Genomic DNA, 112018 nt, shown 5'->3' on the forward strand with positions numbered 1-112018 from the left:
TGTTGGTACAGCTGCGATTAAATCAACCAGACGTGGTTGTGAGGCTAAGCCATATTTACTAGATATTGCTGACTTCAGTCTATTCAAATTAAGAATAAATTATTACTAACAAGACTTAAACAGTTACTTACTTATTTAAATCAACATCACGTTTCTCTTCAATAGATTTTAAAAGGTGTGAGATTATTTCACTCACGGTTAAAATCATGAGTTCCTCTTTGGTGGCATTTGGTACTTTGGGACAAACATTACAAAAGCTATAAAAATTACTTTTACGAGCTTTAGCCATATTGTTTACTGAGAACTCAGGGAACTACGGTTCAGCCTTTTGATTCTTCGTTAAACACTTATCATCTGGGTACAAAAAATAAAGTGGGACTCAGTATAAGGTAAACTTTACGTTGGAGGTAAATAACAATATAGTTAACTTTGAATAAGACAAATATAGTAAACACCACTAAATTTATCAAGTCTATACTGAAGTAGTCACGACGAACATGGGAACTGAATCAAAACTTAGATGTTAACTATAAACAGAATCCGAGTATGTTAGTGTCAAGATGAATCAAGAATATGACTCCGTAAATTATTTATATTTTTAATTGAAGTGGTTAGTTCATTGATGTTGTAAACTATATACATAAACTAAATTAATAATTAGTTGCAACTACTGTTAGCTAAATGTACCCAGATTTGATTACTAACCAGTTGAGTAAATCATACGATCTATCCATAACATTGTAGTTTTTATATAATTTTCAGAATTAGTGGTGAATTTGCAGTTGATGCATAATAAACTCTCCATTCGCACTTTTACCCCTCTACACCGAGGTGGGTCAGTTTTTGTTTACTTGAACAGGGCAAGTAACCCGTTGTGTACATAGGATATAACAAATAGCCATGCTACTTTCTTATCACAGAACAATAGAGAAAATGCAATAATTTGAAGCATGACAATCAAGGAAATCTGAAAACTCATAGTGCAGTGGAAACTGATGGAAATAAATGTCATATAAGACTATTAGTCCAAAAGTCGATCTTGAGGTTTGACCTCAATCAGGAATTCAGAGTGAAGATCGATCACTGACACAACAGCATCGTTTAATTAATATCAAATCAGCCGAACAAAACAGTGGTTCAAAAGCTTCTGCTTACCTCAGGAATACGATGACAATTAAGGATATCAAATAAGTCAATTTCATCTTGTTAAAAGTCTACACTGATTTCAATTTTTATAAAGTGGTCCATTCGTCTGTAAAAGTGTTACGTGAGTAGTTGCTGGTTTTTAATACCCATCACAATCATCTAAATTTACTCAATGACTCTGATGGCAACTATTTTAGATGAATGTGGACAACCAGACTGCCTGTTCCCCGTTGAGGAAGGAATGCAATGCGGCATTGAATTAGTTGTAGTATATCACAGTTCAGAATGTGTAGCAGATGATTTTCTCATAAGTAAACTTAAGTCCTGGTGTAAAAAGTGTAAAAGCCTTGTAGTAGGCGACTTTAATGCACCGTATATAAACTGGGTTAACTTAGAAGTAGGGTCATCGATAACGTCGTTCGATTGCAAACTGTTAGAAACTTCGATTGGGTTAGGTTTATGCCAACATATTAGAAACCCCACAAGATATGACTTAAGAAATTCTTCTTCTCTTTTAGATTAAGTCTTCGCATACGGTGATGACGTTGGTCAAACAACTGTCCTCCCACCACTAGGGAGAAGTGACCATGCAGTCATCGTATTCAAATTCATGGCTGAGATTGCCTGTCAAACAGTTGCGCCGGCCCGTCCTAATATATGGACGGCAGATATGGAGGCAATCAACTCCGCAGCGTCGGCTGAAAACTGAGAAATTGACTCAAGGGCATCAGTACAAGACATATGGACTCTTTTCAGGCAGTTATACAAACGGGTAACTTAACCATACATACCCTGGACAGTTCCAAAGAAGAAGGGACACGGCCAAACCTGGATAAACCGGGATATTCGACGTTTACCAAGACAAAAGAAGAAATGTTGGGATGTTGCCATCCGCCTTGGTACAGCAGGTACGATGGAACGCGACAGATCGATAAGAAACAAGTGTATAACAAAAATTCGGGAAGCTCAGAGAAAATATGAAATGCAGTTGGCACATTCTGCACTCAAGCAGCCCAAGAGAGTATTCTCGTACATAAACTACAGTACAAGGATGAATCATTAGATTCCTAACCTAATTAAAGAAGGGAGTGAATCCGAAATGATAGAGGAAGATCAGGAAAAAGCAGAGGCTATGACTGATTATTTTGGGCCAGTTTTCACTCAGGAACCTCCTCTAGACAAAAAACCAGACCAAAATAAAGAGTCAACAAACCACCTGCCCACCGTGGACTTCGATGAAGACGATGTGCTTAAGGCTCTTAGCACCTTAAACATGAAAAAGTCAACAGGATCAGATGAACTACACCCCAAAATCTTGAGACATATTGCCCAATATATCGCGGCCACACTGACTGTGATATTCAATATGTCACTTGGCCAAGGTGTGTTACCTATGGACTGGAAGGACGCAATCGTCACTCCCATATATAAAACAGGACCAAGACAAGTTCCATCGAACCAAAGACCTGTAAGCCTCACCAGTGTTGTAGTTAAAATATTGGAAAGAATAGTCAAACGGACAATAATGGCATTTATGGAAACCAATAACTTACTAAACATAGAACAACATGGTTTTAGAAAGGGTCTGTCTTGTACAACAAACCTTCTTATAGCAAAGGAGTTTCGGATAAAGGCGCTAGACAACGGAAACTCAGTGGATGTTGTCTACATAGACTTCAGTAAGGCTTTTGACAAGGTGCCAACTAATAGACTTCTACTGAAGTTGGAAAACCTTGGTATTGTCGGACTTCTTTCAAAATGGATCAAGGATTTTCTAGTAGGTCGTAGACAGAAAGTAAGAATAAATTCCAAGTGCTCTATTTGGAGACCAGTACTTAGTGGAGTACCTTAAGGTTCCGTCCCAGGTCTTTTACTTTTTATAATGCATGTTAATGATCTTCCAAGTATAGTAGTCTCCAATGTTATTATACGCTGATGGTGTAAAGATCTGGCGAGTAATAACTGGAGACAGACGCATGTGCCCTTCAGGTAGACTTAAATAATATGATGGACTGGTCTAAAGAGTGGCTGATGCCTATCGACGATGCAGTGTGTCTACATGTACTTTGGGGATTCAAAGGTTAATAGGTACAACATAGGGGAAGTGCCGTTACCTGTGGTCCGGTCACATGAGGATCTAGGGGTAACAATGAGTCATGATCCTAAGACGACGGCCCATTGACGGGAGGTCGCAGCCAAGGGGTTTCGAACCCTTCGGGGTTTAAAACAGACATTCACTAAGTTATATACTACCATGTTCACCATGGAACCCGTTGCCCGAAGCAGTGGTGTCCGCACCTTCAATTGACTCCCTCATGAGAAGACTGGACATTCACAGAAGCATACTAGAAAAGGAATAACATAGGCCGCAGGCCTTCTGTTCTTACTGCACAAATTTGAATCTGAATGATGCATCCAAACACCTATGCAGTGCTTTAATAAATCGAGCTTAGTTCAAATACGACAACTTTCGATATACTATACGATCACCCGCCGATCCCAAATTTTGTCTACACAGTTTATCAGGTATGGAGAAAGGGTGACCATTAGTTCCTCAATATGCGACGGGAGAACGTAAAAATTTTCCCACGTTAAAGCCTTATAACTTATAAATTGGCGGAAGATGAGATATATGTGCATACCAGGAAAGTTTCCAAACGATTTAGCACAGTATTTTAGTCTGTTCGACGAGTAAATTCAGCGAAATTTTAAAATACACGAACTGAAAGTTATAGACATAGTCGGAAGATAACGTTGAGTAAGCCTATTTGTTTTTAACTACACTTAAATCTTAGGTGGATAAAAGCCTAATAAAACACAATACAATACCATTCACGACAAAATGTAGCGTACGTTTTAAAGGATTGTCTAATGCTAATCAGCAATTTAAAATGGTCCAGATGATATTTAAAAATGAGTCAACCCGAGTATCTTACACATCTAAGATAGGTGAATTATGCATTCTTCAAGCTGGAAACAAAGTTGAATATAAACGACAGTCAAGAAGCAAACGCTTTCGTCAATTATATTATGATAATATGTCATCATTTAACAGTTGAATTCATGAGTCCATTAAAGCTAGATGACATTGAAAAACGTGGAAGCATTGGATCGCCGTTTCGTCCTGCTATGGGACTCCCCAGCACTGCGCATCCATGATCCCACACGTAGGACTCAAACCCAGGACCTTCGGTCCGGTGCGCGAATGCTTAATTTCTAGACCACTGGGAAGGCATCAAATGGTTTTAATTTAAAACTTCAACCAATCCACGGCATTGGGTCACCGTCCACCATTGTTTTCAGTGAGTAACTGCCCCACAACACGTAGGCAATTTCCTACTGGTGTAATTCGAGACTATCTTCTAGGCTGTCGAGCACAGAGTCTTAGCTTGGCCAAAGTCGAAAGAAGGAGGGAAATGGAAAAGTGGTAATTATGAATATATTGATACTTACTTGCGCCTGTTATCCCCCATGGGGGAGCATAGGCCGCCAAAAAGCATTCCTTACCCAACTCTGTCTTGATCAATCCTTTTCCGTTCTTTCCAGTTGCTATTCATTTTTTTCATGTCTACTTCCGTTTACCAACGTAGCGTGTTCTTCGGTCCTTCTCTTTTCCGTTGTCGTTCAGGATGCATGGTATTTCAAATTATCCCAAATTAACCAATTGAATCAAATTAATGCATTTGGCAGTTACATACTTAGTTAGACATTATATTTCGAGATGACTATACGATTGTGTTCCTTCAGCATATCCGGATTAAATAACGTTTTATCACATATGGTCTTCCATCGGATATATAACGATTTTAATAATAACGGAAGCATTGTTTCAAATCATTAGCAGTTCGGGTCCATTATGCTTCTCTTGAAAATCCAGTGAATTACTGTCTCGTATTTCTTGGGGTGTTGCTCGAATCGGGCAAGGTTTTGGAGCAAGTGGCTCACTGGTTGACCGATAATATTTGTCCATTTCTTTGACATGATAGATTATTTGTCGTTTCAGATAGGGGACGCACAAGTAAGTCCTAACCATTGTCTATGTTAGAAAATAGGCTCTGATAGTTTGATTCAGCAAATTACTAGACTGAGTATTGAAAAATATGTTTGTTTCGAGGTGAGTACAAATTGTTTCTTGATATCCAGCTTGATTCGCGCCATTTTGCGGCGGCTATGTATAAAAGGGTGTTTTTGCTAACTGTCATGTGAACCCGATGCGTCGATTAAGTTGATCGCGCTTAACACACTCAAACGTTATGACAAAGTACATTTGACAAACTACATATATTAATTCAGCAACAACACCGATAAACATCAAATAATAACATGTCCAAATCATACAATTTTTACCAAAAAATGTTTTGCAACGTCTAAGAAACAACAAGTTGGTTAGTGGGTTTACAACACTAATTTGTCCGACCCTTTTGCTGTTTTCCTATTCTACTTACGTTGATATACTAGACACAACTAACAGCTTATATCCAAACATGTACCGAGACCATCATTTATTCTCCAAATGAAGGCAACTCGTTACAACCAAACAAACTGTAGCTGATCCAATACGTTATACTATTTGAAGCGTACTTTTAGTTCTTTAGATGCTTTCATGTCATAGGACACTAAGTTTCTGTTAAACAGTTGACGGAACGTTAGAATAACCATCTTAAAGGGTTTAGAGTATCAAAAGTTGATAAAGCTTAATAGGCAAACAGGGTTTTCGTTCCAGTGTGAAATACCGGGATTTTAGCCTGAGACTGTTCACATTAAGAGTGAAACTTAGTCCTGTTATTGTGATCACACGAAGTTTACCATCGGTGATATAAGTTGCCATGAGTTTGTTCTTTCAAGTTTCATGTAAACATTATTTGTGGACATCTACATCATTATTAGTACTATCACAGTCAATATTAATAGCAGAAGACAATCTAATTAGCATTCCACAAACTGACTAATATAAATAGACAAATAATTACACAAAATACGAACTACGTTACAATAATGGTAAGTTATGACCACTATCAAACGGTAAAAATAATTTAGTGACAACTTTGATGGACGACGTGTAGGAAATAATAATAAGTATTACGAACGAGAAAAATACCCCAAGAATCCCATGAAAGCGTTTTATTGAACAGTATTACCATTTCTTCGTACCTTTTCCTTGTACTGTGTTAACTTTTACTCGGGTTACTATTAACCTCTTTTTGTACTTTTCAGCCTCATTTATCTGAACTTTTATTACTTGAGCTTGGTCAGTTTTACTTTCATCTCTTAATTCTGTTATTGTATGTTCGCGGACCGTTGACGACATGGTCTTGTTTGACTAAACTCAAGACTGCGGCGTGGTTCGGTTGGTGGTTTCGGACCTTCGACCATGTGCTGAAGACGAATACTCTGTTCAATGCAGATAGCCGTGCCGTTTGAGGTATTTTGTACTTTGATATAATTTTTTGCTTTACAAATAAGAACCACCTAAATTAAAAAGGGAGTTTGTGTTTTAGTATAATTTAATACAAATAACTCAAAAGCGCTTCGTAAGCCATACAGAAAAACATAGTCTGACTTAATCAAATAAACTTTGGTTTGCTAGAACTGCTTCCAGACCAAACGCCAGAATTTCGGTTGTTACAGCCATTAATAATAATGATTCTATTGTATATTCGCCCGGACGCTCAGTTTCAAACATAGAATAATGAAAATGCGGTTATGATATTTGGGACAATTAGATGTTTTTCTATTGGGGTATTGACGATGAAAAATAGGACCCTAGTACAACGAAAGAAAGTAAGAGTGCCATTATTTCATCCTCTCTGATGGTTCATAACTCAATAAGGCAAAAGACAATTTCTGATATAAGTGGTCGCGTACTGTAGCGTCTAATATCTCGGAAAACGGGATTGCAGGAACTCCTTACTGTTTGTAATCTTGTTAGTCCCATAGAATTCCTGCCATTCGAACACACTTTGCCAACTAATGTAAAAATATAATAACACGTTATGTGAGTCGCTTCCTTTCTTCCTCCTGTAGCTTTGAATATTCATAAGTACATACGCCTCTGCTCGGGTTAAACAACTGGAGTAATGACCTCGATCGTTTAGTTGCGATGGAGCACGTTTATCAGCCGTCATGTACCACTGACCACCAAAAGACCCCTTGTAAAGAAAGATGAAGTGTTGAACAGCTTATCTTGTTTGGTTATGTCGAAATTTCGTTTTCAGCAGCCCATGTCACCATATTATGACCCCGTTCGTTGCCGTAACGTGTGGGACCTGAAGTTTGTAATTGGGATCCAGAGTCAACGAGAATATCCACCAAAAGTATTGAGACATTTATTACTATTGTTGTTTAGAGAATTGTGATTGTTATCTTCGAAGTATTGTTGTATCAGCAAATGAACATTCAGTAATTGTTGAATGAGCGAATTTTCGTACCATTTTTTGTTCGCTAGTCCTGGTTCGGCAGTTCTGGTTAGTTAATTACACTCTGTCTCACTCCCTGTAAGAAGATCAAAGTTCCGACTGCACCAACTCTATACATAGGTCTTATCAAAAGGCTGATTGGGGAGGCTCGAGCTGTGGCTTCCAAGACAAATCAGTGTGGAGTGACATGTAAACATTGAGGTTATTTTAGATGTGAGCTATCTCACAGTTGAGACCAACGCAAAGTGATTTGGTAAATGAATATCCTAAAATTCGTTATAAATCTAGATAATTACCCAAACAAATGTTATCACCCAGATATCCAACCAATAACTGTTCAATCAATAGTCAAACATGAATTACATTAAAATGACAGATTTGTAAAAGATATAAGATGAATACCATGAACAATAAATAGATGTTCCCATTAATACAGAAATGTTATTCTAGATCTTATCTGAACGAAAAACATCTAGAACCGCTTCACAACCTTCCGGCGGCTTCTCACCATGAAGCCGGAATAGGTTTTATACATTCAAAAGGCGCTCATTGAAGACAATCGTAGGTCACTTTAAGCGTTTGTGGTATATACACTCAAATGACGTGTGAGTGTCATTATAGTTGATCGTAGTGTATTTGGTACTTCATATTACCCTCAGAACTAAAATTCTACTTAACAGTTACACTGTGATCTACAAAGAAACATCCTTCCAATCAAATACCCGATACTAAGTTGTGGTGTACAATTAGTTAGTCCGCGTTGGCTGTCCTTGCTCCTATCGATTTTCCGTAAAATACTCCACATTTAGCATAATATAGAAACAGTACAACAAGATAGGTAAGTGAATCGATTTCTACAAGATTTTAACATTGGTACTGTCCTACCTGTCCATCCATACACCACTGTAAGAGATTTTGCCGAGGTGAAAAAGTTGACTACCTGGATCCAATCATTTTATAGCAGCCGAATGTGTAGAAAAATCGCACTTGACTCACAATATTTGAAGTGGCCTTTTATAAGTTAAACATGAATAGAGTGTTAGTTATCTATATGTCTCGTATTAGAGAAATTTATCTGGTTTACAAATGATCCGAAACTATGCCAGAGCACAAAATCAAGTGAGAGTGAACAATTCAGCTCATAATGGCTCAACTAAAAAACAAAAGATGCTTAGCGGTTTTAACATATATTCTACTCGATTGGTTTGACCTTTGCTTTTTTCGTATAGTATTTCACATTCTCTCGTAGCAACAGAAGGCGGTATTTCGAAGGGGTTCATGTGTTTGTATCCATCTTTATTCCCTGTTTCTTAACTGCTGATGATCAGACATGCATAAATAATAGACGATAGAAGATTGTGAACAATGTATTTCAGAAGTCGATGGCATCAGAGCTATACGCTTGGCTCCTAAAACCAGTCTTTGTGCTGACTTGAACACAATACGGGCTACATTCGTCCTCTTAAAATTGTTTACACTGAAGACCGTAACTAGACGATTCAGTGAGATATATGTGTTTGAATATCATATATAATCATCACATCTACTATTTTAGTTTTTCTAGTCAATTATTCGTTTTCGCATAAAAAGTACTTTTCCAAAAGTAACAATGGTGATAATAAATAGTGTACATCATGTGCGAGTGTGATCTGTAAATATCTGTCCGTCGACCACTATTATTGTTCGTAAAAATATCAATGATTGTACTTTCTTGTTCTATAGCACAATATTCTTTCTAATCGATCAAATTACTTGGCATTCTCCAGTATGTAGTGAGCCTTATATGAATCTCAGAATAAACAATGTCGCTTTCTAATGACGTGTTCATATGACTGATAATCATCGACAAAAACAGAAAAAAGATTAATAAAGTTTTCATTTTACTAACGAAATTGACGTTGAAGTGAAAACAAACAGTTTACGTACCATTTTGAAGGAGTTGTTCTATCAGCTTTGAATAAACGCTGTAGTTATCCACCATTTAATTTCAAATGGGTGTAGTGATCGTTTACTTATAGAATTGTCTAGTTTTTACGTCTTCAATTTGTCAAGCTATGAAGCTTGTAAGATCCATTTGGAAGGTTTTATGTGTTGGTGAAAATCCCTCCATGTATATACTTGTACTTTGTTCCTACTGATCTTCTTAGTTGTACATTGTTAACTTTTGGACTACATTTGAATTGTTAATATTTGTATTTTATTATAGTTTTTGTTTTTACCACACCTTCACTAATTCCCCATGTTTCTTCCCGAACTGCACTTATGTTGTTTTACTTTATACTAAGTCTGAGCGGCAGCCATTTTGGTTGGTTCCTGCTTTTGATTGCTTGACCTGTGTTGACTGGAATTGTGCATTTTGGTTGTGAATTGAAGCACTCTTCCAGAATTGAAAACACTGTGTTATAGAGCGACCAATTATTACCTTTTGAACGAATCTGTACGTGATCTATCCAGACAGGATAGAATAACATTTATTTGTGGTGATTGGTAATTTTCTTGCATTCTTCATCAACTTTCTTATTTATTGTAGTTTAGATTTGATCAATTAAACAATTATTGGTTGGATAGCTGTGTGGTTATATTTGTTTAGGTAATAATGTATACTTAAATTTATGATAAATTATAGAACCGCTATCTTACCCAATTACCTTGTTTTGGTTTCAAACGGGCGAGGGCGCGTATCCAACTTATCCAGGCAGCTGTCCAGCAGTCCAAACGTGGTTTGGATCCTACAAAGCTATCATTAATACTCTCGATGCTTTTAGACCCGAATAAAAAATGTCACATTCGTATTGACCATGAGACTGTGGTCAATCATTTTGATGGCATAATCCACATCACGTTGTGTGTATCGTTTTACATCAATCAGTGACAGACAAACTGATCTGTGCCCGATATTCTGAATAGATAAACTTGAATGTTGATCAAGTATATGTTTTTATTGAGTATTGATTGAAGTTGGATATTATCGTCAGGTGGAAACGTTTAGGTTCTTAGATCGAATACATTTTGAAATATCATTTGGTGTTGAAATTCGTCGTACTTCTACAACAGAATGGAAAAGAGTTTCTCCGTAAGGAGGCATTTGTAGATGAATATGTAAACAGCCTGTCAGTAAAGTCTGTCTCTACAAGTTCAAATTCATATATTTGGTTGATATTATTGAGCAGATATTCTGGTTGTGTAAGAAGATGTTCGGTGTTTGTAGTTTGTCGGCAGAAATCCATGAATCTAAGTTTCATGGTGGCTGCCACAGGTCAGCGACTTGTACCCTCAGTCTGGAAGTAACCAGTATTCCTCGTGTAATCTCAACTCATATCTCTCAACTTTGCACAATGAAAATTAACTACTTCGTTTTTTGAACCACAAATGACCTCTTGTCATGCAGAGATGTACATATTTATTGGTACAATCACAGTTCTGGATGTCGTGCTTGTCTAGTAATTGAGTACTTTCGGAATACTGTCAATCACGTGTTCCACCTACACTACATATGATTAAGTAGTTATGGCTCAATTTATAAACGAAATAGCGTGTTGTGAAAGTTTCAGATAGATATTTTTATTTGTCAATATTTACCGGTTCCATACCACACTCATTTATATATTCTACTAAATTAAGATTTAAATCTGCAGAATAGCATGGATTAACCATGTTACGCGGTTGATGACTTAAAGTCTTCAGGATGAATTGTAAGCAAGGGACCTTAAGTTTACTACGGTTTCTCAAAGCAACCGAAATAAAATCACCTAAATCAGTTTTATCCATCCCAGAAATTTAGCTGTCGATATTGCCTTACCGTGAATAACTCATTCTCACATGTTTATCAATTAATTCTTCTTTTCGTTATAAGACTATGATAGGTGAACTCATCCTTGTGGATAGATACATTTTGCTGTTGACCAATTGTATGTTTTCATTGAATATTGACGAAGGTTGACTGGAACAGTTGAATTTAGCAGATCAGATTGTTCAAGAAAATAAACTTCTTTGATATATATATATTGATATTGAAATTAATTTTTAAAAAATAACGGAAGCGAAAACTTTCCTACAATTCAACATGCGATTATTCAGACTTTAGAAAAGTTATGACAATTCCTCTATCAATATTATTATTGTTATTACTACCAATCTGATCGATTGATTTGTATCTGTGCTACTATTCTAGGTTTGTTCTTGTTGCTCAACTCAAAATCAAATATTCGTTCGATTGTCAGTTGATTTATTTATTTTCGGATAAGTTTGTTTGTAGCCTGACGTTCAGTTATACCATTCAGTTACAGATGGAGAATTGCCAGATAATTCAGCAAAGTCATCACCACTAGAATGATATTGAGTGAGGAATTGTTCGGACCTATCAAATAGGGGAAAATGTTAATTAGTGATCTTGTAGTGTCGGTTGCAATGCCAAGCCCACATGAATTATTCAATACTTCGGACAGGATAAATCATTCATCCTTCTTGAATAACATTGGTATTGAAACAGTAAAAACTATTATTATTCTTAACTACACTAACTTAGTGCTTTAATGGGCATCACTCCTTTAATTCTTACATTAAATACAACCTGACATCTCAAGGCGAATTACTTCGACCTCCTATCAATATCATTACCAGTTTGCAAATCAGGAATACTATTCAATACTATATTCTCGATTTGTTTCCAATACTATACGGTGATTCCTGGTCATTATAGTTTGTATAAAAGTATGTTCACAGGCAACGGTTTTAAATCGATGAATTGAATAAAAAACTGATCACTTGAAGGCGAGAACACCAAATAGATGGTTCTAGCAAACATTATATAAGTGATAGTTATCTTCACTCTTTAAAGACTCAGTCCTGCACTTCAACCTACCAACATATACCAAATGACCAAATATTCAAGTGCATTTTCTCAAGTTCAATCATGAAACACTATATACCACCTAATCACATGCACTCGATTCTCGTCTTAAAACTTAGCTTCATCTTTCAACAACATATGAATATCTCAATGAAGCACGACGATTGAACATTTTGTTGATGAAATATCAGTTTTGAATACCACTCGTTCATTTCTGTTTTTAATCAAAAAACACACTATGTTTTGCATTGAGTGACGATACGAGTGAGGACAACAATTGTGACTGTCGTACAGTGTGTAAATATCGTCTGCCTGATACCTCCATTCATATATTCCTGTTCCGTCCATTTAATCAGTTACCATTATTGTGAGGCGTCTACAAATAGTCATTCACAGTTTAGTTACTTTACTCGAGATATGTGGTTGAGTGAGTGTCAGCAAATGTGAATCTTGAAATTCATTGTCGATAGAATTTAGTACAGGAAACCGAAGCAATTCTGTAATTTACGATGATCTTCTGTTGGAAAGACGTATTCACAAACGTAAACGATTTCAAGATTCCGTTGCACGGTCATCCATAATCAGACGTGATACTGCGATTTCGCAACAAGGAGTTTGAACATCTGACTGGTGTTCGATATTCAACATTCAGTAACATTTGGACAATGCATTTCATTTCTCACAATTATTCACAACACCTCAATGATTTTACGCACGAAACAACTAATTAATGTAGATTTTAAGAAAGCACTATCAGATCACTGTGATAAAATACAGGAATATTCTGAATTGACATCCTGATAACCAAGTATAAACAGAAAATAATAAGAATTTAACGGAAGACTGTGTAGGTAATATACTGTAGATCAAAATATTAACAACACTACTCTGCTCAATTACAGTGCGAATCTAAAAAGCGACATTCGAAGTCTTAGTCACGATCTGTTAGAAGACCAACATCTATATCTGTTGTGTTCCAATAAGAATAATGAGTGTTAATTTTTTGGGATCTATTTATGGACCAATACTGTGCGTATATTTTTGTCATATAATTGTTAATTAACTAACTTATTAATATTCATGTCTCTTATCATAAGCTTTATTTTAACCTATAAACCGTTATTATACGATTTTCCATTCTTGATTTATTCCCTATCTATTATTCAATACCTCCCACATTCACAGCCACATTTGGCCAAATCTTGTACAGATTTTATCATTAATTTTATGGTACGATGTGGTCTGCTTGATTGGTATATAAACAGAGTATGTTTGAAATACATGATTCATATCGCAGAGGCTCGGATTGGTGTTCTGGACCTAACTGGCAGGGCTAGGCAGGAAGCATGGCCAATCAGAACTCTACGCTGCTCGCACGTGTTTTACGCGTCCTTGGTCCGATCGATAATTCACTGCTCCCTAATTGGCGGTCACAAGATATAACAATATCATAAGAAACCAAACATTGAAGTAATGGGTCATCATTCGGATTATCTTATTCAAAGGCGAATGGTCACACTTACAGCAAGTATAATGATAATATAAGTCAAAATTGAAGAATATTTCATATCAGAATCATCGAAAGTTTTTTTGCATCTTTAAAAAAACAGAACCACTGAATTAATGCAACATTCTTACTAATCAACCTATCACACGGTTCTACTCATCCACATTTATTACATGGTCAGTTAACAGTCTGCACATTCAGTTTGACATTCAAAAATTCGAAAAGTAATCAGCCAGATGCACGGTATATGTAAACATATTTGTCTTGGTGAGATAATTTATTCAGCTATATAGCACATGCAAATTCCAATTTTTCGTCAGTCCCCGAATCTTTCCACAAAATTGTCGTAGTTAATTTGTGTCTAAATTTTGCACAATGTAATTCGGTTGCAAGATGCGGTTGGTGGTGTCACAGTGAGAAACGGTGACTAGCGTAGTCCAACCATATAGCATGTGAAGCAGTTATCGACTACAAGCAATGGAAGAAGGTTTACGCAAAATTGTGAACTGATCAAAGTTTCACATCAAAGAATATGGATCACCTCTCAACGATCTAGAGGTTAAGCATCCATGAACAAGAACGAAGGAATTCTGTATTGTTGTATTCGAGTACATAAGATTCTTCTCGTTCGCCACACAGTAGCTCATTTGAAATTTATGTTATTCAATGATTATTTTCATTAATCATTGTGATTGATCGAATGAAATCAATAATAAATGTTACATTTCACAGACCACTTGTATATACACACACGAACATCGTAGTGACTCACACAGTAACTTTGATCTAAATGATATTAACACATTCAGTAAAAGATAATTCTGAAAAAAAGACGAACAAAGTCCACTGAATCATCAAAAGAAGAATGAAGACTTTCTAGTGAAGATATTTTTCTTGACGATATCAATTTATGGAGCTGTACAACCGAATCTATGGGTGATTAAATAGGCATTTATTAGCCTGTGGTAAAATACATTCGTTTTAAAAAATTATCAAAGATAATTGAATTTATTGAAGTTTTGGTCAGTGAAAATGATATGAAACAGGCCTAAGTGGAACTTCTAAAGTTGGGTGCTATGAGTAGTTAAGTAGAATATTATTTTCAATTCTCTACACCCCAGGGCCAGAAGAATATGCACCGAAGACACGACTGGTGATGAGCTGAATATTAATCCGACGAAAATATCTAGAGAATTTCTTTAAAACCTTGCCGAATGACAGTGCAAATTAATCATTAACAGTGAAGCAGTGATGTCTGATTTCAGTTCTATAATGATTAAAACTGACTGTTTGTTGTTTCACTCGTTTGTCTCTATTTTGGTCAATTGGGCACTCACTTTTTACATCTCTACTTTACTCGAGACCATAATGTGTTTGACAGCTAGAAAGTATGGTAGAAAAAAACATTGTCCGAAAGGAACATATTACTCTCGATTAAAAGCTTTCATTTGACCTGAGCACAACATGTGCTCCCTTCGTTCCCCTAAAATTGTCTACACTTAGAATTGTAACTCGACGATTCAGTACGGAATATGTGTTTGAATATCACATATAATCGCTACATCCACTATTCGGGTTCTCCCAGTAAAATATGCGAAGATTCGTAAAACAATGGCCGCATTCCTACAATTGACGAACATATGAAATTCGAACCAACTGTCAACCACTATCAAAGTCAGAATTTTTAATACGAACGCAAAGACAGTTCTACTGAACGGAGCTTAACTTTGCAGCGTTATTACAACCATCATCAAGAAGGTGCAAGTATTTATAAATAGTTGTCTACTCAAGATACTGTAGCGGTAAATAAATCCCCAAAATAAATAGCCCTGTAAGTTTTCGACATTGGATGCTGACCATATGTTTTAGTGGACTCATCTAGCTGAAGGCGCTCGGTCAGGCATCCGTACCAGATCACGTGTGGTAACGCCGTGCTCAACATCAACTGCAATCGCTAGCCAGATTAGATCAGAGAATTCCGATATATTGGTCATCGCCAAATATACTCTTCCGATCTCCTCGACTCTGTCTTTCGATTTCTCTTGGTGGGAACGAAATATATTAGGTGTTACTGGTAGAAGCGTTGTGAAACACTGAATACCTGTGACATCATCAATACTCAAGACCAATTGGCCGTATACAATCAGCTACAACCTACTGTGGGAGAAAACAAACTATCTTCCAGCTGAAGAGTAAATTGGGAAAAGACGATGGAAATGGATAGGACATACATTACTGAAATCATCAAACTTCATCACGCGGTAAGCGCTGACTTGGGATCCTGAGGAAACGGAAAAGTGGGAGGCCAAATAACACATTACGTCGGGAAAAAGAAGACGTGAAAAGAATGAATAACAACTAGAAAGAGCTGGAAAAGATTGCCCAGGACAGGGTTGAATGGAGAGTGCTGGTGAAAAGCTTATGCTCCTCCACGATGAGTGAAAGGCCTACGTAAAAGTAAGTGATGTACATCATGTGAGAGTGTGATCTGCGGATATCTGTATGTTGATCTCCGTTATTGTTTGGTAAAATATCAGTGATTATACTTTCCTGTTGTTTATCAACATATTCTTTCTAATTAATCAAATTACTTGGCATTCTCTAATGTGTATTGAGCGTCTACAAATGATCCAAAACTATGTTACAGCACAAAATCAAGTGAGAGTGAACAATTCAGCTCATAATGGCTCAACTAAAAAACAAAAGATGCTTAGCGGTTTTAACATATATTCTACTCGATTGGTTTGACCTTTGCTTTTTTCGTATAGTATTTCACATTCTCTCGTAGCAACAGAAGGCGGTATTTCGAAGGGATACATATGTTCTTGTTCGTATTCAGCTTTATTTCCTGTTTCCTGACTTCTAATGCCCAGACAGGTATAAACAGTAGACGACAGAAAATTGTGAACAATGTATTTCAGAAGTTGGTGGCATCAGAGCCATACGCTTGGCTCCTAAAACCAGTCTTTATCCTGAAGGGCGTGATGGTGTTTTGGAAGTTAATTACAACGGTACTTGGGGAACTATTTGCAACATTGGGTTCGACGAACTAGCGGCGTCAGTTGCATGCTTTATGCTTGGGCTGTAAGTGTTTCTCTAGTTATTTTCAGTCCACCTCGCGGTGTCCCTATATTGAACAGCATTCGTCGAAGTCCCAATTCGTCTCCTCTGTTGTCGGAATTCAATTGCACTGGAAGAGTCCTTTTGACATCTGGCCGTCTTAGCACTGCCACTACACATTTAAACGACTACTGCACGTAAGACACTACTCGACATTTTATATTATCTCGATGTTTCTTTTGACAATATATAATATTTAAAAAAAAACAATTTTAATATGCCTATATGTTTATATTTTTATTTTAAAAAAAACAAAAAAAATTATTTTTTAACGCTATTACGTGTTCACGAGTTTATTTTCCATTTTTTCGCCGACATTTTGTTTTTACGCACATACGAGTGTATTTTCGACATGCACTTACATTTTCTTTTTTCTTTTCCAGGACGGCTGGAAAAAAACGATGACGTTTATGAGGGTCCGAAATTTTCATTGTACATTTTCTTTTTTTACTATGTTGTACCTCCGTCCCATATAGTAAGGAAAGACGACCAGACGCTGCTAAATTTAGTAAGCTATCAGAAGAGTGTTTACCAACGACAAACTCGTTGGGTTTAAACTTCTGACTGGCCACGTCTTAGGGTCGTCACTGCCCCACTAGGGGGGCAGTGATCTGTAGCGGTAAATAAATCCCCAAAATAAATAGCCCTGTAAGTTTTCGACATTGGATGCTGACCATATGTTTTAGTGGACTCATCTAGCTGAAGGCGCTCGGTCAGGCATCCGTACCAGATCACGTGTGGTAACGCCGTGCTCAACATCAACTGCAATCGCTAGCCAGATTAGATCAGAGAATTCCGATATATTGGTCATCGCCAAATATACTCTTCCGATCTCCTCGACTCTGTCTTTCGATTTCTCTTGGTGGGAACGAAATATATTAGGTGTTACTGGTAGAAGCGTTGTGAAACACTGAATACCTGTGACATCATCATTGGTGAGACCGTCGTGATCTGGTACACCTTCTTGCAACTGTGAGTCTGTTCCTTTTTGGGATTTTTATATATCATTGCCTTATTTTTTTTTTAAACATTGTGATTTTTTTCGTATTTTTTCTTGGATATATATATATTTTTCCTTCGTTCATTATCGTACTTCATATTTCATCATGACTGAACAGACACCTAAAGTACTCAAGCTCAAGACCTTGTCCCCACCTTCGTTTCAACTGATGCCTTTCTGGCCCGACAACATCGAAGCCTGGTTTTGCTACGCAGAAGCCGACTTCTCCGAGCACGGCGTGATCGACACACGTGCACAATTCCTCGCAGTAGTCAAGGCACTACCGCGCGAATTCAACAGGTACGTAACACCTAGTATGTTTACTAGTGATGTTTCCGATCCTTACGAAATCTTGAAACGTTCTATTCTTAAACGAGGATATCTAACCGATCGACAAAGGTTAGATCAACTCTTCAATAACATCGACCTGCAACACGGTTCTACGACAGACATGTTGAAACGGATGAGAGAGGTTATAGGCCCAAGAGCTTTCGACGAAGGTCTATTCAAACAACTCTTCTTGTCAAAACTTCCCCAACTGGTGCAAGCAGTTCTGGTCTCGTTCCAGAACAACACCTTAGACGAGCTAGCTGCATCTGCCGACCGTATTCTAGAAATTACGAAACCTACTACCGAGGTATTTTCAGTCAAAGAAAAACCTCACACGACCCAGAATGATATAACCGACTTATGTCACACACTCACGCGTTATCTTAGTCTTCGTACCGACCGTAAGAGATCGCGCACACCACGTAGAAGCATTTCTCGTAAGCCATCTGTCTCTAGACCACGAGAGACAGATGACCCCGACTGGTGCTGGTATCATAACCAGTATGGAAAGCTTTCCAGAAATTGCAGAAAACCCTGCAATTTTCCCAACACGAAACCGACTGATTCGAAAAACAATTCGGGAAACTTCCAAGCCGGCACGCGTTAACGGCAACCGTAGCCGGCGAACATAGCCGTCTGTTATACGTCACAGATGTGACAACGAGAGTTCGCTACCTCGTCGATACTGGCGCAGAAGTTAGCGTTCTCCCAGCGAATCCTAACGACCGATTTCACGAATCGACTCTAAACTTACAGGCGGCAAACGGAAAACCGATTGCTACGTATGGCAAAAGGTACGTTTACCTTAACGTGGGTTTACGCAAACCCATCCACTGGATTTTCGTCGTTGCAGATGTTTCTATGCCAATCATTGGTATGGACCTTCTACAACACCACAATCTGATCATCGACACTCGCAAACGGAGGCTAGTAGACGGAAACACTAAGCTGTCCGTTTGCGTAACTTCTTTTACTGGTTGCAGAGTATCCCCAGTCACACTTAAGCATAGGATAGACCCACTCTATCAACCATTACTCGATAAGTACCCTGGGATACAACAAACTCAACCGAAACTACCGTGTGTGACCAGCAACGTTACACATCACATCACGACTACAGGACCACCTGTATTTTCTAAAGCACGCCGACTAGCTCCTGAAAAGCTGAGGTTGGCGAAAAACTAGTTCGACCATATGATAGACTTAGGAATCATACGACCGTCAAATAGCCCATATGCATCTCCGTTGCACGTGGTCCCTAAAAAGGACAGCAACGATTGGCGTCCAACTGGCGACTATCGGCGATTGAACGTGAAAACCACTCCCGATCGTTACCCGTTGCCTCACATTCACGATTTGACAGCTACCTTGAAAGGTACAACTGTCTTTTCGAAAATCGACTTGGTTAAAGCGTATAACCAAATCCCTATGGCTACTGACGACATACCGAAAACAGCTATCATAACTCCCTTCGGACTCTATGAATTTTTGCGAATGCCTTTCGGTCTAAGGAATGCTGCTCAAACATTCCAAAGATTGATAGACGACGTTTTTCGAGGTCTCAACTTCGTACATGCGTATGTTGACGGCTGTCTAATAGCAAGTCCGGACAGAGAATCGCATCTCCAGCATCTGGATCTTGTTGTCGACCGACTACAAAAACATGGCATTACTGTAAACATTCAGAAATGCCAATTTGGAACCGACTCATTAGACTTTCTGGGACACACTATCGATGCTCAAGGTATCCGACCCCTTTGAACCAAAGTGGCGGCCATTCTGGATTACCCAGAACCGACCACCGTCAAGCAATTACGCACGTTCAACGGCCTGGTAAGTTTCTATAGACGTTTCATACCGAAATGCGCATTACTCATGAAACCGCTAACCGACCAACTTCGTGGAAATGCGAAATCCATTAATTTGGACGACACCGCACGAAAAGCATTCTCCACAGTTAAGGAACTGATTGCTAAAGCAACAATGCTCGCACATCAGGACACCGAAGCACCCATTAGCATCGCAGTAGACGCATCCGACTCAGCAATCGGAGGAGTCTTACAATAATGGGTTAACAACTGGCAACCCTTAGCCTTTTTCTCTAGAAGGTTGCTAGACACCGAATCGAGGTACAGCACATTCGGTGGGGAACTCCTAGCTATGTATTGTGCTGTACGACATTTCCAACACTACATCGAAGGTCGTGAATTCACTCTTTTCACGGACAATAAACCGCTCACTTTCTCGTTAAGCTCTCTTTCAGACAAGTACTCTCCCCGTGAGTCTCGACAACTGGACTACATTTCGCAGTTTACTTCAGATATTCAACACATCTCTGGAGCAAACAATGTAGTTGCAGACGCCTTATCTCGCATAACTTCCTTGAACAGTTTCCAAGGAATCGACCTTCTTAAACTCGCCGAGCTTCAAAAAGAAGACAGTGATCTTCAGCACGAGTTATCGTCTACAACACTTAAACTACGCATCAAACAGATGGGAACAGGTAAGGAAACCTTACTTTATGACACATCTACAGGTAGGGATCGCCCAATCGTGCCGAAACATTATCGACGCAATGTCTTCAACACATTGCACAAACTTTCTCATCCAGGTGTTCGTGCAACCATCAAGCTTATAACAGAAGGGTTTTGCTGGCCTGGCATGAATAAAGACGTGAGGGAGTGGGCATGCTCCTGTGTAAGCTGCCAAAAATCTAAGGTTATCAGACACAATAAATCCCCCTTAGGCTCGTTTAAAACTCCCGATGCTCGTTTCGACCATGTTCATGTCGATTTGGTAGGACCTTTACCAGATTCAAATGAATACTCTTATCTCTTAACCTGCGTAGACCATTTCACTCGATGGCCAGAAGCAGTACCTATCAAGGACGTCACTGCTGAAACAGTGGCCCGCACCTTCGTCGAACGATGGGTAGCAAACTTCGGTTGCCCTTCAACCATCACTACAGATCGCGGACGTCATTTTGAATCTGATCTTTTCCGTCGTCTGTCCACACTTTTAGGAATCACTCGCTTCCGAACGACCGCCTACCATCCACAAGCAAACGGGTTGGTAGAACGTTTTCACCGACAACTGAAAGCTTCGCTATCAGCTGCAAACGTTTCACAATGGACCGACGCTCTTCCACTCGTCTTACTAGGTATCCGCAATGCAGTGAATGCTGACATTGGATACACTGCGGCTCAACTCGTTTATGGAACGACACTTCGACTTCCAGGAGAATTCGTGGATCCTTCGTGCTCTTCGATGAACATGGATCTAACCTCCTACACGAACAGGCTTACAAACGCAATGCGTTCAGTTAAACCTGCTTCCACTCGACCTCAATCAACTGATGTTTTCGTTCAACCTGACTTACGATATAGTACACACGTTTTCGTTCGTCGAGACTCACATCGACGACCATTCGAATCAGCATACGAAGGACCCTTCAAAGTTCTTCAACGTGAATCTAAGTACTATATAGTCGATAAGAACGGAACCAACGATAGCATCAGCATCGATCGCTTAAAAGCAGCGTATTTAGAAGGAAATCCTATCTACGTGGATTTTCCTTCGGTACAATCGAACGACACGACTCTGACACTTATAATACCTCATCCGACAACCAACACACACGATGATACTTCGTCAGTATCCGAAAATAAACTTAAAACGACGCGTTCTGGAAGAAGGGTGAGATTTCCAGAACATTTAAACGACTACTGCACGTAAGACACTACTCGACATTTTATATTATCTCGATGTTTCTTTTGACAATATATAATATTTAAAAAAAAACAATTTTAATATGCCTATATGTTTATATTTTTATTTTAAAAAAAACAAAAAAAATTATTTTTTAACGCTATTACGTGTTCACGAGTTTATTTTCCATTTTTTCGCCGACATTTTGTTTTTACGCACATACGAGTGTATTTTCGACATGCACTTACATTTTCTTTTTTCTTTTCCAGGACGGCTGGAAAAAAACGATGACGTTTATGAGGGTCCGAAATTTTCATTGTACATTTTCTTTTTTTACTATGTTGTACCTCCGTCCCATATAGTAAGGAAAGACGACCAGACGCTGCTAAATTTAGTAAGCTATCAGAAGAGTGTTTACCAACGACAAACTCGTTGGGTTTAAACTTCTGACTGGCCACGTCTTAGGGTCGTCACTGCCCCACTAGGGGGCAGTGATCTGTAGCGGTAAATAAATCCCCAAAATAAATAGCCCTGTAAGTTTTCGACATTGGATGCTGACCATATGTTTTAGTGGACTCATCTAGCTGAAGGCGCTCGGTCAGGCATCCGTACCAGATCACGTGTGGTAACGCCGTGCTCAACATCAACTGCAATCGCTAGCCAGATTAGATCAGAGAATTCCGATATATTGGTCATCGCCAAATATACTCTTCCGATCTCCTCGACTCTGTCTTTCGATTTCTCTTGGTGGGAACGAAATATATTAGGTGTTACTGGTAGAAGCGTTGTGAAACACTGAATACCTGTGACATCATCAATACTCAAGACCAATTGGCCGTATACAATCAGCTACAACCTACTGTGGGAGAAAACAAACTATCTTCCAGCTGAAGAGTAAATTGGGAAAAGACGATGGAAATGGATAGGACATACATTACTGAAATCATCAAACTTCATCACGCGGTAAGCGCTGACTTGGGATCCTGAGGAAACGGAAAAGTGGGAGGCCAAATAACACATTACGTCGGGAAAAAGAAGACGTGAAAAGAATGAATAACAACTAGAAAGAGCTGGAAAAGATTGCCCAGGACAGGGTTGAATGGAGAGTGCTGGTGAAAAGCTTATGCTCCTCCACGATGAGTGAAAGGCCTACGTAAAAGTAAGTGATGTACATCATGTGAGAGTGTGATCTGCGGATGTCTGTATGTTGATCTCCGTTATTGTTTGGTAAAATATCAGTGATTATACTTTCCTGTTGTTTATCAACATATTCTTTCTAATTAATCAAATTACTTGGCATTCTCTAATGTGTATTGAGCGTCTACAAATGATCCAAAACTATGTTACAGCACAAAATCAAGTGAGAGTGAACAATTCAGCTCATAATGGCTCAACTAAAAAACAAAAGATGCTTAGCGGTTTTAACATATATTCTACTCGATTGGTTTGACCTTTGCTTTTTTCGTATAGTATTTCACATTCTCTCGTAGCAACAGAAGGCGGTATTTCGAAGGGATACATATGTTCTTGTTCGTATTCAGCTTTATTTCCTGTTTCCTGACTTCTAATGCCCAGACAGGTATAAACAGTAGACGACAGAAAATTGTGAACAATGTATTTCAGAAGTTGGTGGCATCAGAGCCATACGCTTGGCTCCTAAAACCAGTCTTTATCCTGAAGGGCGTGATGGTGTTTTGGAAGTTAATTACAACGGTACTTGGGGAACTATTTGCAACATTGGGTTCGACGAACTAGCGGCGTCAGTTGCATGCTTTATGCTTGGGCTGTAAGTGTTTCTCTAGTTATTTTCAGTCCACCTCGCGGTGTCCCTATATTGAACAGCATTCGTCGAAGTCCCAATTCGTCTCCTCTGTTGTCGGAATTCAATTGCACTGGAAGAGTCCTTTTGACATCTGGCCGTCTTAGCACTGCCACTACACATTTAGGCGTTTGTTCCTTTACAACCGAGATTCCCTCTACCTGTCTGGCAAATAATCGCCAGACTTCAATAGTTTGTCTAGACCCTGCTGAGACGACAACTACAACTACTCCTGCTCCAAACTATATGACGTTGGCTCCAGTTAACTGTAAGTGCCTTGAAATGTGAGTATGATTGCTAAATTAAATAGTTCGAAACTTAGTACTATTACTTGGTAACATCATTTTATAACGGTTACATACTGTTTAATACAAAAAATATCTGCATAACCAAAAATGGAACTTCTATAGTAATCAGCTAGTAAGTATCAAATCCGTCTTGTTTTTTTGGTTCTAAAAACGTTGGGATAAAGTTTGTGGTCCGCTTTGAGAACCTGCAATATTCTGTTGTAAATACGGAGCTAATTAGCAAAAACCTATCAACCTCTGCTTCGTTCTTATTGATAGTCACAAGTAATGAATATTTTCAACTTTTCGAAAGCAAGTGGTATCTTCCAGATAAAAAATTATGTCATCTAAAGCTGCCTTTAAACGCATCACTACTTAGTCATTCAGTACTAAGTTTATATCATTAGAATTAACCACAAGATTTTTTGTGTGCATTATACCGTCCACATCGTAACCGTCAGTTTTTAGATACCATGTCCTGCTAGTGGTGTTTCATGAACTTTCTCCAAATCATATTTTCTGGTATCGGCGACCCTTGATACGTAGTCTTTTTAACTTTACTTATGAGGCGCCACTAACTTCTAGATACTTTGGCCATGAAACTCTAATCAATGTACGTCTGTGTTTCGCTATGTTGGCTTATTTGTCTATGAATATATGATAATTGGAAGTATTCGAATTGATTTGCTAGCTAAGTGTTCTCAGAATAGTCCAATTTAAGGCAGTTGTAACTAGATGAGCACAACCGAACGCATTTTATTTAGAATTCGTGATAAACACCCAATCAAACACAAAAATACTATCAGCTAGTACAAACACTACAGAACAGCATATCATACGAGGTAGTTTGTTATTTTATAAGTAAGCTATCTGCATTTTAACAACTGAACATTTAATCAACCAAAGCAGCTGTATTTTATCATTATCCAGTTTGATATGTATTTATTTGTAGGTTTCCTTTTAGACGAGTACATCATTTTACCCTGTTTCGTGTGTCATCTTACACAGCCTTTTCATGATAAAATGTGTTTGTAAAATTTTCAGGTAACTCTTCTGATTACTCGTCTATTCGTTTGGTAGATGGAACAAACAACGCTGGCCGAGTAGAAGTAAAACATCCTCAAACAAATCAATGGGGTACAATATGTGCCGATGGTTTTGATTTACATGCAGCACGTGCTCTTTGTCGAATGTTATGCACAAGCTCGTGAGTACTACTCTAGCTTTTATAAACGTTTTGTACACCAACGAAGATTAAAATGCGTCAAGTAAAGGCATCTTGCCTCAAAATATTGTTCTTGGCTTATATATATCGTAGGTTTTTGTCTGATAAGTGCTAGGATGCTCAAACTTACTGTTTAGAATGTATATGGTGATCATCATTTATAGATAGAATTAACCGAAATATTTCACAGTCGGTCTTGATAGCAAAAATTCATTAATTATTTACCCTCTACTGATTTTTGAGTTATAACATGATGACATCTCTTATTTCTCTACTTTACTCTTTACTTTAGAAATATGCTCTCCATGCTTAGTTTTAAAAACCATTTAACCTACTATTAGTTAGATCTTTAGTTGTTATCATTTTATTTCTAGATTTTGTGACAGTTTCAAACCTAGTGAATTAAGCTGTTGCATATTTATGAAAAGTTCTATTTTATTTGTAAACCAGTGATATTAATTCTCATAAAAAGAAGGCCCAACAATAATGATGGTAATCACTGCACCGAAATATCTGTTAAATAAATAAACTCTTCGAGAATACGCTTTCTGACCTTAGTTTGAATAGCCTAATATTATCATTTTTGTCAAAATACTTTCTTTTAATGTATAGTTTTACTTTACCCTGTAATAATTTGAACCATTCAGAAGCGGCCCGTTCATCAATTTTATTTTTTCTACTACTGTAATGATACTTACTGGTTCCAGTTTTTATTCATTTTGTACCGTGGCACAATTATTCAACTTGAATATCATATCTAAGTTCAAATAAATTTATAGTGTTAATGTTTTCATGAGGGTCTCTCTCTAGGAAGTGTAATTATATCTTGATTACACATGATAAAATACATGTTTCATCCCAATTTTACGACACATCTTTTATATGTTCTGTTATTTTAGTCACTGTCCATTGTTTCATTCTATTTGTAGTCTACAAACAGATGGTAGCGATAACGATAATAATTGTTTCGTTTAATACTATTTATTTGATCACAATAAGTAATTTGCGCCATGAAATATGCAAATTTGCAACAACGAACTTATTTTCTAAACCTTCACCTTATGAATATTCAAAAAAATATCTGTAGAAAATCATTGGATAGTGATTAACTGCCATCCATATTCACCCGTAAATGCTTACTATCAGTTCTGATCTCATGACAAATTTTTCATCGCCTTATGTATTTGATATATAAGTTGTATTGTTATCGTCTCTCTTTTCTCGATTGAACAATCAGGAAAAAATACACTAGCCATGATGGGGGCACTTAATTAGTAATTAAATACTCGACTAGTCATAATTACTTCTTGAATGTGTTGACGTACAGAAGATTAATAAACAATGAGATAAGAAAATTCATGGCTATAAATGGACATTTAGGAAAATTGTGATGTAAGAGCTTGAGCAGACTGCCAACTCTTGCTCGTTTAGATGCTACGTAAGTAGAGATTGGTGGGCTGGAATGTCGGTTTAAGATCCAAATAGCTAAGTAAATATTCACTGATGTGGTATTCATATGATGCCCTTCACACAAAATAATCTTTTGGGGGGCAGTGATGCTACGTTAACAGTTAAACTTTATTAAGTTGGGTGAATTGCAATTAGAATGGTTTCACCGATAAAAGACTATCTCATTTATTTCATTAGAACAACGATGCTGTTAAAATAGTTAACAATCAACTTTCTTTCTCGACCGTTTAAATTTGTGTAAATTTACAACTGAATAAAATATCTAATTTGTCTCTTAATGATCATGTTGAGATTGAAAGTATGCAGTACACTCAACTGATTTTATAAATACTATGTTTATCTCAAATTTCTACGTCTGGGCCTTGTTCACTAAAACTTGTGACCATACCAAGGTGAACACACTTGAATAGGAGATAATGTTACCTCCAAGTCGAAATAAGAAAATCAAAGTTGATAAGGAGTGCATTTGAAACGAAATCTGTATTCAATGAACTTAAGTTAAAAATTGAGAAAATTTTATTTGTATCTGAAAAAGCGACAGTTTTTGTGAATGAGCAAATAATAAAACCCTTGTAAACTTAATTTGCATCACAAATTTAAAACATCATCCAGAGAGAGCTGCAGATAACTAATGGACATCAATGAATTGCTTCTTCCTAGTTCAAAACATTTTAAAAGCTCACACCTTAAGTTATTGTAAAAGATTCTGCATGGAACTGTCAGGTTTTTAATTTCCGCTTAATCTTGAACCGTAGTATTTCCTCTTCCTCTTTGGCCTTGGGGATTCCATGTGAGGGCTTCACTCGTGACGCTGTTGGGTGATTTCTTCAATGTGTGTCCTATCCACTTCCAGCGCATTCTCTTGATTTCTTCCTCCACTGGGATCTGGTTTGTTCTCTCCTATAATAAGTTGTTACTGATAGTGTCTGGCCAACGGATCCGAAGTACTTTGCGTAGACAGTTGTTAATAAACACTTGTATCTTCTGGATGATGGCTTTCGTAGTTCTCCAGGTTTCCGCCCCACACAGTAGAACTGTTTTGACATTTGTATCGAAAATTATGACATTGGTGTTGGTTGGAAGACAGTTGTTTTGAGTTCCAGATGTTCTTCAGTTGCAAATATGCTGATCTCGCTTTGCCGATTCGCGCCTTCACATCTGCATCAGATCCATCGTGTTCATCAATGATGCTGCCCAGATATGTAAAGGTTTTTACATCTTCCAAATCTTCTCCGTCAATTGTGACTGGATTGGTGCATGCTGCGTTGTATCGGAGAATCTTGCTTTTCCCTTTGTGTATGTTGAGACCTAACCCTAACCAGAAAAAAATTAATATCTCTGCTAAGTTCTATATTTATTGCCCTAACTTGTTGAGTCTTTTGATAAGGACGTTTATTTGAAGACATGATATATTAGGATTTAACATGTTATATTTTTAACCAGTCATTTTATCAGTGCTGAGCAAACACCATAGATCATCTACCTTTAGAAAGAAATTTCTTCTCCTTATAAGTAGTTTTGTGCGACTACAAAATTTCATATGAATAACTTACAGAAATGTGATACATTTCAATAATGTTTTATGATCACAAATGAAGGCATAATATTGTAACCTAAAGATAGTTTTATTTATGTACAATGTATTTTTTCTTCATTTTACATTCCTTATTGGGACATCAACAAAGAATTGGGTTTTTTTAAACAAATTTATAATTATATTAAATAATCATTTTTATTATTTGGAATTTAAAAATCCCTCTATTCATATGGTATGAAAATGTAAATAGGTACCAAGTGTGATAATGTAAAGTGTTATTTATTCTGAACGATGATCACTCTGTAAATTTTGCGCGCGTTATTCAAATAATGCAATAATGCCGTCATATTTGTCAATAATAATATTTTCAAATGTCTATATGCATCAGCCCATTCGTAGATAAAATGGGAAAAGAGACCAAGGAGGAACGAATTGCTGCTAAGTTCCTTACATTCACCTGTAAAGAACGTATTCAATCGCCATAGAAAAATTTTGAGACATTAACACTCTGTCATGTAAAATGCATCAACATTGAGTGTCTAGAGAGTGCGAAATTCCACAAGAAAACTCGTCAATATGATCAAAACATAAAAAATTTCTTTTTTTTTTAACTCCAAAACTAAGCTGTGAGATGTAATTTTAGTGATTACCTGTGTGTCCAACTGTATGGTCAGTTAATTACTAGGACTAATACACATCGAATCTAAAAAGATAACTGACAGAGCTTCCGAAACGCTTATCTCAAGATGTTAGATCTGCTTGTATTACTTATGAATCAAAAAATAAAATGGACTTTTGGCCTCTGAAGATTTCTAATATATTACCCAGTTGTCATAATCAACTACACATTCTCATAGTCATGTAAAATCACCTTTGATAATAATGTTAACTCTTGTGAAAAGATAATTAGCGAAGCATCAAAGAACTCTAACTTATTACAACATAAAGTTAGGTGTAGACTGGTAAATATTTACCATATGGAAAATTGCACGTACAAAAATCATGTCTATTTCATAGTTCCAAGTGTTTCAACTGTGAGAGAGGAGTGGTCACTTTATGACTATGTCATACTAATACCACATCATATGTTACGTATAGCCAACCACAGCCTACAACAACGGGCGGTGTTTTCTGGTACAGGAGTTGACTGGAAAAAAGCAAAGGGTTGACCAAACCAAAACTTGGGATCAGTTCATGAAGTTACCGACCATTGGATTTGGCCATGTTAATAGGTACGAACTACCTGACTGTGACTATTGTAACCAGTGGTTGGAGACTTTGAATGACACGGCTCAAAATCGTTTGTAATCGCAAATCCAGATATGATAATGATTTTCATCGACAAACTGATGGGGTTGCAATGGGTTCACCACTGGGCCTTCTCTTGGATGACATTTTTATAGCCCATTGGAAAATATGGTACTTCGACGAATGACTAAAAGATTTCATTTATATGAGAGTTATATGAATGACCCATTCATTATTTTTGAAATTTTGGATCGATCCAATAGCTGTCATCTCTCGATTTAAGCAGAGGCGAATAAGGAACTTCACTTTCTTGATGTCCGGTTAAAGAAGGTCATATCTTTCTTTCCAGACATCTACATATAAAAAACCGACCTCGAATGGTCAGTATAGGAATTTCCAAAGTTGAGTCTCATCGAGTAGAAAGAAGAAATTAATTCACTCTTTATCCTTGAAGACTAAGCGGTTATGTTGTAATAACAAAATAGATGACGGACTACTTCAATTTCGACAGATACTCATTAGAAATGGTTATCCACCTGGATTTATCGATAGGAACTTAACACCAAGACAATATCCTGAAAAAGCACTGATAGTTAAAAATGAAACTCGTTTTATGAATACCGAGTTTATAAGAGATACGGTTGCTAAAATCTTGAATAACGGGTTTCGAAATCCGTGAATAAAACCTATTCAGCTTGGCTTCGTATTGTCTTCTCAAGCCGACCTACTATTCACTGATGTGTTAAGGATAAACTTCGATCTACATCTACAAATTTACTTGCTTTTGTGAGGCAGGTTACATTGGCTCCACAATGCGATCACTTTCCAAACGTATCTCAGAACATTACCAGGAGCGGCTTTCAAAAGGAGAATGAAAAACAGTTACCGGTTCAATACAGGAGTACCTAATCAACTCTGGACAAGTCGCACCAAAGGAGTCTTCTCTTAAAATTTACACAATCGAAGGGAGGCCGAATCCAAACCTGCACCACTGAAGCGTCGATGATCCAGCAGTTCAAGCCCAAACTATGCGTGTAAAAACGATATGTTCAACCTCTTATCCTTCCTTGGCCCTATTTCCCTTCTGTAGTATGTTTTGGTGTGGTTTTTTTGTCTTTTTTAAATTAGTGTTTTGTAATTTCAAACAGTAATCTATTATTATTATCCTTTAACAATTGTTCATGACTATTATTCAATTATTATTATGACTTTTATGTTTTTCGTTTTTCTTCATATCTGTCAAATGGACAATTATCTTTCATAATTTTGACCCGTTAGTTATTTTCATCCTCCTATTCTTCTCTATCCTCTTGAATATTACATAACCTCGTTTGATATTTAGTCTTGAATTCCTTTGTGAAGCAATCTTTTCTACCGTTTTATAGACATTTATTCACTATACAACCATAAAAACGAATGTACAGCTTCAGTAAATGATTTCGTCGAAAAAAAATGTTTTTTCACTGGATTCTCTCTATTTCATATTCAATAACACAATAAGTTATTTTAAAATTAAATCTCTTCAATGAATTCTATGTTCTTTACTTTTTAAAGCATAGGTTACGATGTTCTTGATATTAGATTATTTATAATTCTGATCAATGTGGGGATTTGCGAAAATTGTAGTATTTTCACAGTTGAATTCAAGAGTCGATCTAAGCTAGAATATGGATTACTTGAAGTTAGACCTTAACATTATTGGACGCCGGCTCAGTGATCTGGGGTTTAAGAGTCTACGCGCGAGACCGATGGCTCTGAGTTCGAGTTCCACGTGAGAGATCGTGGATGCGTACTGCTGGGACGAAACGGTCATCTAGTGCTTCCAGGTTTCCATTGGTGGTCTAGCTTAGATGGGATCGTGAATTCAATTATAATTTTGAATTTTTTCTCCGAAATAATACAGATATATTTGTTAAATGAGTAACCATGGTGATTTGCTTTTTGGAACGAACAAATTAACATGAATAAAACGAGTTTTATGGGTAATAGTCATAGTAATAGTAAGCTATTCAAATACGTTTTCTACCTTGAAAAAGATTATTGTTAAGATTTGGGATTGCTAATTGTATTTGTTCATCGTATGGTTGTATTTTTACTTATATGAAACTATAGAAAGAGGAAAATCGGATTCAAGCATCATGTTTGTGTACATTAGATACAAGCGGAAAAACGTTCGAAGTATAAAAAATAATTATTATTTTCAGAAAGAAAATAAATTAGAGAAAAATGATTCATATTTAGGGCGAAAAATATAATAACCAACAATAATCATGAAATTTTGACATACAACTTAGAGAAATTCCTATGAAAACCTATTCACTACCCGTTTATCATAAGCAAACAGTTAAATTTACATGGCTTTGTTTACTTGAATCTTCCCATTGATGCAATTGGTCAGTCTCTTATTGACGTATGTTAGTCCTGTGTGGACTGCCTCTATATTGTCTTAAGTCACAAGCTTTATAAGCAAAAATGGATAGTGGCTAGCAGTGGGATCCAGGACGTGCGTTTCGTCCTGTTTGGGATTCGTCAGTTGGATGTACCTGCAAGCATTATAATGCTTGTGAATTAGAGCAATATCAAGATAATACGCACAGTATGCACATATGCCACTAAGAGACTGATCAATAGCACTCCTAAACATCAACAGGAAAATCCAAGTAAACAATACCAAGTGAATTTAAACTTTACCCCATTGCACAAGCAAGTGACTAACAGGACTCAGTAGCTAAGTGGATAACGCGATGGCGCTTGAGGCGAACGGTACCGGGTTCAAGTCTCAGAGTGAACATCAACTCTGAGATGCAGGAGCATTCAGCTGACGAGTCTCAAATAGGACGAAACGTGCGTCCTGCATTCAAACAATTAAAGATAATGATGAGGTGATGTAACTTACAATTGGTTAGAAATGACGTAAGTATAGTCACTTTCCTAATTTCCTTAGATTTCTGAGCTTCAGAATTATTCTATACTCTTATTCCACAAACTTGTACTTTCTTCTCTAATCAGAATGTTTACGCTTAGCGTTTTTATTACTGTGGCACGTGCTACTTATGTGGAAAGATACAAGTGTTATGAAAGAGAATACAGATGAGGACAACGGAAGCAAAGTGGCAGAATATCTTGGTAAAATATAAGAACCATACACTGAATACTTCATTTGCAAATTTCCATCATTTCTCCTCCACACTCTGTATGATTCTTCCAGGTCATAATTTCTTCCTATTTCCCGTCCTATTATCTTCAAATTGCTCTTAGCCTTTTGCTTCCAGCTACTCAACTTTTGATTGGTGCTGTATACTACATATACCACAGATTAGATTTAAGACATACAGGTTACGTAAGAAGCACTATATCATTGGACCGGTGAATTAACAAGTTTGTAGGTAAAATACAGCTTTAAAACTGTAAAGGTGGAAGTACTAGACATCAGTTACATCATAGTAGGGACTCTTTAGCAGTGACCATCCATAAATCACATCGTGGATTGAACTTAGGACCTTCAGATTTCTCAGCAACCGTTTAACCTTTAGATTGGGCATCTAACTTTTTATATTTTTAAATTTAATAACTTTGTAATATTGGGGAGCCATTTTTCACTCCAGCTGCCGGGTAACTGCCTCATGCTGACGTAGTTTAAATGATATCTGTAGTCCTAGTGTGAATCAATGACCTGTGGGGTTCAATAATGTTGATAGCGATGCGGTCATCCACCAATGGCTTGGAAAGACACTTGTGCAGTGTCATGAATTGGTTAGGCACACATCTCAAACTTGAACGCCCCAAGTTCAACTCCTGGTGGATCGTGGTCGCTTACTGGTGTACGGAGTTATTCCATGATGTAAACTACAAAAACAGTGAAGTACACAAACATTAATTCCAATATTCAAAAACACTTTGATTTGTATCTCAAATATAGTAACAACAGTCTAATGCCTTTTTTAACAATTACCAATTTGTGTAAATTGTCAGATTTCAGATTTTATTAAAAATTTAAGTTATTTTCTCTTTTTAAATCATTTTTTAAGTGATAATCTACAGTATGCTTATCCAGTTTTATACTTGTATGGAAGTGCTTCCAATTCAACACCGATTCATTTATCACGTTTAGAGTGTCCAGTGAATGCATCAAGTTTAAATGATTGTAAATTAGGTGGTGGTTGGGGTTCAGCACCTGGTTGTACACATGGTATGGATGTTGGCTTACAATGTGGACCACCGTCAGCTTCGGAAGATCCAGGTTAGTGCAGTGTGGTTTAGTTCTAATTATCTTTGCGTTATTAACGAGAAATAATTTTATTTTTTTTCAATCTGAGTTTGGACAAGATCTACTAAAATATAATGTAAGAAACAAGATCAATAAAACTACGACAGTTGATTATATGGTACTCTAAACTCAATTATCTATTCGATTAACGGATAAGAAAGAACTATCTGATAAAATAGTATTTTAATTTTAGTGTAGTCAGATATGCCTATCTTCGCTCAACCATCAATCATGACTCACTCACACTAGAAACATCGGCTTATTATAGAAAGATCAGGACTTAAAGGCAAATTGAAATAAGGATAAATTACATTACTTATTAACTAATCAATTTTCACTAGATATATTAAACTTATTTTGATCAAAGAGAACACAGTAAATTATAGTGATGGTCGAATTAGACAGCTATTTTATTCATTTAAAATGCCAGAATATTCATTATATATTTCTAATGAGACATTAAATAGGGACAAGTTGAGTGAATAAATACTTCTTTTCAATTATCTGTTCATCACAGCCCTACACTAATATATACATAGGTTTTATAAATGAGTAGAAAGTTGATACCAAATAAATGGTGGACAGTCAATTTAATTATTTATAAGTCAGTCAGCTGCAACGTAGGACCAGGCACATATATGCATCGGTCCAAGTTGCCATACCTCATTAGCACAGCAAGATGAACACCGGATTGATAGAAGTAGTTAATTCAATGGTGGTAATACATAAAAGGAAGATTGCATATCAGGACATAGTACAGGAAGAAAGGATTAGTTTGTAGAAAGATATGAAGCGATTTTAATCTCATAGTTTAAGAGAAGACAGGGATTGTATATTCCGACGCCATTGTGATCATTTATGAGCCATATCACTCAGCGTCTCACACCATTGGTTCGGTAGTCACGCGGACCCCAACCGAGTAGCCTGCATCTACCAACATGGCTCAGACTAGAAGTTAGTGACTTCAAGGGCTGATGCCACGTTTTGGTTTGGCCGCCCCTAACTTTCTTCCAACCATCCCCAACACCAGTCAGCATTGCGCGTCGTGGTAAACGATGTTCAGGCATACCTAACACGTAGCTCAACCATCTCAGTCGATGAAGATTCACAACCTCACCAACTGATTTACCATCATTTCCTAATACCCTGAGTTTAACCTCACTGTTACTTACCCGGTGATCCTAGCAGACGCCAGCAATATTTCTAAGGCATCTGTGGTCAAATACTAGCAGCTTACGGGTATCTTCAACTCTTAATGGCCACGTTTGGCAGTCGTAAAGTAAAACAGAACGAACTGCCGCGCAGTATACTCGTCCCTTAATTAATAGACAGATATATCGCCTTCGCTATAGGTAACGTAAATTGGCAAAAGCCAAACGAGCTTTCCGAATCCATGCTGAAATTTCGTCAGACATCAACCTATTATGACTGATCAGACTTCCAAGATAAGTGAAGTTTTCAACGCGTTCGACTTTACTCTCTATCCTTAGTTCAGGTGTTGACGCAGGCCAGTCCTGAAGCAACAACTTGCATTTAGAGGGAGAGAAGCGCATTCCAAACATTCTGGCATTGTTGCTCAATGCTATCAAAAGACTCTGCACTTCATCAGTGTCTTCACCATTGACTTATAAACGTGCTTCATTAAGAAAAAATACAGTTGATTTCATGTATATGGTTACAAAATCATGGAGTGCAGATTAGTATCCCTGTCTCCTCCTTAAAAGAATTTAATATTCAACTTTAATATACAACTTTTATTTCATAAAGTACTTTATAAACAGTGCGATGGTGTCTTTATGGGATCACCATTACGTTTAATCCTAGCCAATTTCTTTCTGCCAAAATATTTGTCGAAAAAGTGTGATCAACAAACTAGAATTTTATTGTCGCTCTATAAATGATACATCTATAGTTACAGAAAACAATAACAAAGCTCAGAGTCTGCTAGGAACATTTAACGGAGTCCACCAGGTAATCACTTTCACATTAGAGGAGAAAAACTGTGACCCCAATCTTCTTTTTATTCGTCCTATTGAAAAGAAATGAAGGCTTAATAAGAACTGTTTATAGTAAATCGACTACACAAACCCAATGTATATGCTTTTCTAACTGCACCCCATTACAATACAAGAGAAATTTAATTAAATGTTTGGTCCACAGATCCGAAATTATTTGTTCTGAGGACAGTCTTAAAGAGGAACTAAAACTTATTCACGATTTATTACGTAAGCATAGATACCCATCACAGTTCCTATTGAAACATATCTGCAACTAAATCTAAAGTAAACTCATCAACGGTACTAAAAAAACTAATATTCTTGAAATTACAGTTCACAAATCATACCACCAGCAAAATAGTAACTCGATGTAAACATAAACCTCGAAAGCGTACATTTATTGAGGTAAGATTATGTCCTCCTTTCTTCAGTCAGCCAATAATGAGTTCACGAAGTCAAGATAAATTGACTAGCTCCTCTGCTCCTATGTGTATTCAACATTTAAATTGCTCTTGCGGAGCAAAATATGGTTGGAATACACAACTAGACAGCTGCATTATCGTATTTCTGAACATCATCTCTGATAGTTAACCAAAGGACAATAGAAAGTAATAAGAAGCTCTGTTCCAGATCATTGGTCATCACATAAATAAAACTTCAGCGCTTTAATTTATTTGTCAAATTCAACCGAATATACTCTATGGTTTTGGAATTCGACTCTTATATATAGCGGAAGCCATAGTAATACGTATCAAAAAACCTAAACTTCGTGTACAGCGAAAATTTGTAGTCTTTATGAATACCCTAGCCTTCTACTTAGATACTAATACATGGTGTTTCAAAACCTTTCTTTGTCTTTTGAAATTTGCCGAAATCCGATCTATTTGACATTCTAATTTATAATTCTAATCTTACGTAACTTGTTTATCAATCAAATTACTCTATTTCCACTGTATCAGTCCTACTAATCATTTCACAGATAACAAAACCATTTATATTTACATTCAATTTCAATTCGTACCACTACCCTTATTTAACTATTTGTAATAATTACCTGGTTTAGAAGATTTGTCTTATTTTTTATTTCATTTTTCAAACGTTATGTAATTCACTGATCACATTATAAGCAAAGATGGTTAGTGACTAGAAGTAGAATCCAGGAAGAGCATTTCGTCTTATGATTACATTGTTAAACTGGCTCACCATTTAACTGATATCAACTTTCTACTCATTTCTAAAACCTATGTATATATTAGTGTGGGGCTGTGATGAAGAGCTAGTTGAAAAGCCCCCAAATGCCCTGGTATGGCCGAAAGTGGGGAGGGCCCGCCCTTCCTCTTGAAATACTCTCACACGGCCACGCGTATACAGCTTCTGCCAGGGAAGTCCTACTCACTGCCTTCTCGTGGCGGGGGTGTTGTTTACGAAGTGAGAGGACGAAAAGCGAGTGTCCGGCGCTTTAACCGGATCCCAAACCAGTTGTGCAAATGGGCTCCAGTATCCTGCGGGAACAAATGGCGTATGAACCAATTTTTGGTCAACGGCTACCATGAGACCGCATCTCCTCACGATGCTCCACTGTCTTGTGGGTCAGACCTTTAGGTCAAAGGCTCGGGGTGTGGCCCCCTAGGAAAACCACCTGCTTCGGTCTGGGCACCCGGGCAGTACCACAGCCCTCACACAAATATGATATGATGAACTGTCACTAATTGAAAATAAGTATTTATTCACTCAACTTGTCCCTTTTTAATGTCTCATTAGAAATATTTAATGAATATTCTGGTATTTTATGAATAAAATAGCTGTCTAATTCGACCATCACTATAATTTCCTGTGCTTCTCTTTGATCAAAATAATTTCAATATGTCTCGAGAAAACTCATTTTTCGTGTAAAGAATTTGCGAAGTTTGTGGTCTTTTTACGACTGAACTCATGAACTGATCTTAACTAGAACATCATTGAAAACCTAGAAGCACTGGATAGCTGTTTCGTCCTAGTATGAATGTACACTGTTGATAAATCTGATACTATTAAGATGAAAAGGCCGTTCACTGCCTTCAGGTACTCAATCATGATTTAGCTAAGATCAGTTCATGATTTTATTTGTAAAACAAAACTGATTTTGACAGAGTTACTTTGTTTATCAATAAATACTAAGAATACACAAATGTATACATTGTAGTTTCTTTTTCTTTCCTTTAAAATACTCTTTAGATTTTTATCAACCTGTATTCTATTGTAATCAAACAACAGCGATAATTATCTATGATAAATATTATAATCCAGATTTGAATTCAAGTATGATTCGATTAGATCAAGATCTATTACCAATTGAATGTCAATATCATGTAGATGATAATACAACTCATATTATAGCTTATGTTCCACTTGTTGGTTGTGGTGGGAGTCTAACATTGGTTAGTTAAAATTAATGATCAATTTGTTAGTTTTGTAAATTGTTAGTATTATTTTCTATTGAAGATGTGATTTAATGCGTGATTTATTTTCTTTGTGTTTTCAAAAATAAGATTAATGTTGGATAATCATCGACAGTGTCAGGTATGACGTATGTTTCATCATATTTGAGACGTGTCAGCTAGAGACGTAGTGTCTTAGTGTGAAGGTGTTCAAGTAGGGACTCGAACACAGTGTCTTTCGCTTCTTACGAGTTATCCAGTGTACAAACTGATGGTTATTTAAACTTATTAACTCAATAATTAACCCATTGACCTTGTGAAGCGTAAGGGACTGAACTTGAATCTCAATTCAAACAATAGCACTAAAATGACGGTTCGTCCGATTGACAAGTCCCAAATTAGATGAAATGTGCGTCCATAATCCCATTTCTAATCACTATCAGACTTCATTAAGCTTTGTAACTAAATAGCATTGATATCGAAACAATCTGCTCGGGATACCAGTAGAGGCTGATCACTTACAGTCCTTAACATCAACAGTAGAAAAATACAAAACATTATAAATTAAACCAATTTAATGATCAGAAGCAAACATGCTGAGGGTGTCAGTTTGAGTTTCTTTACATTTGCTTCTGTTATATCCCGATGACAATTATGAATGGTAACTGTTGGGATCTATTTATGGACTAATGCTATAAGTATATTTTTATTGTATAATTGTTATGCATATTCATGTTCCTCCTATTATAAGCTTTGTTTTAACCCATAGACTATTATTATACGACTTACCGCTCTTGAGTTGTACCCGGTCTCACAATTGATTGATCACTGGGTGGTGATCAATCTCATGCTTATCTAGTCCCTATTAGTGCAGACCGAATGCTATCGATCATGTTGCAATGTGGCCACCAGTCTAGGTGACTCGACACTGCGGGCACTATGTATTGAGATTAGATGGTGGTTGGAGGTAGTCAACAGGAAACCCTGGACCCGGGTTTCGTGCTACTTGGCACTCGTCAGCAAGGTGTACCTGTAATCTTGAGGGAACTGGTGCTCCCTGGCGGATTCGATCTCGTGTCACCCAGCTTCACAGTCAGAGACCTTGCTGACGAGTGCCAAGTAGCACGAAACCCGGGTCCAGGGTTTCCTGTTGACTACCTCCAACCACCATCTAATCTTGTACCCGGTCTATTAGTTACAGTTTCCCACATTCACAGCCACTTTGGGCTAGACCTTGTACAAATGTTATTTTCTATTTTATGGTACGATGTGATCTGTATGGTTTGTATATAAACGTAATATGTTTCAAATACGTGATTCATATTGCGGAGGCTGATATTGGTGTTCTGAATTTAACAGGCAGAGCTAGACAGGAAGAAAGACCGATAATGATTGTAGACTGCTCGTGCGGGTTGTATGCGTCATTGGTCCGATTGATAAGTCATTACGTTATATATTGATAGGGGCAAAAGGCCACAAGGTATAACAGTTTCGACTGAAACTAATTAGTTACATTGTTATTTTCATGTTATTCACTAATAAGTGTAATTTTAAGTTTTATCCATGAACTTTGAACGAGACACTATTGTTATTAGCTTTAACTATATTGTTGTATTGTAAAATTCAATTATGATTTATTTATACTAGTCATTATCTAATTATGATAACAGGCATTGTAGCTCAGATAACAATCTTTCTTGTACATTACAAGTAACTAATTTGTATAAGTATATGAGTAAGCAACTATCTAAATAATAGACAATAGGCAGATATTCATAATAGCTAATAAATAGCTTCAATGAAGTCATTCACAATGTTTAGCTCCTATTTCATACAAACTGATATATTCTATATCCTTTAATTTTTTTTTCTCTTTTTTGTCATTAAAAGAATCAATCTGGGATCATTATGATTCATAATATTAGCTTGGATTACCTTTAAACATTAAAAAACAAAACAACTTACATGCCTATGAGTAATCTTATGAATAATATTGACAAATAATGAATACTTCACATATCCTTGATCTTCCAATCTTACACAGAACGTTGATTGGCACTTTAAAAACTTAGACCTTAAACGTCACATATTAGTTAAAGTCCTCACGGTTTATGATTCACTGTCTCAGACCTTCTGATTTACGCTTATGATCAAATGTGCAATGAAACATCGTAAACAAGTATTTAAATCTCATATCCTTCAGCAATTTACTTCCTGAGTGAATGCAATAAGTATGGATAGTCTGAGAAGGGATAAAATTATTCTTCCATACTTTTTGGAATTCTTTTAGCGCACTATCAAATTCAATCTAGCTTCCGAAACGCTTGTTCAGTAATAATACGTTGAAACGCCTCGCTTACGTCGACTGAAATGTCTCTTGAACATGAGGCACTACAAACAGTACTCATTAATTATTTAAAAAATTTGTTCCTTGAAACAATACTAACTGAAGGATGTACTACAAATATTTAAGACTTACCGGTTACTTGACATTTCGTCTTAACTTTTGCGTTTAACAGCTATTCACACAAACTTTGCATATCTATAACTTTTAGGTTTATCTTTGTTAAGTTCGCTTTCTGGACCTTATCAACAAATTTAATAAAGGCATTGGGGTTCACTACAGCAATTGAGATCACAGATCAGGTTACGAAGTAACAATAGAGCTAACGTGTACATTACAAAACAGAGAATGCTAAACTAATGCTTTTGGTAGTTATTTTGTGCTTTTTGATGCAGTAAAAGACGACTTAAATATGAAAAAACTTAATACTCATGCAACCAACAAACCTACGGCAAGTGAAATACGGGATGACCGCCTCTTGTCAGGTAGTTGATACGGAACGGCGGGCACCTTCGAAAGAGTCTGACATTTTTCCCGTGCCGACTATCGGCAAAATTTCGTAATAGCTAGTACATAGCTTTTGTGTGAAATACGAATGTCATGTATAATACGTGATCTTATCATTTGCTAAACGATGTATACATAAATTACATACAAAGGGGGTAATCAACACTCTCCTTAAATCTTTCACTCGAATCCTCAGTCCTGAAATAAACATTAACATAATAGTAATAGGTTTTATGAACTGATGAATTGATCAGACGGAGACTCCGAAACTTTGGCATGAGATTTGTTCATCCATATGTCTGCATAGCATCTTTTATTATATCTGACGTAAGTTCGTGATTCCAACCCTCCAATCTTTACCTCCAAAATCCCTAAGTTGAAATTACGAATAATGTAAGAAATTGTAAAAAATTATTCGTATAGTTATCAGGTTTCACAGAGGGTGAATAATATCTGTCTATTACGATGAGTTCATACGATGTCGTTTTAACTTACCGGTTTAGTATACACGTAGAAAACTTGAATAGTTACATTTATTATGTGAAGTTAGTTTACACTTTATAATCCTGTTGTTCTCTTTTCAATAAATTATTCATTTTCTAATTGGCTAAAAACTGGTTGAATATCTCTCGTGGGTATTTCAAATTCATCCATTATGCCATACTTTTGCCGAATTTCCATTATAAACTTGTACAATCATATCTTTCGATAATGCAATGAGAAGACGAAGTTTATCAGAATTATGTGATATATTAGCGCAATACATTTCGAACAATCTGATCACACATTATATACTTGTTAAGAACATTTATGTATGAAAATTAAAAGGTCAACTAGACAGGTTAAGGGTAAGTCATAACAAAGGAAAAAATAATAAAGTACAACAAAAACAAAAGTGATTACCACTCTGGATAATAAATCAGTATTACCAGGGTAGGTTAAGTGTAGGGACAAATTGTTTTTGAACACATAAAGGGGGTTTCAATTTCCGTATAGCTAAGGCTTCAATAAACCTTAGTATACGTCCTTGAAGGCTTTTGTTTAACACTACAAGTGCTGGTTTAATGTCAACCTTATGACCAGTCTCAATCAAATGTTTCGCAATGAATTATGTCTATCTATCCTGTGATCTTATTTGACCATTGGAATCCATTTGTTTCTGCAACCATTTTGGTATGTGTTCACCCACCCTTAATTGCAAATCACGATTGTCCCTTCCTATGTACGTGTTTCCACACATACATGTAAATCGATAGACGCAATGGGATGTGACACAATCGCTTTCGTGCTGTTTGGGCTTTTGGTGAAACATAGACCTTGTCTTTTCGATAATGACAAGTTGGGCTGCATAAAATGTCCGGTTGATAGCCAATTTAAGTCTCCGTTTCAACATGAGACTATTTGTGTCGCCTCTGAATGGTAACGTAATATATATATTTATTATATATACTATTATTATTATTATTATTATTATTTATATCAACATCCTTTGTATGGTGAGTGGACGAAATTTAGGTTCATGTTTGTTTATGGCAACTAGAAATAGTTCATAAAATAGCAAAAGTATAATTTACTGACAAGTTAATCAAACTGAACATGGCGGTGCTAGATTTTAGCACCGAATTCCAAACCGCGGTGACCGATTGATTTTATCTGATTATGAGCTAAATAGGAAGCAGAGGATAAACATCCATCATCCTCTATTGCTAAACATATAATTGAAACAGGTCATAAGATTGATCTAAACTTAGCTTTCATGGTGCTGTATAAAAGTGTAAAAGGGCGTATACTAAGGTTTATTGAAGCCTTAACCATACGAAAATCCAACCCCCCTTTGTGTGTTCAAAAAAAGTTTGTTCTCACCTTAAACCTACCCTGGTAATATTGACTTATTATCCAGAGTGATTAGGTTTTGAATTGTGTTCACATTATTATTATTACTCTTATCATTATCCTTATCTCCTCTTACTCCATTTCCAGTCTAGTTGACCCTTTATTTTTATATATAAATGCTCTTAACAAATATATGTGTGATCAGATCGTTCGAAATGTATTGCGCTAATATATCACATAATTCTGATAATTTTCGTCTTCTTATTACATTATCAAAATTTATCAAAGGGACTAATTGTTTTCAAGAAAATATTTAGTTATTGTCATTACTTTATTATCAAGACGCTTAAAATAGATGAACACGGCAAGATCAAAGAATAGGGGTAAACTTAATAAATTTGTAAAATAACATTTACAATATGATTTGTTTTACAGGGAAAAATCCGTTGTAGACAGATAGAACTAAATTATCTGTAACACTTTTATGCGACTCATGAACTTTTCAAGATAACTTAGGAATCCTTGATATTTAAAACAAAATAATTATCTGTATATGTATTTATTTAGAAGGCTTTAACCATGCCTTATATACATGGCATCCTCTCATTTTATTCCTGTTATTGAAACTTTCTAACCCTAATCACATTTGTAGGCTCTCACTTTAATGAATTACTCATCACCTGAATTCTTATTGGCTCAAATTCCGCTTTATTTTGTCGAGGTCATTTCAACATGGTTGATGGTCGTTGGTTAAACATACTTTAACCAATAAAATTACTGAAGTAACTAACACTATGGAACCAATGTTTTAGTCATGGAATTAATTCCTAAATATTGAATATTAGGAACCACTGGTCATCTGACAGACCATATATATATATATATATATATATATATATATATATATATATATATATATATCACGCGAGGCCCATAGGTCATGAGTTCGAATAATCCCGCGAGTGGGGGCGTATGTGCGTACTGCTGAGGAGTCCCATACTAGAACAAAACGGCCGTCCAGTGTTTTTAGGTTTTCCATTGTGGTCTATCTTTAATTGACTCATGAATTCCACTATCAAATTACTATAATATCCACAAAACCCCTATCTGATTATATATGATTATGTGCTATTTCATTACTCCAAATATTTTAGCCTAGGTAGTTTGACAATGATTTACTTATTGTAAATAACTAGTAATTATTAGAGAAAAAGAAGTTGAAGTTCACTAAACAACCTATAATGTCCACTCATTTCTGTCCATCATAACAATGCTGTTTAACTGAACATGAATAAAATGAAATCAGTCTATACTTACAATCTTATTGCATTTAAAATTTCTTCAAACTGTATAGAGAAGAACATAACAAAAAGCTCAAATCTCATAAATGAGCAAAAAACTGTGAGATTAAAGTGTTTTCATCTTGACATTCAGCCATTGCGTGTACTTTATCGATGATCAGCTGTTGGTGAGTACTAAGAATCTAACTTGAAATAGTTTCAAACATAACCAAAAGAACATAGTACATGTGTGGTGTATGCTACCTATGTCGACAGAATTAGTATATAACACTATTCAGAAGTAGTATGCCTGGCAGCAGAAGAGAACGGGGACAGAGAGTAATTGTTATGGCAATGAAAGATCGATAAAGTTTGAGATAATTGATTGAGGATTTACAACGTATGGTTTTCATATTTTACCAAAGAACATAGTAGTTTTGTATTAAAATACAATTACTTGTCTCCACCTGAGTGTGTAATCGTTAAATCCAACTTACGAAGGAAGAAAAAGAACAAATCAGTACGGACTAAGATTGGATTTTTATTATATTGGACACTACTCAGTGACTTTTAATACATGTTTATTATAATTTGTGTTTCAATGACAAATATTCAGTTGATAAATTCTAATTATTGACTTAAATGTATTTTCACTTATATCGAAGTTAATCATCAACATAGTTTCGATTACTGTACTAGTCTTTTTACTTAAATTAACATTCCAATGAATAAAACTGATAGAAGTAGTCTTGGTGAAGTTGTAAAAGATTAGTTATAACTCACGAATGTTTCATATAAAGAAAGATATTACTCGCTTAGAACGTAGATAACTCGTGGTTGTGTTCTAATATCTATCACAAATATATAGAATATTCTATAAGAATCAATAGTAAAGAAATGTGAATCCATGTACTCTGACTGATTGAAAGTAGAACTATTCAGTTCTTTAAATCAATATAGATGAGATCAAACATACAATTTATACTGTAGAAATTAACTGTTTTTATCTATAATTATAACAAAACAAATGACGAATGAAATTATGCTTTAAAAATTTATCACTCGAAATCAGTATGACTTTGGGGGGGGTGTTGCTAACTATATATCAACCATTGATAGTCCTATAGAAACTTTCCATAAATTTCTATAAAACAGTGATTTATGCATCATATCTCTATTGAATAATTACTTATAGTGTTGCCAGTTTTAGCATGATTCCATGAACGTTTAGAGCATCAAGGCTACACATAAATCCATGATATCCTTGTTTCTTCATAATTAAACGAACTTTGGCAACAAAGCTTCTTTTCATACACTCTACCTTTTATCTTTTATTTAAGGCCCAAGTGTATGAGATTTCTGTTGGAGGTGGGGTAACTAAAAGGAGGCTGTTAGAAAGTCAGTATCAGGGGTTTAAATACTAGACATATCATTTATTAAATACATATAAAGTAGTATGTAATAAATTTCACAATTGATATTCATTATCAAATATTTCCGTCTTACTAGTTTTATAGTTTCACCAATAAGATTAAGTGACAATTAAATAATTATCACTTTGTTTACTAATGTAGAGAATATTTGTTTGTTCTAAGTATATACTTTATCAAATATTTATTGAATGGGTAGTAACCGTAGTGTTAGTAATAATAGTAGTAACTCAAACGAAGATGGTACTATGGTTTCATTAAAGCCTAGAATTTTGTGACCTTAAATTGAAAACTGTGAAAATACATTCCTTTACACATATATACAAAAACAATTCAACATAACTAAGCAACCAAATGTTAAATAGATTAAAACGCCAATTACATGCATTTATATATACTCAATCCAATAAACACGGCAACTGCATTACTAGTTTTTGATGAAACATTCAATAGTCTCTGGAAATACTTATAAAGAGTTGTAAGTTGTTTCTAGACATAAAAAGTCGAGGTAAACATATCTTCTCGATTAAATAAAGTGTCTTAATTTAAACTGTCAACACTGTATAAATGTTATGAAACTAGTGAAACTGTTGAATTCCTGTATGTTATAAAAGTATTGAATGTGTTCATTCTCTTCTATACTTTCTGATCCTGTAATTCACTTTACAGTTGATTACTGATGCATTAAATTTTTGAGTAAAATACTTATGATTGATAATATTACGTGAAATTATTTAACAGTTGAAACCGTTCAACATTTAAAAATTTTCCAGGAATTTTGGAACAATCAGAATGTAGATGTGATACATGTACTATCATAAATGAAATGTATTGTGAAGTGGTCATGTCTGATGAATATGAAATCTCCTTTGAAAAAACTTTTTATAACCTTACTTTGTGTATTTATGGAATAGGCTATATTACAAATATATGTATACCAATAACCTCCTACCTGTTGAACAAATAACTGTTCACTGGGATATGTACCAGGCTCAAGTTATAGTGTGGACATCAACACTACGATACAATTATATCCAGCTGACGAGTTCCAAATAGGAAGAAACCCACCTCCTAGATTTTACTGATAGCCGTTTACCAAATAAATATATAACAAATTTAAGTGTTGTATACTAATTACTTTCAATCACCGAACATAGTGCACCTCCATGTGTTTAATCAGTTATTGGCCTCACTAAAGAGTGTATGAATCGATTCAAGCAGTTTTCCCTTGTGTTCTGAGGTCATGCCTCCAGTTTTTTATGACCATATTTACCCAGGTGTTTTCAGACACCTTAAGGTGCATTATACCTCCACAGTGTGTACACTCCGGAAATGAAAAGCTAACTTGATCAGGTGCATGTATGTACCGAGTTTCATGTTGCTTGTGAACGTCTGATTCGTCGTAGCTTTTTACCATATCCTTTAAAAGACTTCATTATTATCATGAACTAGCGAATCCCCCTTCAACAGTCTGAAGGTACTAGGCCAGCCATGATGAAGTCTGAAGTTCTTCACTTCTACTCCTGTCCCACATACCATCTTGATGTCGAGTGGTCAGCGAAAAATCTTAAACCAGGAGCGCTATTTGGACAAGTCGACTATCGAACTACTAAGTCTAAGTCCTCTTGTCCTTGTCTAGGTCAGCAGAGCAAACATATATATATATATATACACCAATGATTCTGTTTGTCAATTAAAGCTTAGCAATAATTTTTCAGTCTCTCACTAACAAAGTTGACTGGTCAAGTGTATAAGTGGCGCACGTATCTGAAGCGCACGTCGTGGGTTGTAACACGTCTAGCTTATCTCAATCCATAGCATAGACAACAAACTAAACTACCTTTGCTAATAATAATTATTTCCTTACTAGTTGACTAACTAAGACTACATTTCCTTAGCTCTTCTTCTTCTTCTGTATAAATAAACGTTTCACATTTATTAACAATTGAATCATTTGGATATCAATATATGTGTATATATTTCTATAGAGTAATTCAACTTCCATTGCAATTAAATTAAATTTGCTTCGAGAATATTTAACACCAGAAAATGGTATTATATCAAATTTACCAATGAAATTCACTGTGACCTGTTTAATACCACGTTCAAAACAAATTCAATCGGAAGTTGTTGCTTCACCAAATATTACTACAAATTTATTATATCAAAGTGAGAGTGTTTTATCAACATTGAAATTATATCGTGATCAATTGTAAGTCAGTATTAGTTAATTTGTTTAAATTAGTTTTATTAGCAGTTTATTACGATTTGGTGGATGGTGGCTAACAGTGGTTATACACGATGCACGTTCTGAGTACTATAGTGCAAGTCAACTTTGGGATGCAGGTACATCCAGCTGACGAGTTCCAAATGGGAAGAAATGAGCGCCGAAATGCCCTGGTACGACCGAGGATGGAGAGAGTCCGCTCTCCCTTTCCAAATATTCTCACGTGGCCACGCGCTTACAGCCACTGCCTTCTCGCGGCGGGGGTACTGATTACGAAATTGAGAGGACGAAAAGCGAATGTCCAGCACTTTAACCCTATCCCTTGATGATGCATATGCGATGTGTGGGCGAGAATGATAATGATTGGTTGTCTGCTCAGTCAGACATGTAGATAGTCTGACAGGTGTCAGATGAGTTATATATTCCCCTATCATTATAATCATTATTATTGATTGTTGTTGGGTTGTGGTGCGGTAATGTATTAATGTTCTAGTCATACTAATCATGTGTTTTTGATCTGAATTGTGTTGAAGTCCTGTAGAATAGACACTGGGAGGGGATCTAGCGTAGATATTCGTCCCATACATGTAAATGTGGAAATCCAACCGTTATAACAATATGTATATATACTCAACCGTCCTATGTTTTTATTATTATTTTCTCCTACATTCAAGTAAATGGTTAAAATTCTGAAGATCATCAGTTATGTTTATTGGGTTGATGAAATGTCTGTCTGTACTTTATGATTTCATTATAACTATATTAATCTTCCTTTTTATAGCATGGATACTGTTGTTCTTGTTGTTGTATATATCTGCTGTATTGATTACGAATAAAATTTTGCAATGCATAGTCAGATATATAAGGTGTATAATGTTGGATTGTAATAAACTTTGCATAGTTTGAAATATATGACTGACTTTTGTTGAAATCGATAATCAGAGAAAGAGAAAGACCTACGGTTTTCATTTCTAGGTTTGTCAGTCATTAACAATGTGGGAAACCTTATTTCAAAAAAGCATGTTAGATATGATTAAATAGGAAAACATAGATACGAAAATGATGGAAAATTCTGTATCTAAAGGAATATGAGTTAATTTTTTCCCTGACATGCATTATCCTACTAACCTAAAATCAGTAGTTTGAGTTATTTTCAACTATTTTTAAAGCTTTCTTCCACACTCATTTGCATCCAAGCGATGAATGTTAAATCATTGGACCCATTGAACAAAAAATCTCTAGTCATGTGTCTTGTTGTATTTGAATTTTATTCTAAGTGTAGATCTTTGATCTTGCAGTTAATTAGCAGTATTCGAACAGCAAGCAATAGGGGCTATATATATATAGGCCAACTGATTGTACTGGTATAATTTTTAGTGTTTTTTTAGCAACGTTGTTTTCTACCGCACGTTCAACCTTCCTCCTTTACCTGTGCTTGGGACCAGCAGTAATCCTAGAAGAGCTACAGGTCGAGTAGCTGGAATATTGAGTTGTTTGAAAACAGTAATTTTTGAGACTTTAAGATGAGATTTTCAGGTTCAATTGCAAATTCCTTGACTATTGAGCTATTTCTTTACCAATACGAAACTTGATGGTAATCTTGTAAAGTGAAACGAGAATATAATATTGGTTAATATTTACTGTTGATTGCAATTATTATCGACCACAGATACGAAAATAGTTTCTCCAATCATAAATATCACCATTACCTTTTCCTGATCTTTTGTTACTCATGAGAATTATAAATGCAGATAACTTAAAATATCACTGTTGTATCTCAACTCAATATAGGCAAGTTTAAATTGACGAACTAACTTACTGATATATACATCATGTAGTACTATAATACTAAATTACTTACTTACTTACGCCTGTTACTCCTAATGGAGCATAGGCCGCCGACCAGCATTCTCCAACCCACTCTGTCCTGGGCCTTCTTTTCTAATTCTATTCAGTTCTTGTTCATTTTTCTCATGTCCATCTCCATTTCCCGGCGTAATGTGTTCTTTGGTCTTCCTCTTTTCCTTTGGCCTTGAGGATTCCGTGTGAGGGCTTGTCTTGTGACGCAGTTGGGTGCCTTCTTCAATGTGTGTCCTATCCACTTCCAGCTCTTCTTCCTAATTTCTTCCTCTGCTGGGATCTGGTTTGTTCTTTCCCACAGTTGGTTATTGCATAATACTAAATACTACATTACAAATCTTTGTGAGAAAACTAAGTACTTAATCATAGATTTATATACATTTTGTCCACTGATATGGACAAGAATAAAGAGCTTGAAATCTTAACGAATTCCAGATTTAACTACTTTCAATAGTGTCCTTTGTTTATAATCTCATCTATTGTTTGACCTTATGATAACATATTTTAGCACTGATGCATAGTATATTTACACTCATCAAGCTTATCAAAGTGATAGATACTTTTGAACATTCTAAAACATCTACTTACTTCTGATGTGCAGATTTTTGTAAGAATGGATTCAAGAGGAATGTTGAAACATTTAATATGCTTAGATTTCTTTTCATTTTCATACAATGTTGAATGTTAGGAAATACTACAAATGGATATACACTTCCTTTTTTGGTCTTATCAACATTTTCACGTTTTTTTACACAATAAGCATTAAAAACTGAATTTCTTTCCTGTTGTATTCATTGAAGTATTCAAACCAAACGAATTGAGCCACGTGTTAAAACCTCATTGTAAACTATACTTCCATCGTTGAAGATGTAAGCCGTACAATCTACAGACTTTAATTCTTAAAATGTGTGGGGCGTTTATGTGCATCATAGTCTGGTCAAATCCTACATTAATAAATTGGAACCGTAATTACATACGCTAAGTATGGAGACTGTTACCAATAAACAAATTCACAAGATATGCATATAAAATATTGGGAATATTAAGTAATACATTTATAGTAATAAGATAAGTTAGATGTCACGAATTCATGTCAAAATACATCGGTTTGCCACAAGTAACAGTGAGACGTATGGAGTTGTCTTTGAAAATGATTGACAATCTATGCGTTACTGAATATTAGTAAGTAGTATGGTCAAAAAACAAAAATTAGAATCGGGGGAGAACAGAGCAAACGGAATTAACAATCCCATATGTCTGTCCATTAGTAATTAAACATTGTCATTCCCAACAAAATGTTAGATTGTTAATCTTTTTTTCGTCATTTCTTATTGTTTTAATATTATTTTTACAGATTTACTGTCCAATTACAACAACCTATTACTATTCCACCGGGGGATAAAGTTTACGCTCTTGTTTCATTGGTTAATCCACAAAAAACAAGTAAATTAATATTGGAGAACTGTTGGGCAACTGCTACACCTAATCGTAATTCAACATTAAAACAAGATTTAATTGTTAATAGGTTAGTAATAATTGGTAGGGTTATTTTTCATTTTGAGATTATAATTTTCACACTTCCTAATCTCTGTGATTTGAAATTGATCTTAATGTACCTGAATAGATTCAAGCCAGCCATTCGGACATAAGCAATGTAGCCTCTGCCTTGATGTGGTATCTGATATTGGGTGTCGTGATGACTCAGTTAAGCGTTATTGCCTGAAAAACTCCTTCCTTTATGTCCCACTATACCTTATCAGGCAGGTCAATTGGATGACGGTTAGACTTAGAGCAAAATACTCATGGTATAAAGGAAAGGTGATACTGAAGATTGTAGGAAGTTTCTCTCATACGCCTAGCATTTACAACAGTTGTCTCCTCATAATGAAGATAAGTAGCTAAGAAAGGTCGGTCCTAAGAAAAACAAACTTCACCTTACGTCAGGGGTTTTCGTCCTCAGCAGTGGGGCCTTAAAAGTATGGAATTAAGAGGACTGAAACTACTCACTACATGATATGTGACCGGCTTCAAGAAGTTTTCTGTGTTTCACGCTCTCAGGTCATGAAGACAACTATTATTCTAGTTTCTTTTTCAGGTGAATCAAGAAAATAAGTTCTCATCCACTTGAAGTAATAACCAATAAACCATTTTAAATGAAATTCTAAAACACTTTGTTCACGACTAAGTGGATCTAAAAAAGCTTTTGGTAATTATCGTCAAGTTTACAGATTTGATAAAAATAAAATTTCATCATCTCTTGTGATATATTAAAACCTTTTAGCAACGAGATATTGGTAGGTTTTACTTCTTTTTTACGTAGTTCTTCATAAAAAGAGTATTATGTAAGAATGAGCTTAAAAAATAGTGACAGATATTCAGATGGTTCTTAGTTAATCAGAAAACAGCCTTTGAAAATGGATAGTTTATAGAAAAGGGAACGATAGGTTTGCAAATTGTAGACTGACTTCATATTATATATATATATAAACACTGCTCTTCCAGATGTTATATATTGAACATCTAAGCAAAATTACATATTAAAATAAGAATAAATAGAATGAAGGATGGCGGTTAGTAGTGAACTCGAACCCAGTACCGTCCCGGATTCAACATTAACTCTAGGATACCGGTTCACCCAATCAACGAGTCTCATGTAGGACGAAACTCACATCCTGAATTCCCCTACTAGCCATTATCCATCTCTGCTTATAATGCTTGTGATGTAAGGTAATATCGAGGCAATCCGCACAGGATGCACAAATGCCAATAAGAGACTGATCAAACGCAGTCTTAAACATCAATGAAAAGATTCAAACAACCAATCCAAGATAAATGAAAGAGAATGCTATTTAATTTTCAATTCAGTAGTTGATCTTATCATATAATGCAATAAATAAGTAGATAGATTAATGACCTTTGACACATTGAATAAATGAACAAATTATTAACCGAATTAAAGTACAAACAAACACTTAAATTAGCATATACTTACATATTTATGTATGGAAAGGGTACATCTAGACTGAAATAATTGGTTATACGCTTCATTCTTAACCTCACTATTTATTCAAACTCTTGTATATATAGATATATTACTATGAATAGTAATGAATAACTTACATGGTTGTTTCAATACACTTCTCAAAACTAATTCATATAAACATGTTTCAATTGGATGTTATATTTAACTATGTGTATGTTTGTTGTGCATTTCTACAGTGACTACCACTAACCTGTAAGGTATTAATGATTTGCAAAACATTTTCTATTATGATCGATTATTCTAAAGGTTTGTGTTACATAGTAGATGAAATCTTATCTATTTGACTTAGAATTGTAACGGTTTAAAAATCCCTCTTAGAGAATATTCAAAAACACAGAATATTTGAATGAACAATTGTTTTCAATAATTTCATCATCATGCTCCATAGTTATAAGTCCATAATTATTGTGATATTTTAGAGAAGCCAAAATAAGATAGGCATCAATGAATTTGACAATGTTATATGTTAGAAATAATGAGTCTTTGCCTCTCATACGGCATAAGTCTCACATCATGTGTTAAAACTCTTCGAAAGGTTTCTTTTGTACCTCCGAGTTACAGAACTGTAAAATTGAGTGTATTGATCAATTGATATGTTGATCTTCTGTACCATAATTCAATTATCTAAAATATCCAGTGTACAATGGATTGTGTTATTGAGAAAGATACATAGTTTTCTCTTAGTTGTTGAACGTAATTCATATCACATGTTGAATAACTCTTATCACTAAAGTGAATCATTAAACGACATATTTAGTCATTCAAAAAAGTTTTACTTTTGTAAGCCCCTATCTGACTCCAGTTTTGATCGTACGACAATGTTATTCGAGATATACATGCCGGCTACCCGTGTACATAATTATCGACTTAATTCACGTTAGGAAATAACGGAATAAAATAAGTCAAATACGAGGAGGAATTTTGAATAGGTACATTTTGTACACTTATTGATCTGGACAGACAATCAGAGAAGCAAATTGAAGATAGCGAAACGAAGCGGAGAATGTCGTTGGGATAATGGAAAACGAAGCAAAGCGCAGCGAAAGCGAATGAGACAACTCTATTTAATCAAGTGTGACTCAATATTTATAGTCAGACAAAAATAAGTTACATATATTTGATGAGTAGGATAAGCAATGCACACATATACGCTCATATAAAAACAGTTAAGGTTAATAAACGAATAATAAACACGGTCAAATTGTTACTCAAGAAAAATGAATAAAATGGTCTGTCCGGAAGCTAAAATAACACATGTGGGCTCGACATGGTACTAGACACTTACACTTTACAGCGAAACTTGAAAATATCAAATTCCAATCTCAATAGGACATAATTCCTCATACTGTTGATGAATTGTTTCAACTATAAAATCTATAGTAAAATGATTGTCTTCTTTAATAGTTTTATTTTAAATTATTTTATCTTTCTGCTTATAGATGTGCTGCATATGAAGATCTTACGGTTGTTCCATCTTCAGCTACACAAGTTGGTTTCACATTTAATGCATTTTATTTAAATACTGCCGGATCAATAGTTCCTATCTATTCAAATCTTTATCTACATTGTGATATACGTGTATGTGATATAAGAGAGAATAATGAAAATTGTCAGCAGTATTGTCAATCATCAATAATATTTTCAACATTATCACCATTAACTATGCTAAACACAACATCAACTGGTGTTCAATCAGTGAAAAGATATAGACGTGATTTAAATTTTATCAATCCAAAATTTCTTCAATCACATGGACATATTCATGTTGAAAGTGGACAAGTTATGACAGTGTAATAACGATAAGATTCATATTAATGGTGAGTATAATTATTGTCGATATGAGCGGTTGAACGTTGTTTATACATTTTTTTTCTTAATGATAATCTTTATTTTGTCCACATTTAATTAGGCTCTCACCAAATTACTGATTGGTGTATTCAACTTTCAGTTAAACTCTATGTAGGGTCTACTGATACAATTTAATCGCTTAAGTCAAAGTAAGTGAGGCTGGATTCGACCTTGTGACCAAGTGGATGAGAGTCGAACACCTTAACCATCATGAAACTGTTCGACATTTTATAATCACTCAAATAATAATATTTACTTACTTACGCCTGTTACCCCTCGTACAGGAGCATAGGCCACCCATTTGAATTCTCCATGGAACTCTGTCTTGGGCGATCCCTTCCAGTTGTTATTCATCCTTTTGCTAATAATAATAGTACTACTACTAATACAAACAATCCATGAAAATGTAAGTCTAGCAACCTAATATGATATATATTTATTAGAATATCGTGATTTTGGCAGACTATTGCATTGGTATTCGAGTGACGTGTGATTACATTGGCTAAAGTCCTGAGTTAAAGGAAACCATAAGCAATACAAGAGAATTTCATCAAGTATGTCACTCAGATCAACTTGAACACAAGGATAGATGAAGAAAACAAAACCTGTGAAGAAGACCCCTCATCAGGACAAAAAGACTAAGTATTTATGACCTGATTAAAATGCGCTTATGCTGTTTCATGTTTCATGAATCTGATTTCAACAACTAATGTTTCCTCGTTGGCTAGTCATAAGAAACGTAGGACTTAGCACAAGTTTCCATCAGTTCAAAATGACATGCCATATCGATACAGTGAGATGAACTTATCAAGATAAATCCTTGAGTTTTAGAAACGACACTATCCGTTGTAGAAGAAAAAGGAATTCACAAAATAAAAGGTATACAATAATCCTAAAACTCAAGATCTAATAAAAGGCAAAAAGTGAATGAACCTACTCTAATGAAACTAATTCTGAACTATGTCAACTTCAGTCACTAACCATTTGTTACAATAATCGCCCATATCCAAATGAAGTAGTTTGCACTTACCTACACGCTTCAGTTAGTCAATTAATGACTTCATTTATTGATATCACATCTTGATTCGAACTCCCATACTATTCCTCTATCAGAAAACACTGTGTTTCGAAGTAGTCAATGGTTGGCTATGCGTAATGCATATCCGAATCACCTCACTCGAAAATGATTCACAAACTCATCGACTGGTTTGGTCATTTGTTATCATTTCTCACCTAGTACCCTACTTATTCAGTGATACTAACCTTATTTCGACGTAGAAAAGTCATCTCTCGTACATGTACACCACAATGAAGGAAATTAAAGGAAATAAGATCGAATAAAATTTCTTCACCAGTTGAAATCACGAGTTAATCTCAGCTAGACCACCACTGAAAACCTGGAAGCCCTGAACAGCCGTTCCACCCTAGCATGGGACTCCTTAGCAGTGCGCACCCACAGTCACGCACACGGGACTCCAACCCAGGACGTCGGGTCTGGCGTGAACACAACCCCTGGACCACTGAGCCAGCATTCTAGAGTTCTACTGAGAAGCCGCAACCTGTGGAGTTCAATTTTGTCGGGTGTGTGGCAGTTACCTATCGAAGACTATAGTAATTGGTCGCCCAACTTCAGGACTTGGTCGGAGATACACATTAATACCATTGAATACCGGTTCAGTTGTCCAGAATTTAAGCGTTCACGCGTTCGTTCTTCCAGGATTTCATTGACAATCTGACTTACATTTACTCATAATTTCAACTGTAAAAATACTACAATCTTTTTCGTAAAATTTATTTAGACATTTCATCATTATTAAGTAGTGTACCATTCAAAAGTGTACATGTTAGTAATTCTATAATTTCACTATTACATCATTCCCTTAATTTATATTCTATAACTGATAATTATTTTCAAATTACTATTTCTATTTTCAGATATAAATCAAATCATTATTCTAATTATGTACACAAGCTTTTACCGATGGACCAATCATTCAATTATCAATGAATGATTATTCATATTCAATACAAATTAGTTATTAATTGAGACTTTTTATACACGTTGTTTTTATATTGAAAAAACAAACAAACAGTATTCTAAATAAAACAAAACAATACACCTTATCATAAATTGTCTTATTATCTTCATAGGGTAACTCAGTTTACATTAAGTCTGATTATAGTTACCCGATGTTTGTTTGTTTGCTCGTTTTTATTTCCTTTTTTGTTATAAATATTTAACCAGTTTGTTTGAAATAAATTTACCATTTAAATAATACGTGTATTTGTCTCTGGTTGAAATCATAGGTCATTTGAAGCTAGGCCATCATGGAAAACCTGGAAGCGCCGAACGTTCGTTTCGTCCTAGTATGGGACTCCTCAGCAGTGCGCATCCACGATCCCGCACTCCGCGAAATTCGAACTCAGGACCTATCAGTCCCGCGCCAGGCGCTTAACCAACTAGACAACTGAGCCGGCATCCAACGGTGTTAATGTCTAACTTCAACCAATCCACTTGTATTTGTGTTATGTCCTTTGACCTGTCTACCCACTGTTGGTGCTGAGGATACTTATCTAATCCAAATTAAGACCTTGGCGCGATAGACTGGCCGACCTAACCTTGAGGTTAGTACGCGTGAGTTCGAAATGGGGTAGAGAGAAGAAAACTATTCTATCACCTGATTGGCTGACAAGCATACGAATGAGAGAAGACAAGACAACTGGAACACTACTCGATCTATTCCCGATTTCTCTGATTTCAGATTAGTGTAAAAACGTACATGAATAAATAGGTGACTAACCCGACCACAACGTACAATAATTAGGGAAAATACAATTATGTCCAAAGCTGGGAATTAAAGTAGAAAATAGGGTGCAAAATATTATGTTTAAATTACAATAGATTCGGAACAGAAAAGAATATAGGAGTGAATCATACATCGAACGAAAGCTTATGTTCTGTAGAATAGATTAGGGGCAAGAATAAGTGTTAGTGTTTTACAAGCTTTGCATAAAATGAAATAACGTCCCGAAAAATAGCTTTCGTAGTTTGTCAGAGCTTCTTGTTTCCCTGTTCACATAAATTTGCTTGTCTCTGTTCTATTCTACCTTTTCTTACTTTTGAGGAAAAAACATAATCTCTAAACAGTATTCAAATGTTAAATATTATAATACAGGTTCAAATTTAATTTCCCCTAGATCATATCATTTTAAGAAATTACAGAACATTATACATACAAGAGAATAATATAATTATCAGTATAGGATTATGGTGATTGATGATTTCCAATAGAGATCATGAACCGATCAATATTAGACAACCACTGTAAACCTCGATGCTGACTCAATGGTTTAGAGACTAAGCGTTCTTGCCTGAGGTCCTAAATTCGAGTCCTGAGTGTGGGATCGTGGATGTGCACAACTGAGGAGTCCTTTAATAGGGCGAAATGGGCATCCAGTGCTTCCAGGTTTTCAATCGTGGTTTGACACTATTTGATTCATAATCCCTATTACAATAGTATAATTTAAAAATGAATTTTACGTACATTTATAGCCTAATAAATAAATGAATCATCATTCAAGAGTTAAATTAAGACAAATATGAAATATCACTATTAATTACTTAAAGTGAAATATTAGATCAATTTTATTCTCTAATATGTAGTATATATAAATAACAATGGGAAGATACAAGTAAAACAACACCAAGTGAATTTAAACTTCACCCAATTTCACAAGCAGGACTCAGTAGCTGAGTATATAACGCGATGGCCTTTGACGAGAACGGTACTAGGTTTGAGTCCCGGAGTGAACATCAACTCTGGGATGTAGGTACATCCAACTGACAAGTCCCAAACAGGACGAAACGCGCATCCTGGATTTCACTGCTAACCACTATCCATCTTTGCTTAAAAAGCTTGTGACTTAAGGCTATATCGATGCAATCTGTACAGGATGTACATATACCAACATGAGGCTGATCAATTGCAGTCCTAAATAACGATAGAAAGATACAAGTAAAACAACAAGTGGATCTATTAAGTATGGTGTATTTAGTTTTTCGGATCTCATTTCATTCATTTAATGAATGATTGTCATATAATAGAGTGCGATTTCTTTCTTTTTTTTTACCAAAGACTTCATGTATTTGATTAAGTCATTTCCAACTATCCTTTATAAATGTACCATCGTAGTGCAGCTTACCATTCTGGATGTGAATAAAAAATATACTGAAATCTTTAATGGAACGAATATTTTATTATACAACACTTATTATATGACTAAAAAGAACTTGAATACAACAACACATTGAGAATAATCTCAACTTAGAAAAATAACATGTGAACCGTATGAAGTATTATTTCCTTTTAGTGGCCCGTTAATCTGACACCATTTAGATCGTATGAATGTTTGTTATCGCCTATTCTCGTATATAATCATCGACTTTAATCGCGTTAGTCAATAACGGATTTAGATAAGTCAAATAACGAGAATGGACTTTCGAATACATATATTTTGTATATGAAACGAATAGAGAGAAGAGAAACGACGCAGAGTGGAGATGGATGGTAAGCCAACTCCATTTCTAGCCAGGCGTTACGCAATATTTATAGGCAAACAAAATAAACTACATACATGTGATGAGACATCGGATATGAAGTGTACACACATATACGTTCATACAAAAACAGTCAAGACTGATAAGTGAATAATTAACAAGGTCAAAATACGACTCAAGTAGAATGAATAGAATGGAATTTCCAGAAGCTAGAATAAGGTATATGGGCTTAACAACATAACCGACACTACATCCTAATGTGTACAAATTTATTATCCTAAAAAACTGATGGATTGTTTTAATCAAGTGTTTTTTCTTTTCAATAATCAAGTTATTCTTTAGTAAAATTATCAATATTTATTAACTGAGAAAAATACTTATTTTCACAATAGTATACAGTTAACTGGTATCAACCATAGTCTGAAAACATATTTGTAGAAGAACATATACAATTACATTGTGTGTTATGAATACATTTGCAGTAAGGAAACAGATTTCCCAATCTCTATAAACTATTGTACAGTATTGAAATCGAAGGATTTTTGTTAGTATCTTTAATTACAACTATATGCCATTTCAAAAATAAGATGAAATACGAATATGGTATTTTTATGATAGTTAGTTAGTCACAACTTAGAACCTGGTATGTACGTACATCAGTTCAAGTTGTCATACTCTATGAACACAGAGAAATGAAATTTTAAGACTAAATCCCAGAAGAATAGATGTAGCAACAGTATTACTTGGACTATGTAAGATTAGGCATTAAAAAATATACAATTCGAGGAAATTTAACTTGGTGAAAGAAAAAAACAGAACTATGAAGAATTCAGAGGCTCAGAATGCTGGGGAATAAGAAGAATGGATGCACCTGCGTAGTTGCAAACAATTTCGACCCATGTTATTCGAAATTTTTACATGATTATTATGTAGTGTTTATCTAATATGAACATAAATTCCAATATCTACAAGAGCTTAGAAAACATCAGAATACCATACCTTTAATATTTGATGCAACGACTGTCCACCAAATGAATTCAGAATTATTTAAATAAAAAACATAAAAATTCATGACTTACGAAAGTCAGTACTGAAGGTGCGATAACATGGCAGCGATGAAGTATGTTTCTTAATCCTTGGTCATTTTGACTGTACGGTTATATAAATTTGAAGTACTGTCGGATGTTTGATAGGCATAATTGATCATTTTTTAAAGAAAAACATTATTCATAAACGTCCTCTCCCAAATAAATGTGACCGCAATAACTTTGTCTCCTCTGAGTTAAAGGAGACTCAGACTATCAAAGTTTGACCGCCTTATCAAGAAACAGATATCAGCGTCTGCGGACACTGTATAGAGTGGGCATCAGTGAAGTAGTTTGTAATATAATACATGTGATTAATAAGTGTGTCTGTCGACACTCGCCAGCCAATTACGGATTACTCTGACAGAATATATCAGTAAACTAATTTATGATTTTGTTAAATAAGCACTATTAGTAAGCATTACAAAGGTTCTTTTAGTGGGAACTACAGAAGCTATCAGAAAAACGAGGGGATGCATAATATTCACACCAATTACATTGTATTTCGTTTTGTTTATGAATATTCTTGTCATTGAAACGATTCCATAATGCTAGTTTGTAGAGAGAACATATTTGGTTAAGTTATATCATTGGATGATAAAAGGACTGATTAAACTAACAAAATGGGTATCAGGACATTTCTCTGATAATTTACCGTGTTAAACTGTCTACAGTATGGTTCTCTTTACATTGTCCTTATTTCAGCAACTGAATGCCCTAGTAATGCGCTAACTATACAATTTCGAGTATAACATCATCTGTATTCCATAAGTTGCATTATAACGAAACAAAGGAACTTAAAGATTATTCGACAAGCCTGGCTAAGATCGAGATTCGACCCCAGCTAGTACATGGAAATGTACACGGCTAGACTAGAGAAAATACGCTACATATGATTCTCCTTTTTCTAATTAATCAAACTGGTATACGAAGTAAGTAATTTTGTATAGTATACCACCACGATTTATAAACATTGTGACAACTCTATATACTCTGGTCGAAAGATGAACCAAACTAGTTCCCATAGACAAAAATTTCAGTTTTTGCTAACTAGTTCTATTTCTAGAATATCCATCCAATAATTCTACAAGTAATCGTCTTCACAAACACTTCTCAGCCAGTGTTTGCGTTATCTTCATTTATCAATTAACACTTACATGTAGTTAGTTGGAGCTTTTTGAACAGTTTAATATTCTTGGATGGGGATTCAGTTTTCTTTATTAAGATGCTTTCATGTAACAGCTTCCACAAGGCTTAGTACCTTCACGAGGTGTGTGTGCTTTCATAAGTGGGAGTGCTATAGCTGACTCCTACGCTTAAATCAGGTTGATGGATACAAAACCCATAGACAGTGGTTGAGAAATGTGATTCCGAACCAACAGTGCACATGGGTTTCGGGTAGTTATTGGGGCTAGTGGTGACACCATACTCTGTTCACTGGATACCACGTGATTACATCTAAGAAGATAACCTGCCCCGGTTCGGTGCAGTATCACAGCTAATAATAATAATGATGTATACACATCACGATATAGGTACAGAGTGGTAACTTATTCGGAGGATTAAGTTGGGTATGTAGAAAGGTCGTTATATTCACCACGCTGCATTTAAAACAGATCATTTTTAAGTTAAATATAATTTATAACTTAATTTTTTGTACTAACAATTGCCATAAATTACACCTTATAGCGATTAAAACCTTATTACATCACAAACACCATTTACCGACATTTTATTTGATTTAACGAAAAAGGTTTACAGAATGAATTTAAGTAGAAGAGTAAACTTAAAATCATATAGTAGTATTTATGGTAAGATTGAAATTAAATGTTTCAAATTCCATACATGCAATAATATAACAAACGGTAATAATAATAAATCAAGTATTTAGTGCAATAAACAGATACTAAAAGGAAATAAAGATAAATATTTATTATGCTAGATGTTGTCGTTAACGGAAATAGACAATTGGACTAATCATTCAATTAATTGCGGAATTTTCGACCTTCATTTACTCCGAATAAAATTTCACGTAGTTGTGGCATTAAAAGTTCACTAATTTGATCTAAACGACTTTCCAACGTGTTTACTACTTTAATACGCCCATCTTTATTGTAAACTTCAATTCCGCCAGCTCTAAATTGAGAAAAAGTTTGATAGTTCATTATTTGGGGATACATAACACCATCTGAATAAAATTGCTTGATACCAAAGTAATGATAAGATAAAGTTAATGAGTTTTATATTTAATCAGACTTAGATTACATAACTACACATATACTATATGCTAATAATGAAAACAAAAAGAAAACTAGTTATTTTGACGGAGGGATTTACTCTAAATACACGATAAGTACGATACTTATATATCGCTCTGTATAAACAGGTGATCCCTGATATTACTGGTTATTTAATTATTTAAACAAACATTGGTAAAGAAGGCGCCAAATATATATGCCATAGTTTGTCATTTGGTTTGTGTGAGGGCTAGGATACTGTCCAGTTACCCAAGCCGAAGCAGATGGTTTTCTTAGAGGGGCACACCTGGAGCCTTCAACCTAAAAATCTAATACACAAGGAGATGAAGTCCAATGGTAGCCGGTCACCAACAATAGGCCGGACATTCGCTTTTCGTCCTTTCAATTTCGTAAAATACACCCCCGCCTCGAGAAGGCAGTGAGTAGGACTTCTCTGACAGTAGCTGTATACGCGTGGCCATGTGAGAGCATTTGGAGAGGGAGAGCGGACTCTCGTCACCCTCCACCGTACCGATATTACTGGTATTGATGACCATTTTGAATAACCAAATCGCTCATATGTACACAAGCAAAAATTATGTATTTGTATTCAAACAATAACATTGCATTACCTATTTACCATTCTTAGTAATTTCTATACAGTTAGATAAAGCAGATAGAACATCATAACATGTTAACTTGCTCAGTAGGATCCAAACAGGAGTAACTATCGACAACAAATAAACTGAAAACCACTTTGAGCTAAACAGATAAGTTGTCATTTAAATATGGTAAGACGTCAACTAGACTCAACTTACAGGTACTACCTGTAGATAATCGTTATTTGCCAAGACCATCGAGTAATGCAGTTGTTAGGAAACGGGTACTAGGTAAGGATGGCAAGACAATTGATGAAGTAGTGAAACTTCATCAGTTGAGATCGCTGGGACACGTGTTACGTATGCCCAACCACCGACTGCCCCGACGTGCGATGTTTTATGGTGTAGAAGTAGGATGGAAGAAAGCTAGGGTCGGCCAAACCAAATCATGGCACAAATCCATGAAGTCACGGATAAGTGGACTGAACCATGTTGGTAGGTGTAGACTATCTGGTTGGGATCCGCGAAACGATAGCAACCGATGGTTAGAGACCTTGAATGACATTGCTCAGAAATCGTCTGCAATGGCGCAGGTGCATCCACTCTTTGTGTTCTTCCAAATTCTAATCTTCTGAATTCCTCATGTCCCTTTTTTCCTCTTTCCAAATTTATTTCACTGGATTATACTCCTTGAATAACATATTCAACACCTAATCTTTCTGATTACTGCTCATACTTTTACTAACTCTACTACTATGGGATTCGAATCAACAATTGTATCTGTGTGCTAATGTGGTATGGCAACTTGAACTGATGTACGTACGTACGAAGTTCTATGTTGTTGATGACTGACTGAAGACCATCTCAAAAACCAGTAGAATCCAAATGCATTCCCTTCCAGTCGAAATTTACCAATTGAATACATCCGCATTAATGAAGAAATCGATATTTTTAAAGCCAAAAACCAAATTTATCGAGCACCTAAGAAAATCGTATAGGTAAACCCAGGAAAATGTACATAGACGTCTAGTAAATTTAAGGGTAAGATTAGACCTTATTAATTGATTATTGCAGTTAATCAAAAAAAAATTAATGCAATTCAGTGACGATGTACAAGTACAGAAATGTTGTTTTGAGTCACACATTTTTGTACGGGCTAATGATACTATTTGACTGTGCAACATAAGATAGACTGGGTGGAGCTAGAAACTGTATCTCACTGATTGAGTAGGATTTATTAACCTATAACAATATTTTGTGTCTAATTTGGTTAGCCCAATTATAGATAACTGGTAACTCGGTGGTGAAATACAAAAATACTTTGCAATGACTTACAGGCTATCAGGTAAGTAGTTGTTATCGATTGTGACTCTGCAATCAGTACCCGTCTGCTTTCGATAGGCGGCAACACATTCTGGTAGAACATTCTAAAGTTAGAGATGAAATAATTCTGTAGGATAATCGAGTTGACTTAAGAAATAATGATGATTAATAATTATCTGTTGAGTTACGGTGATATCTACCTTGATACATAAGGATGTCGTATAAGAACAAGAATGAGGATGTTCTGTTAAATTGAAAATGTCTTAACCCCGTAACATAATAAAAATGAAGAACCTAACCTAGTTAATATAAACAACTTCAGATATTTGTACACATCTAAGGGTATCTTCCAACTCCAGAATGATTTTCGTTGTAAAATAACTGGTGATACCACATTCAACTTCTTAATTACCAATATTTTTTCTAGTACTCAATGATGATCACAATTCATATATCAATTAAGACACACTTTGTAGTGTTAACCTACCACCAAAGTAGACAGTAATTAAGATGCTAAACATACTAGCAACCGTTATTCATATTTATACTAAAATTGAAATTGGAATTTTCACATTTTCTATTATGGAGAGTGTACACTGTGGAATGGGTTGACAACACAAAACAAGACAATACAGTTAGAAGAATGAGGACGTACTTGAGTTAAATCACGGTCAACCTGACGGCATCTGATAATAACTTCTGGTTCCAGTAACTGGAAAAGCCCCTGGAAAAATTTGTAAAATGAGAAAACGATTTTGAGTGCAGTATACTATTGTAATGTTTGGTATTTTAACATTAAATAAAACCCTTTCGAGTATATTAACACAGCTTAGTAAAAAAAATTGACTAGTGTACTCAGTATTCATGTCGTGCAATATTTGCTGACATTAATAACGTTATTAGAAATACCACGTAAGACCAAGTGCAAAAATTGTGACGTAATTAGCATTATTTATGTTGGTTTATAAATTAAATCAATTCAAATTTGAAGATTGTTGATATACTTATTCAATCATTCTTTAATGTTCTTCAAAAACTGTTGAAGCCCGAGAATGAAAGAAGACTGATTATTATTTCCTTACCATTATTGTCAGTGAGGCACAATATGTGACCCTAACTAGGGATAACATACAAGTAAAGGATGTTACAAGAAATAAAGAGTGTATATTGGTGATCTTTTATCACGAGTGGTAATAATAGTTGCACCAAAAAATCTACTTGAGCACTGCTAGGCAAACAAAGGATTACAATGAACTTGATCACCAACTTACTGTTATTTCATACCTTTTATTCTTTAATCATGTACAGAGTTTCTAACCGCTTCCAATACTTAGTTTAATACGATTGCCTACTTTCGGTTTTATACAGTAATCCGTGCACCTGAGCTCGAGAATGATCGAAACAACTAAATTACCGACAGATTACAAGGTTTTAAACATCGTGGCAGTTTAAAAAATGACGTGTAATTCGTGCTAACCAAAGACAAATAAGGACATATGTCATGTCTGTTGATCTAGACTTTATACTGGACTGCTTTTTGTATAAAGTGACTTCATGAATATGACTTTCCACAAGCATGGAAGACCTTAAATTTTATTCACCAGAAAACAAGTTTAGAGATTAGTCAAAAATGCAGAAATGAGGATCAGACTGGCCACTTAAATTGAAAATGATATAAAGCAGTGGAACATGATTGCCCAAACGTTACCTCTAAGACAAGTCCTGAAAGGCACTTCTGATAAACATCCCGATCTCTGGTAACCATCCGTAAACGTTCCCGGGCTTCCTTAAGCAACATCTGCCAAAGCTATGTAATTTACATGACATACTTCAATGTGATTTTCTCTGCTCTGCAAAACCTTAAGACGAGACTGATTTTTTAAGTTGGAATCCTGACTAAATAAAGACAAGCATAGTAAGACGGAGGAAAACCTACATTTTCTTGGTCAGTTCTATCTGTTTTTCCTTTTTTGAGTAGTACTCCATTATTTTGAGCCGCTGATTTTGTACTAAACGGGACTTTTCTATTTGGAACTCTTCTTCGGCCTGCAGAAGTTTATAATGTCATTAGACAATTAATCAACGAACTTTGGCATCTATCTCCTCCACCTTTTCTCGAGCTTCCTGGTCTATAAAGGCCATCATGTGGCGAATCTTAATAATGTGGTAAATAAAAATAGTCAAAGTAGGTTACCTGACGTTGCACTTCTGTATCATTCAACGTCATGCTTACAGCTGATTACGTTGTTCAAGTAATGGACGGACTTTGTAAAAGCCGCTGTCAAATAAACGATACGTTCGTAATAATCTGGTACATTTGTGCAATGTATTTGATCATCCTTCCAATCGTTTCGATAGTATTTAGTAACTCCCTATCTTCATCAAAGTCTTGTTTTTAACGCTTGTCAATTTGGCAATAACTGTTTTAGTGTATCTAGCCAACCTAACACTGTCAGCTTATCAATCATCAATAATAGGAATAGTAAGTTAATGAACCTGTTTTGACTCTTGCACTCTGTTTACCAGTGAAAGTTCAGTTTCTCCTTGAAAATGTCCATTGATGGGATTGATACCACTTGTTAGGGTAAGTCGTTCCTGGCACTGACCACTCGATGAGAAAAACGGAACCTCAATCCAAGTTTAATGAATAGCGGTTTTTGAACCTTCTTGCTATGGTCTCGAGAATTATTACTTCTAGACGAAGCAAAATGATAAGACATGTCAACATCAAAATCGTAATTAAAGATACAGAACACCAATATAAGGTCACCTTGCGTCTAGTATGCGATAAGGGGAAAGGTTCAGGCTTTTGAGCTCTCGTCGTAAAGGGGTTTGGGAAGACTCTCCGTTAATTTTGTTCACACATAGTATTTTTAGTAATAAATGAACCGGCTGCATGAATACGGTACTCTAAATTTGGTCTTGAATAGAAGGGATATTAAATTCGAAACATTTCGTCCAAGCTTTAGGATGCTCGGCAAGGTGAGCATAACTCTCGAAAACCTTTGGCGGCTGCCCCACTGCAATGTTTATCAGTAAAGGTTTGTGTAGATAATTGCAATGTTTAGTTGTCTTCAAGTTGTGACTTGCTATCACCCCTAAGTCTTTGTATTCCTACGCACATGTTAACTGTTTTATTCTACAATTCTGTTACCATCCACTCATAGATCAGTAAAGTGGATGTATTAGGAAGCATTTTCTCTCCAGTTTGAACCCTATTCGTCAGAATTAAGTAGTAGAAAGTAGACATCCTACTCCTAAGCAAGATCTAAGTTACCGAATATACAGAGTTATTTAAATATACTGAAGATGCCACAGGTATTCGGAGTTTGACAACGCTTTAACCAGTAACACCTAATATGAAGCGTACCCACCAAGGGAAATCAAAAGACAAAAGTGAGAAGGTTCTAAGTTATATTTGATAGGCTATTAATATATCTAGGATCGTCTGAACTAATCTAGCTAGCAATTTCAGGAGTTGTTGATCACGGCGATCCCACTTGTGATCTGGTTAGATGTATGACGGAGCGCCTTCAGCTAGGTAAGTTCAATAAAGCCAACGTTGTCAGCATCCAATATCAAAGACTTACAGAGCCACTTATTTTGGGGATTTATTTACCGCTACAGATCACTTCCCCTCTAGTGGGGTAGTGATGACCCTAAGACGTGGCCAGCCAGAAGTTTGAACCCAACGGGTTAGTCGTTGGTAACCAGTCTTCTGACAGTTTGCTAGGTTTATCAGCGTCTGTTCGTCTTTCCTTACTATAAGGGACTATGAATTACAATGTAGTTAGAAAAATAATGTACAATGAAAATTTCGGTCCCTCGTAAACCTCATTGTTCTTTTTATCGTATTTTCCAGCCGTCATGGAAGGGAAAAAAAGAATCTGTAAGTGCATTTCGAAATGAAATCGTGCGCGCTTTAAGAAACAAAGTGGACGAAGAAACGAAAATAAACTCATGTGAATGTGATAGCGTAAAAGCGACTTTTATGAAAAGGTTTTTTCGTTTTTAAAAAAAAATAATTTTAATACACAAATACTATCAAAATAATAAATATAAATAAATATAGGCATATAAAAATTCACTCTTTATATCAAATAAAATACCATGGAAAATCGACCAGCTGTGTCTGATGCATGTCTGATGATTTACGATGGTTATCATTATGGAATATCTGTAACCGTTTTTGTGTCTATTAATATCATCTCCGTTTTCCCTCTTATTTTTTCAGTTTCATCTAACATAAGCCAATCAATTAACTTATTATTCTTGAAAAATTGTTTTCTCGTAGCACTCGAATTACCACTTTATTATTTTCACATCGAACCGACTAAAGATGACACAAGTATGCAGAGTTTGACAACGCATTTACCAGTCAAGCCTTTATAATCGAAGTAGGTCAACCCAGTTAAATCAGAAGTGAAGAGTTTCGAAGTTATGTTTGAAAGACTATCTCTATCTCGAAAGGCGTTTAATTTAAGCTGGCAAACGGTTGTAGGAGATGTGTAGCACTACATACTTATGCGTGACCGAGCGCGTTCAGTTGGACGTGTCCATTCAGATTAATGAGGTCAGCGTCAAATGTCAAAGACTTAAAGAACTATCCAATTCTGAGGATTTATTTACCGCTTCGCAAACAACCTCCTACTTAGTAACGTGATCACTGCTGGCATGCAGGACCCATAATCTCCTGAGACAAACGCACTCGCTTAAAATACAAGATATACAAATCTTGAAATAACTGCCAGGCTCATCGGTATGAGCGCAATCGGGCGATCAGACTACCACATTTGGACATCAAATACCTAGAAATGTACCTAGACGACAAGAAGCGATTGCATAGAAATCTGTAGGATTATGGCCTACTATGATATTGGTACTGCTCTAACAATAGACTTAGTCCTAAATTGTACATTTGTCATGATGTAACTATCTAACCTACGAGACTTTATGTGGGTGTCGCATCACTATTTACCATGACTCATAAGTATTGTAACAATGATCAATATATCGTGAGGAACACATTTAGGCTGGAGACAGAACAATATATTTAATATAGATAAAAGACTGTTATATAAGTAGGACCACACCTGCAAGGCCGAGAGATGCCATTCAGTTAACTCGAGCTAATTGAATAAATTCTTCTCGCCTTTTCTATCGTTGGGTTTCTCTTCGCGGTAAATGTTGAATATCTGATTTCTCAGTTGTCTGGAGTTCAGCTTTGAGGATTGTATTGTTAAGGTCTAATGTCAATTGATTTATAAAGACTCGTTACGATGATATTGAGAAGCTTTTTATAATGTATTTTAATAGAGATGTCGGTGAAGTTGTAGTGAAGTCCAGCGGTTGTTTCTATGACTGCGTTACGTTATGTCCGATGCCGAAGTTTGTGATTCAGTTGGAAAAGATATTCAGAAGGAAATATCAGACAAACTTTCTGCTGCAAAAGAATGGGGGAGTAAGCTTTCTGTGATATTACTGAACCTCTGTCTTAGGTTATTTATTTTCAAAAGCCGTGAAGTCCAGTGAGGAAGCGGTTAAAAAACTTAGTGATCGAATAGATTTAACCGAAATCAAATCAGTTGTAAATGATGTAACAGCTTCTGTCAAACAGGTGAGGATTTCTTAATGTCCTCTTTTACTTCGTTTCCATTTTACGTTCATATGTACGTATGTCTCCGACTGATTATTCACCAGCATTTACCAAAGTGCTTTATTCGATGTAAATATTTAGTTTTTCTTTGTTCAATACTCAGTTCGACCTTTAATTCAGTAAGATGTATATCTAACACCTGTATCGAGGGTAGTCTGAGCATGTGTTCACGAGTTACAGTCTGAAATTTCATCAGTATGACGGGACTCAAGGAAATCCTGTTTCTCACTTGGATTATAGTGAACTGAACAACGTTTGTGAGCCACATATCTAAGTGGAGAACACTAATCTTCTAGATTATGTCATTATTCTACACTACAAACCCAATGAGGATGATTATCGAGTAGGGAAGTCGTATTTTCGTTTGTTAAGTAACTGTAGTCCAGTCCATTCCAAAGTGCGGGGAACTCTTATCCTCCTTAACCTCAATTCTGTAAATATAGTCAGCCACACGATCGGACTACTTTAAGAATCAGCATCACCACTGTGTTGTATATACTTTTTAATACCCTCAAGTATATGGTAGTTAATACGACCATCGACCTTTAACAAAAATTGTCCCTTATCAAGTGCAATTATAGAAACTATTACACCATAAGAATAGACTACTGCATTTCTAGTTTCCACGCTTTGATCCTAATCTCTACTCAAAGTCAACACCAGTTTTATTCAAATCCTTAGCTGAGCAATCATACTACCCATATTGATACATCCTTAAGCTTTTTCCATATCACTATCAAGACTATTAGCTCTGGTCAATGATTGCATTCTTTTGACATCAGCCACATAAGCGACAGTCACAATAACTACATAATCTTGTTTGTAATCAAGTACCACTTTAGTCTCAGAGGAAATTTACTATCCTTTATATTTGTAGTAGCAATTTTAGTCGCATCGGTTTCAACATCAGTTGTAGCCTATTAAATTACATATTTCTAAGATCCTTCAGGACTTAATACTTGTGGTAGTTGGACAGCAGATTGCACTGCCATAAGCGTTGACTTTCTCACTATCAATTAATTAGATTGACCTAAAAAAATATACATCAGGAGTGTTACTGTGTTTGACTTCGTGTCTATAGTGGTATCACCAAGTCTTAAAAAAACGGTTGGCTGATTTTTGAGCACCATTATCTTCAGCCAGATGTTCATTCGCGTCGAGCTCAAAACTAAACTGATCACAGTCCAACGAATTCAATGTGTGTATAGTTTTCACTTTCTTTGTTCGCATAAATCATGCTCTCCTCACTAAGTATACCTCCTATCTGGGTAGTTATCTTACGACGTAACTTACGTTCACTAGTTTCCTTTTGCAATCAACTTGTATTTTAATCCCATTATATTCCCCTTTCAGCTCTACCAAATCTAACGCATAATTCATTTACAAAGGAATCAGTCGTTTTCTTAAACGATCGAATAAAGTCAGCTTTGCTGCTGTACTTAATATTACTGCTAGTTTTAAAAGTATGAAAAAGGATTAAACGGTATTTTCTGTGACACGGAAGAGTTAATTTTGAATTCGATTCCAGTTATATTCATGTCTGAAAACGTTTTGGAGGCAACTCATCGAAATTGGTTCATCATGCAGACAGCACGCTAAGGAGGGCCATTCTCGAAAATCATGAAATGTCAGCTTCGGTTGAGTGTAGAAGGTTCCCACCATATATTTGAGTCTAATATTACTACTTAGACCTCTAGGTCAAGGGCTCGGGGAGTGGTCTTCCAAGAAAACCACCTGTTTTTGTTTGGGCACCCGGGCAGTATCACAACCCACACACAAATCAAGTGACTTGTATGGCGCATACGTATTCGGTGCCCCTTTGTACCAATATTTGTGTTCAAATAAATAAACGGTATATACAAATATAGTCAAAACGGTGGCAAATGTTTAGCTTACTTCATCCCAATCAAAATTTTGTTGATGGCCATCTTATTGTGTTTGATATAACTTTGAGAGGGTGGTTTATGTTTTCGACTGTTTAGTTTTACACTCTTAGTTTAGGTATCACTGCAGACCACTCCTAAATAATCCTTTCTAATAAGTGCAAGGAAATAGTTCTTAACAATTGTATGTCCAAACAAAATTTCCCAGATAACAGTATATTTGTTCGACATTCTGTTTATGCTAAAAGTTTTGGGGTTATGCAGTCGACAAACATAAGTGCTGTCTTAAATGTAATTTCCTCGTTACTTCAGGATACCTGACCAATACGTTCATCTGCGCTTGAACATCCTCTAGTTAGCAATCGTTTGCTATTTTCGAATCCCAGATCTCTGGAAACTAAGATGATCAGTCTTTAGAAGGATTTCCCCATTTTCATTTGCAGAAAGTACATCAGTCTAGCTGTTACTTTGTTACTATCTTATCAGACTTTCAGAATCAGAAAATAAAACATTTTCTGTAAATTGAAGCTGAAACAAAGGGATTTGCCACCTATCCAATAGACAAATTACTTCATCAGGTGTTATGCTCTTGGTCTAGCTACCTGTTTTGTAGTTAGATATAAAAGGAGGTTTTCTTAGGACTAGTTAATAACCCTGATATTCTAAGCTTTTAATATGACTGAGACTGCAAATACATGGGTTCGACTTGCGAGTGATTAACCTTGGGAGCAAAGAACTACTCTGTTCGGTGACTAATGATCTGCTACGTCGACACTAAGTAGTTGGCAAGAGAAGAGAGAAGACGACTGTAGCAGAAAACCCTTTATGTTTGAATGCTTTCTGGATAAAAAAGTACACAACCAAATATATGAGTGTTTGGACCATAGGTTATAATAAGCGGAACGATGCAATATATGCCAAAATAGGGCTTTTAAGGTAGAAGAATATGATAAAAAGCTCGCGTTTAAATTCCAAATTTTGAATCCTAGAAGATAACAGTTCATAGAGTAAAAGAAAATCTATGATAGAGGAAGTAAGGAAGTCGCATACGTAGATTAGGAATTGAGTGAATTAACGTCCCGGGAAGTACCTTTCATAGTTCGTCATTTCGTCTTCATTCTTTCCCTCAAAAAATCAGGTCAGGTCAACTTTGAATTACTTTACAAATATTTTCAGTCCACCTAATTTTCCCTGCATAAACACATTTGTGCTTAAAACGACCAAAGTGTTATTCTCATCTATTCAGACACAGATTTATTAACTCGTTCATGATTGAAATTCTGCAAGTGTTTTTCATGTGAGCAGAAATATTCGGACGATGATCAATAACAATATAGTTTGTTTGTGTTAATTTTTTACCGATTGCTAAGCTAGACCATTGAGAATTACGGATTAGTGATTTGAGTTTTTAGATCAGTAAGATGTATGTATTCAACGCTAATCAATAGATCCAGTGCAACGATGCAACGTAACCAAGTGACAACGGCTCACGAGACTAAGTTGTTGACGTGAGCATATAGATAAACAAATATTAGAAAATAAGACGTGCCAAATAGAATAGGCTTTCTTTTATTTAATGAGAGGACTTACTTATGTGAAGAACCTTAAACACAAAAATATCCATGACTAGAAGTTATTTAAAACGCAAGCGATTGAGAGATACCGATTTCGTAGGTTACTCAAGTACCGATAAGATTAAAACCTGTTAAACTTAGTTCTTGTCCGACATATCGTATACATCATCTTTATTTATTATTGGTTGGGAGACGGTCGAAACAAGATTCCGGAAAGCAATCGTAGCTATTGACTCATCGATACAGAATATTAAGGCTCTCTCCACCATATTTTATTTCTCCTACTTTGGTCTCTTTGTCTTCTCGCCGAAGTCAACAGATAGTATGACTTCATCTGTACGCTTTACACTTTGACCTTCGACAGGATTCACCCTTCAAAATTCTTTCAGTCGACGTGCATATATTAGCATATTTTATGCTTCACGTTTTATTATGACTAGCTCTCCAGTTTGTAGTCGACTGTCAACTGGGACCCAATCACTTATATTGACTTCCTTATAATATTATCCCATCCATAAGTAGTTGACTTGTTTTTTTTCGTTTGTAAGTGAATAATCTTAAATCATCAAATTTTATGCTATTTCAGTTTATATTAGGCTTTTTTCAAAATTGTTGAACTATTACTATCTATAAACTCAGTAAAATTCCTATCTTTCTATATCTACGAGGTCCCACTCATACGTGAGTTTGAAAAAGCTCAAGCTGACTTTGCTGTAACATCTCAAAATAAGAATGAAGAAGCAATTCGTTTTCGTTCATCATCTCAATCTGAACTTCCACCATGGCATCCCGATATATGCGGATTAAGTGATTGTGATGCTCTATCTTCACTGAAAGAACAAATCCTAGCTTTAAGTCAAAATCCGAATAACTTTCTTATTTCTCCTCCTGAAGAAGCTCAGCTCGAATGGACATCACCAATACCTGACAATTTATTACGTGAAGCTCAAATCCTTTTAAAAGAAGATCCTAATTTAGGTTCTATAAGGTATCGACTTGTCCCTAGCAAGTAAGTTGTGCATATTATTGATCTAGAAGTTAACCTTTCCAAATCACTTATCATGGTCTAGCACGTTACTGACTATCTAAAAAATATAGATTCTAATTTATTAGTAATTGTGTTACACAAAGGAGATGAACTTGATCCAAATTATTTCTTGTTAGCTTTATATAGTAATATGAATAGGAAGGCTCACTTAGTCTGTTTCTGATTTCTCCGTTTCGTTGCTTTACTGAGATCATTAAGAAGTATTCCACCAAAAAAACTCATGTTATGATCATAGTCAATAGATTTTGCTAATTTTTTGTTTCCACATTAATTCGTTTCTGTCAACAAGTTGATGTAACTATGTAGTTTATTGGTTAATGCACTTGACTGTCAAGCCATATATTTTAGATTCAAACCTTAATCTATATATACTTCAGTTTAGACAGGCTAGGTAATGTCACTAGTTCATAGTTGGTCTCGGGCCGGAGTACATGAATCTCTATATAATGAATGAATTAAATTATTATACAATGCTTTTACACAAACTTGCGTAATTTATATTAGTGAGCCATATCTTTTTTGACAAGTTATTTTGGGAATTTTTATTTTGTCGAGATTATTCTTACAATATTATGCTACTCAACCCCAGTTGTAAGTAAATAAATGATCCAAATACATGTTCAAAGACTAGACGTCATTTCCATCTTACCTGTGGCAAACGTTACACAGAAATGAGGATGGACTATACTTAACCATCAGGTATGAAGTTTTGTTTTTGTTTGTGCTAAAATGATATGATCATGATGTTGATTGACTCGGTTCCCCAACACTAAATGTAACCGATACTTTGAAGGTAGCGATAGTTCAAAAACTTGTTCCAAATATCGTCTGCCTATCGAACGACTTTTTTCCAGTGAATAACTGTTCAAATTACCGCGATAATTAGATAACTACTTGAATTCTTTAATACATATACAGTTAACTAAGTTGAAGATAAATGTTTCACAGTCCTGAACCATAACAGTTCACCAAAAAATGAGAACTATCCTATTAACTATGCAACTCTATAAACATCAATTATATGTATGTGTGTGGATGATTTTATCATTAATATCTCTATGCTGACAGAATCACTGCTTCCAATATTATGCACAAAAAATGTACACAAACCAAGTTGAATCCTTGAATTTTAACCTCTATGAAATTTCTCGATTATCAGTAAGGAAGTTTCTACCAATCTCCCCTACCAGTTTTCTTTGTGTCATTATGATTAGTTCTCAAATGGAACCAAATTTTTCTACCTATTACATTCTACGTAAATAGGTTAGGGTAAAGGAAGAAGGGGACAGTATGGGAATCCTTAATTTTAAAAAAAGTCAACGGTAATATTTCTTCATTTTTATGCTTCATAATTTTTGTAAATCAATTTAATATACTATTACCTTCCATTTTTGTCATATAGAATTAGTGAAGAGATATTTTGGAGAAATTATTTCTATCGTCTATCCTTAATACAACAATCTGCTAGCCTCTCCGCTGTTATGGACGATGCTCATCAACCAAACATGGGTAATAATGGTGGTATTACAAATGATAACAATGTTTCTGACACTGATTTTGTATGCGTTGAACAAAGTATGTATATTCTTATTCAGTGAAATGTTTGTACTACATTTGCATTTTGTCTGATGATACCTTATTTCAATCAGTCATGTTGATATAGGTTCCTTTTAATTTCCATAAAAATAAATACTGTGATCTGATTCAAATCATTGATTCATTGCGTTATTATTAGTGAATCTAATATATAGGGCATACTGTTTATATTTTTATTTCACCTAACTACGTAAATGTCTGTTGTATTTTGGTGTGGTGTTGGTTTTTGTATGTGCCGGCTGTAGTACAGTTAAGATGTTTGCTTTCTACCAAAGAGTGAGCATACTGCTCAGCAGTTCTCTCTGTATGACCTATTATAACAGAACGTATGTATAGGCTGAAATTATCTGATCCTAATTGTCTTTAAACCATTGTTCGTTCAATGTGCACCCATTAAATGAGCAATGGTGAAGTTAGTCGTAAAGTAATAGGTTGAAATGGCTAATCGATGGATGAAACTACAAGGTTTTATCGACCTAGATAGTTAAAATATGTGTCATACATACCTAGTCACTTTTCAGATATACAGTGCTACCTGACAGGAATAAGTTGAAAAAAATCTGCAGGTAGAAAAATCAAGACATGTCATCGGTCCATGACACTATTAACTGTTGGTAGGTGCGAGTCTCTTGGTTAGTTGCACGCAATATTTGTCGTTTGTGATTGAAGACGTTGATTTAGCCATAATACACAAGAATTCAAGAACAATAAGGTACTGAGAGAATGAGTCACGAAGAATAAGGCGATAATATTGTGGAGAAATGTAAAAGGAGACTGAATTTCTCATACGTTGCTAACTCATTTTGTTGATTTTCTCTCTCGCTGCTCTAATTTGATGTCTGCCGACTGGAATCGATACGTACTCAATCCATGTGCTCGTTTTCTGTATGATAATGAGATGCTCACATTTCTTAAATGGAATCCATTTAAAATCCAACACAAAGACATAAAACTTAAAAAAAGTCGACACAGGATGTAAGAAATGAATTAATCTTCAATAAGAAAAGATAAATAAAGGATTCAGTTATTGGACAGTAAGTTATTTGGACTTGCTCTGCCTAAAATCTTTAATGAATAAAAGTCTTTTTCCGCCTCTCAGTAAGAGGATGATATCTGGACAGCACAGCAAGTTGTTGTGATGACTTATCGATAGATAACAGTCTAAATGCCTTATGGAATGTGAACAGTATACTTAGGTTCATATGGTACAAGATAATAAATCTCATCAACCTTGCAATGTAGACTGCAAGTTTTTGATCATAGATATCTCCGAACCATTGCTAGCGTACCGTGAAATTGTCCAGTGATCTATGTTGACGTTAGGTATATGATACTCAGAAACGATAGCGAATCGGTTGATGAGCTGTTAATGTTCACCGGCTGAGGTGGTTAGACCATGTATTATGTATCCCTAAACATCGTCTATCTTGATGTGGAATGTTGTACGAAGTGGAAGCAAGTTAAAAGAAAGCTAGGAGCTGCCAAATCTTGATTTGGCATCAATCCATGAAGTCATTGACTGTTAGATTGAGCCATGTCGGTAGGTGTAAACCACCCGTTTAGTGTCCACGCTATTATGATGGCTAATGACTGTAGACATTGGGTGAGCTGGGTCACAATTACTCGAATGAATTCACCCTCCAGCTATTGAAGTCTAGTGTTCATTTACATATATTTTTTCATTCAACCTTCCTGTGTCATATTCTAAACATGCAGTCTTTCTTATTATCAATATTGCTATTCATTACGTTAATTTCATTTCGTTATGTTGATTTGGTATAGTAACTTGGGATAACTCGTATTGATCCAAGGTCCTAGTTTGATTATTACTAACTAACTAACAGCTTTTGTCTAAGCGTATATCCAATAAGTTTGTTTATTGCATAGTGGCATTAGTAATTGTAGTTTATCGGAAATATTAATTGAATTTCACACTGTTTTCTGTTGATTACACCAATTGATTCCTGATTAAAAATACCAAGTTAAATTTCGTACAATTTAGTTGTCCAGTTTAATTGTTACTTATTTACTTATTGTTCCCTTGTAATTCACTGTTGAAAAGAGTAAGTTGTTATTCACTTAGCTAACTGGTCAGTCACATCTATCCCTATGGAATTGTTTGTATTCGAACTTCATGTAAAAGCGATGGTTCAATTTTTCTAAATTACCACCAATAAATTAAAAATCCGAATTTAGCTCGCTACTTACCTTGGTTTTAGTGACTGTATAGTGAACGAGAACAGCAATGGAGGACAACCAAACATATTTGAATATAAAATTACAGAATGTCGTTGTAAAATCTGAGAGCCATACAGTAAATACTTCATTTACAAAATGTCAATCAATTGTCTCAGAATTGATTGTTCCTTCGTTTTCACACCAATCACTCTCTGTTTTCGTTCTATTTTCTTTGATCTTCTTAACCTACTATCATCAGGTATTTCATTTTCTGTTGGTGATACATACTACTTATATCTATCGACATCAATATCACACACCACAATTGGATAATATCCACTAATCGTTACACAATTAAAGAAGTGTACATGAAAGCCCCGAGTACATAAAGTGTCATTAATTAACAAATGAATTACCATTTACTTCAAGTTTCAACTCCTTGGATGAAACGTTCAATTTTTGCACGTTTATACATACACATACATTTGTAGATGATGAGGATTGTTGATAACTATATAACTTGAACAAGATTCGTATGATCAATTATATTTTTAAATAGATTTGGTGTTTTGTTAGCAACAACTTTCTTACATATTATTATTATCATTATTATTATTATTATTGTTTGTATTTTACTCTTTTAACTTTCAGATCCTATTTGGTCTAAAATGAATACAAATCTTAAAGAAAAGGAAAAATCTAATGAAGTTTCAAATAATAATAATCGTAAAGCAAATAATTCTTCTATGAAATCAAAAATAACATCAGATAAATCTTTAAATACTTCAAGATCTAAAGAGAAATCTAAAATGAATTCAATAAACATCTCAAAATGTTCACCAACTTCTATTTTAAACAATTCACAAAATAATGATAATTCTTCTCATAGTTCTTCTAGTGAGTATTATATTTATGTATAACATAAACATATGTAATTGATTTGTTCAAAGTTAATAATTCATTTACTTTTTATATGTATGATATTATTTATGGCCCCAAAATGCCCTGGTACGGTCAAGAGTGGGGAGAGTCCGCTTTCCTTCTCGAAACGCTCTCACATGGCCACGCGTATAATGCATCTACCGGGGAAGTTCTACTCACTGCCGGGGGTGTTGTTTATGAAAATGGGAGGACGAAAAGCGAATGTCCGGCGCTTTAACCGGATTCCAAACCAATGGTGCATATGAGTTCCAGTATCCTAAACGAAGGAATGGCGTATGAACCAGTTTTTGGTCACCGGCTTCCACGGGACTGCATCTCCTTACGATGCTCCACTGTCTTGTGGACCAGACCTTCAGGTTGAAGGCTCCGGGTGTGGCCTCTTAAGAAAACCACCTGGTTCGGTTCGGGTACCCGGGCAGTATCACAGTCCTCACACATATCGAATGAGATTTGTGTGGCACATATGTATTTGGTGCCTCCTTGTACCGATATCCATGTGTTTAAATAAATAAATAAATAAGATATGATTTATGTACATAGTTGCTATGTTTAATAATCGACTTAAATTTTACATTGATATCATGACGATTATCTGTGATCTACTTACAATGTGTGAACTTGATACACTAATTCAAATTTTAGATCAAATTTATTTCATTACTAGTAATGGTTTAAATCTTAACTTTACTTTGCTTATGCCTGTTACTCCTAATGGAGCATACGCTGCCGACCAGCATTCTCCAACCCACTCTGTTGATGGGCCTTTCTTTCTAGTTCTATCCAGTTGTTGTTCATTCATCTCATGTCTGTCTCCATTTGTCGGCGTAATGTGTTGTTTGGTCTTCCTCTTTTCTTTTGGGCTTGGGGATCCGAAGTGAGGGCTTGCCTTGTGACGCAGTTGGATGCTTTTCTCTAGCGCTTCTTCCTGATTCCTGTTTTTAATATTCAGAATTGAAATTTGATCAATTAACTTTGGTATATGTGTATAGTGTAGATATTGATTAGATACAGGTTTTGCATAAGTTCGATAGAACGAATTGTTTACGGCTTGTAGTGGAATTCAGAACACTCGTTTCATTCTATTCTGGGACTTGTTAACTGGATGTATCTAGGTCCCAATGTTAATATTCACACCTGAACTTTTACTCAGTTCTTATTACTATAAACACAGATGGATTATCCAATAAGTTACTGGTGTAGTGGACGCTACTCACAGGATTGTTTGTAAGTAGTATACAGCGGAACGTGGCATCAAGTTTGTAGCAATTGTCAAGCACAGTAAAGAGTTTCAGTACGCCAGAAGCTCAGCTTTGGCAGAACACCTGGAGGTCAGACGACAAGGCAGCTCAGATGGCAAAAACACACTGAAAGATGCATATGGGAAATTGAAGACTATGCATATGTATTATGTAAATACCTTGTAACTTTTCACTACTAATATATATCCCTCCTGCCGATTGATTGACTTCTTACACCAGGATTTGTTTTGACAGTTTCATCATGATGGCAACTCAAACTGATCGACAAATTTACTAAGTCCTATTTTGTATATGACTGAGTAACTGAGCTACTGAATCTATATGGCCATTAACTTGTTCAACGGGTATGATGTTTTTGGTAATGATCTGTGATATCCCATTATTGAAATTCAGGACCTCAATTGATCGGTCTTTATTGCCATCTGTGTAACCTAAACAGATTGTCTCAATTTAGCTTTTGTCACAGGTTCTAGTACATTTCGGTTCATAGTTTCTGAAAACAACCGTAAGTATTCTATTCATTGTTTGTTTATTTCGGATTTTTGTCTGCATCATTACATATCTTGTCTTCTCGAAGCTTCATATTTCATTCACTAAGTGTCACAACAACAGAAATGGAAATGGTTAGCTGATTTGAAAACTATCCAATTGTAGTAAACTTACAGGCAGGTCAGTGACAGACACGAACAACTGAGAAGAAGATTAGTCCCAGACCCCATGGTTGACAGAGGGTGGTGAGAATCCACTCTCCTCTCGAAATGCTCGTATATGGCTACGCGTATATAGCCACTGCCAGGGGATTCCTACTCATTACCTTCTTGTGTCAGGTGTGTTGTTTACGAAATCGAGAGGATGGAAAGCGAATATGCGGCGCTTTAACAGAGTTGGTGGGTACAGAAGATCAACGTAGGGGAGTTGGAAAACTCTGATTGCAAACCAATTCTACATATTGGCTCCAGGTTCAGCAGGGGATAAATGGCGTATGAACTTATTGTTGGTCACCGGCTGCCCTGAGACCTCATCTCCTAATGTTGCTCGATTGTCTTGTGGAATAGACCTCTGGATCAAAGACTCGGGGGAGTGGCCCTCTAAAAAAATCACCTACTTCGGTTTGGGCACTCGGACAGTATCCTAGCCCACACGCAAATTAAGTGATAACTACTTTTTTGGCGCATATATATATTGGTACCCCTTTGTATCAATGTTTATGTGTTTAAATAAGTAAATAAACGAAAAGATTTATCTATAGCTTGTAAAGACGATTCAGTAATACCTTTTGAATTAGTTAAACCTATTCGCAAAGAAATTGGTTTGAATGAGACGATAAATAGTGAAACTATGACAAAAATCTCATGATCGATCTGCTACCGAGAGAATAAAGAAGAAATTTTATCTGGAAAAAAGTGCAACCAACCTTTGGCAGGTCCTCATTCACCAAACACATCTTTTGTTTGATTTAAATCTGAAAAGACCAAGTCGGTTATCAGAAGTTTATCTCCCACCATCAGTTAGATTGTAGGATAATAGGATTATATTGACTAACATCTATTCTCTGAATGCTAACAAACTAAATTTAAATTTTTAGATCACTAGTTCTTATAACAAACGTCCAACTTAGTAACTAAAGATCGAAGATCATAAATATTGATCTACCTTTTCACTGTTACCCAACGTACTAAGTATTTATCAAATATCTTATGATGTGTTTCTGTCATTGGAGTTATAGTAAAATAGCACAAGTTTCATAAGGTTGATATATCCTAAATGAGTAAGTATTTTTTCTTCTTCCCATCAGTAAATCATTGCTTTATTATTGTTTGTTTTAAATGTCTTGTAACACCCGACTCTTGTTGCTACCTTGACGTGGTTGTCAGGCTTGCTTATCGTAATGAACCAGTCAAGCTATACTGGCTGGAAAATCGTTCCTCGAGGTCATACCATGCCAGGAAAGTTGGTTGAAGAGCTGTAAGACTAGAAGCAAAAAACCCAAGGTCCGAGGGCGAAGTCATCCTGCTGACTGTACAGAGGTACCTCTAGAAAAAACTTCCACAGTGTGGGCAACCGGGAAGTGATAATCACCATTATACCTCTAACAGTACTCAAGACTACTGTCCTGTAAAAATATTCTATATATCATTTTATATTTTAATATTAAATTGTATAGTTTACAGTACAACAGCTAAAAATGTGTCACCTTAATAATTCAATGACTAGTGTATACATCAGATCAATAACTCTGTAACATAACTGAGAAAAAAATCTTACATCTATCACAATTAGGAATTTGTAAATATTCAGTTTCTAGATATTATTTTAGAAGTGTAAACTCATTCGACCAAGTACTTTGTTTACTTAACACATATGAATTGTGTCTTTTTTTATACTAGAGAAAGACGTACATAAAGAAGTAGCTTTATAAGTTACACGTAGACGCAAAGTTTCATAATGTGAATATTTGTCTCATATTTTGTCTTTCTTTCTATCGGTATTTTCTACTATTTGTTTGTAATCTTATCAAATATTCGTTATTAATACTGATTCATTGTCGATAAAATATTATAGTTTACACCGTAGACTGATTTTAATTAGGCAGCCGCATAAAACCAGAAAACAATGGATAAATGTTTCGCTTTCGTATAGAACTTCCATCAGTCCATTTACCTAAAACAAGATCCTATTAGAGACTGAGACTTCGAAAAGTTTAAACTTCTCGACGAGTACGTTATCTTTCACTCTGTTGAGTTGAAACTTTGTACCTCACTCTTTCAATTACGATTAATTCATGGATTCTTACACTTATAATAGAGCAGTTATCCAATGCTCCTTAGTTTTAAATGATTGTCCGCAATTTGACCATACTTCACAAATACTTGACCTAGTTGTCACACTACATCAAAGTAGTGAGACGGGATTTTGAAAAAATGTACACAAATTCAATAAAATTATGAGTTCTCACATCAGTTACTTATAACCTCATTCTTACTGGAATCTAACGTATTACTATTAAATACTGAATATTAGTATTATGTCCGGTCGAATAATAAATGATTGGTGACTGCTAAGAATTATTTATGGACTATTATATATATATATATATATATATATATATATATATATATATATATATATATATATATATAATCATATTCCTTTTATCATAAATTTTCATTTAACCTATTGGCTGCTGCAATACGATTTGTCATTCTTAACTTATTCCCAATTTACCAGTTACAATATCACACACTCACAGCCATTCTTGACTTGATTTTGTATAATTATTATTTTTCATTTTGTGGTGTGATGCAGTCTAGTCTGCTGCTGTATAAACCAAGTATGTCTGTAATATACGATTCATACAGCGGAGGTTGAGATTGTATTCTGGACTGAACGGACCTTTCTAAGCGAGAAGTTAATATACAGGGGACCAATAAGGACTCAGAATTGACCCAAGGCTGCTCGTGCTGGTTAATGCATCATTGATTTAGCACAGGGACAAGGTCATCGAAGTTGGTGTTCTGATTGGCGTTTTCGTCACATGATATTTGACTGGCCATAGGACATAACACAGCTAAGCGAAGATTGCATAACACAATATAATAATAATCATAATAATGATGATAACTGGAGGTAATCCAATCAAAATTATGGATTGAGGAAGGCAGTGATAAAAAATGTAAAACTCCGCTAAACGCTTGTCCCTACTGTTGAGTAAGCAGCTACTACACTGGCAGTTTTTGTCGTTATTATTATTATTATTATCATTTTGTGTTATGCAATCTTCGATTAGCTAACTGAGACTACATCTAATTTAAAATTAACTTTTTCTTCATCTATGATATTCATTCACTCAGTACTCAAATTTATGTCAACTCCCTATATCTCCTAAAATTATTGTGCAATCCATTTAGTCAATTTTCGTATTCTAAGTGATTACGATCTCACCTTTTTTTGCTATCCACATCCATCTTTAAATGACGTAACATATACTTACTCGTACGTATTTAATACTGAAAATCGTTATCATTCTAGCCTTGTCTGACTCCGGTCCTTACTTGGAATGCATCTGTCAGCTGTCCTCCATGCACGACTTTGCACTGTAGTCCATCGTATGAGTTCCAGATAATGTTGACAATCTTCTCAAGAAATCCATAGAGTCGAAGTAGTTTCCATAACATCCTCCTATCTACACTGCCTTTTCATAATCAATAAAGTTGATGTACAGTGACGAGTTCCACTCAACTGATTGTTCGACGATGATCCGTAGTGTTGCAATTTGATCTGTTCACGACCGATCCTTACGGAATCCAGCTTGTTGATCTCGAAGTTGGGTGTCTACTACATCTTTCATCCGGTTCAGCAAAACTCTGTTAAAGACTTTTCCTGGTACTGACAGTAGTGTAATGCCTCTGTAGTTCTCATATTTGCTCAGATCTCCTTTCTTTGGAATCTTGATGAGGTGTCCTTCTTTCCAGTCCATCGGCACTTGTTTCTCCTCACAAATCTTTTGGAATAAAAGGTGAAGCATGTTTGTAGTTACTTCGATGTCTGACTTCAGTGCTTCAGCTGGTATATTGTCGGGTCCTGCTGCTTTTCCGCTCTTGATCTGTTTGATGGCCATTCTGGTTTCTTCCGTCGTTGGTAGATTGACATCTATAGAAAGGTCTGTGTGTGCTGCTTCGATGTCCGGTGGATTCGTTGGAGACGGCCTTTTCAGGAGTTCTACCCATCTGTTCCGCTGTTGTTAAATTTCAGTGATTGACCTGCCTTCTTTGTCTTTGACCGGTCTCTCTGGTTTACTATATTTCTCTGCTAGTTTCTTCGTTGTATCGTAAAGCTGTTTCATATTTCCTTCTCTTGCAGCTTTTTCTGCCGTCGTTGCTAGTTCTTCCACGTATTTCTTCTTGTCGGCTCTAATGCTCTTCTTCACTTGCTTGTTTGCTTCTATGTACTCAGCTCGTGCTTTGACTTTCTCTGCTCGTGTTCGGCTGTTGTTAATTGCTGTCTTCTTGTTCTTCCTTTCTTTGATCTTGTCCAGTGTTCCTATAGAGATCCATTCCTTATGATGATGCTTCTCGAGGCCCTCAACCTCTTGACACGTTGAAGTTAGTGCTTCTTTGATACCTTTCCAGTTGTCCTCCATAGTAGTTTCTTCTTCCTTCAGTAGATTCTGTAAGGCTTGGAACCTGTTGTTGAGAGTTATCTTGAATTCATTGAGTTTGTCAGTATCTCGAAGGAAGGCTGGTCCGGTGAGATTCGTGTAGCTTTCTGTATACGTTTGTGTGGAAATATTCTGCCACCTATGACGAATTTGTTGAATGCACACACATTTGCAAATCATTCCCCATTTTCGTTTCTCTGTCCCAGTCAATCCATGTCGTCCCATGATATCATATCCGGTGTTGTCTATTCCAACTTTGGCATTTAGATCTCCCATCAGAACTGTGTGGTCCTTTCTTGGGCATTTCTCTATGATTGACTGCAGCCTCTCATAGAATTGATCTTTAATGTCGTCGTTGCTATTATTGGTGGGTACATAGCATTGGATAATATTTATTGTTATCCCCTCTTTCTTTGTTTTGAATGATGCTTTGATGATTCTGAATGCGTGAGATTCCCATCCTACGAGTGCATTTCATGCTTCTTTGGACGGCATTAGAGCAACTCCCTGAGTGTGTGCAGCATTTCCCTCTTCGTGGCTGGAGTACAGGAGCATCTCTCCCGTATTTAGCCTTTGTTGTCCAGCTTGGGTTCAATGGGTTTCGCTGATTCCCAGTACTGCCAAATTGTATCTCCTCATTTCCGTTGTTATTTGACTGGTCTTCCCGGTTTCCCACATTGTTCGAACGTTCCATGTACCTATAAAAATTTTTGCTCTGGTTGTTGGAGGGGGCATCGGCCTCGTGGCTTCCGAAGGAACTCGGCTTTCACCATGAAGCGTCATAATTCTTCTAAATGAAGACCTTCTAACTCCCAGGGCAGAGTTAAAATGGTTTGAATTATTTTGTCTGGTTAGCGTTTTTTAGCCAGTTAGTTTTCTACGGGATGGGGTCGCTAACTCCATGCCCAACCCTCCTCCTTTACCCGGGCTTGGGACCGGCAGTAACTTTAGAAGAGCTACAGGCGGAGTTAAACTATATAACATATTAACTTATATCTACTTCAGTTTTATTTCTATTATCTCACTGTGAAACATTACTTGATCCACATGATAATAATAGTCCATATGACTTCTCTATCGATTATAATTCATTGAGATTTATTCTTTCTTATACTGATTATATAGTTTATAAGTATATAAATTATGTATTCGACGTGACTTGTACTACATTATAATGTATTCATTCAATCAATACTTTCATATCTGTGGTTGTCATGGTGATGGATTATCGGTTTTTGTCACCAGTGTAATTAATGTTCTGACGGTTTTTATTGATGTTCGTTAGTAAAACAACCCGTTGTGTTCCGTGGTTGTCTTATTCTGATAATTATATACATATACTTTTTATATAATACGTGCCCAAACTAGTTAGTTGATTAAGAAAACTAAGAGTGAGTAAGAAGATTTGATTAAATAACCCTAATAGAAAATATATGCATAATTCATCCATAAATATATATCTGTCTCTCACAAAATTAAACCAAATTTTCAACTAGTAGCATATAATTGTTTCTTTAAGCCAAATATTGACCAATAGCACATGTCCGTTAACATTTTTCATTTATCATTTGACTTTCATCTGATCGGTTCAGCGTATCACAACTGGTATGTTGGTGACACATATGTGTAATTCGTTAGTTGGTTAATTGTGGAAATTAGTTCAATGTTCTTTAAATAGTTTTGCTGTTCTACGGTTAAAGTCAATCCAGTTTGTAATATCAGTATAGATGAGATTTGTTTGTCTAGTTTTTCATTTGAATGCTACTAGCATTTTTATCACTGTGTACGAATTTATATTATAGATATTTCTCAGAAACACTGATCACATCATGATAAACACAAACGTGTGAATAAAGTAAATCACATCGGTTAAATCAATCGCTTCAATTTAATCGATGAGGTTGAACTTAGATAGTTTGATCTGACCACAAAGTATAAATAAAAATAATATATTTGTAACATCCCAATGAGTAGAAAATTAGATTTTCTGACGTTTCGTGACTTAGTGTAAGCCACTTCTTCAGGGACTAAATAACCAAATTAAAATTGGTCCAAGTTTAAATAGTACAACGGAACAATGCAAGAATAATATTATGTGATCAATCAGAAACAGGTCTGAACAAGTTAATGTCATGTCATTTCTATCAAGGTGAATCATAAGTGATATGTATGTTAATTTATGTGTATATAAGTGTGCATTGTTTAGGAATGAAAACTTGTGTGACCTTTATGGTAAGAAAGGATAGAGTTTAAATTTGTAATATGATAGTGTGAAATTGTAAATACGATCAGACTGAATGGTTAGGATAGATGGTCCAAGTAGGATGTATGATAATGCCTTCTTTTCTATTGAGAGAAGTAGGATTAAGTAATTTACTAATTAAAACAATTTTATATATTGTAATCTTTTTGCTTATCCCCCCTCATTGTAATTACGAGTACCTTTATACCGATAACACATTAATGCCTATGATACACAGCTACAATGTATATATTTAAAACCGATTAGCCCCATTCGAATCCTGTCCAATTTGAATTACAAAAGAAATAACCCCTATTTATCATGTATTCTTTAGACTAGTTAAAATGCCTTAACGTACCACTACAAATAAGAAGTCTGAATTTCTACAAAGTCAGGTCATTTATTATACAATAATGAAAGCGATATAACGGATGGTTTAAAATATATTTATCAAATGCACTACGATAATACGATAATGAGTCTAGTCACGTTATATTAGATCTAGGATTCACGAACCAGAATAGAGAGTCAGAGTATAGACTAAACAATAGTCAATGGGCTATGTGTTTGTTTGTCCAAACTCAGTGACCAATTATATTTTAATTACTTTACCATACATCAGAAAATAGTAGTAGCTGTAACAGTTAAACAGAAATCAGTCGTTACTGAGTTAAATGGAAACTTACAATTAGTAAAAGACTATATTGGATTACCCCTCTTGTAGGAGTATAAGTCGCCAACCAGTACTACATTCTGGGTATATATATACATATACATATATTCCAGAGTAGTTATAAATGTAAACCTCTTTGTATTGCCTCCTAGATCAATTCATTTGATCAGTAAAACGTGTAATTACAATTAATGAATGAAACAAATGAATACAATAAGGGAAATACAATAAAAGATAAATATCATAAACCAATTATTTAATAAATACACAATAAACAATGATATAATCATTGTCCTTCAAATAATTCCAATTATTTCATTCATCTCTCTCTCCAAATTATTCACCAAGTAACTAATTTTCAAGGTTTCTCACTTTGGGTGCCGGCTCAGTGGTCTAATGGTTAAGTGCTCGCGCGCGAAACCAGTAGGTCCTGGGTTCGAGTCTCGCAGGGGCTGAGGTCGTGGATGCGTACTGCTGAGGAGTCCCATACTAGGACGAAACGGCCGTCCAGTGTTTCCAGGTTTTCCATGGTGGTCTAGCTTCAATTGACTCATGATCTTAACCAGTGAAATTACTATAATATTCACAAAACCCATCTGATATTAATCATGTAATCATTGTCCTTCAAATAATTCCAAGTACTTCATTCATCTCTCTCTCTTTCTCTCTACAAATTGCTCATCAAGTAACTAATTTTCAAAGTTTCTCACTTTTCTCTACTCATTTATTCATTCATTTCCTTTTTGAAATCCTGTTTTATATTTTGTCTCATTATTATTGTTTTTTTCTAAAAATTAACATTCATTTATAGCTAAAACATTGGAAGAACAATTAGAAGAAGAGATTGCTCGTGAAGTGGATGAACTTGTTTTAACTAAATCAGAGAATAATTCTATTCATCCAATTAATAATAATAATAATAACAATGATGATGATCTATCTGTAACAGATGAAATTGATGAAGAATTAGAATTGGAAATATTAGCTGAATTAGAAGGTGGTAATAATACGGTCGGTCATTCCACTAGTTGTAATGTTGATGATAGTGTCAAAGAAGCGAATAGTTAATGCAAGAGAAAAAGAATGTTAGACAAAGACAAAAAAACAAAACAAAAATTCATTGAAAGTACACTTTTGATTCTTTTCTTTTTATGCCATTAAAAATTTAAAATACAATAAAAAGTGTTTCTTTCTTTTGTATGACACGCCGTAGTTATCTTTGATATATACATTATTGTTTCTTTTTATTTCGCAAGTAATTTCCCTCTCCCCCCTTTTTTTGGCAAATTAAAAGAACCACTGACCACCTGATTATAATTGATAATGTTGTGTAGTTGCGTTGTTTGTTTCTCTTTTAATTTTTGTCCATAGTGTATGTGGTGTATTCACCACTTTCCTTTTCACACTTTTTGTTCACATATCAATTAGTGATCACTATATTATTATCATTATTATAATGCTTGTTTATTTGATCTTTTTTCCTTCAAATTTTTAATTCTTAAAATGCTTTTCACTGTATTGGAAGGTTTAATTATTTATTTTCACTAATGATGTAATAAAGTTGCTTTACATAACCAATTTTATATACACGTATATCAGTCAGTTAGTTATAAGTGTAATGTAGAACCTGACACATATTTACATTATCAGAATGGGTTTTGTGGAGAGTTTTAGAAATTTCACAGGTTGAAATCATGAGTCAATTGAAGCCAGACCACCATGGAAAACCTGGAAGCACTGGAGTTCTAGTGAGAAGCCGTTACCAGTGGAGTTCAACCAGGTCTGTTGTGTACGGTGGCGCAACTTCGTGGATTGGTTGAAGTTAGACATTAACGCCGTCGGGCGCCGGCCCAGTGTCCAATGGTTAAGTGCTCGCGCGCGAAACCAGCAGGTCCTGGGTTCGAATCCCGCGTGGTGCGGGATCGTGGGTGCGCGCTGCTGAGGAGTCCCATGCTAGGACGAAGTGGCCGTGCAGTGCCTCCAGGTTTTCCATGGTGGTCTAGCTTCAATTGACTCATGATTTCAACCTGTGACATTTACATTGATTGAAGTTCTTATGTTACATTAACACAGTCAGACGACTGTCAGAGTAGTATAAGTAGTATGAACAATATCATTATTAATAGTAGAAAACATTATGCATCGATAATATGATGTGAAAAGAATGTTTTCACAAATTGAGAAAAATAAGATAATTTTGTAACTTTATGTCTCAGGAAAGACAAGTAGTGAATAGATCTACTCGATTATGAAGGCTTCTGAACCATTTCATCAATCGTCTCCAACTGGTCAGTCAGTCAGTCAGCTACAACGTAGGACCAGGCACATATGTGCGTCGGTCCAGGTTGCCATACCGCATCAGCACAACAAGATGAACACCGGATTCATAGCAGTGCTTAGGTCAAAGGTGGTAATATATAAGAGAAAGATTGCATATAAGGATATAGTACAAGAAGAAAAAATTGGTTCGTAGAAAGATATGAAGCGATTTTAATCTCTTAGTTTAAGGGAAGACAAAGAGTGTATACACCGACGCCATTGTGATCGATTCTGAGCCATGTCACCAAGAGTCTCCAACCATTGGTTACGATATTCACGCGGACCCCAACCAAGTAGTCTGCATCTACCAACATGGGTCAGACTAGAAGTTAGTGACTTCAAGCACTGATGCCACGTTTTGGTTTGGCCGCCCACAACTTTCTTCCAACCATCTCCAATACCGGATAGCATTGCACGTCGTGGTAATCGGTGTTCAGGCATACGTAACACGTGGCCCAACCATCTCAGTCGATGAAGATTCATAACCTGATCAACTGATTTACCATCATTCTCTAATACCTTGCGTCTAACCTCACTATTACTTACCCGGTGATCCCAGCAGACGCCAGCAATATTTCTAAGGCATCTGTGGTCAAATACTAGTAGCTTACGAGTGTCTTCTACTCTTAATGGCCATGTTTCGCTGCCGTAAAGTAAAACAGAACGGACTACCGCACAGTATACTCGTCCTTTTATTGATAGACGGATATCCCGCCTTCGCCATAGGTGACGTAAGTTGGAAAAAGGCCAAACGAGCTCTTCGAATCCGTGCTGAGATTTCGTCAGACGCCAACCTATTAGGGCTGACCAGACTTCCAAGATAAGTGAAGTTGTCGACGCGTCCGACTACTTCACTCCCTATCCTTAATTCAGATGTTGACGCTGGCCAGTCCTGAAGCAACAACTTGCATTTAGAGGGAGAGAAGCACATTCCAAACATTCTGGCATTGTTGCTCACTGCTACTTAAAGACTCTGCATTTTATCAGCGTCGTCACCAAACAGGACTATGTCATCTGCATATTCTAAGTCGATAAGTGGACCTCCTGGATGGAGATCAATACCCGAGAACTCAGTCGACGAGAATGTTATTTCCAGCACTAGCTCTATGATGAAGTTAAACAAAAATGGGGAAAGTGGACAGCCTTGACGGACACCACTTGAGGTTGCAAAAGCAGATGACAGTTCGCCATAAGCTCTGACTCGACTGGTAGTGTTCGACTAAAAAGCCTTCACAAGGTTTATGTACTTCTGAGGTACGCCTTTCAATGACAGACACTGCAACAGAATCTCGCGGTCTACCGAGTCAAATGTTGCTATTAAGTCAAGAAAGACCACCATTGTCGGACGTCGATAAGAATGCCTATGTTCTAGAATCTGACGAATGGTGAATATGTGGTCGATGCAGCCGCGACCAGGTCTGAAGCCAGCTTGGTTCTCTCGTGTTTGCAGTTCACGAGTCTTAGTTAGGCGTCTGATAATTATCGAGGCTAGTATTTTAGATATTATATTGGTTAAACTAATCCCTCTGTGGTTGTCACAGGATGATTTTGACCCTTTCTTATATATTGGGACGATAAGTGATTGCGACCAGTCAGATGGAATAACGTCTAACTCCCAGATCTTAGCTAAAATATTAGTCAACCTAATCGCTAAAATTGGACCACCATCCTTAAAGACCTCTGGAACCAATCCATCTGGACCAGCTGCCCTTCCTTGTTTCAGATTAACTATAGCCTTTTAAACTTCTGCTAGAGTTGGGGGAACTACTTCAATGTTCCATTCACACTGTCTGGGAACGGAGGGTAGTTGTAGAGTCGCTGAAGGCCAACTGAACTGTTCTGTGAAATGTTCCGCCCATCGTTCTAAACGTCTGGACTGAGACCAGATGAGCGTGTCGTCTTTTTCCGAAATAATCTCACTTACACTTGACCTATTAATTCCAGTTTCTTTTATTAGTCTATAAAGCTGTCTTGTGTTCCCTATAGTCGCCGCCTTTTCCATCTCTTTTGATTTCGTTGCCCACCACTGCTCACGGTCGTTTCTTAGACTTTTTCTTAACCTAGATCTGATTTGTTGTCGCTCTTCATCATGTTCGGAACCTGATGGGACGAGTTTGCGAGAATCCATCAGTGTGATAGACTTTGAAGAAATCCACTGGTTCTTTGTAACTCTGTGGTTTATGTCGCTAATAGATGTCACTGCTGTTTCCACAGCTGTTTGTATGTCTTTCCAAGCAACATCTGGGTCAGCCTCGTCTTCAGAACTACCTAACTGTGAACTCAGTTGTTCTTGGAACCTATTTTTGGTTTTCTCGCTACTCAACTCAGTTCTAATGGGTCTTTTTAATGTGGCTTTTTTGTGTCCAGTGAGGCGCAAGCAGATGCGTGCCCGTATTAGGGCGTGGTCGGAGTCCAAGCAGGTACTCCAGAATGAGCGACAATCTTCTACCGACCCTCTCCAACGATGACTGATGGCAATATAGTCTATTTGAGTCCATCTTTGGTTTGGTGTAGGGGGTCGGCAACTGGTAATCATGATGAACAAAGAAATATTAACGAAGGTGGTCTATACCAACCTAAACAGGATCAAATCAGCAGTTGACGAATTTCGTAAGACCTTGATTTGCTTGCCCCCATATTTTCAAATTAATTCTATGCTAGTAAGCATCATTCGTCGAAGTAAATGGTTACCGTACATGACAACGACATATATTTATTGCCCAGAACACGTTTCAACAATGAATAAATACTTCAACTTTACACTAATTTATGTTTTACAAATGTTGACTCCAGCAAAATTAACACGTAGATTTCATTATTACAATTTAAAAAATTTCTGTGTGATGGCAAATTTTGGTTTGTTTTTTTATTCATTAGACTAAGCGACTAGATATCGGGTCATTGGATTACGACGTGACTGATACAGTTTGCTCGGTGAGCAAAAGACAGGTCATATGTTGTAAAGCTTACGGGTTAGGAATTTTACGGCTTGTCACATGATGTGTCATGATAATAACAAGATTATAATTATTATTCGTAACATGTCCTGTAGAATTAACATGTGCATCAAAAAGAAATCTATTAGTCACCAGTTTCTCACTAGTTGCATAACTTAAGACTGTAAGATTTATTCAGCCTAAAATGTATTATTTGAGCGTATTTCTTCGTGATCGCCAGCCGGAATCTGTGCTAATCTGTAACTACGACAAATATAACTTTGCATTTAGTATAGTGGAGACTGTTGAATTTTATTGTTTATATCACGGACCCATCTTAGATAACTACTGAACAACAGGAAGCACTGGAGAATCTTATCGTCCTAATATGGGACATTCCAACAGTGTGTATTAATAGTTCTACCGAGGATCAAACCCTAGGACCTTTAGGTTTCACAGCACTTACCGTTAAGGTCGCTGACACATCATCTATTTACAAGTGATGTTTTTCAGCTATCTTCCAGTGCCATTTATGTATAGCTGCCTCAACGTACATCACTGAACTCTACTAATCATAACTCTTCACTAGAACTCCTGGAATTACTCCTCAGAAATAGCCACTAGTGAGGACATGATCCTTGATGGATCATGGATATCCACTACTGAAGAGTTCCATTTTAAAACAAGATAGTTATCCAATCTCTTAGTTTTCAGTAGTTGTTTACTTGAGATTGGCATTTAATCTTCTCTCTGTTTCTGAAAATCGAAATTATTAGAGTTAGTACGAAAGTTATTCAACAAACATACATCGAGTATAATTGTTAGAAGAAGAAATCCGTGTGTTCATCCATTGATTCCCGAGCAAATACATGTTTTAGCAAGGTGTTTATGAATTACAAGCCGTTCATAAGTATATCTAATAAGATTGTTCATATGTATAGAGTTTTGTTAATTAATGTATTAGGAAATGGACACCTTTTAATTATGTTAATTTAAGTGCAAGCTAATACATCGAAATCGTATATGGTGCTTTTATAATAGAAACAATATGAATCCATTCTTACTATCAATTCTATGCATTGTAAATATCTGAAGAACAAATGTAATTTATTTGTATAATGAAGAGTTTTTGATGAAAAATTATGAAATTTCACGTGTGATCTTAGACAGATATTTATTGTATCTTAAATATTTGGATATTGAATAGTTTATTTACGCAACAGAGGAGAACTAATGAACTTCATTGTATATATTTGATAGTTGGATTCATTCGATTGGATATTCCTTTTGTTTTCGTCACACAAACTAGAAAGCTCAATCAGATTCTGATTGGATGGAAACTCTTTGACTCCTTTGGGGCTTCTGGAGGCTCTATCATGCTTTTCGAAAGCCGTCCCAGCCTTAGTTAAGAAACTATTGAAACTCAACAATCTCCATAAACTCACTGTATAAACAAACACTTGTATTCACCTGGTTCTATTTGTTGAAATGCCAGCATTTTTCCATTGTTGAGACATATAGAAATGGAATAATTATTCCGTATTCTATCACATATGTGTCTGATCCTACGTTGTAGCTGACTGACTGATTGATTATATTACATAATATCTGAATTTGGGTTTGTAATATTCAGATATAACTATAACACAAAAGCTTTAACGAGTTAGATTTAGTAAGGCCTATTTTTTAATACCTACCGATAATTCATTTCAACAACGCAATGAAATTACTACTTTACCGATATCACTTCTACCCAACGTTTATTAAATTATTCCGTCCAAAATTTTATTGATTTTCAAATGGCATTACGATTTCAGTGAGGTGAACAACATACATCTGAATCCACCTAGTGAGTGTTGGAGAGGATCTAATCACTAATAACAACTATTGTACAAAACACACTAGCATTCTTACAGGGAATCTAGCTTACTATGTACACACAGGATTGGTTAACTGACCAAGAAAATCAGGGTACTGACATGGAAATAAACAGCATATATACAAATTAGGGATGTAGAACTATGATCATTAACAAAATTCACCAGTGTATTTATTTCCCAACAATTAAACAGAAATAGTAACCATCATACTTAAGGCTAATAAAACTACAAATTAATGAACAAAAAACAATTATGGAATGCAATCACATGTGACGGAAGAAATGAATAAATTCACATCGTATGATTAAATACTCTTGAAAATAATAAAATGAAATAAACGGTAATGAGATTTACTTGCTACTGATTTATTTATCAGTAGTTAAAATCACTCAACGAAAATAATACAATGAAACGAAGTACTATTCATTACTGAGATATAAAGCTCGTTTGGTAATAACCATTTAGAAAAGTTGAAATAATTTCAAACAAACAGGTGTGTTCGTTATTCTTTTTATTTTTATAAAAAAAGGTTTTTACACATCAAACTGCATAGTGCAATAAAATCTTAAGATATAAATGTTGTTAACTATGAAAAAAGTGTAGAACATAAAATATCACTTTGTTGTCATTGAGACGAGATTACACAGATAGTTTTCTTTCTTTAATTCGCATATTTTATGGAATTATGTTGACAAATCAAACTTATAGAACCACCTATTAATAAAACAGTAATATTAGGCACATTGTCAGGTAGAACTGAGGAGTAATCTAGTAGCTATGGCATCCAACTTTCTATCACTGAGTCTCAGGTTCGAACCATGTTTTAGTTACTTCGATTTGAGCAACTGGATAGTATCTCTATCCATCACACTTAGATTATGGTTTATATCCAAGTGCCTAGTGAGTGAATTCATTAAAGAAATCCACAGAATGTCACTTGTGCAATGAATTTCAGGAATCTTTGAAATAGGAAACTTTAACCTTTGATCAAATACAAGGGGTTTACTTAGATTTATCATCAAGATGGTTAGAGTCACTGAAACACAACTGTTTTAACCCATTTTTATCATTCTGAAGTTTCGAGTTCATATTCAGTAATGTGCTATTTTATTTCAAGACTAGAATATTGCATTTCTGCTCAAACTTCTTGGACTCTCTTTGTAAATATCACAAGAAATGATTTGTTTATCTACATATTTCAACTAATTAATCATGTGTGTTTACTGCCTAAGTTACCTAACTGCTTTGATAGAAATTTTACAACCTTTGACGAAGAAAATTGGTCTTTGATTTCAATCAGAACCATCATTGTAACGGACACATTTCGCTCGTCATATTCTCTTTACGAGAAACCAGAAGTGATTGTTTCGGGATTCATACATCATATATATTCTGTGATTTTAAAAGATTTCAGAGCAGCAAAATTAATTTTTCAGCTGAGCTCCTTTGAGTGGCATATTTTTTCATATTTTAAGTGGTTATTAAACTGGAAAATATTCCACCAGTATATATTTGTGCTGACAATTCTGTGAGACTATAACTTTTGTTTGAACCAATCAGATATAAGGTAACGAGTCTTGGATTTTGGCGCGAAATTAATTTATTCATTTGACTAAATAGCGTTTTGGTATTATTGCTGATGTCAATTTGTGAAGAAAACCCTAAATCTAATTCCTAACCCTAATCATCTACTGTAAATAATTAACCTAATTCTTCACAATGGTTTACCACCCTCATTTAGCACTAGTAAGTAGGTGGATACCATCAAGTCCACTTTAGCATCGCTTAAAGGTCATCCATAAATTGTAGCCTCACCGAGAATTCTTCATTGCAGTTAAAATTGATTTTCTCTGTATGCTTGTGAAAAATCTATTTATGATTCACAAAATTAGTTAAATATGACACTGCTGTTTTCAGTATTTGCCTTCATGAAGTTTTGTTGATTTCATCTAGGTACAAATTTTACTTACATAATTACAAATTCTTATCAAATATCATTAGTCAACTCTCTTTTGGTTATGTATCTCACTAAAATCTGATTTTCTCAAGCTCAAAGCCTTCAAACCAGTCAGAATTCTTTTTGAACAGTTGATTGTAAGGTAATCAGTATCAGTCTTACAGTAGGATGTACAATAAATAAATAACTTTCAACTTCATCCACTTGGAATTGTTTACTTGAGTTTTTACATTGATGTCTACGAATGCAGTTGATTAGTTTCTAGTTGGCATATGTGCATACTGTGAGGATTGCCTCGATATTTTCTCGATTCACAAGCATTATAAGCAAAGATGAATAATGGCTGGCAGTGGAATCCATGATGAGCGTTTCGTTCTATTTGGGACTTGTCAGCTGGATGTACCTGCATCCAAGAGTTGATGTTCACTCTTGGACCGTTCGCTTCAAACGTCATCGCGTTATTTACTTAGCTACTGAGTCCTGATAGCCACCTGCTTGTGCAACGGGGTGAAGTTTAAATTCACTTGATATTGTTTACTTGAATCATCGGATTGATGTTTAGCACTTCAGTTGATCAGTTTTTTATTGGCAGATGTGCATCCTGTGCGTACATCCATCTGACGAGTCCCCAATAAAATGAAACGCTCGTCCTGGATTCCACTGCTAGCCACTATCCATCTTTACTTAGAAAACTACGTCATTTGTTACCTAATTACTTCATAAAGTTTTACGTCAACTTAAACAGAACCTTCCCCTCCGCCACCTCACAAGTTTTGAAATAGAGTTAAGCTACTTATTTAGCTACTTTGAAGTATATAACATTAAAAGGCAATTTCGTAACATTGATCGCAAAAAGTTGCTAAACCCTAAACTTATCTCCCACTTGACATACATATTAGTAATATCCTCTTTTCTTTATTACTGAACTCAAGGACATGTATAAGTCATCTGTTTTTATCAGTAAAGGGATTTGTGGAGATCGTAGCATTTTCACAGTTGAAATCACTACCGAAGGTTTTTGGTTCGAGTCTCACGTGTGAGATCTTAGATGTGTACTGTTGAAGGATCCTGTACTAGAATGAAACGACCTTCCAATGCTTCCATGTTTTTCAATAGTGGTCCAGCTTAAATCGACTCATGATCTCATCTATTTTTATTTTAACCTAATACTGCTAACGAATGAACAAAAGCGCTATTCAATCTACTTAATTAATACACATATACATATATATGTTCACATATGAAAATCAGTAAATTATTCGTCCACTTCATTACTATGTGAATGAAAGTGAAAGTAGGTTTTATATCAGACAAAAATTGAAAATGAATGAGAGGAGATATTCTTATACATTATAGACTATTTTGCCCATATAATATTCTCATATAACAGATATACGTACACTAACGGTTATAAACACTGTAGATCTATGATTTAAACGTAGTATGTTATGTTTTCTTTTTTGGGAGGGTGAAAGATAGACCTTTGGAATTCTAATCGACCATATCTTTTGTTGTATATATATATAACTGTATGTGCTGTTACACTTATCTTCTACGAAAGTTACACAATGTGTTATAGATTAACTAAAGTGTATACATGTGTATGTGTGTGTATGTGTGTACTAACTATTTATAACAACTTGACCATATATGGCAGTTATAGTTATAAAACGGAATTTGATCAATAATAATGTGCTAGTAAATTAAACAACTGTTGGAATAAAATACATTTAGTTCATCTTACACAATCCTGAAACAAAAATAGATATTTCTACAAGTTTGATGGTATATATACATGTGTGCTTGTATCATACTACTTACATTTTATATAATGTAAAAGTAAGGTAATATGAGTTATTGATGAAGTGATCTGACAAGTTCACTGTTGTGTGCTTGGTACAATGCACGCATACACACACACACATACATACACACACATACATATTGACAATAGTAAGAAGATGAAATACTTAGTTTACTTCTTTTCACCTTATTTTTTTGCAAAAAAATAATAATATTCGCCCCTAAAACATTTTACAGTGAAAAAAAGGTTACCAACTTGTAGATACATTTTACAATTAAAGTAAACAATTTTGATTAGTTGCTGGACTAGTCATCCTAATGACATGAGGCATTTTTAATTCTTTTTAAATAGAGATGTTTAGATATTATTGAAGCTATTTCAGGGAAAAAGAGGATCATAATGTGGAAATGACAAGAAAATAAGATGGTACTCTAAAAAGATCTATCTACAGGAAATCCATGTGGAATGACCAACTATCAAGTTTCCACAGCTTGGGTACCCATTAGTCGATAAAGAAACTTAATAATAATACTCGTTACAAAAATACGAACAATCTGTAGTTTCGAAGTCATAGATGATGAATTGGACCTCTTGAAGGAGATATTTAACAAAAACGGGTATCGTTCGATATGCATTAATAAGAAGATAAAACTAAAAACGTCGAGAAAAAAAGTAATTACAGTAGAAGAGAAAACATTATACATGAACATCGATTTTGAGGGGGATAAAGAGCGACATACATCTTAAAGAGGAGAATTTCTGATTCTTTAAATAAAAACACTCTTAGTAGCAACAATGCGAATAGTACTCTCCAGACGATCATTGTTCACCAATAATCTTAAGGATAATTTATCGCATCTGACCAACTCAATGTGCACTTACGGATTTACCTGCTCATGTGGAACTAGGTATATAGGTCGTTCGATACGTACTTTATCCAGAAGAATTCAAGAAAATTACCTGGCGTGGCTAAAAATAGAAGGAAACGGCTCAATAAGAAGTTCAATAATCAAACACCTTGTGAACACAGGTCACTCAATCAAGACAGCCTCTGCGTTCAAAGTCATCTACAAGGTAAATAGAAGTCTTCCAAAGACAATTAGACTGCATCTACTTTGTGTTGCCGAAGCATTAGCCATACATCAGGAAAAACCAGAATTGTGTGTGCAAAAGAGACTGGTACAACCTCTTCTTGTACCATGGTCTTAATGTGTTATTTTTTTCTTTCTTCATACTTTTCTTCCTTTACAGCCATCTGTTTCACCTTCCATCTTCCCTTTAAATCCTTTACCCCCAACTGGTTTATTTCTGTTTCTACGATCATCCTGATTACATTTAATCTCAATTTCGACATTTTATCTTATCATGCTGAGCTATCTTTTCCCAATGATAATTCCCCTATCTACATTTTGATGAATACTTAGGCCATTAACAATCAAACGGTTATTAAGTTTCCCCTGTTTAAAACTTTTTTAATATCTTTCTTTATCTTACCTCCCTGTCACCATGCCTAAAGGAAGTTTATTTTCAGTATTATAATAATTATTGTCATCCTGTAAAAATAAGTATATATCTATTTGCGATTGTACAGCTTTGAAAATGTATTCGCCAAAAAGGGAACTCTTCTTTGAACTAATCTTTCGTATTTAATGATCAGAATTCATTCACAGTTTCTGAGATTAAAACAATACAGGAAGCATTTTTCTATACACTTCAATTGTTTATTCACTAATATTCAATATTCCATCATTTCTACATAACCTGTATAGGAAGTTTACACTAGTTCCATATTTCTTAGCAAGGTTGAGAGAGCTATATCTGACTTAAAGCGAAGGCTGATTGTAAGACCTGACAGTTGAACTCCAAGTATCTTCAACGATAATCCTGTTTTAACAGTCTTAGCGATTGAGATACTAACTCGAATCTGAGAGCTAGACGTAATTCCATGTGAATAGCGTAGACTCCTGATGTCTAAAATATCGAAGAATAATATAAACCAAGTAATAAGGCACTATTCTCAAAAACTGTTAACCGAGTTAAAGATGATGTTCGACTGCCATCAGACTTATCTACCTCAGGTTGCATTCGTCGAGGTTGTCCGCCAATCAGAAGTAGAAAAAGGTCAATCGGTGGCAATCAGAAGTGAACTAAAGGTCATGTGCATTTCATTAGGGTCAATTTCCTAAGGATAGATTGGTATATATATATATATATATATATATATATATATATATATAGTGAGTATTTGTGCATTTCATTCCGTAGTCCAAAACACTTTCTCTCTTGAGTAGTCAGTTGGGTGGTTAGAACGTAGCATACACTATTAGAAACGACATGTATCTCTCTTGAATTGTGATTTTCACCGCGGACTGACGCCAGTTGGACAATCATTAAAAAATATGGTGGATTGAATAGGTGCTTAGTCTTACTTTAGAACTCGTCAGGAATTTAGCCTGGGACACGTCGAGGGTTTGAACTCAAGAATTTCAGACCACACAACAAGCACATTACCTTAAGGTCGCTGAGTTGGATTCCAGTGATCAGGACTTGTGGCTTCAGTTATTTAGAGATATTACCACACCACTATCCATCATAATTGATTATATCTGTTTCATTTTCACCTGATTTAAATATACTATTCATGACTTCTCAATTGAAATGAGGTTCTAAATTTGAGCCACTGGATCTTAACTTTGTGATCAAGGCAACGCGCTTATTACAAGGCTTGAATTTCCTGAGATCACTACTTAATTGGATTGCAGTTTTGAACTCCTGGACAGTCCTAATATAGGACCTGACGGTTGATATGATAACTCTAACCACTGTCTTGCAAGAATTCAAAGTAGTTCCGTTTACATGTAACCCATTCATATAGTAATAGGTCATATTTATCATAATTTAAATAATTGTGATTTATCTCCAATTCAATAACTAATCAATTAGAAGTGAATGATAAAAGATGGCCTTTAAAATTGCGAAATGCAAATAAATTATCACATATACTTTAAATAAAAGTCTTCATCAACATTTGTCTGAAGTGACTCATAGTTGAATTCATGAGTCGATGTAAGCTAGACCAACACTGTAAACCTGGAGGCACTGGACAGTTGTTTCGTCTGAATATGGGACTCCTTAACAGTGCGCATCCACGATCCCGCATGCGGGACTCGAACTCAGGACCTCCGATCTCGCGCGTGAATGTTTACCTCTAGATCATCGATCTTGCACTCACTTATGATTCAAACAGGAGAAAATATGTCCAAAGCCCGACAATTAAATATTAGTTTATTAAACTTAATCTATTCTATAAAAACTTGTGAAAGTGACTATATCAAAGTAATTCACACAGGATCCATATAAACCAGAAAGGATTGATGAAATATCAGTCAATATGATCAAAATTGGGGCAATTCAAATATATTCTAATGATGATATAAATATTATACCCGTTACACGGATAAGTGGCTATCTGTGCTCAGTAGCTTAGTGGATAAAACGTTAGGCGTTTGGAGTAAAATGTTATCATCAAGCCGGGAGCCCAGGGTGAGTATCAATATGGATTTGAGATGTACATTTAACTGAAGGTCCCCAATTAGGTCGAAACGTTTATCTGAGATTTCACTGCTGGCCACAAATCTTTCTATTCTATAAAAAAGAGTATGCTCATAAAATCTAACTTATTAATAGGTAACAATGATGAAAAAATTTAAGCAAATAAAAGATTTTCTTGATGATTTTCTGAATCCATTCAATATCGAATGTATTTTGATGTAACATGCAATGTAGTATATTTTATATCGATTTCCAGAACACGTATGAGGGATCCCTATGTCTACTTCGACTAGATCAGCTTAGGTATTATTACTATGTTGTATGAATAACATAACCAGAAGTTTAGTTCACTAGTACTGACTTACATAATTTATAAGTGATTGAGTAGGATAAAGGTAAATAAAAATAAAGAGTGGGAATGAATATAAACGGAAATTTCGTTGTTCTGCTTGTGTTCTTATTACAAAAAGACTACTGTAAGCAAAACACAAAAACCTTACAGGGAAATACACTCTAAGGTTGTGTATAGAATGTAGCTCACAGATGCATTCGAATTGGAGACTGATATTAAACAATTCTGTCTTCTCTTGTCTTTTTCTTACTTTCTTGTGATATTTTGACTGTGTTATAACGGATTTCACATCTCAGAAAAAGCACGGAATACAATGGTCACTTTAAACACAACTGGATGATTTAGACTTTGCGAATGATTTAGTCCTTCTATCGTTTATTCAACAAATACAGGTGAAGATAATCAGTGTAGCAACGGTCTCCGTAGAAGTAGGCTTCAAAAGAACTATCACTCAAGACCAAAGTTACAATTTTCTACACTAATGCTAAAAGTCTGTTATTGTACAGAGCTGAAACTTGGAGAATAATCACAACCACCATAAAAAATCTACAAAATATTTATAAACAATTGTCTACCCAAGATACTCCACATCCACCTTCACTGACCAGAAATCATTAACAGTAGCCTATTGCAATAAAGTACAATCTAGTTACCAGTTGAGGAAGAAATCAGGCTAAAACACTGTGGGTGGACTGAACGTACATTAAGGTAATCAACAAACTAGATCAAAAGGCGAGTCTTAACTTGGAATTCTCAAGAAGAAGGAGCGAAGTGAATCAATAGCACATGATTCTGGGGATTGGAGACAGATTTGAAGAAAATGAATAAAAATTGTCAACAATTGGAAAGCAGAGTCCAGGATAAAGTTGGTTGGGGATCCCTGGTAAGAGACCTGTCAGCAGACTTAGGTAAGTAATGGTAATATAAACTATTGAGGTATAAGAAACAGAAATTTCGCATGTTGGATTTTTAAAACTTTCTAAATTGTTCAGTTAATCTTTATGAACTTATCAAGGAAATTGGTAATCCTCTAGCCAGCAATCATATTCATAGATTATTGAGTAAAAAGAATAGTAAAATTTCTTAACTACTCATTACTTGGTTTTATTCTATTCGTTTACAGTGTAAATTAGCTCGTTAGATCATTAGATAGTTCACCCTTGGCTGTATACATGTTTGTGTACAGTGGTATATTCTACTCAGCCTATGAACTATTATACCCAGTATTTGTAATATATATATATATATATATATATATATATATATATATATATATAAATTCATCGGGTTTCTGTTTCTTATTTCTTGATAGATATTGATAATGATAAATAATTAAGTGATCACCAGTCAGATATTAGCAGTTCAGAAGTTGACATCAGATTGATGTATATTTTTTTCATTGCATATTGCCAGTCATCTAGATGTCCCTGGCGATCGACTGGATAATTACGACATCAACATCTGACGGGAAACACGGGATACAGTGGACATCTGGGATGCAGCTGGACGATCTAGACTTCGCAGATGATCTGACCCTTTTATCGTAATCGCAACAACAAGTGCAGGAGAAAACGACCAGTGTAGCAGCAGCCTCAGCAGCAGTAGGTCCCAATATACACAAAGGGGAAAGCAAGATTCTCCGATGCAACACAGCATGCACCAATCCAGTCACAATTGACGGAGAAGATTTGGAACATGTAAAAACCTTTACATATTTGGGCAGCATCATTGATGAACGGGGTGGATCTGATGCAGATGTGAAGGCGCGGATCGGAAAAGCAAGAGCAGCATATTTGCAACTGAAGAACATCTGGAATTCAAAACAATTGTCAACCAACACCAAGGTCAGAGTTTTCAATACAAATGTCAAGACAGTTCTACTGTGTGGGGCGGAAACCTGGAGAACTACGAAAGCCATCATCCAGAAGATACAAGTGTTTATTAACAGCTGTCTACGTAAAATTATTCGAATCCGTTGGCCAGAAACTATCAGCAACAACTTACTATGGCAGAGAACAAACCAGATCCCAGCGGAGGAAGAAATTAAGAAGAAGCGCTGGAAGTGGATAGGACACATATTGAGGAAAGCACGCAACTGTGTCACAAAGAAAAGCTCTCACATGGGATCCTCAAGGCCAAGGGGGGGAGAAGAGGAAAACCAAAGACATGAGAAAAATGAACAAGAGTTGGATGGAATTAGAAAAGAAGGCCCATTAGAGAGTGGGTTGGAGAATGCTGGTCTGCGGCCTATGCTTCATTAGGAGTAATAGGCGTAAGTCATCTAGATGTTTCTAATTGTAAATTTTTGTAATTTATACAGCGAAAAGTCGTAAACTTTACACAAACTCACCTGAATGGATTATACAAATTAAATGACATAATGATCTGTTAAAACAAACAGATAACTTATTGAAATATCTAAATAGGCAAGAACAGGTAACCCCAGATATTCAAGCAAGCCGCCTGGTTATTAAATGACAATAACAACGGCTTATTTCTTATTCCATAGAATAGGCATGACAGAAAATCTTTAAAAAAAAATGTGTTTAGTTTAACAACTGTTCATGGATACACTTCTGTAACTAAATTGCTAGAAAATTTTTTTCGTAAAAAGACAAACAAACAAACATTTACCAATAGAACCATACACATGGACATACAACACACCCCTTACCTTTCATATTCGTCGAAAAAACTTTTTTTTCCTTTTTTATAAACAACTAACTTTACCTTATTTGAAAAGACCGCAAAAATGTAAAAAAGGGCAAACAGTCCCTGACTTTTAATGCCAACAGTAAGGTAAGAAAACTAAACATACTATAATATATAAGGAGAAATGTTCAAGTGATGTTTAAATAGAACAGGATATAAGTAAGAATGAATGAAAGTCGACTAACTTTCTCACTCAACTTTGCTCTTAACATATAACACTTAGTGTTGATTGATCTTTTTTTCAACAAAAATAGATGAATTTCATTTCTTTTTTCTTTCTTATCATGTAGAATGACACTAATAGTCAATTATTTTTGTTTAAAATAACTTGATGCTTGACCTTGAGAAAATAGAAATGCGACCGCACTTCCCGCTTTTTTATCATTATAGTTTCTTAATGTAATATATTAATCTGAGTGATTATTTCGTTGTTTACACCAAATATCATAATCTATTCAATGTTGAAATTCTGAAAGAATTAAGAATTTGATTAAATTCAAATGAGATGGATTTAATAGGATAAATAGTAAAGGAGTCGAAATGGTAATTGAATCTGTGACAATACACAAGACCAATAATAGTAAATATAGTTTAAAAAGTTAATAAGGAGTTCACTGAACATGAAAAATGAACATAATATCGAAACATAAGATTAAGAAGATATAAAATGGATAGAGACAGGTAGCTACCTCAGTACAATGGGAGTTGGTCGCGCAATTTCGTGGATTGGCTGATGTTAGACACTATCACCATTGGATACCGGCTGAGTGGTCCAGTAGGTTAGACGTTCGCGCACGAGACCGAAGGCCCTGGGTCCGAATCCCGCGAGCGGGATCGTGGATGCGCACTGCTGAGGAGCCCCACAATAGGACGAAACGGCCGTCCAGTGCTTCCAGGTTTCCAAAGGTGGTCTAACATCAATTGGTTCATGATCTCAATCAAAAACTTAATAATCTCCACAACCCCTATACTAGTAAAATGGACTTATTTGAATTAGAAGTATGATGTGTGCCACTTATATCGACATAAATGGTATGTAACGCGAGTCAGGAATATGATGTCTGACAATAGAAGATCGAGAAGTTGAAGATGGGAATAACGAGAACAATAAGCAATTGGTATAGAGATGCAGGAACAGTGAAATCTGAGACGATTGACTGATATTTTGCGAATGAAGTATTTACTGTATGGTTTTCAGATTTTAGTAAGGTGCTCTGTAATTTTGTGTTCAAATACATTCGATTATCCCCACTGGTGTTCTCGTTCACTATACAAGGACTGGAATTTAATCATGACATCTAAAACTCAGTAACTGTTAATTATAATTACTTTGTGGACTCTGATCAATTAACCATCATACTTACGCAAAACATTTGATAATTTAAGAGTCTAATGTCAAATCTTGATTCAGTCATTCATATCTAATGTACTCCTTCCTGAATCGGAATTGAGCATTGAACTATGTAACATATATCCTGGATACCTTATTTGATGTAGATTCATAGAATCATCGACCGATTTACTATCTTTAACCTAATGCCTTAATATTGGGCCTAGTCTAATAATCCAATTTCATTTCTATTTTAACCTTATCTATGGATCCAACGAAATATTTAGGAAGCCGCAAAATCATAAATATTCACTTATTATTTCTTGAACAAACTACCCTTTCTTTTAAATAGGTTTAACGTACGAACACGTATGTTTGTATATACGTGTAAAGAGAGAGAGAGAGAGAGGGAGAGAGAAGGAGAGAGTATATATGTGTGTGTGGCACTAAATTTAAGGGCATTTACATGTGTTCATAGACCTTTAAACTGTAGAAATTTCTTTTCAGGACATGAATGTATACAAATGGAGTCATCAAAAAAATCCCCATGATTACAATTACACACACACACATATATATATATATTTATATATATATAGATGGATGGATGTATACCAGTGTAATAATCTTAATTTCAGATAATATAAATCATTCTATTAATTTTCTCTTCTTTTTATATTAAACCAACTGAAATTCATTTTTGATAATATTTTCCGATAAAATCATTAATCATGAAAACAAAAAAAAACAAACATAAATAGCAACTAAAAAAGAGTACAGTTCATATTCTCATCATGGTTTTATATCAGATCTATGGCATGGGGGGGTATCATTGTCTATACAGTATACATATATTTATCGATTCAAATGATCACATTATATCTACGAAAGGATATGAAAATATCCGAACGAATGTCAGTCCAAAAACATCAATGGGAAGATTCAAGTAAAACAATATCAAGTGAAATGTCAGAGTAGTTGATGTGAGTAATAGTATGCAGGGTAATAAGATTAAAGATTGAGTATAGACAGTATGTTTCTAACAAAAAGAAATTAGGAATAAAAAAATATAATTTCAATAGTTTAGATGATGAGTCATTTGAAGCTAGACCACCATAGAAAACCTGGAAGCACTGGACGGCCGTTTCGTCCTATTGTGGGACTCCTCAGCAGTGTGCATCCACAACCCCGCCTCGCGGGATTCGAATTGTTGTAACATCAAGTAACTGCTATGATAGCTGATACTAGAAATCATTTCAAATTTCACAACATAAATAGGAACACCATACAATATATGTCGATAATTGGTGCAAAAATAGATAACTGGTGTTGACCGTTTGAACCTGTGAGTTACACTATACAAATAAGAATACGAGGACGATAAATGTAAATCTATTTGACAATCGAAATAGGTCAAAATGAATGACTTAAAACACAGATTTGGGACACGGAAGAAAAGTAATCTACTGCAGATGGTCTAAATGACAGCGAGTATTCCATATTTGAAGTGCTTAAGGTTGATTGCGTGAATGTAGGCTACCATGGATTTTAGATGTTTGTATATTTACGTAGAATGTTGACGTCTGAAAAACCACCAAATTCGACGTCAACAACATTAACTACATCCTTTGTCTTTATTTAGTGTAAAACTCAGGTTGGTTGCTGCTGTGTAACTTTTTCTGAAAAGCATCGAATGAACAAATTTGTTGGAGAGTCTATTGCAGCCGGGTAAGTAAATAATATGATTGAAAATGGTCATATACGATTCTATAGATTAATATCATCAGCAACATATTGTCCTCTTCAAAGTTAAAGAGATGACTGACAATCAGTGAGTTTGGAACTTTTATCGCCTTCCATCGGTGTTAATAGTACCTTCTGCATTGCAGTTAATAGAGTTTACTACTATTGCAGTCCCATTTGTCGTGCTTCTTGTTCGAGAAATATACCTGTCGACCTGACTGATGTGTCTAGGTGTATCACTATGAGCAGACGCTTGATTAGTTGGGTGGAGTTCAAAACAGCGTTGAATAAATTCTAGCAAGTAGGAGAAACATATTCTTAAGTATAGGAAATTGCTCATTAAGTGACACTAGGTTTAAGTATACATTTGTTGTTTTCAAGTGTACTTTCGGCCGAAAACGTAAACCACAAGGTTTAGGAATAATTAATAAACTTCGAGGACTGCAAATCTAAAGTGACATTTCAGGCCCAAGTTTCTGAATTGCTAGTCAATGTTCTGTATAGTTCTACAACTGGATTAGTACGTGATAAAGTTATGCCAGATGATACATAATCAGCCTTGTGGAAATTCATGGACGATCTGCCATCTATGAACCGGCTGATTGGCTTCAGAGCATGAGGAAAATTTGATGCCAGTACTAATCCAGTCATCATCTTTCAATCAACTGGTGGAATGTGTTAGAGAACCGACTAACCATGAAGTCAAGACAATGAAAGCAAAAATGTCTATAGGTAAGTATGTACTCTTATGTTTCCAGGCTGCGGTACTGGATTGTAAGTTTTCAGTTTCCTAAGACAATGAGGTGAACCAAGAGAAGTTTCTTCCAAAGTCGAACAGGGAACTTGAATCTGCTTTAGTAGCTACATTTAGTGCGCATTCTGTAAACAATATTCAGAAGTTTTGGGTATGGGTTTTACTTACAATACCAACAGCAAGAAGTGAGTATGCTGTTTGATAACTTTTACTTTGTAGGTATTCGTTGTTTCGGTTGGTGATAACTGATAACTTCGGTCTCAGTCGTCCTATTTTATTTACATGGATACAAATGGAAAGGAGAGTGTATGGGATCTGGATATTAGATCGGTTTACTGAAATAATGGGTGGCACGTTTAGGAAATAGATGTTCGTCATGGATTGTGAGTAGGCTGAAATCGCCGCAGTCCTAAACACCCATTGACAAGTCAACATAATCCTATGCGTCTTTCACGTTTGCCGTGGCTTTATAAAAAGGTAAGTGAATGCAGGTCAATAGCATTGTACTTAGTTAGGCCAGCAATAATAATTTAAGGGCCTATCTTTGACTCTTAGTTAAGGCGGAAACTGTTGGACGGTAATGCTTACAATGCAATTATTCTTTAGATATAATCAATATTTTAGAATCATCTCTCGTGGGTTGGGGCGGTATCTGAGTTGGTCATGACTGAACAGAGAGGATATGTGGGCTGCAGCTTTCAATAGCCATATACTAACACTGGAAAACATTAAGAATAACCGTGTTGTGTCAATGAACCACCAATCAAAAAGGGATTGCAATGAAGTAGAACCCTTAAGAACCATACACTGAATACTTCATTTGCAAATTTCCATCATTTGTCTTTCATATTCAGTATTATTCTTTCTCTTCACAGGTACTTTGTATTTCCTCTTGTATTTTCTTCAACTCGATCTTCCCAGCCTTCTGCTACCAGGCATTTCACTTTCGATTATTGATACATACTATTTATATTTGTCGACATCGGTAGCACACACTACATAATGACTTTTTGAGATTTATTCCACATAAACAATATTGATTAGTGTACGAATTTCTGGACAATTATATTGTGTCCATAGTTGTGTAAAGTTTATGTATTTTTACAAATAAGTAATCAGTAAATCATGAAAAGAAAAAAGTGGGAGAAAGACAATGTAAAAGAAAACGCATAACAAGAGAAAAATAAATAACGAGAAAAATTATTAATCTTATGTTACTTTGAAGTTTTAGAATAAATGGCCCCCAAATGCCTTGGTACGGTCGAGAGTGGGGAGGGTCCGCTCTTCTTCTCGAAACGCTCTCACGTGGTCACGCTTATATAGCCTCTACCAGGGGAGTCCTACTCACTGCCTTCTCCTGGTGGGGGTGTTGCTTACAAAATTGAGAGGACGAAAAGCGAATATCCGGCGCTTTAACCGGGTTGGTGGACACGGAGAGTCCATCTAGGGGTGTTGTAAAACCCTGATCACAAACCAATGGTGCACATGGGCTCCAGTATCCTGAGGGAACTAATGTTGTATGAACCAATTGTTAGTCACTGGCTACCATGGGACTGCATCTCCTTGTGATGCTCAACTGCCCTTGTGGGTTAGATCTTTAGGTCGAAGGCTCCGGATGTGACCCCCTAAGAAAACCACCTGCTGCGATTTGGGCACCCAGGCAGTATCACAGCCCTCACACAAATCTCATTTGATTTTTGTGGCGCATATGTATCTGGTGCCCTCTTGTACCAATATCTATGTGTTCAAATAAATAAATAAATAAATATTACAATAAATGATTTCATTTTCTTGTTTTCCTTACTTTTTATTGACGTCGTTATTTGATAAAGCCATGTAAAAAACGTTATTCTTTGTCTGATAACAATTACGTGATGGATGATTTAAGAACTTTACTAATTAATCACCAGGGCATTCATACATAGCCTAGGTGGATTGCCTTGATTGTATATT

The 112018-nt window shown here is 35.6% G+C and overlaps 4 protein-coding genes across 9 annotated transcripts in view; 2 read left to right on the forward strand and 2 right to left on the reverse strand.

The window, feature by feature from the left end:
• ELP3_1 (Elongator subunit) overlaps positions 1–4004 on the reverse strand; it is a 17479-nt gene extending 13475 nt beyond the window's left edge. Inside the window, exons 1-4 of one of the 2 annotated variants that reach the window (XM_051217529.1) lie at positions 3976–4004; positions 271–354; positions 132–234; positions 1–79 (exon numbers count right to left, since the gene is read on the reverse strand). The exon at positions 1–79 is cut by the window's left edge and continues 12 nt beyond it. In XM_051217529.1, the coding sequence (XP_051064943.1) occupies positions 1–79; positions 132–234; positions 271–289 (201 nt within the window). In that variant the 5' untranslated portion in view covers positions 290–354; positions 3976–4004. Of the gene's footprint in view, positions 80–131; positions 235–270; positions 356–3975 lie in introns of those variants that run through there. The other variant, XM_051217530.1, reaches the window with a different exon arrangement.
• Positions 4005–16310: 12306 nt separating this feature from the next.
• Positions 16311–59796, forward strand: SSC5D (Soluble scavenger receptor cysteine-rich domain-containing protein ssc5d). Of its 2 annotated transcripts, XM_051217531.1 has the most exons (11): positions 23340–23655; positions 23700–23862; positions 23889–24163; positions 25227–25389; positions 33691–33902; positions 38141–38343; positions 47726–47949; positions 51179–51349; positions 54307–54684; positions 56651–59069; positions 59113–59796. In XM_051217531.1, the coding sequence occupies exons 1-9, from the start codon at positions 23598–23600 to the stop codon at positions 54659–54661; spliced, it is 1824 nt and encodes a 607-aa protein (XP_051064945.1). In that variant the 5' UTR covers positions 23340–23597; the 3' UTR covers positions 54662–54684; positions 56651–59069; positions 59113–59796. The 2 variants fall into 2 exon arrangements, with proteins under 2 accessions (XP_035587584.2, XP_051064945.1); XM_035733262.2 differs by lacking the exons at positions 23340–23655; positions 23700–23862; positions 33691–33902; ... (4 more) ...; positions 56651–59069; positions 59113–59796 and adding exons at positions 16311–16795; positions 16840–17002 and having other exon boundaries at positions 25227–26266.
• Positions 59797–62073: 2277 nt separating this feature from the next.
• MS3_00009196 (uncharacterized protein) lies at positions 62074–66800 on the reverse strand (the record flags this gene model as incomplete). Of its 4 annotated transcripts, XM_035733263.2 has the most annotated exons (8): positions 66712–66800; positions 66606–66671; positions 66454–66563; positions 66347–66413; positions 66226–66315; positions 65173–65241; positions 64530–64621; positions 62344–62494 (listed from the first exon to the last, which is right to left on the reverse strand). In XM_035733263.2, the coding sequence occupies exons 1-8, from the start codon at positions 66742–66744 to the stop codon at positions 62344–62346; spliced, it is 678 nt and encodes a 225-aa protein (XP_035587585.1). In that variant the 5' UTR covers positions 66745–66800. The 4 variants fall into 4 exon arrangements, with proteins under 4 accessions (XP_051064946.1, XP_051064947.1, XP_051064948.1 ...); XM_051217533.1 differs by having other exon boundaries at positions 62076–62494; positions 66226–66413; XM_051217534.1 differs by having other exon boundaries at positions 62076–62494; positions 66454–66671.
• Positions 66801–69857: 3057 nt separating this feature from the next.
• Positions 69858–90316, forward strand: SYAP1 (Synapse-associated protein 1). The gene is made up of 6 exons (XM_035733264.2): positions 69858–69978; positions 70016–70134; positions 74299–74639; positions 76081–76253; positions 79104–79349; positions 89538–90316. Exons 1-6 carry the CDS (start codon positions 69891–69893, stop codon positions 89792–89794), a joined length of 1224 nt encoding a protein of 407 aa, XP_035587586.2. The 5' UTR covers positions 69858–69890; the 3' UTR covers positions 89795–90316.
• The last annotated feature ends 21702 nt before the right edge of the window (positions 90317–112018 follow it).

This window comes from Schistosoma haematobium, chromosome 5, assembly GCF_000699445.3.
Source record: "Schistosoma haematobium chromosome 5, whole genome shotgun sequence".
NCBI lineage: Eukaryota > Metazoa > Platyhelminthes > Trematoda > Strigeidida > Schistosomatidae > Schistosoma > Schistosoma haematobium.

Bases quoted from the DNA above. Each gene is read 5' to 3' on its own strand.
- SYAP1 (XM_035733264.2), top strand. From the start codon at position 69,891: ATGTCCGATGCCGAAGTTTGTGATTCAGTTGGAAAAGATATTCAGAAG. The intron at 70,135-74,298 runs GTGAGGATTTCT...TATATCTACGAG, and splicing joins TAACAGCTTCTGTCAAACAG to GTCCCACTCATACGTGAGTT. The intron at 79,350-89,537 runs GTGAGTATTATA...ATTCATTTATAG, and splicing joins TTCTTCTCATAGTTCTTCTA to CTAAAACATTGGAAGAACAA.
- SSC5D (XM_051217531.1), top strand. From the start codon at position 23,598: ATGTTCTTGTTCGTATTCAGCTTTATTTCCTGTTTCCTGACTTCTAAT. The intron at 25,390-33,690 runs GTGAGTACTACT...TCATTTTTTAAG, and splicing joins CGAATGTTATGCACAAGCTC to TGATAATCTACAGTATGCTT. The intron at 47,950-51,178 runs GTAAGTCAGTAT...TTATTTTTACAG, and splicing joins AAATTATATCGTGATCAATT to ATTTACTGTCCAATTACAAC.